Source organism: Drosophila grimshawi, unplaced genomic scaffold (assembly GCF_018153295.1).
Source record: "Drosophila grimshawi isolate 15287-2541.00 unplaced genomic scaffold, ASM1815329v1 contig_1377, whole genome shotgun sequence".
NCBI lineage: Eukaryota > Metazoa > Arthropoda > Insecta > Diptera > Drosophilidae > Drosophila > Drosophila grimshawi.
Window position 1 is genome coordinate 20,028,088 of NW_025062900.1, and position 121,896 is coordinate 20,149,983.

The 121,896-nt window shown below is 38.1% G+C and overlaps 11 protein-coding genes across 19 annotated transcripts in view; 6 read left to right on the forward strand and 5 right to left on the reverse strand.

Annotated features, from left to right (window-relative positions):
* Positions 1-905, reverse strand: part of LOC6567023 (ubiquitin conjugation factor E4 A) — a 3,568-nt gene extending 2,663 nt beyond the window's left edge. Inside the window, exons 1-2 of the mRNA XM_001992951.2 lie at positions 868-905; positions 1-791 (exon numbers count right to left, since the gene is read on the reverse strand). The exon at positions 1-791 is cut by the window's left edge and continues 2 nt beyond it. Coding sequence (XP_001992987.1) covers positions 1-782 — 782 coding nt within the window. The 5' untranslated portion in view covers positions 783-791; positions 868-905. The remainder of the gene's footprint in view (positions 792-867) is intronic.
* Positions 906-1,971: 1,066 nt separating this feature from the next.
* Positions 1,972-4,575, forward strand: LOC6567024 (retinol-binding protein pinta). 4 transcript variants are annotated; one of them, XM_043214490.1, is made up of 4 exons: positions 1,972-1,985; positions 3,169-3,481; positions 3,543-3,915; positions 3,998-4,509. In XM_043214490.1, exons 2-4 carry the CDS (start codon positions 3,171-3,173, stop codon positions 4,256-4,258), a joined length of 945 nt encoding a protein of 314 aa, XP_043070425.1. In that variant the 5' UTR covers positions 1,972-1,985; positions 3,169-3,170; the 3' UTR covers positions 4,259-4,509. The 4 variants fall into 4 exon arrangements, with proteins under 4 accessions (XP_043070425.1, XP_001992988.1, XP_032595549.1 ...); XM_001992952.3 differs by lacking the exon at positions 1,972-1,985 and adding an exon at positions 2,135-2,202 and having other exon boundaries at positions 3,998-4,575; XM_032739658.2 differs by lacking the exon at positions 1,972-1,985 and adding an exon at positions 2,283-2,343.
* Positions 4,570-10,694, reverse strand: LOC6567025 (transport and Golgi organization protein 1). The gene is made up of 8 exons (XM_043214424.1): positions 10,415-10,694; positions 8,061-9,865; positions 7,261-7,987; positions 6,759-7,192; positions 6,563-6,695; positions 5,882-6,506; positions 5,694-5,795; positions 4,570-5,632 (listed from the first exon to the last, which is right to left on the reverse strand). Exons 1-8 carry the CDS (start codon positions 10,566-10,568, stop codon positions 4,882-4,884), a joined length of 4,731 nt encoding a protein of 1,576 aa, XP_043070359.1. The 5' UTR covers positions 10,569-10,694; the 3' UTR covers positions 4,570-4,881.
* A 2,661-nt stretch (positions 10,695-13,355) lies between these two features.
* Positions 13,356-31,492, forward strand: LOC6567026 (serine-rich adhesin for platelets). 3 transcript variants are annotated; one of them, XM_032739650.2, is made up of 8 exons: positions 13,356-14,205; positions 23,211-23,410; positions 23,475-23,805; positions 23,919-24,872; positions 25,448-26,790; positions 27,833-27,889; positions 29,100-30,720; positions 30,794-31,492. In XM_032739650.2, exons 1-8 carry the CDS (start codon positions 13,395-13,397, stop codon positions 31,468-31,470), a joined length of 5,994 nt encoding a protein of 1,997 aa, XP_032595541.1. In that variant the 5' UTR covers positions 13,356-13,394; the 3' UTR covers positions 31,471-31,492. The 3 variants fall into 3 exon arrangements, with proteins under 3 accessions (XP_032595541.1, XP_032595542.1, XP_032595543.1); XM_032739651.2 differs by having other exon boundaries at positions 23,475-23,793; XM_032739652.2 differs by lacking the exon at positions 27,833-27,889.
* Positions 31,493-34,123: 2,631 nt separating this feature from the next.
* On the forward strand, positions 34,124-49,258 carry LOC6567027 (solute carrier organic anion transporter family member 4A1). Of its 2 annotated transcripts, XM_043214491.1 has the most exons (7): positions 34,124-34,447; positions 39,444-39,977; positions 42,004-42,106; positions 47,574-48,494; positions 48,638-48,826; positions 48,895-49,053; positions 49,116-49,258. In XM_043214491.1, exons 1-6 carry the CDS (start codon positions 34,168-34,170, stop codon positions 49,013-49,015), a joined length of 2,148 nt encoding a protein of 715 aa, XP_043070426.1. In that variant the 5' UTR covers positions 34,124-34,167; the 3' UTR covers positions 49,016-49,053; positions 49,116-49,258. The 2 variants fall into 2 exon arrangements, with proteins under 2 accessions (XP_043070426.1, XP_032595544.1); XM_032739653.1 differs by having other exon boundaries at positions 48,895-49,258.
* A 3,902-nt stretch (positions 49,259-53,160) lies between these two features.
* Positions 53,161-73,358, forward strand: LOC6566796 (solute carrier organic anion transporter family member 5A1). Its single transcript, XM_032739177.1, has 8 exons — positions 53,161-53,228; positions 67,260-67,669; positions 68,735-69,828; positions 69,902-70,741; positions 70,807-71,221; positions 71,287-71,438; positions 71,572-71,698; positions 71,762-73,358. Exons 2-8 carry the CDS (start codon positions 67,368-67,370, stop codon positions 72,636-72,638), a joined length of 3,807 nt encoding a protein of 1,268 aa, XP_032595068.1. The 5' UTR covers positions 53,161-53,228; positions 67,260-67,367; the 3' UTR covers positions 72,639-73,358.
* A 1,837-nt stretch (positions 73,359-75,195) lies between these two features.
* On the reverse strand, positions 75,196-78,625 carry LOC6566797 (ubiquitin-conjugating enzyme E2-24 kDa). Its single transcript, XM_001992957.2, has 4 exons — positions 78,317-78,625; positions 76,598-77,275; positions 76,439-76,523; positions 75,196-76,374 (listed from the first exon to the last, which is right to left on the reverse strand). The coding sequence occupies exons 2-4, from the start codon at positions 77,220-77,222 to the stop codon at positions 76,362-76,364; spliced, it is 723 nt and encodes a 240-aa protein (XP_001992993.1). The 5' UTR covers positions 77,223-77,275; positions 78,317-78,625; the 3' UTR covers positions 75,196-76,361.
* A 105-nt stretch (positions 78,626-78,730) lies between these two features.
* On the reverse strand, positions 78,731-80,507 carry LOC6566798 (ribosome biogenesis protein WDR12 homolog). The gene is made up of 4 exons (XM_001992958.2): positions 80,226-80,507; positions 79,506-80,169; positions 79,178-79,424; positions 78,731-79,112 (listed from the first exon to the last, which is right to left on the reverse strand). Exons 1-4 carry the CDS (start codon positions 80,282-80,284, stop codon positions 78,823-78,825), a joined length of 1,260 nt encoding a protein of 419 aa, XP_001992994.1. The 5' UTR covers positions 80,285-80,507; the 3' UTR covers positions 78,731-78,822.
* An 823-nt stretch (positions 80,508-81,330) lies between these two features.
* On the forward strand, positions 81,331-81,891 carry LOC6566799. The gene is made up of 2 exons (XM_001992959.3): positions 81,331-81,421; positions 81,514-81,891. Exon 2 carries the CDS (start codon positions 81,523-81,525, stop codon positions 81,823-81,825), a length of 303 nt encoding a protein of 100 aa, XP_001992995.1. The 5' UTR covers positions 81,331-81,421; positions 81,514-81,522; the 3' UTR covers positions 81,826-81,891.
* Positions 81,892-83,234: 1,343 nt separating this feature from the next.
* On the reverse strand, positions 83,235-121,266 carry LOC6566800 (mucin-5AC). 3 transcript variants are annotated; one of them, XM_032739708.2, is made up of 7 exons: positions 121,109-121,266; positions 102,589-102,924; positions 87,367-87,534; positions 87,157-87,270; positions 86,967-87,050; positions 85,878-85,979; positions 83,235-85,767 (listed from the first exon to the last, which is right to left on the reverse strand). In XM_032739708.2, exons 2-7 carry the CDS (start codon positions 102,914-102,916, stop codon positions 83,999-84,001), a joined length of 2,565 nt encoding a protein of 854 aa, XP_032595599.1. In that variant the 5' UTR covers positions 102,917-102,924; positions 121,109-121,266; the 3' UTR covers positions 83,235-83,998. The 3 variants fall into 3 exon arrangements, with proteins under 3 accessions (XP_032595599.1, XP_032595600.1, XP_001992996.2); XM_032739709.2 differs by lacking the exon at positions 121,109-121,266 and adding an exon at positions 119,797-119,898; XM_001992960.3 differs by lacking the exon at positions 121,109-121,266 and adding an exon at positions 108,061-108,091 and having other exon boundaries at positions 83,236-85,767.
* Positions 104,557-105,058, forward strand: LOC6566801 (outer dense fiber protein 3-like protein 2). The gene is made up of 2 exons (XM_001992961.3): positions 104,557-104,641; positions 104,719-105,058. The coding sequence occupies exons 1-2, from the start codon at positions 104,626-104,628 to the stop codon at positions 104,946-104,948; spliced, it is 246 nt and encodes an 81-aa protein (XP_001992997.1). The 5' UTR covers positions 104,557-104,625; the 3' UTR covers positions 104,949-105,058.
* Positions 121,267-121,896: the final 630 nt, after the last annotated feature.

Consider the following 121,896-nt stretch of genomic DNA (forward strand, 5'->3'; position numbering starts at 1 on the left):
TTAGCTTTGGGATTGGGCGTTGTGTAGTCGATGAGCAGCTCGCCGAGAATGTCGGCACGCTTCTCGCGCACAAAGAAGCCCAGTATCCAGAAGATGTTCTTGCGTATGCTTATCAAATTTTCTTTGGCCAATTGCTTGTGCAGCTCGCCAAGCATCGGATAGAAAATGGCCTTGAGAGCGCCGAGCGCCTCCAGTGGCTCATCCTCCTCGAGCACTTTGCATGCCACAAGCACCAGAAATTCCTGGGTGTTCGTATCATGCTCGTCCGCTCGCTCGAACATCTCCAGCCACTGGGCGGCAAATGTTTGTGGTGCGAACAGATCCGGCTGACGCATACAGGTGCTGGCATTATTGAGGATCAGCTCAAGGATACGATTACAATGCTGCTTGTCCTTTGCACTGCAATCACGCTTTATCTTCTCCCATCTGGTATAAGCACCATATAGATAGCTGATCGCGCGTGTCTCCAATGCCTCCAGCTCCTGTTCCTTACTGTAATCCACCTGTCCAGCGGGCATCAAATATTTAGCGGTATCATTGAGCATGAGACGCTCGAATAACGCATGGGCAAGCAGCTCCTCGCTGAGCGCATCCTCGCCACTATTGTCGGCCACAACAACATCGGCCAGGCAGAGCACCCCTCGCTTGCGTCTGGTGTTCGCCTCTTTGCTCAGCGTAAAGAGCAGAATTGATTCAATCAGCTGCTTGGACACACCATTCGCTTGGGGACCCTCTTGCAGCAGAGCTGCGAATGGATTATCTGTCTCTCCAACGCTGGACATTGTTGCGACCTGCATTTGTTGCGATTAGTTATTGTTAATATTTAGTTTACCACAAATTAACAAATAATTATAGATTTTCTGCTACCTGTCACTGTGTCACTTGGAGAATTACTTCCAAATATCGAACAATAATCGAGTATTTTAATCGAAATTTTTAATACCGCAAAAGAGTATTTTTAGCTGCAAGTGTTTATCGAAATGTTAGACATAAAAAAAGTAGTAGCTAACTTATCAACTAATTTATTATATTTGATATTGCGAATAAGAAATATTTAATTTTGTATTAATGCGATTCTTTTTTTTCTGAATGAAAATCGGAAACATAAATCTCAACTTTAGTTGAGTTTTCAAAAAATCGTAGGAAACTTTCAATTATATTTATTTAGATAGAAACAATTAATTTAATTAAATAACTAAATATTATTTTAAAGTACTGAAACGTTTATTGCTTATCTAACAAAGTACTTGCTGATTCAGAGAAACTGCACTATAGATCTGTATAAGAGACTGATCAACTTATCAATGACCCCCAAACTGTTGTTAATCTCTAAAAAGGATTTCAAACCTATTTTCCGCTCGAGAAGCTTAACGGAAAATGCGTTGTTTGCCAAGTTAGAAAGAGAGGTGCGAATATTCTATGTAATGTGGATGAAATTAAGAATAAATTTCAAATTTAAGGAACACTATAGTTATTGTAGAAGAGACTACCATATCTTATAGCTGTCATGCGAACAATTCAAGTGAGGAACTTAATCGGTCTTACTTATTTGTACTCAGGGTATTCAAAATCGAAGATTACTTAAACAACCCACAAATTGATTCATTTCAAAATATGTAATAAATTATCAAATTGATTTTTTATCAATTAACAGTAAATCAATTATGCATGCATTTCCGCAGTAAAATGTACTCGAGTAACCTTCAATATCAGTTTTAATAAAATAAAATAAAATGATTCGAACTCCTCAAATTGCTTAAGCGAAATGTGGAGCATAGCAGAAGAGGAGGAGACACATTGAAACGATTAACGGCAGCCGCATGCACTCAAAAACATTGATTTCTATGCCTGTGTACGTATGCGTGTCTTTACGTATGTCAGCCTGTGTTTATGTGTGTAGTGCTGGCCATAGCCCTAAGCACCGTTGATTAGGCCGTAGTTCTGCACATGTAGACACGAAGACTTTACTTCGTGTGTCTTCGTCTGTATGTATTATGTCCATATGGACAGCTAAATCCAAAGCCAATTAAAACAATCAATTGCTTAAAAGTCACTCACAGCACACATGCGAAGTGAACACCGGCGCCTGGCACTAAACCTTAACAAATGCCGTTAAATCGTTTACTGATCGGCAATAATAAAAAAGCTGTAGTTCGTTGATTTGCCATTTCTTTGCATCAGTCTGTGCTGCATTTTCGTACGGTAAACACATAAACGCACAATTGGCATTTGATAATAAATGAAATCAAATCGCAACTGAAGCGTTCCCACCAATAAACATCAAACAAAAAAATACAAACAGTTCAACATACAAATATTTGTAGTTGAGTTTTTAACAAAAAGGTCGTTAACTGTTTTTTAATATGTGCGTGTGTCTAATATATAAATGTTTGTTTAATTTATAAAAAAAATAAACAAGTAAACTTATAAGTTAATTATTGTTTATTATTTATTTCAAAAGAAAACACCAAGCATCATGGCGAATATTAGTTACCCTTGCAGATCATAGACAACCTGAAAACATCGAAATTTCCTTATAAATTTCAAAACATCGATTTTTCCCATCAAAACTAAATGATTTAGTATTTCGATATATATAATTCAATAAACAAGAATTCAACTTTCGTCCGATTGATCCTATGTCAGCTATATTATATATACAAATTAATCAAAAATGTATTTCAAGTTTTACCTAGACAACTTCAAAAGTGGGCATGGCTATATTGACTCGACTTCTGATGCCGTTCAAGAATATATAGGAAAACAGAGACATATCTTTCAATGCTTTTCAAAGTTAACTACAAATTTAAAATAACTTCCAGCAAGGGAATAAAAATATTACACACACAAGCGCAATTTGAAGTTTTATTGATTACGTATTGATTACTTATTGGATTTCAATTACCAAAAGAATAGGTGAAAAAGACTGCCTTAACTTTAATGGCTGATTAGAAAGTGCAAGAAATATGTGGAAAAATGTACCAAACAGCCTTAATGCACAGTGCAAATAAAAATATTACTAATTTCATTTTAACTATCTACAATTTGTTGGTATTTGTGCACTTAGAAGCCAAACAAAAGAATGAATTTATGTCTGCGTATGAGCAATATTCCATTAAGTGAATTTATTTTCCACATTTTGTGAATTTTTGTGCTTCTTCTATGCAGAAATGAGCTCACTACAAATACGTCCTTTGAGGCCAGAATTGCAGGCAATTGCTATACAGGAGCTGAATGAGCTGCCCGACCGCCTTGCCGATGACATCGAAGCACTGAGGGATTGGGTGCTGAAGCAGCCCCATTTGTGCGCCTGCACCGATGACCAGTTTCTGTTGGCGTTCTTGCGCGGCACCAAATTCAGTTTGGAGCGGGCCAAACAGAAATTCGATCGTTTCTATACACTCCAGGCAACCATACCAGAGATATTCAATGAGCGACGTTTGGCCGACGATCCTTTGACCTTGGATATCATACGTTCCGGGTGGGTAGCTCAACGGATTGGTCTGCCAAAAAGAAGATTACAACTTCCTCCCTGATTGCAGCGTCCTGTTGCGTTTACCGCAAGATGAACACGATATTGGTCCATGTGTGACAATCATACGCGCTGGTTCCTATGACACCAGTAAATATAAATTTCAGGATATCATCCGGGTCGGTTCCATGTTCGGCGAGATTATGATGTTTGAGGATGAAAATGCAACGGTTTCCGGCTATGTGGAAATAATGGACATGAAGGGAGTGACGGGTGCACATCTGTTCGCCCTGCGGCCGGATCTGTTGCGCAAGTTCTCCACGTATGCGGATGAGGCGATGCCCACAAGGCAGAAGGGCATACATTTCATAAATGTGCCTTCAGCATTTGAGACAGGTTTCAATACGCTCCGATCTTTCTTTCCCGCTAAGATCAAAAGTCGAGTGAGTAAAATTTACTATAAAACTTCAAGAAATCCCAATTTATTTATACAAAAAACCTTATTCTCGATTTTGTCAAATGCAGATTTCGGTGAGCTCGGATCCAGATGCCATATTCAATATAGTGCCTTGTGAGTACTTGCCCTTGGAATATGGTGGCACAAATGGCATCATCGAGGACATTAGTCGCTCCATGGAAATGTTGCTCTCCAGTTATGCACAATATTTCGTGGCATCCCAGGACTTTGGCACGGATGAAAAGTTACGTGATTTTAGCACAGTCACCCAGGATAAAGACTCCTCGTTTGGAGCGACTGGTTCATTTCGAAAACTGGAAATCGATTAAACTGGAGGGATTATTGATGTTTTATTGCTAAATTGTTTTGGATTCTGATATCTATTTATAACGAATGTTTTTTTTTCTATAATCTTATCGTATAATCTCATGATTACTTTTGCGATATTATTAAATTACCCCACTCAAAATAAGCCGATTTAGTAGACAACTAGTCAATACTATATTGGAATTTATGGAATTGAAAATGGTTATCTGTGCCTAGATTAGTCTTGCCAGGGTATTTCTAATGAATTGTTAATAACTGTTTAATCGAATAATTATGTAATTTGTAATTGTGTAATTAAAACATAAACTTGAATACCGTTTTATATTTGGTTTATTTCAGTTATCCGATTTTTATCATTTATCATTGAGCCATCAAATTGTTGATGTTGAATTTGATGAGAATGCCTCAAATATACCCAATGGGGAAATTGTTGTTGTGGTGTATATAATTATGTGAGTCGCTCCTAATGTCGTAATTAACCCGATAATCTTTAATAAATATACAATTGATTTGAACTAGTTATTGAGAGTTTCTACAATTACACCGTACATAATAATGATAATAATAGTGATGGAATCCCCTGGTCCATCATCCATTGTAAAGTACACAGTGAGTGCCGCGCCATTCAGACCTCGTTGATGGGTCGCGAGCTGTTTTTACGTGGCGGCGGTGGCGGACTTGGCGGCGGACTAAAATCCGTTTCCGTATCATTGTAATTATATCGACTGTCCGATGGCGACAGCGATCGATATGTGCGCGGCGAATGCATATAGGAATCATGATGGCCACGATGGCCCCAGCTGCCGCTGTGTCGCCTATGCCGGTCCATGCCGCGATCATCGTCATCATCATCATCGTCATAGTCATCGTAATCGCTGTAATCGTCACGCTCATCGCGATGCGGCGAATAGCGATCCCGCGATGAAGATGCCGGCGGCGGTGAACGCATGCGACCCAGCGGCGGTGGACGTGCACCACCAATGCCGCCAGCTGGTGGCGGCAAAAATGGCGGCGGCAAGCCCATGAACGGCGAGAAGGGCGCCGGTAGGAATGGCAGTGGATTGGGCATATTCAACAGACCGGGCGAGCCGGGCAATGGCAGCGGTGATGGCGCGCCAGTTAGTTCGGGCGCCACCAGAAGACCGTTGGTGGGCAGCGCATCCAGCGTTATATCGCCAACAGTACCAGCTCCACTGGCCATCGCAGTCAGCTTGCGCCGCAAACCGGCGGCTTCTGCCTGAGCCTCCTCGCTGCGACGTTCCGATTGACGCGCCGCCAGCCACGATTCGTGTGCACGATTCTCCAGCGTGCCCATCTGTGCCTTGTGCGAGGCAATCTGCGCCTCAATTTCGGCACGCAGCTCATCATTTTGAGATCTATTTGAAAGTGTATATATATAGTTATAGATTTTAATGTTTATAGATTATTGCGACTTACTTTAGCGTCTGAATTTCGTTCTTCATTAGCGTTTGCGTTTCCACAGTGCTCGCATTCTCGCCCTGATGCTGCAGCCATTTGGCCTCCTGCAGGCTAAGCTCTCTGAAAGAAAGAACCGAAATGATTTGGAAATGGATAAATATGCTTTAACCAATATTAACTAATTACTAATAATATTTATCACGCACTTTTGCAGCTGTGTCTCCTTTTCCCTGAAGTAGCCGGAGAGCACTTCGAGACGCGTTTGTGCCTCCAGCTTGTCCCGCTCGGACTGATTGAAGTCCTGCTTCAGTTGCTCAACATCAGCGCTGGATGTTTGCAGCTGATTCTCGAAACGCGCTTTCGCTGCCAGCTCCTGTTCCAGTTTTGTTTGCAGCGCCCTAAATTTCTTTTGGGCCGCATTGAGTTCGCCGCGCGTCTTCACCGACGTTATCAGCTCCTGGACATTGGCATTGGAGTCCTTCTTCAGCATCCTTAGGCACTCCTCGAGCGCATCGATTTTGGCCAAACTTGTCTGCAGTTCGCTGTGCTCCTTGTCGTATTTGGCACTGGATTCCATGATCTGATGCTGCAATCGTTGCATTTCATAGTTGCGTGCCTCCAGAGCCTTGGCTAGCTCCTGCTCGGACTCCGCTTGGATTTCCTCGATGCGCGTCTGCAGCTTGGCCTTTTCCATTTCCAGCTCATAGTTATCCTGTTGCAACGATTTCATTTCACTGGCCAAACGCGTTGTGGTCTCTGTGTACGAGTATTGCAGTTCGCTATTCTCGCGACTCTTCTCCGCCAGACTGGCGTTTATGTCAATGATGATCTCTGCAAGAAATTCAATTAGTCTGATGCTCAATAAATGACTATTGCATTTAACTTACTCTCCTGATCGTTGAGCTGTCGCTGCAGCTCATCGACGGTGCTCATGAACACCTCATCGCCATTCTGACCGTTCAACACCTCGGACAACATTTTATTTAGCTCCAAGCCCGCTTCCGCAGCATTGTCCAAGTCCTGTGCAAGGTATACAATTACATTATGAATATATATTTGATTTAACAGAAATCCTCAGCTCACCTTCTCCAGGGAGCTAACCTGCTCCTGCAGCTTGGCCTTCTCATAGAGTTCCGTTTCGAGTTGTTTCTTGAGTGCAACAACCATATCATTGGAGCCAAAGGAATTATCCTCAATGCTGGAGAGTTTCGTGCGTGTTGTCATCAAATCGTGCTTGACAATCATGTTCTCCTTGTGGGCGGCGAGCAGACTACGCTCCAAATGATTCAGCTTGGAGAGCAGCGCACCCTCCTGACTGCTATTGCAGAAGCAATAGTATGTCAAAATGAAGAACAGCGACGAAGCGGCAGCAATCAGAACACACATCAATAAAATACTATGATCCAACACTTTTGCCGCCAACACATCCATAAAATTGTCCAAGCTAATGGCAGCCACATGACAGTTGTCCACATTCGTGGCACGCTTACAATATCCCTCGGCCCCCTGTGCATCGGCTGTGGGCAGAGATTTTGAAGTATTGTATTAAAAAAAAGTCAGATAACTATAATTATAAGAGACATACCCTGTGGTCTTGTCGCTTCTTGATAGAGCAGTCGATGCAGTTCATCGTGGTCCGTTAGCGGCGCAGTTTCCGGTTCCTTGCCTCCCTGGCCCTGATTGGAAATAAATGTGTTGACCGTGTCCATAATGGTGCTAAATAGTCCACGTCCCGGTCCGGCATCTTCCTTGATGTTGCTGCTGGGTTCCGGTGTCATCGATGCTGCTGGCAATCCAATCGGTTCGATGGAGCCAACAGCAACGTTCGGTTCATCATTCCTTGAGGGCGCAGGTGTCGGCTCCTCATGAACTGCATCATAAGCATTGAAGTAGTCCGGCTTGGGTGTGGTGTGCTGCTCCAGCATTGCTTCCTCCTCCGTGTGCTCATGTTGATGAATGTCTCGGGGTTGTCGTTGATGATGGTGCTCCTGTTGTTGTTGCTGCGGTTGTTGTTGCTCCTGCTGTTTCTGATGCTGTTGCTCTTGTTGCTCCTGCAATTGCTGCTGTTGTTGCTGCTGTTGTTGCTGCTGCTGTTGTTGTTCTTGCTCCAGCTGTTGCTGTTGCTTTTGCCGTTGCTCCTCCTGTTGTTGCTGCTGCTGCTGTTGTTGCTGCTGCTGTTGTTGTTGTTGCTCCAGCTGTTGCTGTTGCTGTTCTTGCTCTTGCTGTTGCTTTTGCCGTTGCTCCTCCTGTTGCTTGCTGCTGCTGTTTCTGATGCAGCTGCTGTTGTTGTTGTTGCTCCAGCTGTTGCTGTTGCTGTTCTTGCTCGTGCTGTTGCTTTTGCCGTTGCTCTTGCTGCCGTTGCTCCTGTTGTTGCTGCTCCTGCTGTTGCCTTTGCTCCTGTTGTTGCTGTTTTTCCAACAGTTGCTGCTGTTCCTGCAACTGTTTGTAGTATTCATTTGGATTGTGCAGATGCTGTTTCTTGAATAGAGGCGGCAAACTTGCCGTCACCATAGTGGGCGTGGCTTCAGTGGGCGTGACCTCAGTGGGCTTGGCCTCAGTGGGCGTGGCCTCAGTGGGCGCCTCAATCACTGCCGGCTTGGCTTCATTCTCGCTTGTAGCTGAAGCATCTGCAGTTTCCGTCTGATTGTGTTTCGTAATTGGTTCGATTTCAACGGCAGCTTCTTCGCTTGGTGCTGCTTCTCCGGATTGAGCTTCATGCTGTGCTTCAATCTTCTGCGTTTCGATGACTGCTTCCGGCTCAACTGTCACGGCTTCTGCAGCTTTAAATGGCTGAGCTGCAATTGCTTCCTGTATCACTTGTTGAGCATCGCTTTGTTTATTTTCTTGTATAGTTTGCTGCTGCTGCTCATTTTCCTTTAGGGGAAGAGCTTCGTTAATCTTTGGGTCATCCGTTTGAACTAGATTTTCTTTCACTATTTCCTGAGCTTCTGTTGTTGTGGCTGGAGCGGACTGAGTTTTAATTGCTTCGGGACTGGGATTTTGTTCAACAATTTTCTCGACTTTCTCAGTTTCGTTTGTTGCTGTTATTGGCACGGATTGTGCTTCAGTTGCTACTTCTTCTTTAGTCAATTGCTGAGCCTCCACAGATTCCACTTTGGGCAACCTTTCATCGATATCCTTCGCCGGCTTTTCTATTTTTAGTTCTGGCTGTGCTGCCATTTCAATTGTTTCCGTTTGTGGCTGATGTAGCTCCTTCAACTCCACCGGTTTTAGGACTGGCTGACTTTCAGTTACGGTTTCAGCTTTTTCCAACTTCAGCTCATCGAGCATCTCCTCCTCCACCACCTCCGACGTGGGCACAACGTTAACATTTCGCGTTTCAATCAACAAATTGACTTCACTTGCGGCAACTTTTTCCAGTTTTTCCGCTTCAGCTGATGCTGCCCCCTGCTGTTTAACTTCCACGCCATCAGTTGTGGAATTCAGTGCCAGTTTATCGTTGGTTATTTCGTTATCTTTGCTATCAAGTGTCGCCAGTTCGTCATCGTCGTCGTCGTCGTCATCGTAACTTTTGTCGCCATCTTCTTCGTAATCGTCGAGACTATTTTCGACGCTTTTCGTTTCATCGATTTTTTTTGCTTCGCTTTGGATTTGTTCTGCTGCTGCTGCTGTTTGGTTTAGATTTCGTTCCATGACTGCTGGCACCACTTCCAAGGGCAACTCGGTGCCATCGACCATGCGCAGATTGGGTTGCACTGGCGTTATTGGTGTGGCTGCCTCGCCACTGTTGCTGCTCGTTTGATCCTGTTCCGTGAGTATGCCCAGCTTGAGTGTCTCCAGCGGTGAGGTGGTTGTCGTTGTCACCTCATCAGCCGTTTCGGAGGCATTCAACACTGGGTGCACTTGCTCCACTGGCCCTGCTTGCTCGGGATTATTTACAACGATTGGTGTTGCAGGCGCTGTAGCTGCCGCTGCTGCTGCTTCAGATTTAACTGGCCACGCAACAGGCACTTCATAGGTGAGTTGGTTATCCCTGATCAGGACTTTCTTCTCCAATATGAAGTCCTTGTTTGCATAGCCGCGTCGTCCATTGATCTCGACGCCCCACAACTTTGGATTCTTGCCGGCGCCCTTGGACAATATGCGCATCGGTGAATGTATTTTAAAGGGTATCATACCCTCTTCGGCGGACGCATAGGTGATTTTGGCACTGCCCATCGAGATGATGCCTGTTGAAAGGTTTTATTTTTTTTTTTTGTATTTTAAAAAGCACAGCAATAATCAATTACAAAAAAAAAAGAAAACAAATTTCTTATCGCAGACTTGAAATTTAGGTTAGCGGTAATTCATTGAACCTCGAAGGCAACAAAATTCAATAAAAACAAAAAAAAAAAACATTTTTCACTCGAAAATGGAAATTATAAAAAAAAATGGAGACATCTTTTTGAAATTTAAATTGCAATTAACTGATTAAAAATTGGTAGACTTAATTTAAATATCGAATTTTCACAGACTATGCAATGTGTGTGTGTATAGAGAAATCACAATATACCAAATTTAGCTGATGACATATGTAAAGAAACTTTTGTTTTATTGTTTTGCTGCATAGCAAAATGGTTGGGAACTTTTAGCGAATTGGAATCAGAGCATTCTCATTAGACTCATTAGCGAGCGACCACTGTATTTATGGACTTCGGATGCATATGTTACTATGTAGCATGGCTTAATTTTGTATTAGATTTGGATTAGCTGGTTGATTAACTGGTTTCGAGACTTACGTTCACATTTTTCGTCAGCGCACAGTCTGAAATCGGACAAAGCCCACGTCGTTGGAAGACTTGAAAGGGAAAGTGTTAGTGTTATGATTATCAGGCCGAGGGGCAAATCATTCCACAGCGTTTGGGTTTGGGCGTTTGCGTTTGTTGGCCGCATTTTGCATTGTTTTCACTGCACTGTTTACAATTTAACTGAACTAAATATATAACAAGTAAGTGGGCGTGAAAAACTTTTTGTGTATAAAAAAAATATTCTTCACATTAGCTGAGTTGGCTTTTCGTCACAACAGCTGCTGCTTGTCGGTGTTGCCACATATCTAATAATATATCGATATCTACACTTGTCGATAGATTAGTATTTTTTAGCGATCACACTTCATTACGTTCGTCTTCCTTATTTACAATACAATTGGAACAGTCTCACAATATATTTGGTAACTTTCCAACAAGCTGGCATTCTATAATTTTTATGTAATATCCTTAATTTTGGTATTTAAGTGTACATTTCAATTAATGTATCGGTATTTTCTGATTAGCCATTTGCGGTCGCACCGCATATATATTGTGGCATAGCTACAATTTTAAATTCTTCAGTCTATTTGTTGTAAGACGAAAATGCGAAAATGGGACGCGTTTAGGTGTGCACGCGACCGTCAAACAAATAATTAAGGACACAATAAGAAGGTTTTAGTGTTTTCTGACATCATTTTGTGTTCTAATATATTTTAAAAAGTTCTAAAAACCAAGTAGTGCTGTGTTAATCGATGTCTTCCGTTTTGTTCGTTTGAAAATTTGAAGGAAAAAAACAAATTTATTGAATTTGGTCACCGTTACATGCGCCAAGATTTGTATCAAAATTTGTTGTTTTCGTTTTTATGTGCACTAAAAATCCTCATGTTAGAAGGGAGGGGAGAGCTGCGTAAAAAGAGCGCGACATTTATTGCGCTACCAGATGTGTGGTGTCCAAAGGCAAGGAATCTCTTTAAATAGTTAATGGATTAAACTAAAATCTACTTAAAGATATTTAAAAATATAATGCATTTCATTTCAAATAAAATACATTTCGAATAATAACTTTGTGCAATATATGGTTTGATAACAAATGAAAGAGAAATCACACCATTCTGGCAACGCCGTCCGCTCTGTCCAAAATAGAGCTGTGCGCGTGTCGTGTTTTCACTGTGACTTATAGCTTGAGTTGGCTTAATAGAATAAAAAGTTTAACATTCCAACTTAATTGAGAAATATTTTAATAAAAGTGTATGTGTGTTGTGAGAATTATATTTTAGCTGAATACAGCTTTATTTCTAAAAAAAATTTAGTTCTACGCTCGTTTATCGTGAATTTCAATGCGCATCTCTATCAACTAATGTGACTGCGAGAGAGAGAGAGAGAGAGCCGTCCGTGTTCCTGCTGCTGTTGCTACTGCTACTCATTATTTTCGATTTCTACCTTTTGCATTTTAAACGTCTTTGTGATCGGTTGTTGTTGGCTGTTGCTCGGATGCGATTTAGTTATTTTTTGTATGTTTATTATTTGTCTCAGCGTTCTATTCTCTACCCATCGGATCAAATTTACTACATATATATTGTGTAACAAAAAAAGTTAAATAAAAAATTGTGTGAATGCGCCAATAAAACATATATATCTATGTACGTATGTACATATGTATATATGTATATATGTATCTACATCTACAAAATGTTCAAAACTGCGCAAACTAAGCAAGTAAATGCCAAAGTGTAACAAAAACAAAATATGAACCCATGGGGACAAAAATGAAAACGAAACAAAAACGCACAGCGCCCAAAGGAAAAAAAAAGCGAAAAGCACAGCATATACCAAAAGCAAAACTCAACGACAAATAAATCCTATGCGATAAATGCAGTAAAAAATCCTTTGTTCATGTACAGACTTTAGCAACAAAAATCGTATATTTTTTTTGTCGAACAAATTCACTCTCTTCAAACAGTGATAGAGAGCGTCAGTGGAGGGAGGGAGTGTGAGGGAGAGATATAAAATGTGACGTAATTTATATTTATTCTAAACAAAATTTCAAAGTGAAATGTCAAAAAACAACAAATAAAGGGCGTGTGCAAATTGTATGTCCCTTTTTGACGGATTGCAATTACCAATTGCAATTGGCTTTTAATTTGAATTTTGCATGCAACAGGGCGCGTGTTATTCGCAGACAGCCATACACACACACATTTACATACATACATTCACATGTCTCATGAGAGAACGCAAGCTGTTTGGTAAACAAAAATACATATTGTGCATGGGTAAAACGATAACAACAACAAAAACACCAGCAATTGCATGGAATCCCCCCTCTTCTCTCTCCTTTCTCTTTCCAATGAGCCAAACGTTTTGCTCGCAAATCTCGCAAACGAAAAGCAACAAAACAAAAACAATAACAACAATTAGGTAATGTTTTTACGCCATTCTCTTTTGCGTCGTCTCTTCGTTCGCTTGTGTTGAGAGTGTGAGCGCGAGAGAGCGAGAGAGAGAGAGAGAACAACACCGCGTTTATATTTCAATGCCGCTGATGTTGTTTTATTTTTTTTTTTTTGTCTTTTTCTCGTTTGGCTTTTGTTTTGAAACACACATTTTACATGGAAAATTTTGTGTTGCTGACGAGGAAAGTCTTTAGTGTGTGTGTATATATGCGTGCGTGCAATACTCTGATTAGAAATAGAGTAAAATAAATTCATACGTTTTAATTAATATCTTATTCAGTGATGACCAAATGCGTACCTAAAAATACATACATACATATTCTAAATTTGATTTGCATTTGCAAAACACAAAATGTAATAAAATAAATAAATATATGTGCACGTAATAAGAAAGAAAAAGATTGTAAAAGAGAAAGGCAAACTCCAATAACATTTATAACAAATTAATAAAAAAGAAATTAAAAGCAAAAAAAAAAATAAAACATTAAAAGCTACAAAATTAATAATAAAACTTAGTTGCCATGTTGCACACAATCGATGAAATTGACGCGCCAACAGCAACAGCAGCAGCAACATTAACATCAACGCCAACAACAACAGCAATTATGGCCCCGACAGAAACAACTGGCAATGGAACGGAGCCAACAATTTCAACGCACCTTGCGAACGCAACGGCGACAATAGAACCAACAACAACAGTCGCAAACGCAACAGCAGCAGTGAGTGCAACGGAACAAGAAACATTCGCTGCTTTTGTCGCCCCCGCAACCACAGAAGCAGAAGCAGCATCATCCACAACAACAGCATCAGCTGAGGGTCAAGCAACAGCAACAACGGCAACAATGACAGTGACAGCTAACAATATATCGACGCCATTGCCGCTGACGCTGTCAGCTGCTGTCGAGCTCACCGAATTAGCAACAACAGCTGATGGCGTCAGCGTTGCCAGCCTGTCCCAACAAACCGATGTAGTGGCAGAGACGGAGGCAGAGCCAGCATTCGATGTTCAGATGCGTACGCAGCAACAACAGAAAATTAGAATTTATCACGGCGCCAAACAGAGCGCCGTTTGGCGAACCGATTCGCTTGCATCCAATCCGAGCATCAATCGAAGCGGCGAAACAGGCTCAACGGATTCTAATACCAGCAACACTAGTCGAGGCAGCGGTGGCAGCAGCGTTTACTATGCAACAACGCCCAGTCTGTTGCAACGTAAAATCTCGGATAGCGCATTCAATGAGGCAGCCGCCATGCCGCGTCGCGTCTCATTCCCGGAAAGTGATAAGGAGCTCGTCACCGGATATCTCGAGCCGACCAATCCATGGGAAAAAGGTAAGCCAGAAAAAAGATGAGAATTGTAGCCTCTGATATTATTTATATATATATATATATATATATATATGCTATTTATAATTGTTAAAAAAAAATATACGCAATAGTGGATAGAGCTGGAAAAATTAAGCAGACAATAATATATAATAAAATGTCTGCTTAGTGGTATTAAACATGTTTCTGACCGTCTTTAATTTGTGCCACTATTTTCTTATAGATTTTTTTTATGTTTAATCGAAATTTTTTCATGCATTGCTATCTTAAATATTGTTTTTGACTCAAAATGGCAATGCCTTTGAAAAGTGTTTCAGTGTTGTCAAAAAATCGAAGCTTGTAAAATGTACTAGCAAGCGAAATTTTTGTGTATTTTTTTGTTTTTGTTTTTTGACTAGAATGGGCTATACTCAGATATCTTTTCGGTCTTGCGGCATTTCACATATTATTGTTGGGGGAACTTGTTTGTGCAAGCACGGAAGTCAAACACTTGAGACACATGTCGTAAATTGCACTTCCTGTCATTTATTTCAATTACAAACAGATTAATTGAATTGCATGCAGAGAGGTATTCTGAACAAGATGAACTGCATTGCGAAAAGGACTCTTATAAAAAATAAATACGCTCGATCATGCAAAAACAAAGAACGCCAGACAGAAAGAGAGAGAGAAATATTGCGAGAGGGGGTAGAATGTTGGTGGGATGGCGAAAAAGCCAATTCAATGAAGTGCGCACAAATATTTTTGCATTTCCTTTGAGTCTGAATAACGGAACGCAGTACTCGCCAATGATGATGATGACGATGATTGTTGTCAAGACCCATACATTTTGAACGATTCTTGTGTGCTTGCTGGTGTGTGTGTGTGTTCTCCTTCTATCTCCTTTGTACTTCTACATTGCAAGCGATGCGCACAATTCAATCATGTTGACAATTGGCAATTGCGTGGGGCGAAAACGTTGCCACCCTTTTTTTTCAAGGTAATATAATTCTACAGAAACGCTCGTGTATAATTTAAATTCTAGTTGCCCCTTTATGTGCATAACAAATTTATGTGTAATAAAAATTGACAAATTTTAAACAAGATTCAAAAAAAACATAAATTGTATTAGCCATTGAGTAGTAGATATGCAAAATAAGTCCACAAAATACTCGAAATGTTTGCGATTAACACCCTGTTTTGAATTTTTACATGGAATATTATTATTTGTCTAATTGTGTTCTTTTTACTGAGTTTATGTCGTCGTTTTTATTGTTAGTGGCGGTGTGAGTGATGATTGGTTATTTTTATAGTTTGCCTTTGATTTTGTTATTCGTTCGCACTTGAGTTGGAATATGTTTTTTTTTTCTTACTTGCCAGCGATAAAGACCACAACACCAGAATCACTGATAAGATACAGCGAATTCAACGTATCAACTCAGTTTCGACTTAGTTTCGGCAACGGATCGCTGCTTACGATTTAGATTTGCGCTCATTTTCAGTAAGCCTTGTCTCTCTGCTCTCTCTCGCTCGCTCACCCTCTCTCTCTCTGCTCTCTCTCGCTGTTTCGTATTTTGTTACCGGCTCCAGTTGGAGGCACACTTAATGTCTGCCATTCCGAGTGCTATCTGTTTTCTCACCGTAAATACAATAAATTGTGGAAACGAATCCGATTTGCTCGACGAGTGTGTTTGCCATGCATATTGATACATTTGAGTGTAAATACTTTAATATGTATACGACTTTGTATGTGTATATGTGTATTTGTGTGTGTTTATTGTATTTGTTTAAAATCGTCTCTTGTCTTTGTTTATACACATCTTGTTTGCAAGATTTACTGTTGTGTTTCTTCATCTTTTTTCTCCGTTTTGCTTTCTGCCTTTGCTTTGATTGTTGTAGGTGTAAATAATTTGTAGAATGTGTGATGTCATCGCCGTCACTTTACAACAAAGAGGAGTCAGCTCCACAATACGTTAAAAGACTACTTATGTGCAAATGAATGTCGATTAATGGGGAAACAATCCATTTGTAGACAAAATAAATTAATTCGATCCCTTTGAATTTAAAGACCCTGTTTTATTTCTCATTGATAACAGTGAAAACAAAATTATGTTCTTCATAAAACTGAACTAGAGCGTTACTTGCGTAATTAATAATATTGTACAAATAAGTGCAATACTGTTGTATTTGCATGAGAATTGCATACTCAGCGCATTGCTGAAGAAGTTGAAAGTAAATGCGCCATATGTATTTGTGTATATATATATATATTTATATATGTGTGTGTCTGTATGTGTAGCACTTAACATACTAATGAAAGATGATAAAAATGTCACGAGCTCGATTAATGTATATTTCGTTGTAATTAATTAAAGCAAATCCAGCAAAGCAAGGCAAAGCTAAGGCTAAGCAAAGTAAAGCAAGGAAAACAAACGAGCCTATAATAAAGCAAATCAGCAAACACAAACACAAAAATTAAATAAATAATTGCTAATCTTTGCATTTAGCTGAAATGTCACTTGTAAATTGCGCTCTTTTGTTTATGCGGAAACAATTCCCAAATATGCCAAAAATGTGTTGAGCTCTATTTTTGTGAAATGCATAATTTCTCATTAATTTTCACGCTGTGACGACCGCAGCATATTTGTGTCATTAAATCGCTCGTATATCATTCGTTATGGCAATTTTCTTTGCATTTAATGTTTAACAATGATGAACGAGACGAGGCACTATATTTGACGCCACTCAACTCAACTGACCTGCCAGGCTGATTAGCCACAAACGTATCAATAAACACGATAAGAACTGTTTTGGCACCACCAACTTTTGTTCTGAAACTTGGAAACGCTTCAGCTAATAATGATTTCTGCAATCATGGGCTATAATGAAGTTGTGCAAAACTATGCAATACGTATAACAGACAATTAGCGACCCCATATGGCTTATATATTCCTGATCATCTTTAAAAGCCGAGTCGATTTAGCAATTGATCATATGTCTACGACTATAAGAGTTGGACACTTCACATTTGGAGTTTATTTTATTTGTTATCGATAAATTCTTCCGATTCGGTAATATTGATACAAATCAATTTCTGATTGCAATATTAGCCTTAAACAATGAATACATGCATAAAGATGTAGTTTTCCATTTGAGTTTTTTTATCTACCCAGGCTTATTGTTAATTGGAAATTGCATAAAGATCGGATAAGGTTATCAATGCAAATCGATTTGCGATAGCAATAAATACCTAAATATAGATAGCTACAAAGATATAGTCATCGATTTGAATTTTAAATATTACTTGGTTTATTATAAATTTAAAAAAGATCGGACAAGGAACATCCAATGGAACAAACGATTATCAAGCATTTTCTGTACAATTGAAATCACTTGGAATTGCATAATTAACTTTATATATATATATATTTAACAGATCACCTAATCGAACACTCTTGATTTTAGCCTACTTTCTTGTATCTCATTGATTAATTTGATAATCGTATTTCGTTTTCTCCGAGCAAACAAATCGTCACCGATAAGCCAGTTTAGTGCGAATCACTTGCGACATTTTATTGAAAAGCTTACGCTTTGTTTTTTATAGATATCTGGACACGTTTAATTAAGCATTCAATTGACGTGCTCATCTACGCTGGCTTCTGATTAAATAAATTATCGACTCGATGCCAATATGTTAGTTCGAACCGCTTTTTCTCATTCGATATACATTCTGAATGCGTATTTTCTCTCAGTCAGCGCTTTGAGTTTCATTTTGTTTTTGCCGAAGGTTGTTGCCAACACAAAAGCAAAAAATAAAAAAAATAAAATAAACAAAATTCAATAAATGGCAAACGCTGAGAACAAGTTTCGAGATACATACGCTCGAAATTGTCGATATTGTAAATGTTTAGCCGAAAATTAACAGCAATTTAATTGAACCATTTTTTTTTTGCTCGCTTTTTTGTTGCGGCTTTTGAGAATTTGCTCGTTGTTGATTTTTTGCTGTTTTTTGTTGGTGTTGTTCTTGTTTTTTTTTGCCCCCTTCATCGATAACGCATAAAAATCAATAGAATAATAAAAAATTGAAAAGCATTTAATACGCCAATTGCCCAACACACACACACACACGCACACTCCAGCTGTCTGCAGACACGAATCATTTTCCAAGTTTTTACTTTGCTGTTACCAATGTTGATGAGCTAATTCTCCATCGATCGATAATTGAAACATTGTGCATTAGCAGTTGATTCTTTATTGCTTACAACCTGCTAAAAATCCAGCCTTCGGTTTAATATATTTCGCGTGATTTCCTCACGTTTCCATAGCGGTGGACCCCATAAGGGTCAATATATGTTTATAAATAAATCATTATTATATATTAATTTGTTTTTCCACTTATTAAAATTGCAATACGCTTAAAAATACACATTTTTATCTAGAATTTATCCAACATTTATACCCCAGTCCAAATGCTGACTAATAAAAACGAAGCAAAAACATTAAATACTTTAAGGCAGGCATTTTTAATGAAGCTATGCTACTCGTATTATTTCATATTATATACGCTGTTTGTTGTTTAATTTAAGTAAATACAACTATATTATCTTAGTGGTGTGAAGATAAGAGGCCCACAAAAATAACGAATTACTAACTGAAGCGTATTTTTTTTTTTATTGTTTATTAGCAAAAATTGTTTTTGGTTTATTTTTTTTTTTGTAATATAAACGCATTGAAAATGGGTAAAAATGGCTTAATGACGAGCTAAAGGCTTCAAATTTGACATATAAATTCTCGTATACCAAATGCAGATCAACTTTAATTTATTTTATCGATAATTCCCCCACTTTCGTGTGTATCGGTTCCAATTTGATTTCTGATAGCAACACAGCTACTGTTTTAGATATAGCATTATAATTCAGTATTCAATTTGCTTATATAATTTTTATAACCTGTAAAAATATCATTAATTTCAGATAAGAAACTCTCAGGTTTTTTTGTATTACCCGCTGAGTTAAGGGTATCTTCCAGTCGGCACTCTTCTCACTTGTTTTGTTTTTATCTTAATCTTTTCACATGCTTAAGTTGTTTACGGTTTGCATTGGCTATTGTAGAATTGCTTTCATCTCGTTTTCATATTTGGTTTGCGCATATTTCATTTTTTACTCCCGTTTTCATATAGGTCTAATTTTTTATGTGGCATATACCCTTGATGCAATATGTTTAATGAGTATACGAAACGGTAGCTAGCTAAAGGCATATAGCTAAAATATATAAAAATATATCAGATTAATTTCATATAATACGGTATTACTTAATGACTTTCATTATATTCGATTTATTCTATATAATAAGTATTACTTAATAACCAGGAAAAAATATGAAAAGAATTACAAACAAACAATAAACACTCTCGAGCTGTTGTGGCGGCTGTCAATGGAAAATATTTTATCAGTTGAAAAATGATTTACCATTAACTCAAAGCAAGCACACAACCAAAAACAACAAAAAGTGGAAGCCGGTCGTCAACATGTCTGCCAGTGCACAAAAAAAACATATATATATATATATATATATACATATCACATATGTAGTATAAGCATATACGTATATATAATAATAGTTCTCAGAAATCGTTGTTTTTAGTGAGCATGCGAGCGCTAATGATTCATTAAACAGATGTCCGTCTCGACAGACAAAAACTATGAAAACTGAGATGTATATGGGACAGCTTTTGAATGATTGCCAAAAAGAATAAAGAAAAAAAATTGCTTTTGTTTTTGCATTCAAATGTTGCGACAATTTCATTTTTCGGGCCGTTTGTGTTTGCATTAAATGTTGTTGCTGTATCATTTAATTGCCATCTATATGGCTAGATAATGCGATGATAGATTAATCTGTTTACATTTCTCATAAAGGAAGAGGCAAAACTATATATGTGAGCAAACTATTTTTAAAACTTTTTGTCGCTATGTCTTCGAATGCACTTGGCATTTGGCACAATTTTCTTCGCTACTTTGTCGCCCAGAAATCTTCAAATTAAATATATATATTTAGATACAAATATATACTTCGATTTGATACGCCCCCAACGAACGGTTCCGCTCTGCAAGCAAAAAAGCAAAAATTCGATACAAAAACTATACTTGGTGGATTACTTATGCAAATGCTACGAAATAAATACATATTTCTAGTATTGATATTTGCCCTGGTTTGTTTATTAAGTGATTTTCTCTCGTTTTTTTTTTTTTTTTTGGATAGCCGCCGCTCACTGTCAGATTGTCACACAGCATTATAGTAATCACAACGATATTCTAAATTTAGCTAGAAATTATTACTGTGCCCAGTGCACAATATTGATAGACATCCAGAGCATGTCCAAGTCATCTCAAGTCGCAAATTACAAGTTCACGATGATAATTTTGTGTCAGGCAACAGAATCGTTTGGAAATGCCGCAATTTCATTTTTGACATTTGCGGACCATTTGTCTATGTCGTCTATACGTTGCCGACTCTGCCCCTCTGCCTCGCTTCCACTCTGCCACTCAAGATGATCATCGTCGTGATGAAGATGTTGTTGTCGTTTCTGATGACATTATGGGGGAGATACGCACTCGCAATCAGCTCGTTTTATTTGCCATATTTGAGCAATATTTGCCAGACATTTGTGGGCAAGTTCTCGTTGTGACAAATGTTTCCATGACTTTGTTCAATGGCTGATGAGTATTTTGGGCTATTGAAAAGATATTATGAATGGGTATATTTATTTATTGAATTAGTATTATTATTTTATTATTATTAGTATTTATTTATACACATTTTCAAATAAATATATAATAATAGTTGGCTAGAAAATTGTAAACTTGTATATTTATTTCCGATTATTCATATGTTTATATTATCAATTTTATTTGTTTTATTATTTAGTTTTTATTACTTATTTTTGGCTATAGAGAAAAATTATATGGCAGTATCTTTACTTAAATATTTATTATTTTTAATTAATTAATAATATTATTTATTTGGCTATAGCTAAAATGTATACAGGGTTATATTTGTTATTTATTTATTTACTTATCAATATTATTTCATAATAATTATTTTATTTTTATTTTTTTATATTGGGAACAGAAAGTTAAGACAATCTGTTAGATAAGATGAATATCTTTTGTAGAAAGACAACAGAGCTAAAAAAAAAAAACGAAATAATAAGAATCGAAATCCAGTCAAAGAATCAGCTCAATTAGTTCTTGATAGTTTCTATACTGAGTAGATTAAATACATGATCAATAGCAAAGAATAGAGAAGATTTGACCCCATCACCAAATGTGGACTCAAATTGGTATCAAAGAGAAGTCCAATATCTTTAACTGTAATGGAAGATGGACAATCATATATGTGGCTAGTACTGCTAAAAATTATATTTCAATTTAAGCGACATTCAAAAATTATAGAACAAATGCATTTGCTTAGCTCTTCTATTCGGTTACACAAAACGTTTTCATTTTGAAGATTTTTACTGCTAAAGCTTTGCTAATTCAAAAACATTTTAATATATTTACGTGGTATCTAGAAGTTGAGCCATATTGGTTTTCTCGAATTTTATATTTTCGACGTAGTTACTTTGAAATTGTCGCATTGCATGACAAACGGAAGCGTCGGACAGTTTATTGACTCAACCAATGTTCTTTTTGTTTTATGTATTTTTGATCACAAATTGTGGTATTTTGATCAGCTGCCTCGCCTATATATATATATGTATATATATATGTATTATGTGCACAGTTCCGGTCAAAAAATTAGTAGTAGATCATTCATAGAGAGAATTACTTGTTAATTGTGTTAATTGTGTTTTGCATTTGTATATTTTGGCAATATTTATTTAAAGTCTGACGTCTTAATCAAATCAGGATTTGTCCAGTGAAAATAATAGTTCACTATTAATTGCTTCGCAACAGAGTCTTGCATCTAATACGAATTCGGATTTGTACTTCTTCATTTAGCTAATGGTCAGTTTAAATTTATTCTTGATAAACTTTAACCTTTGCATTTGAATTTGGCAAAGGTCCTTTTCTAAGAATTTTGATTGCCAACAGTTTCAACCCTGAATGCCACAAAAAAAGGTAGAGGGAAATTTTGAACAATATTACGATATACTAAAAGTATAAATACCTTTAATTATTTTTTAATAATATAATATTAATAGGATGTTTACTTCAGATTGAAGCTTTAAAATTAGTCGATAAGTTAATAATATATTATTTTAATCATGAACTAGCTGTGTTTTCAATATTTCAATTATTTTCGCTAGGGCCTTGAGATATAAAAAGAAATAACTAAAATAAAATATATAAAATATAACCAAAGTAATCGAGTAGCATATGAAAGGGATTAGACAAAAGCCGATATTATATATTTTATGTAGCAGCACTTCTATTATTTTGACCGCTGCTGTAGCATAGAGACTTCCAGCTATGACGTGTGCGCGCGTGCGGCAAATATAAATTATATGTTTAAATTTCCCAAGCAATTGAAAATTATACAGATATTGTGTGTATATTCCCAAGAAATTAAGCCGAGTATGTTATTTGTACTTTGTTTCATAAGTGGCTAACTTTAGGTTTAAGTGCTTTTGTATTTTACAAAAGTATTGCTTAAATTAGAAAGTTACAAAGAATGAACAGGTATTTTAGGCACCCCAAAGATTATATACCCTTACAATATACAAGTCACTATACATTAAACTATGTATAAAACAATTGACTGTTCCCTTAAAAGCTATATAATAAAGTAGTCCGTTAGTTTTAATTTTTCGTCATGTCGCAGACAAGCTTTACAATAAAATTACTATACCCGTTGCAAGGTTATTATTAGTAAAATTGAATAGTGTTGCATAATATTGCCTCATAATAATTAAAAATTAGACAACATCTGCTTTTCAAATATATTTTACAACTTAATTATAAATATTAGACACAAATTGTGGTTTATATAATCATCTCATCTCTATTCACATTTTTCTCTGATTGTTTCAGTCTATCAGGTGTCGAGCATTGCTGAGATCACTGAGCTGTATGTGCAGTCCTGCTATAAGCATCACACCCAGCCACTTCAAATTGTCATGGAGCATTTGAGTGGTTTGGATTTGCAGCTGATGCGACAACCGCTGCTATCCCTCAAGGGCGTTCAGCTGACGCCCAATGACTGTGAGCCGCTGGAGGAGATATTCAAGCTGGTATGATTCTCTTATTCAATATGCAAAATGGAAATTTTGTTAATGTCTTTTCCATTACGTTCAGATCCAATATAAAGCTATCGATTTCTCCGAATGCCCGTTGGACGAGAGCTGCCTGCGTGCGCTGTGTGAGATGATTGATTACTATGAGGCTGTCAATGAATTGGACATCTCGTACAACAAGGAGCAGATGACGCTTCGTGGCTGGGGCCACTGCACTCATATGATTAAGCGCAGCCAAGAGTTGCAGCTGCTCAATGCCGAGGGCAATCAGATATCGAAAGTGGGTGCCGAGAATTTGGGTATTGCGCTGAGCACCTCCAATCTGCACACGCTCAAGCTGGAGCACTGCGGCCTCAAGGGACCACCACTCACTAGCTTTTGTGAGTATCTGGGTGCGGATTACTTTTCAATTTCTCGTCCCCAACATGCTCCTGAGTGTTGTTGTTCCTTAGCCTTGTTTCGCCAGTTAATTTTGTGATGTTTTTTTTTTTTTTTTGTTTTATAGGCTGCAAGTTGTACCACAATAAAATACTTAAGGAGCTGTGGCTGGGCTACAATGATTTGGATTGCACCGATGCCCAGCATATTGCGGACATGTTGCGCTTCAATCACACCATCGAGCTGATCGACATCAGCAACAACAATATACGAGACGAGGGCGTCATGTATCTGGTGCAGGCACTCATCATGCAGGCCACAGAACTTGAACGACGCAGTGGCCTGCCGCTGAAGCGTACCCAGGCCATTGAGGATGATGAACCCATGTCGCCCGCAGAGACATCAGCGTCGTCCTTGTCCATGCCAAGCCACAGTGATCAGTGCAACAGCAATGGCAGCAACGGAAGCAGCAGCAACGGCAGCAGCAGCAACCTAATGCAATCTGAATCGCATGCCAGCGCGTCCAACACACAATCAGATGTCGTTGAAGTTGTGGCGACGTCCGTCGAGCAACTGGCAAGTTTGGCAACCACAGCAGAAGAGGGCAGTGGCAGTGAGCCAGCTGTGGGTATCCTGGTGGATGTGGAAAATGATGCGGACGATGACAATACCGAGGAAACGGTGCGCACTCTGAGAAGCGGCAATCCGAGTGCGACTGGTCAATCTATGCTGAGCAAATTGCTGTCCATGAACAGTGATAGCAGCAGCGAGGAGCCAACATCCAACATATCCACCGATACACTAGCCGCCGCCTGCTCCGAGGACATCAGTGAGAACAGCAATGATATTTGTGAGCCTGTTGGCAATTTGGAAAATCCAGCAGCAGCAACAATAGCAACAGCAGCAGCAGCGACAACATCAACGGATGAGTCCACAACAGAGTTGTCGGAAGTTTTCAACATGCCAGCAACACTGGACAGTCCAAGCTTGGAGCAGCTAACTCCACAACAACAAGAGCAGCAGCAACAACAACAACAACAACAGCAGCAGCAAAGTTCCCAAAATGAACGCAACTTATGTGGTAAATTTGATTTGAATGCAATCTTATCCAATTTGATTTCTTTCTCAACATTATCTTTATCTAAACAAATACTAACAGCATCAACTACAATTTCTTCAGCAGTATTTACAGATCAAAATTTACAAACTTTCCCGATTTATATATGTATATATATGTATTCTTTTTAGATCGTCCAAGGATAAAGATTGTGCATTTTTATATATATTTCGAAGTAGATTACTATTTAGATATAAATAAGTCAAAATGTTTACAAGAAATATTTTAATTTGATTAAAATACATCAGATTTGTGCCAATTAAATAGGAATAATAACTATAAATGTGGCTGTTATAAAAGAGCTTAAAAGTTCTTATATAAGATCCATAAATCATTATAAATATATATAGAAATTTGAGAATTGCTTGAAATAGCTGCCGTATTTTTGTAATACTTCGAAAAATCGTAGCACTTTTATTTAGTGTGTAAATTATTTGGATAATATTATTAAAATAGATTCATTGAATAGAATTTTGATTTGAAGCAATATTTAAACAAAAATGCTCTGCTAAAAAACGATTTATGATTTCTTTTTGCAGATATTACTCCCTCAACAGAGGCTAAAACCGTTGAACCCAATGAAACCTGTGTACAGAATAACAACAATGCTAATTCCCACAATAACACCAATAATACCAACAACAATAATATTAATAATAACAACAACAACAACACCAACAATAAACATAATAATAATATTGTATTAAACCAAATACCGGAGGCGGCAGCAGTTGGCGCCAATTCGAGCGGCTCTGCAGCGATTTATGAGGTAACCGCTGAGGAGAGCGACTGCATCAATGGCATCGATGCGGGCCCAAGTGGCTCACGTCCACTGGACATGAATAAGAATGCGAAGGCAGGCGATGATTTCGAGGATACGCACAGCACGTATTCGGCATTTGAGAGCACCTCCGAGGGTGACATTAGTCGCCATCTGCCCGACGAGTTCAGTAGCTTGTCCGTGTCGCTGGAGAGCACGAGACTCGACGATCTGACCAAAGAGATGGCCATTGAGACGGCCACTATAGCCAGTGAGTCAACCGAGTGTTTGCTCGTCGCCGAGGAGGCAGGGATGCCGCCAGCGTCAGTTGAGCCAGAGCCGAAGCCGGAGACAGCAGAAGTAATTGTGGCAACGATGACGCCGTCGACGTCGACGACGGTGGCGGCGGTGTCGAAGGTAACGATTGATGCCAAGGAGAAGGAGCCCAGCGCCAGTCCTTGTCCCAGTCCAACGCCCACACCGCCGCCGCCATCGACATCACCGGGCGGCGTCAGCAGCGGCCTGCGACGCACCGAATCCAGTTGCGCCTACCTCAACCAATCGACACGCAATCGCTCCCAGAGCTCGGATAGTTTGTGCAGCGAGAATTCGCTGGATGGCAGCACGAGCAGTGTCGCTGATCCGCATCTCGCCGAGAAACTGACCAAAAACGATACGCTCTCGCGACGACATCTGGTCGATGCCACACTGGAGGCGGCAAATCGTCCACCGAGTGGCCTTAAGGCGCTCGCCCTGTGGAGCAATAATCTGTCTAAGGATTGTGGACCACACATTGCCGAACTGTTGTCGCGCAGCTCGTCGCTGGAGCTGTTGAACATTGGCAAGAATTGTTTGTCCAACGATTTTGTGGCCACAATCAAGGACAGCCTGACCAAGAACACAGCCCTAACGACGCTGGGCCTGCAGAGTGCCCATCTCAGCGCCAAGGGCATCGAGACGCTCGCCTCCATTCTGACCTTTGGTGGCAACAGGAAACTGCAGCGCATCGATATACGTGACAATAAACTGGAGGTGGAAAGTCTGAACATAATCGCCGAGGTGCTCAAGTCCAACAAGACCGTCACCCAAATCGATATCAATGATGAGCCCAAGCGTCTAACGGTAAGTCATCCAAAATGGACACATTCGACGACGAACGCCACGAATCCTCGCGATCTTCTTCAACGCCATGCGCCATGCGCCCATTTCTAAAACCCCCCCTTCAAAACCCGCAATGTTTGTGCTTCGCCATATGAAACTATGCGCCAGAAAACGAGTTGAGGCTGAGTTATTCAATTTTTCATTTATTCCATTTACAAATGTCAATTACATAAGCCAATTGAATTCCAGTTTTGAAATGAATAAACCGAGTTACAACTTAAGATCCGAAATTATCAGTTAACAAATTATGATGCTCTGGGTAAAGTTGTGCAAAAGTGTATAACAGGCAGATGGAAGTATCAGCAACCCCAGAAAGTAATCTGTTCTTGATCAGCATCAAAAGTCGAGTCTGTCTGTCTGTAAGATAAGTCGCATAAAAGATGGAGACTTCAAATTTGGAATACAAGTTCTTATTTAACATATTGTAGCATATCAAATTAAGTCATTCGAAAACTATAAAATTGCGATACAAATCGATATCTGATAGCAATATAACGCATAATTTTAAAGGTATAGTCTTGCATTTGATATATATATATCGATAACTGTCACAGTTTCGATACAAATCGATTACTGTTAGCAATAAAATACACAAATTTAAAGCTATAATTTTCACATTAATATTGAACATGCTTTGACAACTTACTGACCAACTGCAACAATTTCATTAAGCAAACTAATTAAAGCAGCAAGCCAACTAGGTATTTATCAGCTAAATGCAGGGTATCTGCTAGTCAAACTTGAACTCATTTAAGTATTTAATTGTGCAAGCATTTAATTAGCAATCAGCTGTGTAATTGACATTATTAACTTGGGCAAAAGCCCATATGGATTAGGTTAAATATCTCTGATTAAACATATATATATATATATATTGTAGTCGCGTACAGTTGTGCGTTTTGTGGTTGATGATTGCTGTTGATTGTTGATTTTTAATTGTATCATTTTCGTTTCGTGCTGTTATTGTTATTGTTATCAACTCTCCTCCCCCCCATCGCAAAAGTTGCCAATAGTGCCGATAGTAAATGTTATACCGCCAACGCCAATGTCCCAGGATAGCGTAAGTAAAATCCCATCTCATCTCGCAATATAGAATACATATATATATAAATATATATATATTTAAATTGATATATATACATATATATATATATGATTTCGCTCCTGTCTCTCTACCTTTAACGCCCTCAAGCATAATCGCAAAAAGAAAAACTTGGCTTGCTTCTTCTACTGCTACAAACACTGTTTTTTTTTATTGAACCGCTAACAAAGCTAACAATGCAATATTCTGCAGCTGCTGCAACTGCGTTTTCAACATATAAATCACTCTAGCTTTAAAGTTACAAAATAAATAATATAAAAATGAACAAAGCCACAAGAACTGAGCACAATTGAAATTATTACTCATACGACTAGTGTTTTTGAAACAGGCGCATAACTGAAGTAAATGTCTTTTACAAATAAAGAAATACAAATATTTTTGAAATATACTTTGCTATTATACTATACGTATATCATTATCAGATATAGCTAACTATTTTCCAGGAAACTTTATACTTCCGAAGCCCTGAAAAGTATGCTTTAAAATATTTTCAATTTAATTTAGAACCAGATGTCAAACCGAGGCAAATTTAGGCTGCAATTATAATGCTGGTAAAGATTCCAGTATTCTTCCAATCATTTTATAGTGATCCATTACAAAAGCTTGGAATACTCTGTGAAAATATATTTTATATTTATTTATATATTTTATGAAAATTAACTATGATCTGCAATGCCTAGAAATCATTGTTCTTTTTTTGTTATACTCTGAACCCAGTTAAGATGGGTATATTTATTCATGATAAGGATCAAAAACCTAAGCGGAGCCATCAAAAATGTTGAATATAAGCTTTCGTATAGCAGCGACAATGTTTTACGGAATAACTAATATCCGGTTCAGGTTGATATTATTATTTATAAATTACAAAATTAGTTTCTGAATATCATAGCGATTCTGAATTTCAATACGGTTTGACACACCCTGCATAAAACTGATTACAAATGCCTAAAAATCAGTCAATAAAATCTGAAAATATATATTTGTTTTTTGAGTATATTCAAAAATGTTTGCCTTCGGTTGTTGTGCACAGACACAGATACATTGTATGAGGTATGCTGCTATGCTATGATGTATGTCTGTCATCCAATTGATAAATGAAAACTAATGCTTGTTATTTTGGTGCATATTGTTTGCCATTGCCATTGGCTTGTTAATTGCGCTCTTGCAGATTGGCAGCGATGCGCATTTGGATTATACGCGAGCACTGGGCACAGTGCGCTTGATGTGCTCGCGCAATGAGAAAATGCAGGCGGAGGAGCTGGAGCTGGCGGAGAAGGCGGCGAACGTGGGCGTTGGCTGCAGCAGCAACAACAACAGCAACAACAGCAGCAGCAACAACAGTAACAACGATAGCAGCAGCAGCAATGGCAAGGTCAGCAACATCAGCAGCAGCAACAATATAAATCGGTGTCGGGGCGGTTACTACTTGGGCTCGCGGAAAATCTCGCTGACGTGCCACAGCCGACCGCTGGTGGACGCAGCGACTGGCACTGTGACCGCTGCTCTGGCAGTAACCGCAATGCCAACGCCGGCTGCCAAACTGGAGGCGAGACGCAAGACAAATGCCCGTCTGCGCTCGCCGGGTCCCAGTCCGCCCACGATATCGCCGTCCTCCTCGCCCAATCGCAGCCGCTTTCATGTGTCGCGTGTCAGCGAAATTAGCAGTCCATTAACATCGCCGCTGGCCCAAATGCCGCCACAGACGCAGACGCAGACGGCGACGACGACAATGACAATGACAACGACAGCGCCACGATTGGCCAGCAGCAGCTGCATGTCCATACCGGGCAACAGTAACAGTAACAGCAGCAGTGGCAGTGCCAGTGCCAGTGGCAGCCAGAGCAGCCCGAATGCGCTGCTGCCGCTGCCCACATCCAGTTCGTTGCCATCGATGGCATCGGTCACCTCGTCCGTGCAGACCGTCAAGCGATTGTCGGTGTCGCCCCGATCTCGTTTTCATGTGTCGCGCATCTATGAGGATCCGCTGACGCCGCCAATGTACTTGCCGCCCACACCGATGCTCAAATCGGCACGCAAATCCGCTCAGCTGGCTGAGGCACAAGGATCAACAACAACAGCAACAACTGCGGTAACAGCAGCAGCAATGGAAACAGCAGCAACAACAGTAGCAACAGCAGCAGCAGCAGCATCTCCAGTAACCGCAGCGACTACAACAACAACAGCAATGCCCATCAGCAGCGTGACGATTGTTGAACCCTCACCCACCGCCGTTGCCGCTGCAACAGATGAGAACAACGACAACGAGAACGCACACCACCAACCAAGTACAAATGGCGACGAGGCTGCTGCCCAAAAGCTGTCGCCAAACTCGCCGAGCACATCATCCAGTTCGTGCAGCACCTCGCCCACATCCAGTGCAACAAACAGCAGCAACAACAGCAGCAGCAGTTACTCGGATGTCACCGATGGCAGCTCGTGCAGCAGCAGCTCGGATCTGGGGCCGCTTGTTGCTGCCAAAAGTTGCCCCATTGCAGTGTTTGGCGACAATGATATAACGCTGACCAAAGAATCGGCTGCCAGTGTGGCGCTCTCGGCCGTTGCCACCAACAACAATGCAACAAATACAGCGCCGACTGTGGTGGTGCAATCCCAACCACAACCACCAACAACACGTGCACGCAAAGCCTCCTGGATTGCCAATCCAACGACGGTGGACAAATTGCTGACACTCTTCAATCCGAGCACCATGTTTCAGCGCAGCTCATCGCCGGAATCGAAAAGCAATGCTGCTTCGGCAGCATCGCAGCTCACGAACACAAACGCACAGAGTTAGTACAGAATAAAAAATATAAACAATCAGTTGAAATTGACTAATTAACGTAATTATTTTAACTCCGGCAGATACAGCAACAAATGCAGCAGCGTGCGGCAGCGGTGATGTCAACGTGACGCGCAAAATGACGCCGCCATTGCGCAGCAGCAGTGGTAGTGGCAGCAATCTGATAGCAACAGCGGGAGCATCAGCAGTCGCAGCAGTAGCAGCAGCAGCAGCCGCCGGAGCCGGCGGAGCAGGAGCGGGTGGAGGTGGAGTTGGAGCAGTGGCAGCTGTAACAGATGCGGGCAGCTCATTCCTGGACACAGCGTCACGACAGCTGAGAGACTTTAAGAAGCAGGTGTTCCGTCAGAACCTCTCGTTCAATAATAGTGGCGACAATTTAGCCATTGGCACACAGCTGGATGTCAATCCCAGTGCTGCTGCCATGACAACATCGCCCATATTATTGAGCAATGTGGTTGAGTCACAAGCGCCGCCCGAATGCGGCAATGCCGTCCACATGCCACTGAGTTTGAAGCGTGAGCTCAAGGAGAACATCTCGCCGGAGCACACCATCAACGAGGACACGTTGCACACGCTGCAAAAGCTGTCGCGGGTCGAGGATGCAACGCTTAAGGCCGAGGCGGCCGCAGAGCTGGGCGACATTGAGATTGTGATGCACAGCGAGGTGTCCGACTGCATGCCAGAGGCGGAGCAGGAGAACCAACACCAGCAGCCGCAGCAGCAGGAGGATCTGGGTTAGGTTTAGCTGCCTAGCAACAAAAATACAAAAGGAAAAATGAAAACAAATAGAAATAATCAAGAAGAAAGCAACAAAAATGACGTGTGCAATTCAACAATGTGTTGAGCAAAAATCAGCAACTGGAACCAGCAAACCACCCACCTCAGCATTCCCCCTGTGTCTCTCTCTCTCTTTCACTCTCTGTGTATCTCTCTCTCTCTCTCTCTATGTTTGTAGCCCACCCCAACACCTGTCTCCGCAGTCCAACCAAACCCACACAACAACTACAACAACAACAACAAATGTAACAATAAGAAACAAAAAAGTACACAAGTTTTAAACCTAACTTTGTTTTATTTTTACTCTTTTTACTATACACAACAAATATTATTTTTTGGTTAAATTCTTTTTAAGTTTTATATACTTATATATACCTAATTATACAAAAGAAAGTATATATACATATATATTTTAATAATATCAAATGGCATGTGAAAGATGCAAAACTTCAAATGAATTATGAGTGCAAAAAAAACAAAAAAAAAATGAAAAACAACAACTACTTAATATGTATGTAAATTAGGCCAGCAAATTAGGCTAACCACAAAGAAGATATATATATATATATAAATTTATATATATATATATATATAGTAAATATGAATATGAGTTGAGTTGGCGCTTTGAAAAGTTGTATATGAATTAATGTTAATTTTTGTACTTACCCAACAAGATTGTTAATACTTTTATAATTGTTATGCATACTTAAGGAGCAATTCAATTTGTATATTGTATATCAAATATGTTTGCCACATAAAAACTTAACCAATGTAAACAATTGACCTCAATAATGGCAATTACTTATGATATGACTTGTGTTGTTGGTCAGTTTGCCAACGGCTGCGCTTAGTTAATGCCAATTTGTTTGGATGTACATATATATAGATATATATACATATATATATATATATATATATATTAATGATTAAATCGGTTTACTATAATTTACGATAATTGAATGATAAGCCCACCACCAGTCAATCAGTAAGCAATTTTAAGTTCAAACAACATCGTACATTCTTACATACATATATAAACTTTAAAAACAAAACAAAAGAAAAGAAAAGAGAAGAAGAAAGAAAAACTGGAACGAAACGAAACGAAAGAAAAGAAAACCCCAAAATAAATCCAATTGATCTCATTATGTGATATTTGTCGTAGTGCCCACTCACTGTATCCATGTTAAACCAAGCATACGAATTAAGTAACCAACAATAAGTTTCGCTCAAAGCGAACAAGTAAACAAATAAACAAACAAACAAAGAAATATGATTAAATACCCAACTGTAAACCAATTTCAAACATATATATATCCAAACAAATTGATAATGCTTGGCGTAGTCGAATGCAAATTCCCAAATAAAAAAAAAAAATTATGCAACTTTTCAAACTGCCAATTCGTATTGAAAACAAAAATAAAAAACACACACATTGAATATAAATATTCATGCATATTTCAAATGATATAAATGTATCTATAAAGATCTTGTAAATACTGATAATTGTGTTAGATGAAGCTCCATTTCAACTAATTACGTGTGAAAACTAAAACTTTACTTTCTTTTTTTTTTTAAATTATTTTGTTAATGTTGCAAGTTTTTTTTTTGTTTTTGTTTATCAGTTGATTTATTTGCAGTGACCTGAACATTTCGATCGTACTTAATTTACAAATTTATAATACATTTTTATTTGGTGCTCATTGATCGCTTTGAGAATTTGGCTTATTTCTTGTTGGATTCGCTTTCTGACATTGTAAATGAATTATTTGTTTTATTTTTTTTTTTATTTACCAAACCATTTGTTACATTGATTTCTTGAGAGTGTAGACAAATATCGAAGATGGCAACACATTTTTTGGTTATCAAATTAGTTTGACAAAGCGTAAATACTTATTATAATTTAAGCTCACATTTAGTAAAACCAAGAGAAACTACTAAAAAAAATTACTGAATAAACTTTTGAAAGTTATAATGAAGACAAAGTGTACAAAGTGGTTATTTTATTCTGTTGTTAATGGGATATGAAGAATATATTTAATATTAAATATATTTTACTTATTTAAGTATTGAAAATAAGTTATATAACGGCATTTCAATTAAATATCTTCAAACACTACAAGTGTGCTTGGAATGATGCTCTTCGCTGCAGGTATTTGTAAATGAAAGTCACATCAAATAACATGACAACTGTTGATATGCGAAACACACCACAAAAAGAGAAAAGAACTAATAAAACAAGGACACCAAAGGAGAGGGAAGGGCGCATGAGCGAAAACAGCAGCAAATGGTATAGAATTTCATTCATAAAAGTCTCGAGTATTTCAATGCACGATGTTTTGTTTACGCCAAAGCGGGTGTAAGAACTGTAAACACACACACACACATGCATATATATATGTTTGCTATGCCTATTTGTGTGTGTGTGTGTGAGGGGTTGCTTTTTGAGGCAGCTAACAGAGTATTGCCGTTATGTGCTATGTTAAGTCCTGCGCTGTTAAGCGTCGAGCATCAGGCTAAAGCGCGGAGGCTGAGCTCACAATTGAAATCTGTGCGTTCAGTTGCAGTTGGCGCTTCGTTCGGTGCGGATCGCAGCAGTTGTCGCGCAGTGCGAGTCGATTTTAATAGATTTATAAATTTCTCAAAGAAATTCATTTCGAATATGTCCACTGCTCAGGATGCGAATATGTCAACCATTTGTCAACTGGAAACTGGAAGTGCACCCAAATGCCCCAATGGCAATATGAATAACAATAATAGCGCACGCTCGAGCCGTGTGGGAAGCGCTACGGTTACGAGCACGGATCCGGATACGGATAGAGAACAGGAAGAGGAGCAGGCGCAGCGATTTGGCTGGCATCGTTGCCAGCCGCAGTGGCTGCAACGCTTCTGCACCGCCAAATGGGCGCTCTTCTGGCTCTGCTGGGGCGGCGCACTGCAAGGTGAGTGCCAGCGGGGGTAACGGTTAACGGATAGGGGGTAAGGGTTAGCAAATATCGGTACACTAAATTTTCATTGTGGCTCGTGCTTAATTCACTTAATAGTCCCGTCTCGTTGATCCGCCCACATTCGTTCATCTTGAATTCTTCACTTTGGGCATGCGAATGTGTAAATAACAGTTGAATACGAATTTGCTTGGCGACATTCAAAAACACCTCGCATGACTTTCAGCTAAATTCCCAAAAGCAAAACTTTAAAATTGAATAGCAAGTTTTATATACATTTGTAGAGGGTATTATGATTTTGACGTTAAGTTTGTAATCCCTGAAGTATATATATATTTAATCAGCATCTTTGAAATATATCCTTCTTTTTCTGATCACTCAACAGCCTCAAAAGATGATTTATATACCAGATCTTTCAAAAAGTATATATGTTAGTATTGAAAGCTTTAAAAATATTAGCAACATTTTATTCGTATAATCTAATCTAAATATTTCGACTTACTTTTGGTTAAATTTATAATGCAACTTAGTTTATATATTTATAATATATATATTTTATTCCGGATAGCCGTTCTTATTTATTTTTTAATAATTTCAAAGTTCTTTTGTAAATTTAACATAGAAGATAGCAAATGGAAACTTATTTGAACAGCGCAAGAGTTTAAAGCAGATTACAATCTTATCTAATTGGCATAAAATTCGGTTATCTAATCTAAATAAATTAAATTGGGTTACAGAGTCATGTAAATAAAGGGCTAGTTGAATCACGTTTTCTAGTTATTTCAGCGAATAAAACGATAAAGTCTTCCACAATTCATGAGAATTTGTAATCTTTGTTTAACATGGCCCAAAGCACATTCGAAGTTAGCATATTAATTTGTAATATTCACATAAGATGTTCATATTTATGTATACAGAAATTATAACAGGAATACATTTTAGACTATAGTCTGGGATGTTTCTTATCCGATCTTGATGAAATTTGTCCAGTTGATCAATAATATATCAATGTATATTAATGTATCTCAATTAGAAGACTTTACCTTTAAAATTAAGGCTTTTCTTGAAATGTTGTCTCCGTTACATTTCAGTTATTTCAGTTATCGATCAAATAAAAAAAACTTGATCTGTGCAGGGTATACGAGAAGTTATATTCAAACTTTGAGATGGCTTCCTTCTAACCGTCACATACTTTTGCAGATGGCTTCCTTCTAACCGTCACATACTTTTGCAGAAAACTATTACACCCTTTTTATCAATTTTTATTGGGTTCAGAGAATTTTCCGAATTTTCCGGGATTTTCACGGATTTATTCAAGAATGCCTCGTTTATTTAAAGCGCTGTCACAGACTTACCAATAAATGCAATTTGGGCCACTTAAACGCCTGTTGGCCAGGCCAAGGAATCTTTAACGAACTTAGTGGCAACCTGAATTAAGAAGTGAACGGTAGAAGTGGAAGGAGGAGGAGGAGTGGAGCAATAGCTTCATTAGCATCGCTGAGCAGGCATTGCTGCTTGAGTAGAGTTTCAGGAGCCGAAGGCTGTGTGCAACAGATAAGCGCCTGCAATGGTCGGTGGATGGAGGGGGATGGGGGGCATGGAGCACATTACTGAATGGGAAGCGAGTTAATAATTAATATCAGCCTCGAGCAGTCAACAGAAGCTACATTTTTGTTATTTTTCTTATACTATAGCCGGAGGATGCATTAACCTCAAAACTCAAAACTGGCGTTGCTCTGAATAGTTTGAATGGTTACTGACTGGCTGGTGAGTGAGTGAGTGCGGTGAGTGAGTGCATTGAGTGCACTCGTTGTTGTCATAGGCATAAATCAGAGTGAGAGCAGTGTGCTCTCAACAGTCATGGTAGTCATGACATCGGCCACACCATCTATCCACCGATCCATATTCATGTGGTTAATTAAAATTCAGCAATTGCGCAAAATAGCGGCAAAGGCATGGCATGGATTAGGCAGTGTTCCAGGGATTAGCACGGCTGTCATAGTAGCACAGTCATAGTAGTAGTAGTAGTAGCAGTATTTATGTCTTGGGCGTGCTATAAACAAGCCGTGCAGATTATAGTCTAGTAGTATGCATGGATTGCCGCCTGGCATCTGTTGCACATTGCACATTGTGCTACGTGAGCGCATTTCCTGGCATCGCTTTTTGGACTGGTGTCAAATCCGATGACAAGCCCTATCCTCCAAATGTTTGCCAGGTCGCGTGTTGCGATAAATCTCTACCAGCTCTCCCTGCTTGCTGTTGTTATTGTTGTGTGTTGTATGTTGTGTGTTGTATGTGTTTGTCCATAACAGAGCCGGACGGTTATGAATGGCGGCACGTGACCGAAAATATTAATCAGTTGACATGGCATTAACATAAATCATCCGCAACAATTTTGGATTGCTGCGTTGCTGGTTTCTTCCATATAAAGTCTCTTTTCCACTTGCTTTATTTTGTTTTAATTTGCAAGGCGTGAGATTATCGTGTACCAATAAATTATGGCTATTCTTTAGTGGGGGTTCGAAGTTCGAATCGTTGTTAAGTCTACCAGAGATTGAAATAATTTAGAAACACATCGAATAGAATTAGGAAAACATGTCGTTTTTCTAAGGGGAAGAAACTCTTTTAATGCAAAAGAACTTTTGGTAAATTTTGGTGATTTTAATACTCAAAGTCGTAAGAGGGATATAATTCTTTTGTATAAGTACATATTGCAGATATATATTTTCTTGATCAGCATCGAAAGCCGAGTTGATTTAGCCATTTCGGTTTGTCTTTCTGCATAAGCCAGACGATCTCAGATACTTTAAGAGCTAGGGATTAAATAGATATAAAAGCTCTGGTCTACTCTAGGCAGATATTCATTATTTTATTCATTTCATTTTATTCATAATATCTTTAAAACTCTATTTCTGACATTGACAAAAATCGCCAACACTTAAGATATTTTCTTCTAATCAAAAATGTAAATTTCTTAACGTATTATTGATCAAATGTAAAGATTTCATCCAGATTGCATAAGAAACACAGAAAGTATATTTTAATATTGAACAACTATGTAGATGAGTATAATTTTAAGCAGAGAGCAGCGTGATAATCAAAGCGAGCAGAAATATGTCGCATATATATAATTTAATGTATGTATATGATTTCAGTAATCAGTTTAGAAATACCTGTAATCCTTTGCCTTCAATCCCTTCAGCCACCCATTAAAATTGATTACATTTTTACATTTGAAACAAAACTATAACCATTTATTATTCAATTTAATATAATGTGCTCAACAGCAGGGTGCAGGGTATCTTCTAGTCTAGTCGAGCACTCTTTAGTAGAGCTTCTTACAGGTGCATATTATTAGTTGATCAATCTAGATGACAAATCGCCACAAAATTGGTCTGTTCTTCAAGCATATTTTGCTGGATTTTGGCAAAGTATATTTTTTTACATTTAATCATTTTGCGGCTAATTAAATGGCTACTTCCATTGGAGCCACAATAGCCTTGAGCGTATTGAAAACTCATTGATGTAACTAAATAAATCGGTAGATTGTCACGTATGCAACAAAGTCGAGCATTCTTCAGGCGACTTCACTTCAAATCGAGGCCCAACTCCATTATCTATTGGGGTTTTCTTCTTCCTTTTTTCTTGTTGTTGTCAGAGAGTTTGCCACATCCGCATTACCCACGAGGAAATTGATCCATATTATTGCTGTTTTCAGGGGTAAATGACTTATGAGTGCTTGAGACATTTAAGTTCCTGTTCCTCTGCCCTTCGCTACGGGGGCAATTGCTGCCCATCCTGTCCAGTGTGTGTGTGTATGTTTTGTGTGTGTGACTAAAAGGACATTTTTCAAGCAGGTCGATTATTGGAAAATAAATTGAATTTGTTGTTGCCAATGTCATATTCTAAGCGACACAATGAGTCCAGCACCTCACATAAATACATAAACATATTATTTATGGGACAAAATCAATTTGTCGCACAGATATTTAATTTATAACATCCCCTCCCCACAATCATCCTGCCCTACCCAATCGCTCTGCAGTCAGTTGATATTGTATTGCAATCTGTTGATGTTGCCGGACAATTCCAGTTTCCAAAGTCATAAAATCATCTTAGCTGCTATCGCCTTCTTTTTTTTTATGACACCAGCGTTGAGGGTTGATGTTTGTAATGTGGGCTGGTCTTTAAAAGTGCTCAGGGGAAAGGGAAATGGGGGTTAAGTCCAAGTCTAAGCGTATGAATTAGATTTATTTTGTCAGTTCTATGAATGCTTAGTTGTTTAAAATTTTTTTTATAAAAACCAAATTGAAATTAGAATTAAATCAAAATAGACAAAATTTATATGAAATATTATAATTACAAAAGAATTTTTTTAATACATTATCCTAATATTTGAAAAACAAAAAATAATTAATCATATATATACAAAAAATAATAATTAAAAACATATATACAAAATTAATTTTTTCACATATTTGGGCTTCTTTTTGTTTAAATTTTTCTAATATAAAATATGTATATTTATATTAAGATTTTTTGTGTTTGCCATTTTAAATTTAAGTTTTTTCTATTACTTTAAAATGAAAAATAAAATTATATTTTACATGTTTTTCAATTTTTTTAATTCAATTTTTTTAATTTTAAATTTAAGCTTATGTTTGCTTTTAATTTTCGACCATTTATTTTTTATTTATTTAATCTTATTTTTTATTTTCTTAATCTATTTTTTTAATTTTAATCTACTAAAGTTTGGGGACTACATTTAGTCTGCGTTAAATAAATTTAGCAATTAAGAAAAGAAAATAACTTTTTTAAATTAAATATATATTTAATTTAAACTTATTATTCAAGCTTAGATTTTTTATTGAAACTGCTGGAAATTTTGAAGTGTAGCTAAATTAAACATTTTTTTCCAATTATTACTGGCCACATTGAAATGGCCTGAACTCTAAATTATTAATTAACTAATAGCAAATAAAAATCTTTGCAGGCCTAATTGTGAACGGACTTGTCAATGTGAATATTTCAACGATTGAGCGCCGTTTTGGATTGCGTTCGAGACAGACGGGTCTGGTGGCCAGTGGCTATGATCTGGCCTCGTTTGTCTGCCTGGTGCCAGTGACATACTATGGCGGACGGAAAGGTGCATCCAAGCCGTGCTTCATTGCGATTGGCCTGCTGCTGATGGGATTGGGCTCGTTGATCTTCTCGTTGCCGCACTTTCTGGTCGGCAGCTATCGGGCGACAATTGCCGAGGCGAACATCTGTGAGTGGGATGGCCTGGCGAATCAGACGACAATGCAGTGTGGAGGAGGAGGAGGAGGAGCAGGTGGCACGGCTAATGCTGAGCAGGAGCTGGAGCTGGAGCTGGATGAGCTGGAGTTGGGCGAGAGTTTAACTTGGACGGTGTGGCTGTTCTTTGGTGCACAACTTTTGCATGGCGCTGGCGCCTCGCCGCTATTCACGCTGGGTGTAACCTATCTGGATGAGAATGTATCCACAAAGATGTCATCTGTTTACTTGGGTAAGTTTAACTGTCTCATTGATAAGACATTTGGGCAAACTTTCGCCTCTCTCCGTCTGCTCAAATACATGTGGAAGCGAACTCAAAGCAACTTTTGCACACATGCATATTTATTTTTATTTGCAATATTGGCAAACGACGCCAGCTTCAAAGGGGAAGTAAATACTGTTCACTATTTGCACCCACACCATGCCCACCAATCCCATCCTCTAATCTGCCCTTGCTCCGCACCGCTTATCAGAGACAGAGAACTCAGGCAGAGAAGCTGGCACATCTGCGTCTTCCCATGTTGACCCAATTTTAAAGGCATTGTTGCTGACTCAGCCGGCTGGCAGGAAGCAGAGCTGATGTCAGGACCCACTACAGACCCAGGGGCCAACAAGGACAGCCAAGCGAAATTTATTGCCTCTTAGTTAAGTTTATCGTACGCCATCCGACAACGGCATCGGAATTATCAAACCCGTCCAGCCACGAATATGTCGTCTCTGCCATTGAAACAATTGAAATTCGCTTTTGGGGATTTTGTCTACGCTTTATTTGCTTTTTTGTTTTTACTTTTTTCTTTTTTTTTGTTGTTTTTTTTTTCTATTGTTTATTTGTTGCTCTTGCCTGGCGGCAGCAGTCGAAAAGGATAATGTGCAAACACACATTCGCAGTACGCCCCCTAGTTATTAAATTTGTGCTCGCCCCTCACTCCACACTCACTTGCCACTTGCCGCTTGCCACTTGCCACTTGCCACTTTGAGTGCGCCCTTTGCGCATTGTCATGCAAATTAAGATGCAGCCAAATGATAAAACATGCATCGACTTATTGCCAAAAAGCGTTACCAACCCAAAGAGCCAGGCTGACAAAATAAGTTGCCTCGCCTTTCCAGTTAGACAACGCAAAGTAAACAGAATCGAAAGTATTTAATTTACTTGGCATATTCAAAGCGTTTCATTTCCAGTTTAGTTTCAACAATTTGTTGCAATTTCTCTGACAATTTGTAAGTCTCAAAAGTTGTGTGGCACCCTTGAACTTTTAGAGAACTATAAATTTAAATAAATATTATAAATATTTCTGATCATTTAATTTAAATGTAATTTGAAATTTTATTTTTAATTTAATATAATATATTTTTATATTTTTTTTGACACTAAATAAATAAATAATCGTACACCCGAGTCAGACTTCGCCCCGTTGTAAACTGGGATATCGATAACATCGAAAAGTGCAAATCGATAAGGGAATTTGATAACTAGAGTCATCAAGCTTGAAACTGCTACCGATGAAAAAATTTTCGATAAGCCCCATATTTCCACAGCTTAAAACCTATAACTTGGAAAGTAAATTGTTGGTGACGCCCATTAAAGATCGACACATAAATGAAGCTTCAGAAAAACCTATTACTCTTCCATAGTTCTTGAGGTAGAATCACCAAGTTTGGAAGTTGTATTACCTGAAACCGGCAACAAAGATCGATTATGGCAGCAATCTATAAAAATACATATCTATTATAATTGCAATTAAATTTAAATTTATATTGAATTTTCTTTTTAAGTAGAGTCACTAAATATGGAATGTAGAATTACTGAAAAAATCCTTATTAACATTGGGAAACTTTATGCAACCTAGGTATATCTATTGTGTCCCCTTCCGAGCCTATAGCTCTTCCAACAATCCTAGTTCCTGCATGTACATGAGAATCTTTTTCGGATTGAGGGATTCCTAGGAATAGGATACTATTTCTACTTCCAGTGACACAATCTGTTCGCTTAAGCTTAAATATCCCGAAATTTTAGAGTTAGAATCATAAAATTTCAATGATATAGCAACGAGAGCCAACCCCTGCCGCACCATCAACTGTTATCAGAGTATTCCAATCTTATTGGTTTTTAGATTTGCTTTCTCCAGTGGCATTATTTTGATTATAAATATCAAAATCAATAATTGTGTGTTGTGCGCATGTTTAATAATCGAAAGTGTCTCAATGAATATGTAAATTATTTGTCAACAGGTATTATTTAATAATTTATTTGTTAATAGGAATTTACTATACGATGGCCATAATTGGACCCGCAATTGGATACGTTCTGGGCGGTCAATTGTTGCTCATTTATACGGATTTCGTTAACGTGAACGCTGCTGAGTAAGTGTATATTTATGTATAAATCTATATATATATATATATATAATTACCAATATGTGTGTGGCTTTGATAACGCTCTGAGCAACCTATAAAACCCGTGATGATTGTTATTAATCGTGCGGGCAGCGGGCAAATGGCTTTAATGGTGGCTTCCTGTGGGGCCTGGCGTCGTTCGTGGCAGTGGCTTATTTCTGCGTGTTACCAACGGCAACGGGAATGGGCAATCGGAATGGGAATCGGAATGGAAACGGGAATGTGGCAAATGCCACAAACACAAAGCACGCCGTAGCGTAAATATCTCCGGAGACTAATAAAACAACATTTCGTGCTGACAACGAGCAAATAAGGTGCGAATGGGGATTGTGGAATGGGAAATTGGGAATGAGAGGCATTTGTTTGATACCAAACGTTGGGGGGAGGGGCACAGCATACGGCACGGATAAACCACGGGGCTTATTGTCAAGGTGATGCCATAAGTCATACGGAAGTTGGAGTTGAATCTGGTCGCCACTTTTACGGTCGTCGCATTCAAGTAAATTATGCCAAACAAACTGAAAACATTTTGTTTATGTGCCAAGCTCAAAAAAAGTACACCACTTGGCTTACAAATGTAAATTAACTGTATTACGATTTATTTGCCCGTGAAAAGCACGTAGATAATGGCAATTCCGGCAATAAAACTGATTGTAGACTCAAAAAAAAAAAAGGTGAAAGAACGGAAGACTAGAAATAATAATAATAATAATTATTACTAAAATAATAATAAAAACTACAAATACTACAAACCATAATAAAGTATTTGATTTTGGTCATCATCGAAATTATTATATCACTAAGCAGATAACATATAGAAAGGCGTCAAATCGACAAAAAGTTGACTACCAACAACTAACTAATTCATACTAATTATTTTTATTTGTCTGATTGGGTTTTTTCTGGCGTTTTCCCCAATTTATGCAACATATGTTGGACCACTTTGTATTTAAATACAGCCAGAAATTTTATAAATATTTCTTATTTTTTAATTTATATATACAATTTTAAATTTGAATTTGAATTTGATTTAATTAAAGTTTTTACTTTTTGTATCTATTTGTATCGACTGATTTGAGTTGACATTAAATAAATAAAGGAGGAAAACAAAAAAGTGTTGTAATCGAGTGAGCTCGCTACGATATACCCTGAACCCAGTTGTTAAATATATTCCAGTTTTATTCCACTCTTTCCTAGTGGGAATACAGAATAAAAGAAAACAAACTGACCCGAGCTGATTGACTACAAACAGGCTCGTATGCATACATATATACATACATTCATATACGTAGACGTAATCGTAGATAACGGTGCTCTACCGAATACACAATAAAACATATTTACGCTCGCGTCGATTATCGTGCCATCTCTTTCTCACACATGCGCGTGCATATTTATCTGCACGCAGAAAATATTTGCAGTTGCTGATTGAAATGGGATCAATATGAGATATAAATTAGGTGTTTCTTATCCGATCTTGATGAAATCAATAACAGGCATAAAATTTAAAATTTATTCATTGAAATTTATTGCTATCGGAAATCGAAATATATCGATATTCGAGAAATGAAGGCAGCTTTCGATCATATAAATTTAAATTTATCCGCGCCGGGTATACGAGAGTCTACATACATATATTACAAATTTGAAGTTTCTAGCTTTTATTGACTCTGAGACTCGGCTGTTGATCCTGATCAAGAATATATATACGGGTCACAGTTACTTCCTTCTGCCTGTTATATACATTTGTTTAGAATCAATATACCCTTCACTTGTCTGCCTTGCGCCATATTCTCAAATAGAATAGAGACGCAGCCCTTTATGAGTATGCGTCTGAGCAGGTACAGAATTATTCTATGTGTGCGAGAATAGCAGCAATATTGACTTGCATCTATCCTTGTCTTTTTGTGTGCGAGCTGGGAATGCGATGTAATCTTTTGCAAAATGGGGTTTATATATTGTTGTTCGATTTTGTGACCACAGACCGCAAAATGTATGGTGGAAATTGAAAAGAGGGTATTATTGTCTCGACCTGTGCGATATTTTTCGCCAGTTAGCAAACTTTGAAGCGCACGTGTAGCAGCTGAACGCCAGTGTTGGACAACGCAAGCTGCTCAATGGAGATGCCATGGTGTTGGTCAATGGCAGCAGCAAGCCGCTGATCTTTGCTAACAATAACAGTAGCAGCAGCGGCAGCAGCAACAACAGCAGCTGCAGCAGCAGCAGCAGCAGTACCAGCAGCAGCAACAGCAGCAGCAACAACAGCAGCAGCAGCAGCAACAACAGCAGCAATAATAATAAACACAACAGCAACAACAGTTCCCAATTGCAAAATGGTGTTAATCAATAACCAGCAGCAAACACAAAAACAACAATTAACACAAGAGCAGAAGGAGCAGGACGATCAACAGCAGCAGCAGCAGCAGCATCACGAAGTCCCGCTGGCCCTAGTGAAGGGCACGGATGAGGATGCGGAGCCTAAGCTGGACATTGTCATCAGCAATGTGGTCTGCGCGTTCAGCGTGGGCTGTCATCTCAACCTGCGCAAAATCGCGCTCCACGGCTCCAATGTGGAGTACAGGCGCAAGAGGGGCATGGTCATAATGAGACTGCGTCGTCCCTATACGACGGCATCCATTTGGTCATCGGGCAAGATCAACTGTAAGGGTGCCACCTCCGAATTACATGCAAAGATCGCCGCCCGTCGCTATGCGCGCTGTTTGGCCAAACTGGGTTTTCCGACGCACTTCAAGCATTTTCGCATCGTCAATGTGCTGGGCACGTGCAGCATGCCCTGGCCAATCAAAATCAATCACTTCTCGGAGCGACATCGCGCAAATGCCAGCTATGAGCCCGAGCTGCGTCCGGGCGTCACGTACAAGATGTGCAAGCCAAAGGCCGCACTCAATATCTTCCACACGGGCAGCATAACGGTAATAGCGCCCACCGTTAATGACGTGAAATCCGCCATACAGCACATTTATCCCTTGGTGCATGAGTTCCGTAAGCAACGTTTCGCCGAGCAGCTACAGCATCTCCGACAGAAGCATTGCAACCAGGTCGCCGAGGAGTTTAATGAAGATTCTCTGTTTGTTAACAACACCGCCGCCCATACAACAAACGCCAACCGGCCGCTCGGCTCTAACCTACTGACCAGTGCTCCCATCAATACAATCCACCGCCTGGAACAGGCCATACAGTACAATGAAATGCTCGAGCAGACGCTAGCGAGTCGCCGTCACATACCCTTCACCGGTGAACACACCCAGCACATCAAAGGCAACAACACTACAAGGCACACTACCTTGACCAACAGCAACAGCAACAGCAGCAACATCAACAGCAACAGTTGCAGCAACAACTCCAGCAACACCGGCGACAACATTTGTGCCAATGCTCGACGCCGCGCCATCGAATGCTGGGCAACAAAACTGCAAAATAAACGTCCGTCTTACAATGATCCTCGCGTCACGGGAACAACCAATTCTGGTGGCACCACCAAGCCAAACAAGCCGCTGATTCCTGTCGATATTGTACTCAAGAATAACAAGCTTGCAAGCCCGCAATGCGGCTGCAGTGATGGCAAACAGCAATACCACAATGGCAACAACAAGAAGACAATACAAAATTGCTGAAAGTTCGCCAACCAATTTCAAAGTGGACGATCTAATCGAGGAGGCTGACGATGAGTATTCAATTTTGAAAGAATTCGATTTGATTTGATTTGAGAGAGCGAACTGAATTTGTTGCATATAGCAGCAGCAGCAGCAGATGATGACGGCTAGTTCAAAATCCAAATCAAATATTTTTTTTTTATTATAAATAAAAAAGAAATCAACAAGAAATATTTACATTTAAGATTATATTTAGGAGGAGATAGAGACAGAGAGAGCGCGACAGAGAGAGCGAGGCAGAGAGAGCGAGGCAGAGAGAGCGAGGCAGAGAGAGAGAGAGAGACAGAGAGAGCAAGCTGCAGGCCCCGTTATTCACCTAAGTTGCTCAGCTTTTTCGAAATGGTATAAATACAATTTACCATGTGCAAATTCAGATAAAGACTAACTGCACCAAACATATATCAGCCATTATGCGCGCTACTAATAAATACGTATAAATAAATTTACATTTACATATTAAAACTTTCAATAACTGTGAGTAAAAACATGTGCAACCAGAACGCTCAGTACTCCAATGGAACGCGCGGAAACTGGAACACAAGAAACAGCCAATCACAAACACACACATCAATACATACACATAACACACACGTTACACACACACACACACAAATCTTCTTTTTATGTATATGAGGAAACCATCGCCCAATAAATACAGTTATCACACTAAAACTTTGGCATTGCTTTGGTCACAAGTTTTAGTTACTTTTAGTCTACCATATTGTTAAATAGTTTGACATTTGCTGTACTACCGTTACGCCGTTACACCATTACCGTTAATGGAGAACTGCTCTAACCTCATATTTTTGTAGCCACCAAATAATTATTATTATTTTATTATTATTATTTTAATGGAATTTTCATCAAATTTTGTTTGTTAAACACCAATTTAAGTACTTATTGAAACATTCGGAATCAATCAATTATTTTTTGATATATACATACTAATCTTATATCTAGTCACCAATCTGTAAACCAACAACAAAAATATTAAACAAATATTGAATGGATTGCTTAATTTCCAATATATGAAATGTCTTTTTTTAAATTTTAAGTTTTTAAATCATCCAAAAACGGAAAAGAGATCCAAAATCAGCTGTTAAATATCTAAGAGGTTTGCTGCTTACCTTTTGATCCTTGATGGTTAACTTGCCTGTGTATGTTAAATTAAAATTGGAAGGCTATATCTTCGCAGTTGAGTCACTTATCGGAAATCGATTTATATTGGGGCGATTATCGATCAATCCCAATAAGCTTGTATTCGAGAATGTAAAGTTTTTAGATCTTACAGTCTTTCATACAGGCATGACTCTCGACTTATCTGTTGATGCTGATCAGGAATATATATATTTGTATATATTTAAGGGGTAGAAGATGCTTTCTTCTACCTGTTACATAAGTTTTCTCAGCTTCATTACACCCTTTTCGGGTATAACAATTAACCAGTTTACATGCAACAATATTACGTATACGCACACAAAAATAATACATTTAATGATATTATTTCTTGGCGAAAACATTGGGAAATCGAATTATATATAGATTTTTAGCAACAGCAAACACTATTTAAATATATATTTGCAAAATTTCATTTATTAAAAATCTGATGAACAACTTAAAAAATTAAATCAGGATTAGGAAACATAAAAACTTATGCCAGAATATTCTTAAAATGTTTAATAAGCTTATATGTGAAGAAAGTAATCATCCATTATTGTTATTAGTGACCCTTTAATGGAATCCAATTGATATTCTTGTAGCCTAAGCCTGACGAGCGATAGCAAAGTGTGGATCGGTGCCTGGTGGATTGGCTTTGTGTTCGCCGCGATGATCTGTTGTCTTATTGCAATACCCATTTTTGGCTATCCCAAATCACTGCCCGGTGCTCAGAAGTTGCAGCTGGCCAAAATATCGGAGGCGCACACCAAAAAACCAAAACTGGATGAGGGGCCAGAGAGGATGGAGCAGCAGCGACGGCGTCTTGGAGAGCTGCCCCAAGCGATACTCGCGCTCTTCAAGAATCCGACCTTCTTCTTCCTGAACTTGGCAGGCGCCACGGAGGGTATGGTCATAGCGGGATTCGCTGCATTTCTGCCCAAACAAATTGAGAATCAATTTGGCATATCGCCAGTGATTTCTGCGCTGTTGATGGGTCTGATTACGGTGCCAGCGGGCGGAGGCGGAACCTTTCTGGGCGGCTATCTGGTGAAGAAGCTGAACTTGGCCTGTGGCGGCATCATCAAAGTATGTTTGCTGGCCACCGTTGTGGCCACGTTCTTTACCAGCTCTTTCCTTGTCTCCTGCCCCAATGCATCCTTTGCGGGCGTAACAGTTCCCTATGTTCCAGCAGCGCAGGTGAGCAGCGGGAGAGTCTGGGAGCTGGAGGCGCCTTGCAATGTCAATTGTGGCTGCAGTCGTGGCAACTATGATCCCATTTGTGGTGCCGATGGGGTCATATATTACAGTCCCTGCTTTGCCGGCTGCGGCCAGGAGCAGCAACTGGACACACTGAAGACATACAACAACTGCAGCTGCATCGTGGAGTCCCTAATCCAGCCGGCAGCGACCAATGTCATGTGCGAGTCCAAGTGCCAGAGTTTGCCCTATTTTATTGGCCTCTGTTTTCTCCTGATGCTCTTCACTTTTTTGGCCACGATGCCAGCGCTGTCTGCCACCCTCAGGTAAGAAGTAAAATGGAATAAAATCATAACTTCGATATAAATGTTCGTTTTTGGCAGTAGTTAGTAGTTGGTACTTTGCTATTGGGTATCTGCTGGTCGGGCAGTCTCGACTAGATCACTCTGACTGGGTATCCTATTTGCAGATGCGTTCAGGATGAGCAGCGTTCGTTTGCCTTGGGCCTGCAGTGGATCAAGGTGCGCTTGATGGGCACCATACCTGCTCCTCTGATCTTTGGCGCTCTGATTGACGAGTCCTGCATCCTGTGGCACGAGTCCTGTGACGACCAGGCTGGTGGCGCCTGCTTGGTCTACGATAATTTCTACATTAGCCGGTTGGTTTAGAGTGATTTTTATTTTTATAATTAGTTGCAATCGTTATAAAATGTGCTCGTGCTTTCAGTTATATGTGGCTGCTGGCGCTGATTGGCAAGATTTGCTCGGTGCTCTTCTTTTTGGGTGCCTGGTGGTTCTATGTGCCCCCAAGTGAGTCTCCGCATATCAAAAAAGATGCCGAAATGTGAGATAAACATTTGATATCTAAGGGACTGAAATATACTAAGTAAGCTCACTACCATTTCTACGAATACGAATAATTACTTAAAATACCCGCTTCGATTTCAGATTTGATTAGAATTCAAAAATATTGTAATAAATCAATCCATCAAATTAAGCTTCACATTTATATAACAAATTATTACTGGTCTCATTTACATTCTTAGGCTCCCTTCTTAAGTCTACTTTAATCAATAAGTCTCTCATAAGTATTTATTAAATATCACATGTATTTGTAGACCTATAAATTATTATACAAATAAATTTGATAACATTTCAACTCAGCAGTTACATTTCAAATACCCTTACAGTTGCCGCCAAGTCGGTTAACAGTAGTCTGTTAATGCAATGTTGTGTGAAGTTGGCTGCTAACGCAATGTTGCGTTACGCGAAATTAGCTGCGCACGCGACAATGGGGATGCCACCTGATCATGTTTAGCTCCACACACACTCTGGCAGTACTGGGGGCATTGTTTTTTAATTTGTTGTTGGATTTCGTACGGTACGGTTGTGGTGTGCGGGATGTTTTTGCTGCAAATAAATATGCCAACTTGACGCACTATTTTGTTTAAGCAAAAGCAAAAAAATAATGAAAACAGAAAAAAAAACTTAAGCAACGCAGTGGTGAAGAGACATCGTGCAACACTTAATTTATAATTAATTTGCAAAAATAACAAAAAATTAATTGATTTTATACAAAAGTGCTTAGTGCATTTGTGTAATAAAAGTAAGCCTAAATCATGTGCAATTAAAGGGTCAATCACCCAATAACATAATAATAATAACAGCAAACAGCAACAATAAAAACTTAAAAGTAATACTAGCCTATAAACAATTATATTTAATTATAAATTTACAAGTTACGCGAAGCAGCTGAAAAAATAAATAAGGTAAAATTAATTGATGGCGAGCGAAATCGAATTTGGTTTAAAAATCACCACACACACAGTGATGCAACTGCAGGCGAAACAAAATAAAGCACTTGAGTCGCATGTGTGTGTGTGTTTGTGTGTGTGTTTGCACACGTGTGTGCACACACATTGAGAAAGGCAGCATTAAAGAGAGCTGCGCGCAACAATACAAAACAAAAACAATGCAGCCAACATCAGCAAAAAACAAAAAAATATGAACATTTAAAAATTGAGAAAAAAACAAATGCAAACAATGCAAGGTGATTTTGAGCATTTAATCTACTTACCACTGCTGCAAGCAACTCTTTGTCAATGTGTGTGTGTGTGTGCGCATACTTAAACACAAAAACACCTACATATAGAAATACATGCACATATACAAATACATATACATATACATATCCATGCAAACGTGTCTCGTTTCTTGCTTCTTCTTGGTTTCTTCTTGTTGTCTGGCTCCCAGTCATATGTAGTGTGTTGTTGTTTCCCCCACCCCCACTCTCTACCCTTCCACCAGACTTGTTTTGCCCTACAGCTGTACATTATATGTGTGTGTGTAGGTATGTGTGTGTGTGTGTGTATTTACGTTTGCAGTCGCACTTGTTACAGATTCATTTTTGGTTTTCCTCTTTGCTGCCCCCCACAGCGCCAAAGGTTTTTCTTTGTTGTCGCTCGCGTTGCCCATTTTTTTTCTTTTGCAGCCTTTACCTATAAAATTTGATGTTAGAAAAGCATATAAAACAACTGTCAGCTGTGCATAGTCATAGTCTGTGCAGTGGTCTATTATAATAACAGTAAACTTTTTTTCTTCAGCGAACCTGCTTACTAGATGTAGGCTGTTTCCTTCTTAACTCTTTTTTCGGACAACTTTAATTTATGCACAATGATTAACCGATATACAGGGTATAATTTGGTGTTGCCCGTCTTGTATGATTTGTTTCTGAGTTGCCAACTGATTTGTTTTTGCATAATCGTTCTTCCCTAGACAAAGTCGGCCATTCTTGTCTGCTAGCATTAGTGAACGCTAAGTGCTCTGGCAATGCCAATACATACATACACACATACATACATATATAATTTTGCCTAAATATTAAATACAAATGTATGTATGTGTGTGTGTATATCGGTTCCCTTTTATCGATCTGTGCTTGATGTATGTGTGTTTGTATGCGTGACATGCGTAAATCTTTTCAAGTATGTGCTAAAAGTGCCTCATAATAGCAAAAGCTCACAACTTATGAATTCAGGTGATTCTAAAGAGTATTTGTGATCGTATTACGGATATCATAAAAATCTATTTATAGCTTTACGTTAATTATAAAACTCACATTCAAATATATTAGTACTAATTGTGCTAATCAATTTATATTATCCGTAATAAATTGCACATTTTATATCAGCTATACATCTAATGCACACATTTGGAATGCATATCATTTTTAAAGCTTGTTAATTATACAAATATTTAAATTGTTTATAAAATCATTTAAATGCTCTTTAATAGAAAAGGAAATATTTTCAAATTGACAGCTAAGCCCAAAAATGATGCCCTTTATTAAGCTTCCGCTTTCACTGCTGACAAAAAAAAGAAAAGACAACGACTTCAAATAAGTCCCAATGACTTTTTGGCCACTACGAAATTCCATTTTAAGATTATGGCCATTCTTAATATGGCATTCGGTTCAATTCAAGTGGGTTTTATAATATATAAAATACCCAAAATGCTTACAAATCGAAATCGAATCGAAATTTAGTTTTCACTCTTCATAGACAAAAAAAAATTATTTCTGAATAATAGTGTTTAATAAATTGATTATAGCATTTAATGTGATGTTAAAATTTGTAATACAGGTTTGTGTCTTTTTTTAATTTACTATTGTGAGGTATATATAAGTATGAACATATATATATATATATATATCTGATTCTCACCCAATCCACTTTCGTTTTGTAACGAGTTCTTGAGTTTGGTCATGGCATAAGTAAGCTCGTTACTTCTTGTTTGCTTTTTTTTGTTATTGTCATGTGATTTTTCAAAGTATTATTTTTTTTTGCTGAGCTGTTGGCGTGTTGTCGTTCAACAAACTGCAATCAGATCAGGCGTCGAAGAGAAAACGGGTTTTTCACACATTGAGATACACTGACACACACAAACTACTTGTTCTTTGAGCATTTATCTGAGTCAGCATTTAGCGTTCAGCTCAATAAATTAATGAAATTATCAAAATGCGCAAACGTGAGCAAACTGTTCAATATTTTTAGAACACATCTATGTGTACAACTTTTTTTTAGCAATATTTCGCTCAATTATTCAAAGTATGAAGACATGTGCCAAAATATTTGCATAGAAATTGCAAAGTTAAATTTTTAATTTTGTACGATTTATAAATTGTATGATTTCAAATAAATTTAAGGTGTAGTTTGCATGGGTATATATAATATATGTATGCCCATCTATAGATTTAATTTCCTATGTTAAGACTAACACACACACATAGACTATAGCTGTTGTGGCCCAATATTCGAGCAGCTGTGCCCGTTTCTTGCGGTTGGCTGCCTCAGAGTTACTCCACTCCGCTCTCCTCACCATCTAGCTCTGGTTTGCTCTCTTCGTTTTATTCTATTTGGCGTTCCAGTTCTGCACGTTTTTTGGGGCCCAGCTCACAATTAGTTGACTGGCAGCAGCAGACGACGGACCTGTTGGGTTCGCTGTGGCCAAAAAAAAAAAAAAGCATTTCGCAAAAATCAAAATACATAATAATGAACACAAGTTCGCAGATTTAACGGTGCTTGTCTGTCTCATAGGTAACCATTGAGGAAATTTAAACCGGTTCCGTTTCGATCGTCGCTTCGTTAGCTCATTCGCTCATTTGCTCACAGGTTCGCTCGTTCGCTCGCTCTCTCGAGTTGCTTATTGAACCGATTCTCGCTCACTACAAAGCATGCAGTATCTGTGTGTGTATTTTTGTGTCTGTATTTGTGGTTTTTCTTTGCAATTCTTCTTGATTGATGTACATAAATATATCTACGTCCGAATATCTTTTAACGAAATGCATTAAATAAAAGAAAACCCAAATATTTATTCAGCGCCAATAAAAAGAATTCTGAAAATTTTCAAAATAGCGAAAAATTTACGTAAACACACAAATATTTTGTTTATAAAAAAAATAAAAAATAAAAATCACAAATAATACGAAATTTAAAACGGAAAATTAAGCGATTGCTTTCAACGATCTGCCAAGGATAAACCTGTTTAAATATGACATAAGAGGTGAGTGACTTTCTAGTATTATCAGGTTGAAAAATATAAATATGAAAAATATATACAGTACAGTATATATAGAGTAGATATTAATATAGAGTAAAATACACTTAAAGAACAAATATTATTATTTGTTACTGTAAGAAATATGGTTTTACAAAATGTGTCAGCTAAATATATATATATATATAATAAAAAATATAAATATATATATATATATATATTCTTAAAGTTTAAAGTCAATCCTTCACTGAGTTATGCCTATAATAATTATTTATTTTAAACTTTTCTCATGACATAAATAAAGATCTAAAGATCTTGTTTTTTATTGACTTTTAGTGCCCATGAAAGTTTTATGTTATTTATGTGTGTCTGAATGTCAACGAAAACAATTTCGCAAGCTGAGTAAACTTTGAGAAACTGTGTCAATTAGCATTTGAAAAGTTGGATTTGGTTTTTGGTTACATTACGTGATTTGTTTTCGATTTGACTAAGCGAAATAAGAAGCAAACATTTTAAATACAAGACTGTGTGACACCAAATATCAATCAAAGCTCAGCTATTGTTGAAAGCTAAAACTTGGGCATAAGTCACACACACACACATACACACACACACTCCCAGCTGAACGAATAAGTTTTCAAACTAGCAAAATGTTTGGCCGATTTGCTTGTTGTATTTGTTGTTGCTGCCCACAATCAAGGCATGGAAAATGTGTGGAAAATCGATTAAAACAACGTAATGGAAAAACTTCAAGCTGCCGAAAAAAAACTAGCTTATCAGCCCACAAAAATGTTTCGCCATCGAAAATAAAAAGCACTTGCATTTTTTTTTAGTTGGTTTTAGTTTTTAATCAATGATTTTCGCCTTCTTATGTACTGTAATCATATAAACAAATAGTTATTCTCAACTTGTTGTTGTTGTTGGCTTTAATGCTTAATGGCTTTTTGTGGGTTTTGCTTTCGAGCCCAGTCGTAACTTTGTCTTTTTTTTAGGCCTATTACAAACAGCCCTCGCATTACAATTAAGTTATATAAAATATTGTGTATTTGTGTGTGTGTGTGTGTGTGAACAATATTGTTGTAATAATTGAATGGGTTTTTTTCTATTGTCTAATTACCAGCAAAAACTCAAAGTAAAATTAAATTTTGTGTTTTTGGCCTAGGAGGAAATGTATTTATTATTCGATATACAACTTTTGACACCCTAATCGGTTAATTATGAATTCAGTTTGAGATTATGTAAAATCATGTCTACGTGCGTTTCTGCAGCTATGTTATTTTAAAGCACAATTTTGTATAACCATTCATTAGTATGATATAAGTTAAAGTTTACGTAAATCTTAAACTTGATACAGAACTGCTTAATGTAAATATTATTATTATATTACATTGATACATATTCCTTGGCAATTAGCCACTTAAGTGCTGTGTAAACCACATCACTAACATTTAATTTGATTTATTCCTTTGTGCGCTCTACTTAATCATAAAAGGCCAAAGCAATATTAATGCCAAGTATAAACAAAGGCAAAAAACTTTATTGGAAATGGGCGGCGAATTTAAAAAAAACAAATACTTTTTTATTTTAGTTAACACAAACAGAAGTTGTTTGTTTATAGATTGGCTTTGCCTATTTGACGGGCCCATGCCTAAACTTTCCATTCCAGTGCCCATTAAATCCACATTAAAATAACAAGCTGCGCACTTAAAATTTCAGTTTACAAACTGCGTACATATTTTACTTTTATGGTGCGCTTCAGTTAATAACAAATGTCTGGTGTTTTAATTGGGTTTTAAAATGTTTAGACACTAAAAGAAGTCGCCACTTTAAATGCCTAAAATATGGTATAACCGAATCGTATAAATCCACAAATAGAGTTATATCTTATTTATTAATTTGGTGGGACTCAATTTGTGGCAACAGAAAAAACTCATAACAAAATGACAGTAAAACAATTTCATTTTCATATGCGGGTTTTATTTTCATTTCTCTGATTCTGGCGGTGCGGAGAAAGCAGTTGGCGTCGACTAAATAACAAAAAAAAACAATGCGTAATTTTTGAGAAACAACAAAAAAAAAACTGGTATTGCGCTGGGTACAAGCTGAGCTTGTCTCTGAAATACCCTGTTTATTTTTTGTAGAGTTGATGAAGTTTTGCAAAGGCATTTAAAAGGTAGAAGAAAGCATTTCCGATTTCTAAAGGTACAAATACTCTTGATCAACATCAAAATCCAGTCGATTTAGGTGTCTATTTGTCAGTCTTTGAAGATTCTAAAATAACATAATTTTTAAGAATTTCACATCATTTTTAAAAACTTTCAAATCAGTTGAGAAACATAAAAAATATCGTATATAGCTTGAAGCTTGCTTATGTATTATATACTTTGCTTTATATATATTCCGCTGATCTTTCTGAAGTTTGATTGATTGGGTATACCCGTTGCGCTTTGTTAGGGGTGCAGGGTATAATTATATACCGACTATTTGCCCACCACGACAACTACAACAGCAATAAAAATAAAAAATAAATAATAAACAATAATAATCTGTGTAAGTTCACAGAGACAACTACAGCAGCAACAATTTAACTTCTGTGCGTATTTCAGTGTATCTCTAACTATATCTCTCTGTGTATGTGTGTATGTGTGTATCTGTGTGTCGAATGACATTTGAACAGATTTAGGGCGCACCTATTCACCTATTTATTTAATCTTTTCATTATGGCACAACACACGAGTAAATTTGTTGTATTTGTGTGATTGCTCTTACTTTGTTGCATGTTTGAATTTAACAAACATATTTTATTTAGGTCATTTTAATATGTATTCGTGTGCTTTGTGTGCTACTGTTGCAATTGCAAGTCGTGGCGTGTTTATCTAAGCAAGATTTGGTAATAAAATCTACGCGATTTTTGCATGAGTCGCACAATTAAAACGAATTTTCCACCTTTGTATTTTTGCATTTTCCTGTGCGATTTCACATTTCACAAGCAGGAAGTGAGTGCGCGATAATAAGTGCCAGGTAATAAACACACACATACACCCACACACACACACACACACACTGAAATTGCTCAAAAGTTTCATATATTCATCACTATTCAAATTACACATTTTGCTAATTGCTCTTTTTTTTATAAATTCCAAATTGTTAGTTTTTATTGCCATAGATCACAGATCAACGAATTTTTACAAAAATATATTCATTTGGTTGTTTTTTTTTTTTGCATTTATATATTTATTTTGAAAATTAAACCAAACTATATTTTTGGCTCAGTGAGAGGTGTTTATGGCTAAAATTGCACATTGTGTTTTCCAAAGCTTTTCCATTACAGAAATACCTTTGAAATATGTATTAGCACCGAGTTCAATATATACGCCTACTGGAAAACTTTCGTGTTGGTCTTTTGTGTGGTTCTTTTCGGATTATTGGGGGCAGTGCAGGCTTAGCGGGTGCATTTTGTATCTGCTTAGTTGAATGTTGAACTCAAGCTAATTTTTAGTATACATAAACAATGCGCAAATAGCTTGAGTTGAACAAACAAACACTGGCAGTGGAGAGCTTCTCATGGCTGCTGTTGATGCCGCCCAGATAGTGGATAGTAAATGTTGTGGACACCACATTGTTTGTCGGTCTATCTTTATAATCAGGCCACTATCTGTTTGTTTTCGTTGGTAAATACAATTCACACTCGAGTACGGCCAACATTGAGATTAACAGCAACAGCTTCCATTTATATACCCTCTGTTGTACCCGGCACAGTTTTTGAAATTTTTGAAATTTATAGAGGTTACTGTAATATTTCTCATTCGTATGTCAAAGTTTATGCTAGTTGACAACCAGTTTCGATAACTCATCCTATTTTATTAATTCTAATCTTAAATCGTGTTTCCAAACTTAATTGCAGCATTAATCTAAATGACATCTCAAAGCCATTCCTCTAACTCAAGCTACAAAACATTAATAAAGTAAGAATATTTAAGCTATGCATTTAAAGTCTCTAATAAACTCAGTCTGGTCTGGTTTTTATTATACTCTTGTACAGAAGTTAGATGAGTATGTTGACACCCTTGAAGCTTGAGACTTGAAAATTTCAACTTCCAAAATATCACAGAGTTTCACAGTTCGAGTCAGTTCGAGTCAAATTTAATGAAAGCCTCTGTCAAATTTGTTCAAAACGGGTACCAGAGTATGCGGCAATCGGTTACGGTCGATTGTAATGTTCTCACTTTTGTTTTTTGTTTGCTGTATGGTAAATTTATTTATAATCTCAATGCGGTCCGTGTCGTAGTGTTGTCAGCCTCCTACGACAAAATTTGTGTCTGTTGCTGTTGCCACGTTCTCTGCTCGGCTATTTGCCTCGTCGACTTGGCGTCTATGCCTGTGTGTGTGTGTGTTAGGCTAAAAGTTATTTTCGTATTGGTGCCCCGCTGCTCACATACACACACAGGCACACACACACACAACACGTGCCTAAACTCACACACATTTTATACAGTGTCATCGTTGTCGTTTTTGCTGCCGGTGCCGTTTCTCTTTTTGAATTTAGCGCTAATCTCATTATATATATATAGCCATAGCAATGCATATTTCATAAACAAAGTGAGCAAATGACGTTTATTTGAATTTCTGAAATAATTGACGCACATTTTGATGATATTTGCTCAGCTGATGTTTGTCAAACTCCAATTGCCTAGCTTAAGATAACAAAAAACAAAATAACAAAATGACAAACAGCAAGAGCTGGCTGTGTTGTTCGCCAAAAATTGCATACCCTTGTAGAATGGAGAGTCAACCCGTCAACAACTTTGTTTTGCACCGGAAATGGAATTATTATTTTGTATTTCTACGTTTTAAACCGATTTTAATTATATGTTTTCTGTTTTATGACTGGTTTTTACCTGAAAACTCCACATTTGTGCACTTGTATTGTATCAGCATTTTCGAGATGTATATTTCTTGCATTTATATAGATTATTCCTATGCATTTATTATTGATTATTCCTATGATTTTCTTAGCCAATTGCAATATGGAACATGATCTAAATTGATTTGGTAAAATCGTCTAATTAAGTTAATTCCAATTCTGCGCTATTATCCAGTTTTGAGTTCCATACCGTATATTGAATTGATATCGGAAAACTCTGACATATATTTAAAAACCAGAGAAATTGTTACCCGCTCCTCCCAGAACCCAGATAAGATTCATTCCGGATATATGACAAACTTCAACAAGTTAGCTTTAGGGCTGTTGACTGTTCACTTAATAAAAAAAAGAGTGCAGACTATATATGGCTATATCAAGTATGTATAAATACTTGATGGGGTCGAAGACGTCTCCTTCACAATGCCTCTACCCTCTACAAGGGTATATAAATAAAATAATTAAAAATGTTGTCTCTTTAAATTTAGAGCCAAGCAAACAATGCACAATAATTCATAGCTTGTACGCAAGTGTTTCCCCTTTTATTGCAGCCATAAAGAAAAATCTCACTTATGACGTCAAGCTCGTATGGACCTTGTGTGCATTCGGCTTGCAACAACTGACTTGTCTGCCACATCGAGATACATGTGGCATTTATGCTATGCATTGATTTGCAGTTTGACGTCACAATCCATGAGCGTTGTTTGCCTCTCTCTACAATAGACTAAAATAGACAATAGCAAGTTAACTTAATTTAGCAATAAGTTTCTCAAAAGTATGCAATACCAAAAGGGTGCCAAAAAGGTCGAACTCTTAATAACTTAATCACATCTTGTCTAATCTTTGACTTTAATGTCAAATGTATTTCCAGCAATGAGCTCATATTACATGAGGTGAAATGTGTTATATTCTATGGCTGGATAGTTTTCCTAAGTTATTTTTTGGGATTATATATTAATAAGTAGTTCAAGGTGCTCTAATAATTGAGGCAAGTATTGCTGATAAAGAATATTTATGCTTTATGGGGTCGTAGAAGTCTCCATTTAATGCACTGCAAATCTGAATAGATCTGAGAGGTATTTAATAATTTTTTACAAAGTGAAATTAGTTCTAATTACAGGTTTATAATACAACACACAAAAAATATCTTCAATGGGAGTTTGAGGAAGCTATGACTAAAGTAGAACTAATTGCCATGCAAAATGTGCCACACAGTTTTTTCTGTTTTTTTCTTGTTCTTCAAGTAAGATCGCTTATATATATATATATATATATGTGTGTATATGTACCGATGTCACGTCCCTGCTGGGTTATTCCATCGTCTGACTATCAGCAGACTGATGATGCGGATCACGCACAAATGCCACTCTTCTGTCTTCTGTCTTCAGTTGTCTTTGTCTCTGGGGGCGTACATTGAACCTGAACCTGAACCTGAACCTGAACCTCAAGTCTCTTGGCAGGCTGATGTAATTAAGGGGAAAATGCGATTATCAACTGAATGTTCAAATATATAAGAATATCGCAACTTTTTTGCTGTTAAGCAAACATTGCAAGTTCCGCAAGTGTTTTATCTTTTTTGTCAACATTGAGTCAGAGATTGTTCTTAACTGTATGTCTGTCTGTGTGGTTATACGTCTTTCTGTCTCCGGCTTTGTTTGGCATTTGGCTAAAATGGTAAAGGTCATTAAAGCGTAAAAACAACAACAACAAAAATACACATATATATATATATATATAAATAAAAAAAAGTTTCAAAGCCACTCTAAAGCGCCAAATACAGAAACTTGTTTGAGCAGCTAAATCGTCAAGTGTCCAGCATTTTGACGCTTTCAATGGGGCGTGTGTCATGCCAAGATTCCCTGTTCTTTTCCGTCTTTATTCTTCTTTTATAGTATATTGTTGTGTGAGCTTGCTGCTTAATTGTTTGTACGCTTGATTCATTTGGAATCCAAATGGATATATTTAAAGAATCATCAAAAGTGTTCGCTGAGTGCACGGAAAGTGAATAAAATAATTACAGCGGCAACATTAATTTTGATTCGGAATGCATTCATTGTTCCTGGCATATATCTTTATACGTTTTGTAGCAATAGTATTATATACCTACATATATAAATATATATATATATAACGTTTGCGCTTCGAATACAGGAAGCTAATTTGCAAACTTGTTTTTATTGCTGTTGATTTGTTTTGCCTGCCTGTGTTAGTAGTATTTAAACACTTCAGACTTTCACAAATGTGTTTTGGCTGCAACACTTCTTCAGTTCCTATATAGATCTGCGCAATAAGCGACAATTTTCATAAGATAATAGTATCTGAATTAAGTATTCGCATAAAAGTATTAAATATAAAATATTTATGTGAATTGAAGAAGAAGATACACTTAAAACTAAACAAGTTTAAAAGTTTTTTTTTTACAAATAGTTCTTTTGAAGCAGCATCGCGGAAAAGTGTGGGCTGCTAGAAACATTTGTTCCACTTCAAAGATACATTGCTGCAGATAATGAGAGCAAATGATAAATGATTATTGCTGGCACTCGAATATTCCATTTGCCAATTGATAAGAGTCTCGCAACTCTGCTGATAAATATGCAAGTTGAGACAGCAGCAGCAGCGGCAGCAGCAGCAGCAGCTGTTTTTCATATTGTTCTTTCTTTTTTTGTGCTATTCTATTTGAAAGTCTTCGGAAATTGTTTCTTTGTTTTGTGGCTGGCCAAAGTCGTCTTCATATTCCCATTGCTGATGATATATTTTTTTTTTTTTTGTATTTTTTCGAAGGCACATTTGCGCAAATAGAAAAACTGTTGCTCGTCGAAGCAATTACGAAAATATATATTGTATAAGCGAGCTGATAACACTGCGGACATTTTGAAAACTAAACAATTAGAATTATGGCATTTGCGTCGTCTTACAACAACCATATAAATCTACATACATACAGTATCGGCAAAAAATATAGCACTATTATCAATTTAGAGGCGAAACAATGAATGCTGTGAAATGCATAAAAATACGTTGAAATATGGCAAATTCTGTTGTTGTCTTATGCAGCTTATGAGCTGTATTTATTGTGGGCATTTCCACAGGAAAACGACACTTGTCATTCCAGCAAAAGATACTCGAATTTCTTTGTCCTGAATAACCTTTTAGCTATTTCTAAACCCCATCTGAAATTTTTGGTATAACTTTAAAAAAACAGTGCGTGACTTTTTTTGGTGACCACTTCTTAAACCAAAAAAGTTGCAGCTTGAATAGCCAATAAATTTAGATAGCCGCTACTTTGGTCAATCTTTAGGTTTACATACTGTATTTGACCATAATTAAGCCTAAGAGCTATATTAACTTGCTTATGGGTAGTGGCAAGATATACTTATTTGTTGGTGCTGTTTGCTATATATATAAAGTATGTGTGTCCGCATATAAAGTAAGTACCTATTCATACACAAGGCAGATCAGAGATATGCGTAGATGGACACATATATATATATATATATATATATATATATATATATATGGATAATATATAATGTACACACGTACACGGCATGGGTATGTATTTATGTAATGCTGCATAGCCTCGACCGTTTTCATTTGACATTGATGACTTGATAATCTCTCTGGGGAGGGCACGCACGTTTGTTTTTTTTCTTGCTGTTTGTTTGTTAACTTCCCTAAGCTTAAAGTAAACTAGTACATGGAGACCGGAAAGTCGGATAGTCGGTTATAAGCGCAAAGCTTCATATTGTAGCTATCTGTACAGAAAGGGCACACACACACACAATTATCATCAACTTTGTACACAATTATATTGGGCAATTTACAATTTACAGAGTGACATTATCTTCTCTACCCCGACAATGGCGCATTTCAATTTGAACAAAAAAAAAAAATAAAAATAAGTGTGAAGCAATAATATAAGTAATTCACTTACTAAATTAAATATAACTGTCAGACATGATCGATCGATAATAGATTGGGATGACCAACTTAATTGCTTATAAGACTTATTATATTAATTACAATTTGATAATGGTTTCATTGAAATCAGATTGTGACGCACATAATGCGACCTACGATAAGGTCTAACTTTTTGGAGGCTGCCACTTTGCGATAAGTAAGTTTAAATATTACGTATTAAAAAATGTCAATATTAAAAAAGTTGATAAGAAATTTCATAAGATTAAAAAGAGGCTTGACTTTGTGACCCAATTATTTATATATATTTCAAATCAACAAGACGCATACATTGAATATATTTTATATATTATATTTATACTTAATAATTGACAACTGCAGGTCTCAATTGTGTTGTTTTATACATTTTTAAGTTGCATTTTATATTTGTAGCTAATTGTGAATTGCAATATTTGGCAATTGGTCAATGGGGGTTTCGTTATGTTGACTTTCGCTACCTTAAAGTAACTTTTGGTTTAGTATTATAGCCAATTGCAATCTCGAGTTTCCTAATGCCCAAAAAGCGCCCCTCAGCTGATCACATTTTTGTTGCAATTGAGCCATTCGTGCAATTGCTTGGAGTTTGGAATTCAGCAAAAGACGCTTTTTAGTTTGTTTTTCATTTTTTGTACTGTTTGCAAATAAAACGAAAACCACACAGCGATTTGGAAGTGGGTTGCTGTTGACGTCGATGTGGTGCTGCTGGTGGTGTCTAAATGAATGCGAGGGGCTTCCATATTGTTGACGTGCTTGGCCACCCACCCAAATGACTCGTAGAGCACAACGCCAACATTGCCAGTTAGATGGAGTGTATCAAATTACAAGTCGACTTGCTTGAGACCGGGAGTAACTAATCCTATTAACCAGTTTCCAACTTTTGTCTAACTCACACTCACTCACACACACCACACTGTCATTTGCAATATTGTGTATAATTCGTTATTGTTTTCAATTGTGCAAAAAGTCACATGTCACACTGAGTGTCGTTGTGTCTCTGCTGTTGTAATTGTTGCGTCTCGAATAATCAACGGTGCATGGAGTGCACGCAAAAGGCCGCACCTTAGTCATCCCCAATTCAAGTTGAATGGACCAACAATAGCGGCAACTTCGCCGATGCTCTCCACTATCCGCTGCTCTTGCCACGCAAAAAATCTTGTCTTTGTTCTGCTCATACATTTCCAAGTATTGAACTCAATTATAAGCTGACATGCAGCTAATCGCAATCTTCAAGCGATCGACCATTGGCTAAAAAATATATACATAAGTCAACTGAACTGAACTGAATTGAATTGAACTGAACTGAACTGTTTCTGGTGGCGCTGTGGGTGTGTTTCTCTTTAGCTTTGTGGTCATGTTTTTTGTATTTGTGGTCAGTGGTAATGGCACTCATTTTGGCCAGCTTTGAAGGCCATGCTGACTGACAGTGCGTCATACCTAACTGGATTATGTGTGTCGCATAAAAGTTATGCAAAAAAACAAAATTGACAGCAATCATTGGATTCATTATGTTGTAAACTGAAAATGTAAAAAATAAAAAAATTGCGACTTGGCAGTGACTTGCACTTTGTCAAACAGGCAAGCTCCGCAAACGAAACATTTTAGAAATCTAAACATGTTCACTAATAGTATTGATGTTTGTAATAAGTATTTCTTAACTGATCTTAAACATTTAGCATCCGTCTAACGAATGAGATAATCTTGCATTACTTAACTAATTACAGCTTAAAAGTTGTAAAGCAGTCGAGTATTTTAATCACTTAACCATTTTTACAAGTTGCTCTCAAAGTTCACGCTAGCTGCAAGCTAGTTATATTTGACAAGCAGTCAAATTTCAATTAATTTCTTAAACAGCTTTTAAATATTCTTTTGAATAAGTGTATTCTTATCATGATTAGTCAACTATTTTTCAAAAGCTCAGGCTAGCTAAATTCTAGTTATATTTGACAAGCAGTCAAATTTCAATTAACTTCTTAAACAGCATTTAAAGATTCTTTTGAATATGTATATTTTTATCATGAGGAACTATTTTTCAAAAGCTCATGTTAGCTAAACAAGCAATCGGGTTTCACTGAATAACAATTTCAAATCCGTTTTTTTTTTTGGTTCCTTCAACTTTTTTTACAAGTTTCTTTCCAAGTTCACGTTAGCCAACTGCTAGTCATATTTGACAAACACTCGAATTGACTGAAATGCATTTTCTTAGCAGTTTTAAATAAAATATTTTTGAATGTAAGTATTTTTATGTCATCATCTCAGTAAGTAGTTTAATTTGCCTTATTTATGAGCACGAAAACATTGCATAAATGGCTTATGCAATATCTGCTTGCAATTTAAGTTTTATAATCGGCGTCATGAAAAACCCATCAGCAGTTGTCAGCTGATTGGCAGTTGGTCCACTGTCCCAGCACCCAAATCATTACCACTGCTGCCCTCTGCTCGTCTGTCACAAACTTAATGCTACGCAATTTACCCAAAAAAACAGAAATGTTAACTCCATTAAAAGAGTTGAAGTTTTTAGTGCTGTTGGCAGTTTTGTACTTTCACCACACAAAATTTCCAGAATTTCAGTTCGCTTTTCTCTGGAATTAATTGACATAATGTTGCACAATTGAACTTGTTGCAGCCATTATCTTTTTAATTGGAACTTGCACCGACTTCAGATAACTGAATAATGCAGTTTAAACAGAATCGAAACACATGTTTTTTTTTACGGTGACTGATTATTTAATTAAATTGTACTTTTCCGATCACGATGATACAAATCGTTGTGTGTTTTTGACACAATTGAGGCGTGTAATTTATATATGAATAAAGAGCTGTATATATATATATATATAAATATATATTCTGAAGTAACTATTATCTATCAAGCGTCAGTTTCAATTAAAAGCAGTGCTTCCCGTTCGTGACATAGGTCAAACACAGAGCAGAAAGATATTCAATTATAATCCATCAATATTGATGAATTTAATTCATTTTGAGAGTCCTCTGTTTTGGGACACCAACGAACAAATTGCATTGGCCACGAGCCAAGCTCAAAAAAAAAAAAAATGAAGAAAGAAAAAAGCCAAAGTTGAATTTATAAAATTGTTGTCCATTGGATGCGATGCAGATGCGACATAAGCGACAACTTTTGCTCTGACCCCAAAAAAAATGAAAGCAATAAGCTGAAGCATTTGTGGGTCAGCACGAGCATATCCGAATAGGCCATGCCACGTATGTGGCATGTGGTCTTCACACTTTGGATGAGCCGAGGAATATATAAAACAGAGAAGGCGGGTGGTTGGGTGGCTGGCTGGTTGGCTGGTTACATGTACATGTTAGGAGCATTAGGAGCGACACATAATTGGTTAACTGGCTCAGTGGGCAGCAGCGCTTGGCTGACGGTGGAGTGCAGGAGTCCAGGAACAACATTAGCCGGGCATTTGCCTCTATAAATGGGTCAGATTGGAAGCCGTAAATTACGGATTTAAGCACCGGACCCGTTGCGCCAACACACCAACAAGAACTTAGCTACGTCAAATCTTCAATTAGTTGCCGCTCATGCAATTTACATTAACTCAACCAAAAAAAAAAAAACAGAGAAAAAACAAAGGAAAAAGCAAAGAAAAAAACAACTCCAACAAGTCTTGTAATAAACGGGGAATCAGCAGGTGGAACAATGTTGGCCATTTGCTGATTTTCATATTTCCGTTGGCGTTTGCCAATCGATAAGTTTCTGGCCATTGCAAATTACAGTGGTCGCTCGATAACTTGAACTACTCACATATAATAAATAATCTTTGATTTGCTTACCATATTTAAGAGTAGGCAAATAAATAACCGATAAATCAACACTTGAACTTGTAGAAAGAGACCACTGTATATACAATATTCCTATATATATCTCGTATATGTGGGCGAGTGTGGGCGTGTTTAAGTGCCATTGTTGTTGCTGTTGCTGTGGCTGCTCTTTGCTGGGACCCGCATATTAATGAAAGGGAAATCAGCAGCTGACGTCTGACGTCGAGTCGAGCGTCTTTTGTTGCCAATCCATTTCATAGCATTGCAAAGAGCCAAGCTGTAGGCGCACATCCTCCTCGTCCCACTCGTCCCACTCGTCCTGCTGTGCCACAACGAGCACATCACACACAAGTCTGTCGACAGTCCCCACAAGGCTGGGCCTGGCCTGGTCTGGCCCTACATTAAATGTGTGTATTTTTAATATGAACCGGCATCGGTCTCATCCTTCTAATGCTCTCACAACCCTGCGTCAGGCATAGCCTCGACTTGGGTGGTTCGCATGTGGCATGGCTCGACTTGCTGTGGTGCACTAAAGTGGTGACAGGCTGGCGCCTTCCGTAATCATTCTGTTGGCAGTCGCATGTGCAGCAGCAGCAGCAGCAGCAGCAGCAGCTCATGGCCACTTGTCGCTAGCTGGCACAAGGATTTAAGGCACAATTAGTCGCGCAATAGGAGCAACACTTCAGGACTCCCGGAAGTGGATTGTCTGCCACGCACAGCAATCCGCACAATCCGACTTACATTCAGATATATATATATATATATATATATATATGTATTTAGATATATATTTGTATCATTTGCGTGTATTCATTTGTTGAGCATCGTCTGACTTCTGTGGGAGTTCTGTATTCCCATTCCTCATTAACTCGGTCACTTCTGTGCAGGCTCATTGGCATTGTATGTATCTATATATATATATATATATATATATAAAATATATATAAAATATATATATATATATATATATATATATATATATACATGTGGATTGAAATATTAAAGTCGTGCACAGAATCTTTAATTTTTGTGTAATTATTATTATTTCGAATATGCCTGGATAGATGAGATCTGTCAGTTTCTTATTTTATTCTATTTAAATGCAATCCCTTTTCATTACTACATAATAAATATCTATAAATCAATATGTATATCTATAAGTCTTTCAATCTGGATTCGCCTTCACGGGATTATAAATATGTGGAAGGCATTGAAAATGATTCAGTTGAAAACATTTCAGCTGCTGCCAGCCAAATTTAAAAATAATATTTTTCCCCATATTATGCAATCAATAATTTAATGTATTCTATTTTTTTTTTCTCTTTTACTTTATTATGTAATCAATAATTTTTGTTTTTTTTTTTTGCTTGCAGAGTTATGCCACAAGCACAACACGAAGCTCAGTTAGCACTACAAGAACGGAAAAGAACTGATTGAATGGTGGTGGAAATTGGTCGCATTACATATATAAATGCAACATTATGTCAGGCAAGAGATCCGGTTCACAGCAGCAGCAGCAGCAGCAGCAGCAACATACAGAGCAGTATACGAATCCATCCTTTGAGCAGGAGCTCAGCCCAGCGACGGGGACGACAAACAAAAGCACCGCAGGCACGGTGACAGGCACGACAGCCATATCGACTGCCACATTCAGCAGCAGCAACGCCAACGGCAACGGCAACGGTACCGGGTCCATTGTCGGTTCAGGTTCAGGTACAGGTGTCTGCATAAGCGATGCCGAGGCGGGTGGCGCTACCGGTACGGCACATCGCAAAGGTCACAGGTGAGAAAAACAGCAAACTAAAGAACTAAAGATAAATGTGCAGTGGCACGACATTAGTCAAGCCACTTCCTAGTCCCCATTTACATTAATTGACACCACGCCGAGCAAACATCGCGCGACATTATCGTTTCTCCAGCAACTCCAACAACTCCAACAACTCCAAACAACAAAAGAACAGTCACGATTATTCGAGTAATTACCCAAGGACGGACAGGGTTTAGGGTGTACAAGGCAAATTGTGGGCACCTCGGGCGGGGTTTGCTTCAATAATTCATTAGGCATAGATATACACTCACAATCGATGGCAGTCGATTACGAGGACTCGGTCAATACTAAAATATTGATACAAGAGCAGTCGAGGCCTGTTTTTTGTTTTGCTGCACAAGTCAGGGCCAGCCCAGTAGGCTCTCGTGCCCTCAGTCTGCCTGTCGGTCTGTCGGTCACGTGAACCATTTGGCCACATTCGCTTTGACGCAGTCTCGTTCCCAGTTTTTGCCACTCCGCGAAGTGGTTGCCTGCTTGCAGTTGCTTGTATGCAGACTGCCGTTGCCAAGTGAAGTGAAGCAGTCGCGAAGTGTTGGTTGGCCTCTGGCAGAGAGAAGCCTTTTGTTTTTGACATTGAATCCGGATATTTGTAAGTGAGTCCTTCGATTTGAATTGGCAAGTGCAGTGCAAGTTCTAGGCCAGTGCTATTCTGGCTTAAATGCCGCCATTGTTGTACAGAATTCTATTTTGCAACTGCCTAATTGAAAATGACAATTACGTCAGTTGTGAGAATTGTAATTGAAATATTTGCATTTGCATTTGCATATATATCCTGCTGCTAATTTAATATACTCCTGAATCAGGAGAACATTGTGTTAGATGCTATCGAATGCTTGTCAAATTTGAAAATGATTCCACATTTATTTTTTGGTGAATGTTTTGTGTTATTTTTAAATCAATCAAAATCCAAATTTTATATTTATATTTTGGCCAAAACAAAGTCATGAGAATTGAGTGGCAAACAACGCAGTGGAGCAGTAGCTGATAGCTGATAGCTGATATTGATTCATCTAATTGCAGGCGACAGGAATCCATGTACCAGATGACAGGTCTCTATTCGGAGGCAAACAGCGGCGATGATAGCAGCATTGATGCCGCCCACGACAATGCATCCTCCTCCCATATGGGTGAACTGTCCAACCCCTCAGCGACGATGACGATGGCGATGACAACGACACCATTGGCATCAGCGACGATGACGATGACGACGACGACAACAACAACAACGACAACGACTGCTTTGGATAATGCCGTCCTCAAGTGCCACAGTCGTCAGCCATCTGCAGCAGCAGCAGCGGCAGCAGCCAGCAAATGCAATAATGCGGATCATCAGCGTGACGATGATGAGGATGAGGAGGAGTTTCGTTCACGGGACTGCGGAATATTAAATTGCCGGCCGTATGGCATCCAAAGATTTGCTAGAATTAAGATATTTGTGCTGCTGTTGTCGCTGTTGGTAATGATGCAGCAGGCGCTCAGCTCTGGCTACATCAACTCGGTGATAACGACAATTGAGAAACGCTTCGATATACCCTCGAGCTATTCGGGCCTGATCGCGTCCAGCTATGAGATCGGCAACGTCATAACTGTCATCTTTGTCAGCTATTTGGGCAGTCGCCGGCACATACCAGTCTGGATTGGCATCGGTGCAGTGATCATGGGCATTGGGTCGCTGGTGTTTATGGTGCCGCATTTTACGGGCGAACCGAATCCGGGCATTGCCATTAAGAACAAGACTAGCGACAACATTTGCCGCAGCGCTTTGGTGCGTGACCAGGACATGGATCTCGGACGGCTCTCCAGTGGTCTGTCCAATCAGCCGCTGGCGCCGCACACACTGCGCGAGGACAACTGTCTCGAGGGCAAGGCGTCGACAACGGGACCGGTGCTGCTCTTTGTGCTTGCCCAACTGCTGCTCGGCTGCGGTGGCAGTCCGCTCTTCACCTTGGGCACCACCTATGTGGATGATCATGTGCGCACCGAGAGCTCATCGATGTACATTGGCTGCATGTACAGCATGGCGGCCTTTGGACCAGTCGTTGGTTTTCTGCTTGGCGCCTATCTGCTATCCTTCCACATGGACTCGCTGTCATCCACCACCATCATATCGATAAGTGAGTGAATATGAATATCTTTATATATATATTTACTATATTTAACTATAAAACTCGACCTCGTCTGTTGCAGCGCCCGGTGATCGACGCTGGGTGGGATTGTGGTGGGGCGGCTTCTTGCTGTGTGGCGTCATATTGCTCATGGTGGCTGTGCCGTTCTTCTCCTTCCCCAAGGTTCTGACGCGCGAAAAGAAGAAAATACGCAAAAGTAGTGTTGTGCAGCTGGCGTTGCCCAACAATTCGGGAGCGACGGTGATCACCGATGAACTGGGCAAGGTGAAGAAGGAGATTGTGGCGGTGACCAGCAAGGAGGAGGAGGCACAGCCACCACCCAAAGTGGATACCGGCTATGGCAAGGATATTAAGGATATACCGCAATCAATGCTGCGACTAGTGAAGAATCCGGTTTACATCGTTACCTGCCTGGGCGCTTGCATGGAACTGATGATTGTCTCCGGCTTCGTCGTCTTTCTGCCCAAGTATCTGGAAACGCAATTCAGTCTGGGCAAGAGCCAGGCAAACATATTCACAGGATCGATTGCCGTGCCCGGCGCCTGCATTGGCATCTTCATCGGTGGCTGTGTGCTCAAGCGGTTTCAGCTCAAGCCGAAGGGTGCCGTTCAATTTGTGCTCATCACGAACGTCATCTGTTTGGCCTGCTATGCGATGCTCTTCTTTCTCGGCTGTGACAATCTCAAAATGGCCGGCACCACAATACCCTATTACACCAAGCATGGCAGCACGCTGGATCAACCGTTCCAGGTCAATTTGACGGCCGCATGCAATTTTGGCTGCGAGTGCCTCACCAGCGAGGTGGAACCTGTGTGCGGCAACAACGGCTTGACCTACTTCAGTCCCTGCCATGCTGGCTGCACTGCCTTCTCCTCCAGCTCAAACTACACGAACTGTGCCTGTAAGTCCAATTTGCATTTGTAATCTAACTAAACAAACTTTGTGCTAATTATTCCCTGCGCGTAGGTGTTCATGCCAACATTTCGAGCAACATTTATCGTGGTGCGGGTGGCAGCCAGGCGCAGGCTCTCAGCGCCAACGAGGACTTTGCCGAGGTCACTGTTGTGCCGGTGGCGACAGCTGGGCCCTGTGCGACGCCCTGTCGCACTATCTATCCATTCCTCATACTGCTCTTCTTTATGACATTTATTGTGGCATCCACACAAATGCCGCTGCTGATGATCGTGTTGCGCTCTGTCTCGGAGGAGGAGCGCTCCTTTGCCCTGGGCATGCAATTTGTGATCTTTCGCTTGTTTGGCTATATACCAGCGCCGATACTCTTTGGCAATCTGATCGACTCCACTTGCATCATGTGGAAGTCGTCGTGCGGCGAAAAGGGCGGTCGTTGTCTCATCTATGACATTGAAAAGTTCCGCTACAAGTGAGTGCAACATTTTGGTGCAACTTCAACAAACAGCGTTTCTTACTAACGCTCTTCTCTTGCAGATATGTGGGTCTGTGTGCCTCGGTTAAGCTGGTTGCGCTCTGCATCTTCCTTGTCGACTGGTGGCTGGTGCGCAGGCGCAAACAGCTCGAGAAAATGAAGCCTCTGAATGCCAGCGATCCCATCATTGGCTCCATCATCAGCCTGGACAAACGTTAGTTGCAAATTATATATTGACGATAAATTGATGCATATCCTGGCCACATTTGCCATGTGGAAAATATATTTTAGATTTTACTCTATGCTTATTTATTGGTTTATCACTTTATTTGATTTACCACTTGCAGTGTTTGAGGAGAAGCTGACTGGCGGCGATCCAAGCACTAATTTTGTTGGAGGCCATGAACTGATCATACCAACTGATATCCTGCGGCACTCTCGCAACGATTCGCGCACCATGCAGATGGACTACGGGTAAGTCTGAACAACACCTTGAATCTAACAAAAACAATACGTAATAACTGGGATCCTTTGCAGCTACGACAAATGCGGTCAGGTGTTGCCGGCGGCTAACACTTGCAATGTGCCGCAGACCAAGTCAAAGAAGCATTTCCGGAGCGCATCGTGTGATGTGAAGATGATTCGCAGCTTTGCCAAGGATCACAATGTGGCGGGCAGCGTTGCAGATGGCGCCGGCGATAAGTTTAGGAATCTGAAGAAGCTGCAGTCGCACACACGCAATCACTCCACGGATCTCAATCCGCAAGATGCGCGTCACAAGACGCTGCGTGATGATCCCACACTGCCCATACGCTATATACAGAATCAGTTGCGGCCGCAGGACTGTGCCGAGGAGGATGACGACGATGAGCTGACCACCGGCTGTGGCCACTTTGTGAAGAAGCATTCGCGCAATCACAGCTACGATCAGATTTATATGCCCAACAACATACGCTTTGATGCCGACTTTCTGCGGCATCCACACTCGCATCATAGCAATCCCAAGAAGAATGTCAACCTGCTCAAGAATGTGGTGAGCGATGCGGCCAAAGTGAAGAATTCCAATAATGAGACAGACGTCGCTAGCGGATCGCGTTGTCATTCACGCACCAATTCCAAGGATCTGAATAGCCAGGTTGCCTTAGCCGAGCCCTCATCGAGTGGACTCAGCATTCTGCGACATCGCCGCAGCAACTCGAAAGATCTTAACTACAGCATATTGCCAGGTGGCAACAGCAACAGCAATAGCAATAGCAGCACCATAGATGCCGCCACACCATCAAATGCCCAAAACCAACAGCAGCAGCAGCATACGCGGAATACGTCGCACCACAAGATCCAGATCGACGATGATCGCAATGAGCTGATTAACGATAACGATGACTACGAGGAGTCGACTTCGATCCGCTTGTAGTCGTCGTACAGTTGAATATGTTCCTGAGCATACATTGCCTGTGCAATCTCTCCAATGCCTTACATAGCGATTTATGCCGATTCAGTCGTTTACATATGCATTCTTAAATGAGTGCATCGAATCGAGCACTCTCAATCGACCCTATGTCTGACTATATGATTTCCTTCAAAGCGGCAACTATCTGCTTTATCCGTACTTATAACCAAGTGTTCAATTGTACTTTCCTTGTAGAGAACAAGAAATAATCTTTTTATACTACAAAATGTTCAAACCGGTTCACTAAAGTTCATATTTGGAGCATTGCAAACAATATTTATAAATAGTTTATTTATTGTGTAAGCATAGTAGATACATATTGTAGTCTTAGGTCCTTGTGATAGGCATATTTTATATTGTACACTTACCATTTACACAATAAGAGCTATTTGACTGTTTTTTAAGAGCCGAAAATTGCAGTCAAACCACAAAGTGAAAACCGCAAATTTAATAATTAGCCTCTATGAACATTCTTAGCTCAGATCGATTGGAACAAATGTTGTCAGCTGCCAAAATTCGAATCATTTGAAAATCCAATAATCCCAGAATAATTAATTTACCATGTAAAATTCCAGCCTTTTGGGAGTGATGATGAAACACACCCAATTTTTGTATCCCTTGAAGCTTTTACTCAATTTATTGTGCAATCTCGGTTTCGAAATACAAATTTTGCTTATGCATAAACATTTTGACTGCGGGTATTTAAAATATATAATAATATAGAAATCCAAGAAGCAGCTGAACTACTAATATCAATAAATTAACAATTGTCAATGGAAATTGTGCTGTGAAATAATGTGTGAGTAAAACAAAACAAAAAAATAAACAAACAGAAAACTGAAAACGAATGTTAAACAAGTCAATGAATAGAAGAAAAGAAAACTAAATTGTGGAAAAGTATATAAGAAAGAACTCATATCAGAGTTAAATGTCATGAATATGATCGAGTCTCACACATAAAGAGTATTTTAAAAGCTCGTCGAGCGTAGAACGAATTCCTTAATATCCTGTTTTAGCATAAGAATTTGGTAATGCCACATAAGCCACGTTTAAATACAGAACGTCGTACTTTAAGCGATAATGCCTTAAATATATCAATTAATTATACACAAAAGAAATGCGAATGCATTTTAGATAAGAAGTAATGTCTATATATATATATATATATATATATAAATATCTATATATATATATATAGTTATAGGTAGTGTCTGTTGGCCAAGTGCAAAAATGTGTAGTATCTGTTGGAAACTTATTACATAATTGCATCTGTATTTTGAAGGAATGGCATTCGATATTTGTTGGCCAATCTTTCATTCATAATTATTTCGTGTGATTTCTCATGATTGATGGATGTAGTGCAATTCCTGTATTCAATTATTTTTATAATACATACATGTTTTAAAGCCATTCTGGTGCATGAGCTATTAATTGTATTTAAATAACAAATAAGATATATATATTTAGTTTACACTAACAAGTCACATGCATTGCATAAATAATAATACATAACAAATCGAGCACCCCACAGCAATCCACACGTGCTCCACAATAGATATGCAAATATACAATGGATATGATATGTACAATATAAATGGATTTTATGACACAGTTTAGCTGCGTTACAATTAGGTGCGAGTAAATTAAACAAAAAAATAATGTGTAGGATTTTAAGAAATGCATATTTTTATTTAGAGAAAATATTGAATAACTAAGCATTATGAAATAAAACATGAAATGAAAACATGAGACTATTGACAAACAAAATAATAATAAATGTACTAGACAAATGCAAACTACTGGCTTTTATTGATTTGAATTTGAAAACATACCAAAATTAACGGCTTAAACCAAGGTAACTTAATAGCTGAAAAACAATTCTGTTTCTGGTTGTTTAGCAATTATATTTTATTGCATACTTTTAGGCCGAGCAATAAAAACTAAGCTGGAACTACTTGAAAAAGTGATCTGATTTTAAAGCACACTTTTAGGACGAGAAAAAAGCCAAGGATAATTACTGAATCATAAAATTAATATAACTCAGATATTCTTGTAGATTTTTGAAGTACATGGTCCGTTAGAATCAGCCATGTTCCTAATGAAAGGACGAAAGGACACATATACTGGAGCTCACATGAAAAATAACTATCGATTGGCATTCAAAGATGACCAGATATCTAAAATTTGCCTAAGAATTATACAAGGGGTAGGTCAGAAAGAAAAATCGCAAAATCCTAGGCAATTTCAAGGACTGTCCTGTTGTCTTTTGGGCCATAATAGGCAGTCTATTCAAACAAAGCAACAAAAAGGTCAAAAGCCGAAATAAAAGGATTTTAGTTCATAAGTCGACCAAATCCTTGCTGATCCTGGCTACCAACTGGTCAAAGGTTATCCAAGTGGTCTAGGTAGTTTCCGATAAAGAGGGATATTCTCATTTCGACTGATATATTTCAAGTCTCATTCTATTCGAAGGACCAGCGCTAACAATCTCTACCCAACCGACTAATAGAAATGTTGTACATTATTTAATAATTTCCTTTATTTCGTTTTTATTCAAGTTTCTTGCTCATAAACTTATCCTTTATTCTTATGCATTCTTTTATTTTGTTTCTCTAAATCGAGTTATTAAAATTACAAAATAATAGGAAGTTTTTTTTTATTGGTTTTTATGCATGCTTCTGATGTTATTATAAATTCTGATTTCGTTTTGTTTAAAATACTACGCAAATTTTGGATTCTTTGCGTAATCTTCATATATCATTTTTAAATATTTATTACTGCTCGCATTTTTTTTTTATTAATAATACACAGTTTTTACAGCACGAGAATAGCCAAAGAACAAATTTGACGCTTACAGATATCACATTAAAAGAAAAACTAAATCAAATTGTTTATAAATAACATAAAGATTTTTGCAATTTTGAAACATTTGTGTCTTAAATTGTTGTATAAATATATTGTAATTCGTTTCTACATCGAGTCTTTTTACTTTTTTTTTTGTTTTTGATTGATCAGGAGGTCTTTGTTTTTTCTATGGGAATTTATAATAATGAAAAATTTGCTCAAAATTACAAAATGTAATGCCCTGACGATTTGTGATTGTGTGTTTAAGCATTTTTTAAGTATATTTACCAAAATAGGCTTTGTTGTTGTTAGTTTGTTGTTGTTTAGCTCAATTTTTACTTAACACTGTACAGATACTCGTAATGTAAACTAATGGTATTTATAATTATTTATTTATGTAGTTGATTAGTTCATATGCCAAAGTTCCGTTTCAGTATGTTTTATTTATGTTTTCGATTGTTTTTTAAGTGTTGTCTTTAAAACAAAATAAACAAACAAATTAAACATGCAACTAATCAATTACTTTTCACTTTTTGCTTGCATAAATAATTATACATATGTATGAAACTCGTAAGTGTTTTTTGTTTTGTGTATTTAGCATAATGACAAATTAACAAGTACAGTAAGATTTTGTTTGCCCCTTTTCGATTTGGGGTTTGGTTTAGCTATTTACGGTTCTTGTTGTTGTTCTTCTTGTTGTTGTCGTCTGTTGTTGTTGTTGTTGACTTGTATGTTATGTTGTTAAGTTAATAGTTAGCGTACTTTAATATATATATTTATAATTTGCGAATTTTCGTTTCTTGTTGCAGCTTGTGGTACGTGTGTAATGCTGAGACTTGCGCATCATGTTGCGTACCTGTGTAGAAGAGAGGGGGGAATCATTGGTCTAGATCTATTGATCTGCCGCTCCTTCTACTCACCGCTTTGTCCAAAGACGCGCAATTCGATCGTGCTCCTCACGATTCTGCAAATATTGCGTGGCAATGCTGCCAACCAAAGGATCAGCTGAATTGAACAAAAAGACAGACCAATAAACGTTATTTACAATGTGGTTTGTAGATATTTCAAGTGTTACGCACCAGGATTACAATCTGTGAGCAGGGAACAAATCGAGAGTAAAACTTTTGATATGGTCAGCGCCGGCGACCAATTGTCCTTTAATATATCCAGACAAATAACGCCCTGGCTATTTATATTGCAGTGATAGATGCGTGTGCGAAATGTGACTTTGGGCGGCTTAAACGGATACTCCGGTGAGAAGTGTATGTCCAGGAAGAAAACGCCACCCTCATAGACGGAGCCAGGTGGTCCCAATATGGTTGAGACCCATTCGTATAGATTATCGCCCTTTGGTCCGGCACTGCAATTGGGCGGCGGATCCAATGTGATTTCAGCCAATTCCTTTTGTATGCGCTTGGCCGAGGTGCCCAGTGCTTTCGATATTCTAGGCGTTGACTTAGTATCCTTGCGTGGCTCATCACTGGCCACCGATCCCGTCGAATTGTTGCTGCCCGATGCCGCATTGGTGGCAGCAGTGCCACCATTCGTGTTGGCGCCACCGCGTCCGCGTGCTGGAGTGCTGGCGGCTGTGGATTGATTGGTGGAGGCAGTGCTGCTTGACGAGCTGGCGCTGGATGTGGCCGCAACGCTGGTGCTGGTGGCGCTGCTGCCAGCACCAGACGCCGCTGCTGGAGTTGAAGACATAACGCGTATTACAGTCTTTTCTCTTGTTGGTGTGTCTCAGTTCCCAAGTAAGGCTACAAAAAACAAAAAAAATGGAAAAGCTTCAGATTCGTGGAAATGTTTTCATTTGTTTTTCAAGAATTATCTTGTCTTTTGCTGAAACCAAAATAAAAATAATACACAAGCAATCACTTGCTTTAAACATAAGTTAAGCGAAGTAGAAAGGAAAAGAATGTGCAGGACCAATTTGACAGGTTTGCGATAAAAGTAAACAAGCTGTTCAACGAATAAGAACAACTCCACAGGGCACAACTTATTGGTTTGTTTTGAAGTCGACTGGTTTTGAGACAGCGGCGTTGCCACCCAGCCAGAAATGTCTTATTTTTCTTTTTTATTATTAGGTAAAAAGCAAGACAATAATTCTAATTTGTTGATAGCAATTATTATTAAACGATAAGTCGAACTAATTACGGAATCAGTGGAACAGCAGAAGCAGAAGCAGAAGCAGCAGCAGCTTCTTGCTTCTTGCGGCAGGTCCTTGACCCGCCGCTTGACAAACAAAAAAGGCGAGCAAACTGTAAAACTGAGGCCAACAAAAAATAAGAAAAAAAAATAAAGAAAAAACTCCCATGCCGCAATCTATGCATTTAAGGCCCCAGCGGATTAAATTTAATCGCCGGAGTGTGCTGCCCGTGCAGAAAGAGAGGCGCAGAGGCAAGCGGCCATTTTGGCAAGCGTTGCTGCTGCTGCTACCGATGCTGCTACTGCAACAGCAGCAGCAGTAGCAGCAGCAAACACAGAGAGAATCAGCAGTTTGGAGTTTGCCATTGGCAATGACAATGTGTGCATTCTGTGCAGTGTTTAATTTTAGCGTTAATCAAATATGCACAAATGTTTGTTGCTTGCACGCGGCTGCACGCAGTGTGTGTAAAAAAATCAATCAGCATTTCAGCGCAGACATTTGCAAAACGCGTTCCCTACACGCCGCCAACCCCTCGCAGACCAAGCATTGATTGCACAATTGTTGTACAAACAACACACACACACACACAGTCAAACACACATTGGCGCATTGAGACAAAGAATCTGCATGGGGTTAATTGTACAATACGCACCTTTTGCAAAAACACACACACAATTTTGATTAGTTGAAAACGTCGCGAAAACACTGCAAATTATTCTGCTCCCTGCCGTCGCCTTCGCTCGCTCTCTCCTCACTCTCTTGCTGGTCTAACACTTTGCAGTTCTTAATTTGTTGTTGTTGTGCTGCACTTTACACTTGAATTGTGCCGTTTCTTTATTATTTTATTGTTAAACTTGCAGCTACATTAAATTCGCAGAAATTGTTGGCCGTCGTCGTCGTTGTGGTTGTCGGGCAGGCAGGCAGGCAGACAAGCGCTCGACCGCTTTTGCTGTTTCTTTTGTTGTCAAATTAGTATCGATGCAGTGTCGTCGCTATCGATAGTCGTGCCTAGATCTGTGCAATATATCGCCGGTATCTGCTGCGAAGCATTATAGTCGATAGTCGATTGTAGCAAAATAAATGTACAATTTTATTTAAACTTAGCGGCATCTAACAGTTTTACTATATATATAATAAATGGTATTATGTCAAAAAATGTTACTTCGTCTCCATATGATCGACTGTGGCTTTGCGCGATTTAAAGACACGCACAGTATTATCGGCACCACCAGACACAATATATTTGGGATTCGACCAGTCAATGTCGAGAACCTTTTCGCCATGTCCCAGCAAATCGTAAAGCGGTGCTTTGGGACTACGGCAATCCCACAATTTATTCTGATTGTCATACGAGCCGGAGACGAAGAGAAACTCCTCCGTTGTGGACCACATCACTGTCTGTACCCAAGCATTGTGGCCCAGATAAGTGTTACGCACCACAGAACCCTCTGCAAAATACATATATATAATATATTATCTGTAACTAATTTAGAAATCAAAATATTTGACATACGATTTGTGCGTGGATCATATAGACGCAGATTCTTGTCCGCTGATGCGGTGACAATCAATCGATTCAATTTGGAGAAGTTCGCATCGAATATTGATTTATTGGTCGATATCTCTGTCTTGATGCCCTCCAAATTCAGATCCCACACCTTGAGCGTGTGATCCCAGCTGCCAGTGAGCAGTGTGGTGCCATCCATCCACTGCACCGCCGAAATGCTCTCACGATGACCCTGCAACGTCATTTTGGGTGTCTAAAATGGCAAATTTCAAATATAAATATTAGCTTCGGGTAATGTAAATCTGGACAAAAACAATTTCGTGCAGCGACTTACGCGAACGCCACTTTCTTTGGCACGTTTTGCGCTTCCTTCGACGGCATCCTCCAGTTCGGCTGACCAAAGCTTGAGCATTGTATCCCACGAGCCGGTGGCAAAGCGTTGTGCATCCGGACTGACAGCCACGCTGTCGACACTACGCTCGTGCCCCTTGCACACAGAGACACAGTCGACGGCATTTGAGTCAATGTTCCATTGCCAGAGCATCGCTGTCTGATCCTGTGAGGTGGACACAAAGCGTCCATTCACCTCGTCCAGCGATAACCAGTCGACTGCCTTAATAGGTGCCGTATGACCGGGAATGGTGAGTATATGCTTGCCCTTGTTAGTCCAGATGTTGATGGTGTTGTCGTAGCAACCAGTGAGGATCCATTTGCCCGATGCTTTCACAGCCGAAACCCAGTCGTCGTGTAACAGGCAATCCTGGGGCTCTGGCGCCGGGAAACGCTCCACATACTCGATTTCGATGGCATCCTCGAAACTGATGGCCTTCTCGCGCAGATGATCGCACAAACGGCCGCGCAGATACTCATCAAAGACGAGAAAATCAAAGTCAACACTTGCGGCGCCTTTATTCTGCAGCAGCGCATTCAGAAATATATTCAGTTCCGTTGTGGAAACGCTGCCCTCGATCGCATATGGCACATCCGGTACAGCATAACTAAAAGTATATAGTATATATTATTTATAAATAATGTATATTTATTAATTTCCTACTGTTCTTGTTTGGTTTTCAGGTGCACCTGCACCTGCCCCTCGCCGTTCTCTGCTTCCATGTTGCGATACACGTGCGTTTCAGAATTGCCTTTTTGTCTCACTTCTGTTGCTCTTATTCGACGGCGCTAGATAATGAATCTATCTCTTAGTCCTTGCGCTTATTGGGCGCTATAGCTATGTTTAACTTTTACAATTTCTTATTCACGTTTTAGATGAGAAATTATTATTTGTTAAATAAATCGCCGATTTATTGTGGTGGACCACAAACAGAATAGTGATGTGCAAAAACACTGAAATATCGATTTCGTGCACGCAGTGGTAAATCGATACATTTTGAAGTTAAACGGAACTGCCAACTCTGCGTAAACAATTTAAGAATTTGCTATCGTTAGTTAAAATTTTTTAAATTTACCGCGAAGAATAAAATGCAAATTGAAATCTCTAACTGGGATTCACCAATGGGAAAGCTTAAATTTTGGAAAAACACACATTTATAATTTGAATGGCTCCTACTTATGTTATTCAATCATATATGCTCTTATGCAATGCCAAAGAAAGTGATAAATACCCAAGAGCTAATCGTCTTGTAATTAATATGGATAAGCTGCGCTGTCAAAGAAGATACAAAAAAAAAAAAAACAAAAAAAGCAAAAAACACACACACTGATGATGTGCTGTGCAAATGTTGATGGCTTACGCAAAATATTAAAAATAACCATGGCTTGCAAGCAAACCAAGCCGTACGCAATTGTTAAAGTTTATTAATACTGGCCTGCCGCGATCATTAATGAACCAGATAGCAATGTCCACACTTGAACAACAACTTGTTGCCACTCGTCTCTCGGCTCTGGCTCTGCACTGGAAGCGTGCATGGGAAGGTTAAGTGCCTCTTGACATTTCTGTTGTGACTTAACCTTCGCAACAAAAGTGGACAAATGCCCAATAATAATCTAAAAATAATCAACTTTTATGGGTCACTTGGCAAAAAAAACACAAACTTCCAATGCAAGATATGTTTTTGGTTTCATCTTCTAGTCAAAAATAAAAATAAAAAGAGAAAAAACCAGAAATAAGCAAGCGAAAAGTTTGGTGGTGCCAGCGGCTTTCCAGACGCCACACTTCCAGCGCTGGCTCAGCTTATAAAAAGCGTGCGGCGCCTGCGCAGCCAACTCATTACAACAAAGCTCACGCGGCAGGTAAGACAGCGTCGAGTGTGTGTAACAAAGAAAAAAAAAAAAAAAAACACATAATAAAAAATCAAATAAACTAAAACGTGCAACTTTTGCAGTCGACAAACATGAAATTCTACGCGCTGTGTTCACTGATGTCTGTGCTGCTGCTGGCCAGCAGCGTCAGCTGCTTGCCCCAGACCCGTGAGGGTGCCGCCTACACAAATGAGGCTATTAGGCAGGCACAGCAGACGCTGCTCATCCCGAAGGATGCACAAATCCAGAATGTGCAGGAGGGCATCGAGCTGGGCGCCTATGAACAGATACCCGGCAACCAGCGCATCAATCTCTTTGATATCCTCGGCGATACGGTGCCATCGGAGGTGATAAACAATCTGCAGTCGCAGGTCGATCAAATTGGACGCAACTAGACGTCGTCAACACTCACATCATAAATCATTCCATTTTGGTTTTCACCATATTTTTGTTAAGTTTTACAAAACACACAAAAAAAAAAAGAAAAAAAAATAATAAAACATAGACAAAAATAGTATTACAAATGATGACTTCTGCTCTTTCAAATCGACTGCGAACAAAAGCGAAAGTCTAGGCTCCTCCAAACCAGTTACTTCCTACAAACGAAAGTGTTTTGCTGGGATTGCGTCTAACAACAGACACGAAGATCGACGACGACGAAGACTTTCTCCCATTTGGGATATTGCGGCGCATACGAAATGAATTCAAAGTTCGTTTTGCAGCTCCTCAACCTTGTTATATAAGTCGAAATTACTTTTATTTTCACTGTATTGTGGATTACAGTTCAATAAAATTTGCTGTTGCTCGAGGGGTAAACTGAGTCGCTCTTTGCGGTCTCTGCTGCTGTTGCTTCTGTTGCTGTTGTTGTGGCAACTTTTGCCTGTGATGCAACATTCGTCGTTGCCGTTGTTTTGGTATTTTTTTGTCTACGTTTTGTTCATTTAATTTGGTGGTAATTGCCGTCGCATGCACTTGCATATTTAATGATAAGTCAAGTTGTTATTGTTGCCGTTGCTGTTGTTGTTGTTGTAGGTGTGTCCAATTGCGCAATTGTTGCTACGCATATTACACCTTTAGTTCCACTTTTTTTTTTAACCCCAAATGAGAATCATCAATTCAACTTTTATTACTATTTATATTCTTTTATTATTATGCGTACACATGAAAATGAACTTGATACTAAATTTACGCTAGTCGACTTTTAGATCTTCATACATTTGTAATTCTGAAATAATTGTGTGTTTTTATTTTATGCTTAACACAACTACATTTTTTTTTCGCACCTAAATAAATTATCTTTTATTCTGATTTATTTTTTTTTGTAGTAATTTTTATTATTTATATTTGTATATGTTTTGTTTTTCTCGACTTAAAAACTTAAAAATGACTGCACTTTTGACACTTTTTTATTTTTATTATATTTAAATAAATGTTGGGTTAAATTTTAAATTGTATAATTTGCTTTGAAATTTGTTGTTAGATTATTCAATAAGTTTATAAATTATAATTAAAATATTTGCTTTAAATTAAAACTTTCAATATTCAGTCTAAACTTAAAAGCTTTTCAAATCGAAGAAGACTATATAATTTGCTTTAAAAAAAACATCACTAGAGCATTTGCAATTCGTTTGTTTTTTTTTTATACCTTTCGTTTTATGCAATAAATTAAATATTAAATAAATTCATAGTAAATAAAACAAGTTAAATAAAAAGTGTAATAATTTTGTGTGGTCGCTTTATATGTGTGAGTGTATGAGTGGGCGTGTCAATGTGAAATTTTTTTTGTTATTTTTTCTGTGTTCTTAAAGTACAAAAAAAGGTTTCTTTATTTATATGAAAATAAATAAATTCTACAACTATGAATTTCTTTTGCATGCAATGTGCAAATAGTGAAAAGTAAATAAAAATATATTTATTGCATTTGGGGAGCCCAGCTTTACATATGTTTTCTGTATAATATTTTTCATTGTTACTTGATTTTTATATAATTGTTGCTAATTATTAGTGGCTTAATCTCTAAATAAATTCAAGTTTTAATTCGCATAACGCTAGATTGAGATTTGCATTAAAAATTGTATTTGCATCTTACGAAATTTAGACATTTTTTTTTATGTGGCTCTCGTTTCTTGCTACTTAAACTTAAGACTTTATGCTGTTGGATTTGACGTCGCATTAAAGGATCGATTGCTGCCTATCGATATCGCTAATCAACTCTACTTGGTTCTTTTTTGGAGCTGTAATAATTACTTTCGTTACATTACATACGTTTAACAATTATTTCAGTATGAATAAAGACAAACAATTTCAATTACTTGAGTAATGCGCATTAGTTTAATTACTTGGTAAATGTATAGTTGAATTACCATGACGATTACTTAATTATAGTCACAATTTGTGAATCAATTGCAACAGATTTAATGCACTTTACTCACGCACATTTCATTTTTTTTAATTACTGAATTAACTGCAGCGGTAATTGTTATGGTAATTATGCAAATTACAGCTCTGCTATGTATTATATAGTATGTATATACACCAAAAATTTGTTGTGCTACCTGTTTGCAACTCTCAGTATATTCGCTGCAGATAGAGTCGCTCCAGACGCTGACCCACTGCCGTTTCGGCCCCCGTTCCGCCGATCTGCTCGACGAGACTCTTCTCGGCACGGGCCGACTCCTTGCCAGCGTTGTTTGTTTTGGCCACAGTGTCTGCTTGCTCGGCCTGGTTCTCATCCAACTTGAGACTCTCCGCATCTGCCTTGGGATCCTCTGCCGTGCTGCTCTGTGCCTGGCCACCGCCCGAGCCCAACTCATCGATGTCCAGCGCTGGGATGCTGATTGCTCGCGGCGTTGTTGGCTCTCGAAGATCACCATTGCCGCTGCCGTTGTCCAATTCGCCGCTCGTCTCATTTTCCCGCTGCCTGGCACTAATCTTGGACAGCTCGTTAACGTTTTGAATGCGCGTCTCGGCGGAGTTATCCTCGGCGCTGTACATCAGCGGCACATGCGACATGGCCACCTTCTCTTGGCCGGACGCCTGGGCCAGCATGTATTCGGTTGTGGAGCCCAAGGATTGATAGAATTCCGTGTCACCGCTGCCACCGCCGCTGCCATTGCCACTGCCATTGCCACTGGCATCCAGTATGTTATCAGTGACTGGCTTGGAGCGCTTATTGTCCCGCTCAAAGGGTCCGGCAATGCTGCGCTGCTCATCCTTGTTGGTCTCCAACTCGACCAGCTCTTCCAGTTCGACGAGCGGAAAATTAACATCGCGCAAACTGAAATCATCTTCGGGTAGCGATGGATAAGCTGGATTCGATTCCACCTGCGGCACTTCATCCTCCTCCATGTGATGCAAGGAATGTGTCGTACTCGACGCGGGTGATTCACTACTGCTACTGCTACTGCTGCTGGCTAGAACTAAACCCTCTGTGCTTGACTCCAGCTCCGAGGTGTTGTTGCTGCCCAATGTGGAGCTCTCCTCGGAAATGTGCAAAATGCCCTCTGTGCTCAGTTGATGCTCGGTGCTGCTGCCCCCGCTGCTGGGTCCCTCTGTTGTGGAGATGATGTGATAGATATTATCGCTGCCTGCTGTATCCGGCTCCAGTTCGCCGGCAATGCCACCAGCATTATTTTCTACGAGTGCATTTTGGAAACCATTCTGTAGATATGTGGAATCTGCACCAGCAGCAATTGCCACGCCCTCTGTGGTGTACTCCCTCTTGATGTTCACCTTGCTGGGATCATTCTCGGCCACCGGCTGCAAGCCATCTGCTGTATAGCTGACTAACGGTTTCAGTGGTTGTCCCACAATGTTGTTGTTGTGTTTGTTGCTGTTGCTGAGCGGCCTCTCAATGTAGCCAACAGAGGCGATGAGCTTTAAGCTGTCATTGCCATTGACTGGAAGTGCTTTTTGTGGGTTTGTGTCCGTGCTAAGAGCTGTGTTTTGCGTTGGTGTTGCTATCGTTTCCATTGCTGCAGCAGACGATGTTGTTGCTGATGCTGCTGCTGCTGCTGCTGCTGATGTTGAGGGCGCTTCACTTATATCAATTGCTGCAACTGTTGCTGCGACTGTTGTTGTTGATGGGTTTGTTGCTGTGGCGCTTGTTGTGCTTGTTGCTGCCGTCGAAGGTGCCTCTGTACTTGGTGCTTTGCGTGTGGGTATCGTCTGCTTGACCTTGTGATTGTCATCCGTAATGCGTATCTCGGTCGGCTTGGTTATCTCCTTGATGGTAATATTCCAATTGAAGCCAGCTGGCGGTGCAGCCGGCATTGGCTTTGCTGTTGGCGGCGCCACGTTATTCAATTCGCTGCCCAACGGTGGATTGTTGTCCAGAACTATAACAGAGAGAGAGAGAGAGAGAGAGAGAGAGAGAGAGCGATGGAGAGAGAGAGAATGAGAATGGTTAATAATTTCGGAGATTTGACTATGATTTGATGGTGCTCACTTGGACAATTGTCATACTCGGGACAGCAGCGACCGGGCACGTATTTGGGCAAGCAATCATCGCGTCGGAAACAGGTCACTGAGCTGCACACAATCTCCCCACCTGCAATAATTGAAAATGTGCCTTAATTAAGTGTTGCAGTTCTGACCCAAGTCGAGTTCCCCTCTCATAACACAAAATATTTCGCAAATTGTGCATTGCTTGAGGAAAGCACACTCTATTCTCATTATCATTATAATTATTATCATTATTGTTATTATTGTTTTTATTAATATTATTGTTATTGTTAATTTTTATTATTAATATTAATATTTTTATTATTATTTTTATAATTATTTTTTATAAATAAATCATAAATATAAATCAAATTATACGTTTCATAAATCTCTGTTTTTATCAAAATGAACCTTACAAAATTTACATAATATTATAATCTAACAATTGCTAAATTATAATTTAACTTCAACAGAGACTGTAGTTAAAAAATTTAATCAAACTCATAAAAGTGTTTATTGTATTAATAATATCATATGTAATTAAACTCAATTTGGTTGCTTAATTTCCGGTTAGAAATATATTAGTCGTGAATTCGATGTCAAGATATAATATAAAATGTGGTAAGAGTAGCTAGTAATCTATATATAAGGTGTATATAATAAATTTTAAAATTGTAGCTCAGAAAGAAAACTGGCCTTAAATGTGATAAAGATACAAAAATGTTGTTAAAGAAGAAAACATTTTTCATTAGAGATTTTCAGCATTTCTTTTCGAGATTTCTAGTTATCTAAACAAAAAATAATAGGATGTTATTCCTATCAAGTTCATATTTGCATCTCTTGAATATTGATTTCGATTTAAATAAAATTAAATTTTTAAATTTAAAATTAAATAAATTTTGCATTAGAAATTTTCAGCATTGCCATGATTTTTTTAGTTGGTTTGATCAAGAGTAATATTAGTAATAAAGTTTTAAATGTTGACCAACATATGCTATATATTATTCACTTTCTGATGATATCCTTAAATGTAATATTTTCTTACAAATCTGAGCCTCTTTCACTCTATCTCTTTCTCTCTCTGCTTGCTTACCTTTGCAGTAGCATACGGTGCATGGTGTATCCGGATCAACCAATTTATAACCATTCGCATAAGTTTTGCCATCCTTTTCGCAATCTGCGGAAAAGAAGAAAAAATGTAATCCCAAAAAATGATGTCTGTGTGGGAAGTGGAAGGTGAGCTGCCACTGCAACAGCCGCCATTTGCATGAATTCAAACTTACCGCATTTATAATCGGGGCAACAATGTCCTGTGCGCTGGATGGCGCGGCAACTCGCCTGCTTCTCACAGCGCACCATCGTCTCCGACACCCAGAGGCCGTCAAGCAGGCATTGGCCTATAAGCAATAGGAGTGCCACATTGTTTGCTTGTTAGTTTGGTTCAGTGCCGCAAAATGGAGCAGGTGGGAGCGAGATTAGTTCGGAGCACTTACCCTGCGGCTGTTGTTGCTCCAACAGCGATTCGCCAGTGGGGTTGCTGCTGCTGCTGCTGGAACTTGAATTGATGCTACTCGGCGTGACCGCGACCGTGACAATTGTGGAGGATGCACTGTTGCTGCTGCTGCTGCTGATGCTGCTGATGCTGTTGATGTCGGTGGGCACTGCAAGGATGGAGAAGCAACAAAAGGCAAATTGTGTAATGAGAATTCCACAATAGCTGCTGTGTAGAGGCAGCGGGTAGAGGCAATACCGAAGCTGAAGCTGAAACCCCAGTCAACGATCCGTGGCCTCGTGGTACATATTTGAATGAATGACATTTTGATAACAGTTGTTTTGTAGTGTTTTTGCTGGCCAAGGTAAAATGCCAACAAAATACGGCAAAAGTTAAATGAGTTTAGTTTTAGTTTGTCTTTTCTAATTTTTTTTTGTGCCTGTCTGTCCACTACACACAATGTGTGCCATGTTGTTGGAGGTTTTGTCAGTTGTAGTCGATTGTGCCGTGTCCTTTCATTTAGCTCTGATTGCCAGCCAACTGTCAACTGGGCCCCAGCAGCTCTTTAATTTGATCGGACTATGTTTCCGCCTTGAAGGCAACACTCAAATTGTTGTCTGCTTTGGTGGGCGTATTCCCAGCATCTAATGTCATCTACTCTGCTGTCAGTTTGGTCTATGAAAAATGATTAAATATGTGCCTGCATTAATCATACGCACTGTGTCCCACGCACTTGTATTTTTTTAAACAGCACTCCTCTCGTATCCCAAAATTGTTTTGCTCTCTGCCTCATTTGGCCACTGCAAAATGCGATTCAATTATGTTCACTGTGAGGATTTCAAAACACAAACACAAATTTATCTAGACATCCGTTCACTAGAAGTGAAAATGTTCTTAGTAAAAAAAAAGAACACAATAGAAAATAAACTAAAACTATTAAGCGCTTTATGCAGCTGCTACTCGGTAGAGATTCTGAGTTCCAAGTAAAATATTTAAAATAGCACTAGCTTGTCTAAAAATATATATATAACAAAAAATGATAAAAGTGTTTATTAATATTTAATTTGATATGCCACAAAATAAGTAAAAAGTTGAACAGATTGCGTTAAAAATCTGGTATAATTGGTAACTTTATACAGGAATGGACACAATGTGCACTGTTTTTTTTTTATCGTTTGTTTGCTTTGATTCAATTTTGGATAAAAACAAAAATAATAATCGAATGCTCATATTACAAAATATTTTGAATTAATGATACTGACTTATCATATTGTTTACTTAGCTGCCACTTGCTTGACTGCTTGCAATATGCCCTACATTTTATATGGCATTTAAAGTACACTAAGTGTTGACACAATTGCCAATGAAATATATACTTATATTTATATGAATCTAGTTATTCGCTCCATATCATTTCCTGCTCGCATAATTTCCTGGTACTTAGCTAAATCATGCCATGCTTCAGCTCCTTTTTACACACTGTCTGCACAACAGAATAGTTTGCAGGTGATTTTGTTACGATTTAGTTCTCAACGTGTGGGTGATTAAAAAAGTATTTTTTTGTATTTTATGTGGTGCTCGGATTCGTTTTGTTGAGTAACACGCGAAATTTGAAACGTTGCAATTAGCTGAACAGCTTCCCGTTTTCATTGTAGAACGCAATGCTAATTCCGTCGACTTCCCATTGTATTTTGCTCTTTCTTCTTTTATTTATGGTGCGCACTACTCTTGTGTGTGTGTGTGTGTGTCTGGCTGTCAGTCAGTTTTTGGCTGGCCGACACGTTTTAAATGAGCGAAATTATTATGCGCATTATGTAGAACAGCAGCAGCAACACCAGCAGCAGCAGCAGCCGCAGCAGCAGCAGCAGCCGCAGCCAACAACAACATCTGTTTTATTGTGATTTTTTTTGCTTTGCTTTTTTGTGTGTGTGTTTTATTTTTTTTTTTTATATTTTCGCCGCAACACAAACGGTAATTTGAGTCGTGCATAAAGCAGCAGCTGACTGAGATTACGTATACGCCACCGGAAGATCTTATTTCAGATTTCGAGCTTCAGCCGGCGCTTCTTTATGATTCCGTGTAAGTTGTACTTAAGATTGTCGCTTTTGTCTCAAACAGATTTATTGCTGCCTGTGGAAATCGCAATTGGAAATTAGCATTTGATTTTTTTTTTTTGCGTTTCCCTCTCTCGTTTAATTCATATGCAAATCTTGCAATTCACGGCCAGACATCTAATTGCATTGACTTTGATTCTTTCTTTTTTTTTTTACTATTTTTTTTTACTATTTTTTTTGTGCTGTTAATTTTTGTGGCTAGTGATAAATGATGGGCGTAATTTGGCGCAATTGTTGTAAACAAAGAGGACTGCGCAACCAAATGAAAATTGGTGGCAACGATATGGGCTAAACCGCACTATTAATATTACTTATGGCCAGATGATAATGGCCGCTGTTAGAACCAGGCCATAAATGCACAACTACAGGAACAACAAATCACCAAACAATTTAAGGCTTTTCTCCAATGGCAGCTTGTCTGTCTGTCTCATTCTTTCTCTCTCTCTCTCTCTCTCTCTCTTTGTCTAACACTTTTGGTCTTTATGGGCCCACTTCATAAACTACTCAACTTTGGCTTAAGATGGCCAAGAAGAACATTGTCGACTTTGGCTCTGTGGCCATTATTAGATTTTCGCCAAGTCACAGTACAGCCCCCCACCCCCTCCGTGGCGCCACAGACTGTGGCAACCAGCAAATTTCCTGTTATGACCCTGTCTAGTGGCTGGGCTCTCCAGTTAAGCATTTTGCGGTTAGTTAGTTCGAGAAACGGCATTGCTTATGAGCTGCAAGCGGCAGCTGAGCCGAGCTGTGAAGCAGGAAAACCAAATGAAATTATATATTCTTTGGATCATAAATTGCAATTGTGATTGCTGAGATGCCGAATGCAAGTGTAATACAAATACTACTCGGAATTTATGTGCCGTGAAACAGGCAAAATATATCTAGACAGTTTAAATCTGATATATGTATCTCATATTAGTATAAACATACACATACAAATATATACATACATATATATCTATATATTGTAGCTATTGTTCAGCCACGCGTAAGTCGGCAGCTGATGTGCGATTTGAAATTGATGCTTAAGTGCCGCCAGTCAAAATGAAATACAAAATAAACAACAACAAACAAGCCAAGCAAAAACAATAACAGGAGCGACAAACAGACAGACAGACAAACAGACAGACAGACAGACAGACAGACAGACGGACAAACAGACAAATAGACAGGCAGACAAAGAGTCAGACAAATGACAACAAATGAGCGATTTGAGTGTTGTCAACTTTTCGTTTTATTTGTTTGTCACACTAAAAAATGATAAATGAGCAGCATACGATAGAAACCCCACCAGAAGGATGGGCAGGTGGACGGTGGAGGGTGGAGGGGGCTGCACCCTAATAAGCTGCCCAGAATAAATGCCAACTCACGTTGGCCCAACAAAAGGCAGAGTTAACAAATTACACGCCTCAAAAATAACAGGTGACATTCGTTGTAGGCTTTAAGATATGATATACGCAGATCATACATTTATACATATATGTATATATATTTTAAGGTATCAGTCTATACTTATATAGATGCAAATCTTTGTCATCTGTTTAATTCTATGTGTGCATTCCGTAAATTGTGAGGTTGTCGGAACAATAGCGTCAAAAGCCCAAAATACACTAATCAAATTTAACAAGCACTTGCCTAACTTCAAATATAAACATTTGCATACGATACGATAAGAGCCATATTTATTTATTGCCTATCGTTGCGTCAACTTAGCAGGAACTACTGCTGAGTTGCCACAATAAACTGTTGGTAGCACAAAAATTATGCAAATTACATTTGAAATCGCTAAACTACGTGCTCCAAAATTCGCAAATTGCACAAAATGTTGGCTTTTCTAATGAGCTTAGGCAACTAGTCATTTTCTGCCAAATGTGAAAGTGAGCCACGTTTACCATTGAGCTGCAACTCCATTCCGACATACTTAATAATTATTCTGATCATTTTGGTTTTGGCTGCTCAGCAATGTTTTAACGATATTGGGATTATTATTGGTGCCATTGATTATAGTAATTTTTAAATTAAAGAAGAAGCTTCAGTTTTAAATATGTTATGTCATTTTAAACATTTAAAAATGGAAATTAAAGTCATAAATACTTTTTAATTATTATTGTCGAGTCTCATGCAATATTTGACCTGTTTGTTTAGATGAGAATGATATTTGAGGGTTTCAACTATTAAGATCTATCTAGATATAGCGTGAGATTGTTGTGTTATATATGTTAAATGTGTGTTAAATAAATTTGTAATTTTCACAGTTGCATAAAATATATACTTTTATAGCAACTTGCATATGTATCATAATTTTGAATGACAAGATGGGCAACACCTCTTTATGATATTATAAAAGTAGCCGCCTTTGAAAGTGCCGCCTCATGCAAATGAACTACTAATGGTTCAGCTGGTGAGCTAGTTCACAAATCAATGCAAACCAACCCATTAAACAAAATAAAAATAAAAGTAAGCGCCATCAAACTGCGACACGCAAAGGTATTTATTGAGCATTGCTTTACATTTCTTAACTGTCAGCGAACCTATCAAATAATCAAACCGAGCAATGTGTGAAATAATGCATTCGTTGTTGTTGTTGTAGTTGCTGTTGTTGTTGTTGTAGTTGCTGCAGTTGTCGTTTGCCACTGGGCCGCACAACAATTTGAGGTTGGCCCATTGCATGTGTAACTGTCTGACAGGCATTTGCGTGCCTCGTCGTCTGTGTCGATTTGCCTGCTCGACATGCTATTTAAATTAATAATGCCTTCGCTTGCGATGGCAGATGGCGACCAGAGTCTGTCGCTCATTAGGCACATTAGCAGGCATTAACAGATCTATTGTGCTGAGATACTTCAACAGTTACAGATGAACATATGCAGATAGCACGTGCCACAATTAACTGTCATAGATCACACATCGCAGACATCTGCCTAATTTGTAGCTATTTGAATAATAATAATAATATCAATGCGAACAGCAGCTATAGATCTACAGATACTGCCATTCGTATATATATTTCACAAGTGCGCAAACACGAACCATAAAATGATTACAACAACAATTATTAAATAAACAATCAAGTTGACAGCGCTCATTGCTCATACGCCATATAAGCCAACCAGTCAGCCAGTTAGCCAGTCAGCCAGCTACGATGTATTTCTTCATCGACATATTGACAAATTGCATAAGTGCACAGACTGCTGGCTGTCACTGTAACCAGCAGCCGTACACACAATTAGCCGAAAACTGAGCCCAGACCTCAGGCTTAAGGTTTGACTTTATTGGCAGTACTTACACACCTCCCACCCTCCCTGCATCCCTGCCTCCCTCTTTATGCTTGTGTAGATCGGTGTGTAAAGTGTAACACAACATTAAACAGATGCCAGAGTTGAACGTGACCACAATATAATTACCCGCAGCGCCACTTGTTGACTCTCTTTGGCCCCAGCTTGAGTTGGTCTTTAAAAGCTAATTTACATGCCCGGTTCGCTTGCCGGGGCCCAGTTGGCCCCACAGCAACAGCCACAACATACACAAAAAAAAAGTACGCTGAAAGTAAAAGTTTTAACACTTTTCAATTTAGAAGTATGCCCCCATCTCTCTCTCTCTCTCTTCTCTCTATCTTCTCTATCTCTATCTCTCTCTTGCTATCTGACCCAGACAGGGTCTCCATGTGGGTCTGTTTGCTTTAAGTATTAAGCTCGGAGACGTTTAAGAAATTATGAAGCCTCGACTGTCAAATGAAAGTGAGTTTTTTTCTCAGTTTGTCGCTACCGGAATGAGTTGCTCTGGATTTGCTTTTGTAATTGTTTTGAACATGAAACAGCAGTCGTAATGGAGTTATACCATTTATCTTATTACATGCTCTTTTCAGTTAGGTTTTTGTTAATACGATTTTATTTAATTACATTTTTTTTTATGGTTTGCAACATTTTTCAGAGTAAGTGTGACCTTGCAGTTGTAGTTTGATCTTTGTAAAATTTAGTGTAACTAAAAGCGTGCAACATTAAATAATTTAACTTTATTAAATAATCTTTTTTAATAAAAACATCTAAGGAAATTAGTAAACATATATTTTTTTGTCTGCTTATTTTTATATACGAGTATATTTATTTTTTTCTTCTTATTGGTTTTATGTTCTAACCTTTAATTTGATATAAATTCGTTCAAAACTAAGCTCAAATATTTTGTGCTCAAAAAAGTCAAGTATGAAGAGCTTAGCAAATTGTTGACTCATTCACAGTCAAGAGCTAAATTTGCGATACTTTTAAGATAGTAAAAATATGTATTTAGGTGCACATACAACACACAATGTACACTTAAACCATTATGCCTGGCAAATAGAAAAACATGGCCAAGGATTTGACACACACACACACACACACACACACACACACACATAGCAGTCATAGCCAAGAGCTTAGCCAACATGCAACCGAGTTGTGTAGAAATTGTGGAATCATATTCACATACTCCACAGCACTGCTATGCCTTCATCAGCAACTGGCTGTAGTCTAAACTACCTATCATAATACGTGCTCCATATGCGCCAATAAGCATAATAATGCTCAAACCAAAACCAACAAAATCCAGACACAGAGCGACAAGCCACAGACAGTAAGCAGCAGCAAACAGGACAGGCTTAGTTGAGCTTCTGGGCCAGGTTAAAAAGGGCTGCTTGCCAACTAACAAATCTGAAAACTTACAAGCGGCACTTGCACAACTTGCCACAGCATAAACTTGCCCCGAGCTGAAGAGTGAAAGTAGAATTGTGTGTGAAAACGGAAAATATGTCCCCAGAGAATTTGCCAAAAACACCAAAAAAAAAAAAGACGTTAGTAAAAACAAAAACAAAAACAAAAACAAAAATGATGAACTTCGATGACGGGCTGAATTCTTGTCGGTCTGACCAAAGCACGCATTTTCGCATTTTGTTATTGGCCACTATTGCCTTTTGGCATGTGGCGATTGTTTGTCTGAAATGAGAGCTTAAAGCGGCTTTTACTACTCATGAGCACGCCCCACTGAACTGAATGACTGGCCCGTTGACGCCACACTCCCCACATGCCCCACTCGTCACTCCCTTGCTGCTGAGCATGCATACCTATAGATATGGCTTTGATGGGGTTGCCGCTTACTGTAATTGTTGGTCCACTCCTCTGGCCCTGCGGAGCCACAGGGTTTGCTGTGCTTTGCATTGCCAATTGGGCAAACTGTTGCTGTTTTCATAGCCAGAGCACACACACACACACACACACACACACACACACACACACACACACACACACACACACACTCACACACAGCACCGAAAAGCTGAAAAGTTGAATGCAGTCTGTGTGTAATAGGGTAACCTGAATTGAAAAGTTCAAATTTTAGCAAACATTCAACTGAATGCTTCAGGTTCAAGGCCATGAAGGTCAAATGCTGAAAGTTAATATTTTGAAATATGCTTTAACTCTTTAATAACTCAGAATTAAGCTAATCATTTTAATATTAAGTTTAATAATTCGAATGAGTAAGAAAAATAAATGTTTCAAAGGTTGCTTAATTGAAAACTATTCTCGTCTTTTGTAAACAAATGCAAAGAATACATTAGTATTATTTATTGCAACAGTTGCTAAACTATTGAAGAAATATAGTATAAATTCAAATCTTTAAATAAACAGACATTTTTGGCCATTGCCATTGCAAGAAAATATTTAAGTCACGCCTCTTTGTTGACTTTTTTTCTTTCATTTATATTTAGTTTTTTAAGTAACAAATGCAAAATATTTTCTTGCCAAACTTTAAGTTGAGACGTGACTAGCAGTCTGGCATTGCTGCTGAAATTGGTGTCTACAGGGTAAAACCAACTTTAAATTGCAAAATGAAATAACATTTTGACAGTTGGCGAAGGAAGCAGAACAACAGACCGTAGTCAATCCCTGGTCTTAATCCCGATTGTGTTGAAAAATCTTAGGAAAATATTGAAATGGCGTTGCTAGTGCAAACAAGCCAGCGACAGAATCACATCGATTGAAAGGATCGTTACGGGATGAGGGGTGGGAGGGGGCGTGGTCATCAGGTAAATGTGCGAGATTAACTTTATAAAGTTGGCGGGCTTAGCAAGAGCTGACTGTAGCATGAAATCAGCAGGCAGCTTAATAAAATGGTAAATTAAATGCCCTTTTTTTTTGCAAATGCAACTGATAAGATAACAAATGATAGTAGGAACAATGGGCGAGCTTTACCTTTTTTTCAGTTGCCTTCTTTATTTGCCCAACTTACTCATTGGCGACAATTTGTTGCCGTCGCTTTTTTATGGCTGCAAAGTGGCGTTAAATTAAAGGATGGCCAGCAGCTGCGTTTTGAGCCAACTCGCTGCGGGTGGTGCAAAAACAAAAAAAATGAAAAGAAAAAGAAAAAAAAAATGTTTGCTCGACCCGCATTTGCCTTGATTTTACGCCGTTTTGATTTTTACACTTACTGTCTGCGCTGTTTGCTTTCCTCGTAAGACCCCATTAAACAATTCAATTAGGAGCCGCGAGTGGCATTTTTAAAGTGTTGAGGGGCGCGGTGATTTGGGCGGTCAACTGGCTTTGTCCACCGTCTCGAACGGGAATTAGAACATTTTATGTAAATTTTCCTTTTTTTTTTTTTGCTGTCCTTTCTCTTAATTTTATTTTTTAGCTGCCGACTACTGACACTTAAAGTATTCACTCTAATTTAATATATAATTTAACGATCCAAAAAAAAAAGAAAAAAGAACAGCAACGTAAAACAAGAACACGGCGCAATTAAAAATCAGGCACAAAATATTTACAAAATGAACAAAGCGGAAATTAAAACACTTCCGGTTGGCTGCAATATTTTTTCTGTTTTTCTTCGAGGGAGGTTCGAGAACTGTAAGAGTGGCACTTGATTTTAATGCTAATTAAAGCGTCACACTTGGAATATTGTTGTAAATGGAAGTTGTAAGAACGATCTTTATTTTTTGTTATAAGAAAAACTGTGTGCAAATAAGAGGATTTTATAATTTTTAGAAGTTCTAAACAAAAAACTAAGGAATGAGTATAAAAATTCATGGCGAGCCTTTGGCACTTAATGAGAAGATGTTTAGAGGGATTGATATTTATTTGAGTCAACTTTTAAAGTAGTGTTCTAGTAAGAAGTATTAATTGACATTGATTGATTCGCTTCTTAGACAAATGCATACTATCTATTCAAGAATAATTCTTTAAGTTTCTTCATATCAGATTACAATTTTTGTGGTGCGCCTTAATTGGAGTTTCTAAATTGACAATCTCGGCTTTAGTTTATGAGTGCTAATATTGACGTTATATTTATCGTGTCTAATTTATCTTTATACTATCTGAGACGAGCCGAGCACATTGCATATAAATGAGCAGCAAAACTGTTTTGGGGCGTGCATAGTGCCATAAAAATTGCAATTGGGAGGCAACGTTGCGTATACGCCACATGCACAAAACTGTGGCATCCTCAGATGCTGCCGCAAACGCTGAAAGCAGGCGAAGTTCTTAACGGTTGTGTGGCAACTTGATGGCCAAGTTATGACAAGGATTTATGAAGTATGCAGTCAAAAAGAGCTGCTAGACGGATACCAACTCAGCCAACTCAGCCATTGACAAAATGTAGGAGAATGTTGGAATATGTTTAATGCTTTAAAATCGCTATATCCACAAAATGTTGCACATTGCTGTCTTCATACAGCTATGCCCTCAAGACGTTTGTCTTTCCCACGATGTTGAAACAAAAATATTTTCATGTACACTTATTCTCAGAGCTGCTTGTTGCCCATCCTGTTTGTCTCGTTGTCTGCCTCTCTGACGGTTTGTCTTTGCTTTTTTCTTTAATTTTTATTTTTTTTGTTGCTGTCTGTTTTTCGTATGTTTTGTTTGCCTTACCCAGTTTTGTTTGCCATCGCACACATACTCACACATAATGCCTCAGACAATTCGCCGACTTTGACATTATCCCATTGCCCACCCACAAGGCGACAGGCTACAGGCAACAGGCACCCATCCACCTTGAGACATATGCCAATGTGTTACGTGCCACCTTTGGCGGCAACATACAAATATATTCTGTATATAAATCAGCGCAACATTTGCCTCTGCTCCATTTTACTTCTTTTTTTTTTTTACCATATTGGCACCGCCATATGTAAACATATCGTTATTTGCCCATTCGATGTGACAGAGGCAAGCCGGCAAACAAAACTCACAGACGAACATGCTCTTGACTGTGCTGGAGGGTGTTTAGGATCGCTCCTAATGGGAGTACATGATGTGGTTGCGGCTGTTGATTGTTGGTTGTTGGTTGCTGTTTTGCTCAGACAAACCCAATGCGGGTGTGAACAGAATAATTGACAAGAAAAAATAAAACGCTCCAATCATGCAAATAAGAATGCGCCAGTTTAGAGTAATCAGCCTCAAGTTACTTTTTAGTATCTTAAAATTTCGAATGAAACTTATTTGGTCTCAAGAGGTTCTCTATGTGTCTGTTACACATTTTCCAAATATCTATCTGAGGGAATACACTCAGAAGAAATCAACCTAAAATAGAATTTTTTTTTTCTTTTGAAATAATTTGTAAATTTACAAAAAAGAAAAATAGAAATACTTCTTTTCTCTTTTCAGAAATATATTTCTTTACATTGAACAATTGTTCTAAAAAGTAGAAATGAAATAGAAAAATTTATTCAGAAATGAAGAAAAGATAAACTTTGCTTTTTAGATAGACACCATCTTCTATATTATAAATATACTATAAAGTATTGCGGTTTTTTAAAATTCAGTGCCATTTTTTTCTGAGTGTATAAATATGTGCTTTTTAATCGCTGGAATTAAATTTATTTTATTTATGTAATTTAATGTATGTTAAACAAGCGTTAACTCATTTTTGTAGGCATTGATATATATGCATATATCCAATTTCATGCAATTTTCATAAATAAATAAAAATGTGTTTGCCATTGAATTAAATTGGAATTTATCACAAGTGAATTTTAATTCATTTTGTTCTGCTTGAAGGGTGGATGAAATAAGTGCAAATTAAATAAGTTATGGTGAAAATCGCAAAATACAACAAATTTGAATTTTTGTTGACTTTATTTAATATAAATAATAATATATTATTTGCAGCATTTTTAGAGCCTCAACTAGTATTAATTTGGCAAAAAGCTTGATACCTGAAAATAGCATCAGCTTAAGTAAAAGTAAATATCTTGAGTTTATCACTCGATCAATGAGGGGTTAACTTGCAGCAGGTCTAAGTAATTGCAGTGCTGACATCTGTGGCTTAACCCTAGTAAACCAGACGCAGCTAATGCAACGATTCGTTGCTCGTCAGTGTGGATAAGCAAAGCTCTCAAATACGCGACATGAATATAAATCCAGTCGCCGGTTTGTGGCTCATTATGAAAAAGCACGCTGTGTGACAGACACACGATAATATTTTCCCTGCAAGATGAGCTCGATTTTCTTTTCATTTCTCAGTTTTCATTTTGGTAATAGCGCCACTCGTTTACTTGACAATTTTCATGTGAACTAGCTACAATTTTTCTTCGTCACCCTGCGGTGGCAAGTGGGAGCACAGGATGCAGCAACAGCAGCAGCAGCAGCCAGGATCTCAACGAACTCGGTTGCCAGCTATCAGCGTGTGAAAAGATTTTTTCAGACACACAGGAACAACAAGGCACTTGTGCCTGGCAGGAACTTAAGTAGGAAACAGGAAAAGTAAGTTCCACCATTTTTGTGTGTGCTACGTGACGTCTTTCTCTTGAGACGTCACAAGATTTATTGTATGCAACTTATGTGGCTGTATTGTTTGCACAACTGTACTAGTTGTACATCTGCTGTGTGTGTGTCTGTCTGTGTGTGTGTCTCTGTGTGTGTGTGTGTATTTGTGTGGCTGTCCTTGCCTGTGTGGGTGTCTGTAGCCAGAATATGCAAATCGGCTTGTGCACTGCTGACGACTTCTTTACAGCAGCTGAATTGTGCTTAAAATTTGCAAAATTGTGCTCCATTTTTAGCTACTGTCGATGCTTTGTACACCGTTGCAGAGAGTATACACATTTCGCTAGGCAGTATGTAACGCTTTTAAAACTACATCAGGAGTTATTAAAGATAGTTGATGTCGACAGATGTAACGCCTTTAAGACTACATCAGGAGTTATTAAAGATAGTTGATGTAGACAGAGCTGAAGCAAAAAATTGATACAAGTTTTAGTTGTCATTGGTTTGTATTTTTCCTGAGATCTTTGCACAAGTAAATTTACTTACTTATTTTATTTTATAAGTATTAATTATATTTATTTTTCTTGACTTAGTTTGATTTGATCTGACTTCTAAATGTAATTTAACTAGCTTTTCATCAAGGGTATATAATCTGTTCCCCAAAAAACCAATCGTTTTTACTGATTTTTATTTGCATTCCCTTTGCTGTCAGACCTACAGAATTGTGTGTGTGTTTTAGGGATTACTTGGGTTTGTTATTGCACTTTGCATATTTTCACCTAGCTACGTGTATTTGATTTGACTTTATATCCCATTGCACCATTGCACCCATTTGAAGTCCCCCTCGCAATTACCCCTCCACCCATCATCAATTTAAATGCACTTTTATGGCTTTCTGTTGATGCTGTTTTTGGTATTGATTTGCTGTGTCTTTTGAGTGTCTTTTGATTTTGTTTAGGGTTCAGAATATTAAACAGCACTTGCGTTGTATTATTTTCAAATAGATTTCTTGGACAACTATTCAGTATTATTGGTGTTGATGAAAATATAATTGAAATTATTCTCTTTCTGCTTTTATGTTAGATTTGAACATCGTTTTTGGGTTAATTATTCAAAGAAAAATGTGTAGATATAAAGTTTGTGTATTCATTTAGATATATTTTTATTGATTCGCCTTTGCGGTTTAGCCCGACACTTGGCCGTGCAAATGACAGGTCATTTGGGTTAAGCCGTTCAGGTAACCGGCAGGATTTCTACACAATATATATATATACAAGGAGGCCTGCTGACACAATCCTTTCTGTTTGCGAAGCGCTTAATAGAAAATTCAAAAGGTTGCGCAATAAAAAAACAAAATTAATTTCGTGACGCTTGACCAGAATAACAAAAAAAAGTGAGAAAAAAATATGCCAACTGCTAGATACTCTGTAATCCAAGTGGGTATGTTTTGAGTCTCTCTTTGCCTCTAAAAGTGTGCTTCTTACAAAAGAAGTCGACTCGTTTTCCCCCTGGAAACAGGGTATGGATAACAAAAATTGGGATACGGAAAATCAATTGGGTTACAAGTTAAAGCAAACAAAGAACTTTTAGCGCTTTAAGCGCAATTATAATTTTCTGTAATTTGGTGGTTTCTGATGAGTCTATTTAAGCATTTCCAAAAAGTGCTTAAACAACCCGCAGAATTTTGTGGCTGGCCGAACTTTCAAAATGCTGAACTTGAACACACAGAATGCACGGTGGACAAACCAGACTGCAGTGCCTCAGCGCCAGCTGCATGGTAAACACATTCAAAAACCGCAACAGCCACTTCCGCGAAAGTCGTCGCTTGACGCACGATTCCGTGAACCGAGCACCCGCGCTCAGCGCCAGCCCAGCCATGCACTGTTGCCCCATTTGGAGGCAGTGAGACACAAAACTACGCCAGCAAAAATGTTTAAAAACAGCTGCTAAACACACATGAGGCAACAAGCTCTTGTGGTTGTCTGTCTGTGTGTGTGTGTGTGTGTGTTTGTGTGTGTGTGTGTGTGTGTGTGTGTGTGTGTTTCACGGCAAGCGCCCAAATGCAGCTTAGCATTTAAAGCGCTTTTCAAATATGCGCTCGGGGAAATTTTTGGCGGCTATCTTTGCCTTGTCGTCTGTTAAATATTTGGTAAGGGCTGAGGTAGGGTGGGGGTTGGGTTGGGTGGTGCAGAGTCCTGCCGTTGCCTGGCTGTTATTTTGGCTACGAAAACGGTTGTTAGCGGTTGCCCTGGATATGGGTGTTGCATGGGCCAGCAGGGATTGAGGGACACTTTGCGATTTTTGAGTAACTTGGGCCCTGCCAAAGTTCATGTTATGCTAGTGTTAATTTTGTTGCTAAACTGCAGCCAGCGACATGTTCATTTTCATTTTCATTTCCCGTTTTCCGTTTTCCCTCTTTGTTTATTTACCAAAGCACACAGTTGTTGTGGTTGTTGCTGCCCCTTTTTGTTGCTCGCTCTTGGTTTGAATGGCTATTCTAAATGCTGTAACGAACTATACAAAATCAGCGGACAAAGATGCAACAACTATTTAAATGTTTAAATAGAAATATATATTTTGGACCCATTAAGTATTTATATTAATGATGAGTACAATAATCTAACAAGTCTGTTTATATAAAACATAAAAGTCTTTTAGATATGAATATTATATTTGATTGGTTGGTGACATTTTATATAATTTAAATATGTCTTTCGCTCCACAGCAGTCTAGACGAATGCTGTGAATCTCTCCCTGAACACTTGGTCAGAAGCCAGTGGAAAATATGCATCAATAATAAAAAGATGTCAATATGTACTAAGACATAAAAATGCAGTTGCAACTTTACACAGATGACACAGATAATGTAGATGTGACAACATTGAATAAAAAAAATATTTCTACCCCGTTTAAGACCACATTGAACTTTTGACCTCCAAGGCGAGCGAGACAGGAGATGGACAGGAGTTCGACGATAGCTGAGCTCTTCGGTCACAATCAGGGCTTACCATATTCCTTGTTGGTTGTCTGCTAAATTGTTAAATAAATCAAAATCAAAGTCTGCGACCCACAAGCCAGCTGCCAAGCAAAGTGCCAATTGCAATTGCCAAGCCAATAGGAAATGCAGCAATTGCAAATGGAACAGGGTCAAGGGGCAACTAGGAGACAGGCTGCGTCTGTGTGTATGTATTTGTGTGTGTGTGTGAGAGAAAAGTGTTATTGATGTGATTTTAATTGAGGTTTGTATGTGCTTGCAGCTTCTCTGCGGCAACACATGTCTCGTTGCCTTGCCTCGCTCCCTTCTCTCTCTCTCTCTCTCTCGTCCCTTCACATGTCAAATCATTCAACTCGTAACGGAAATTTTATTAGAACAACACTTACCGGCATTCGTGCTATGTGCCAGGCCAATCAAAATGCCCAAATTGATGGACAAACAAAAAATGCCAAGGAGTCCTCGGCTGCCACCTAGCCCGAGCGGATGTCGCCCATGTCCATTGCCATGTCCATGTCCATGTCCTTGTCCTTGTCGTTGCTCACGACGTCGTCGTCCACGACGTTGTTGGTTATTTATGCAATTCTTGACAGGCATTTGCAGATTTGTTTCAATTTTAATAACGCTATCGGGCGTTTGCTGACTGCAAATACCAAAATCGTGTCCAAGCCTTAGCTGCGTTGGCTCCACATGTCTCTCTGTGGTTGTTGCATGCATCTTTTCTCCTGCAATTGCATAGAAAAATCTATTTTAAAAATATATTGCAATTTGTTAAATTTTGGAATAAACGGCTGCACCGAACTCAAATTGAGTGTCAACCCGTTTTGCTACGTGCAACGCAAGACAATTTCGAGTGCTTCCTCGCCTCTCCCCTAGGCATAATTTGTATGTAAGTGTTGCTGCAAGTTTTAAAACTATTTTTTTTCTTCTTGTTTTTAGTTTAATGCATTTTTCTCAACTTATGCAAAAGCTGCGCATCAGCCAGCAAAAAAAAAATATATCAAATATGCAATGGCAAAAGTTTTAGCGTTAAAAAAAATGGACAGAGAAATGAATTAAAGTTTTTGCCTCAAGCTTAAGTGACAAATGGAAAATGGTCAGCATAATCAAACAAAAAACTTCTAATAATTTATTCTGTTAATTAATATCTGCTTAAGCAATATGTTTGACCAACTCAATTCAAAAATTCTCAAATTCTAAGAATTGTTGGCAAGTTATAAGAAAACATTTGTTAAGCAATCGAGAATTTGAAATTCAATTGTAGATGATTAATTGACAAACACTTTATAGATTTGTGTACCCTAGAATATAAAATGGTAAAGAATGGAGAGTATTGGTTTTATAATTCATCTACAGCAGAAATCTTATAGGACACCATAAAGGGTATAATCGCTAGTCTAGTTGATAATTATATTTTCATTAGTTTACAAAAAAAAAAATGCTAATTTGCGAATTGGTAATAAGAATAACAATAACAAAGAAAATTAACCAACATAATAAAAAACATAAAAATAAAAAGAGAATAAATAAAAATGTATTTATGGTGATTCGAATAGATTTGTGAATGTAATTTGCCTGTCAGTTGTGAATGCCACCTATTTCAAGTTGGCTGCTGTTAAGCAGGTGTCCGGGGATTCCCCTGGATTTCACAAAATGACAGCTGAGACAAAAAGTTGACATTATTTAGATTAATGAACAGAACACACAGTTTGTCAGACGGTCTCTCCCACTGGATTCAGTTGTCAGAATGAGTTTTTTCTTTTTTTCATTTTCATTTCAGTTCAAAATTATGACTGACTCATCCGTGAGATGAGGTGGCAGCAACATTTCCTGTCATCGCCAAAATGCCCCGTGTTGATTGTTGTACAAATTTGAAACAAATTTAATAATAATTAGTGAGTGGCGTGTACATTAAACTTAATTAATGTATTTTTACGCGCTAGGTGTTAATTATTAATGAGCGTGTTTTATATTTATCCGCAGGCATTGATTGCCATCGAACAGCAACAGAATCTGCGGATTTGAGTCGTTAATTACGCAGATTGCAAATGCCATGCAATAAATATATATATTCTGTCAATGTGTCAATTAATAATAATAACAGATCAATATTGAATCATTTGTATTGATTCATTGCACAGATATCAGAAATTCGTTTAAAGTCCCATAATAATAATATTCAAGTAGGCCAAGCGAAAAGGGGCAAGTTTACTAATGGAATAAAAAGCAGAAATTGTTAAAAAAAAGATACTTGAAAACAGTTTATCCTTGCTTTTAAGGTCGCACAGATTTCAGATGCCCTTTGTATATATTCTCATTCAGTGATTGGTAAGCATTTCGCAAATATTCATTCAGAACTCAAAATTTTGTCTTAAATTTATAATTCATTCCTTCATTCCCGAAAGCTCAATTATAAAATCGAGAAGATGCCGTTATACTCAGGTAAAACAGTCAAAGATATATGAGATATATATGCATATACTATATACATAAGCATATATATATATGAATTTAAATAGGACCCGGACCAGCTGCTTATAATTTGCCCAGCACATTTGGCCAGAAGAGCGGTGGACCACACTATTCGTTTGGACGCAAATCGGCATTGCCAGCGATTAAAAAATTGGGTCCCGGTCCGGCCGATTACCAAATCGGTCAGATAACGCGTTTTGGCAATGCTAAAGGCCTTCAGTTCTCCATGCTACAACGCGGAGTACTAAATAAGCCCAATTCGGTGCGTTACACATGAGAAGGCAAATGGGGAATGAAAACGAAAAGTGGCAATTTGAATATGCAACACTTTCGATTATTGTGTATTCCTATTGATAGTTGTTTATTAAAATATATATATATATATATTCCATTGGAGCATAGAGTAGTAGAGGGAGGGGGATCGTAGACGACCAAGTCACTGAAGTGACACTTGGTAATTTTAAGAGTTTAAAGTGCGCACTTGAGTTGCGCTGTGTTGGTTTGTGTGTGTGTTGTGTGTGTCTGATATTGCTGTGGCATTAAGTTGGCCAAGCCCTTAAGTAACTTACTTTGCCCAGTTTAACTGACTGAGTGAGTGACTGAGCGCCGAGCGAACGTTTGCCCACCAAGTTCTAAGCGCAAGCCTGTTATTTTCATGCGTCTTGTAATAATCACACAGCAAACAGGCAGCATCGGACTCTGCCTCGTGAGAACGCAGCTGAAAGCAAAGAAAGGGCCTCCGAGCTGACAACATCTTTGCAGCATTGGGCCGCAAGTTGTAATTGCAACGTCAACCTAAATGCATAGCACGAGAGCAGCGCAGGCATTTTACGGATGTGCCATGTGCGATGTGCGATGTGCGGATGCGATGCGATGCGATGCATGCATTTTGCAGATGGCCCCGTTGGACACTTGCATTGGATTGGCTTTGGAGAGCTGGGGGGCTGAGCACAAAACTGATAAGTGACCACTGTCCAAAGTGCTGCACATCACGTACGCATTGCACAAATACAAACACGCACAAACACACACTAACAGACTGGCAATTGCACTGCGAGAAAATTGAGCAGCTTTGTTTAATTTAAATGCATTTTCAATAGACGACATAGCTCAAAGTCTGTGTTTCCTATCCGATCTTAATGAAACTGTGACAGTTGATCAAGGAAGGTTTAACAATTTTGCAATTGTGTCTTTAAATACTATCGGAATTTGATTTGTATCGATTTTCGCTATCGATAAATCTAGTTAGTCGAGAACGGATATTACAAATTTGAGATCTTTTGCCTTGTGTGAAAGATGGGCTTGTTGCTCAAGCATATAGATTCTATAAGGGTCGTTGATTTTTACAGCACAACTTCATTATATTTTTGAATGTCTGAATATTTATTTGTAAATTGCAATTGAATATTTGTTATATCGAACTTATTATTCCTGTATATTAAATATATGATTTTACTCTGATCATTATTAATATGCTCCACTAAAAATGCAGCTGCCTCAGACGAGTTCGATCAAAGTGAAATAATTTTTTCTCAGTGCATGCATTTGATTGCATTTTCACTGGACTTGGCTGGCAGTTTCTTCCTCTTGCCCGCTGCTGCAGAGGGCATGGCCAGGGGGCAGGGACAGGAGGCCAGCAGAACTTGAAGATTTATCTGCACGCGTTTATTTTAATGTTACGTTCTGGCATCTTTTGCCTTTGCCTTGGCCTCGGCTGTTTAAGTTTTTGGTTGGGTTAAGCAGCCGCTTTCAATGCATTCATTGCCCACTGTCTTTGTCTTTATGGGAGACGCTGCTGCTGCTGCTGCTGCTGCTGCGGTTGGTTGTGGTGGTGCTGTGGCAACATCATCATTGTGAATGCTGTGGCATTCTTTGGTACGTGGTACGTTGACCGCTTGGAATGTTGATTCATCTCCTCTGCTGCTGGCAGAAAAAACGTCTTTTATGACTCGGACTTGCTCTTTATGTCAATCAGCAGATGCAGCAGCCAAAGTAGCAGCAGCAGCAGCAGCCACAGAAATGCTGCCCATCGTTTATGGGCCATCATCACGGGTGCAATTCTTGGACTGGCTTCTTGACTGCATTTGGATGTGCTCGTTACTATTTTTAGTGCATATCGCTTTCCTATTCTATTCTTAACTTGTTAGATGCGCAATTTGCAGGCCCTTGCGCCATAATGGGGCAAATTACATTTAAGTGATGCTGTTGCCCTTCTCTAGACTCGACTTGATCGGGCATTTGGCATTTATAATGCGTTCTTCGTTATTTTTAGCACGATCTTGCCCAGCGAGAAGGCTTCGCTGCTCATGATCACATGATCTCTATAGGCTTAATTATAAGTTTTCGATTGGCCGGCTGCCAGGCGCATACAGTTGATAGTTAGTTAGTTGGGTAATTGTAAATGGGCATTGGTATTTAAGTGGAATAGAATTTAATTGCATATTTAAATAGCTAACTAAAATTAACCCTGATCCCAGTTCCCCAGCAAATCCACCACTCAAGAAGTTAACCCGTCCACCTGGCCACCTGGCCACCTGGCCAGCTTTCCATCTAACCACCCGCTGCGCATACTTAATATGCCGCACATCAAGTTCATTAAATTGACTTTGGGCCAATCAATGAAACAGCCTCAAATAAATATTAGTTATGTTTTGCCGGTTAACTTGACAGCCGCTGGCAATTGATTTTACGTCGCTTACACGCACTATCGAATGGGTCACTTGCCGGTAGATATATATAAATATAACTACACACATGGACCTGCTAAATGGGAAGTTGCGACAAAGGCATGCAATGTGAGCTGACCTTAAGCGTAATTCATTTTTATTGTACTCTTTTTTTATCTATTGAATTTATTATTTGTTAGAAGTGGCGTCTGCTTCATTGGCTTTTGATAGTCGGTGACACTTGATGTCGCCATGTAAATCGAATTCCTTAGCTGAGCTTTACTTAGCTTAGCCTCCCCTTGGCATCAGACCCTCAGAGCACGTGACTAGCTTTGCTGATTTCCTACGAAACTACGCACATATTTTCAACACTTGCCAATTTGGTTTACTATAATTTGCTCATTAAAAAAAACTCCCAAAAAAAGCAGAAAAAAACCAATGTAATCAAATAGAGAACGAACACATTTTCAAGTATGCAGCTGTATTTAAATAAATGTTTTTTGTAGTTACCCAATTTATTTTATGTTTTTTTTTTTTACAAACTTTAGTTAATATTATGCCATATATATTTTTTTAAAAATTATCCTAAGCCATAAAATCCTTATTAAGTTGTCCAACATTCTACCCATGGGCGGCATGGGCCAGCTTAAGTGTAAGCCACATAAAAATAAAGGCAGAAAACTTTAAGACACATTTTACGTGTGCTCAAAATGGGCAACAGACCCAAAAATAATTTCATCTTCCTGCTGCTGTCGTTGCTTTAAGAAATAAAGTAGAGCAATGCCCGAAAGAAGCGCGTCACGTATTCGATGTCAACAGCAACAACAAACAAAACACCAACAATATCAACAACATCGAAAAACAGCTACAATAACAACAACTATAATAAAAGTGCATTCACATTTTGAAAGTAAAGCGAGCGAACTTTCAATGTTTTGTCAATGATGGGTATTTGGTTTGGCAAATGGAGCCAATGCGACGCGCACACGCTATCCTTAAAGATACATTTGTATCTTTGTATCGACAAGAGCGAATCGGGGACAAGCTAAGCTCAATATATTTATGTGTTTCACATTGCTTTAGATGTGTTACCAACACAATTTTGTTGACACTCAATTATCCTCGGGTTCTTGTTCTACAGTCTCTGATCTGATATAATCCCTCGCATCCCCTGCTCGTCTCTCTCATCTACTCTCCCCTCGTTGTCGACTGGTTGTCGTCTGTCATCAGGTGAAAGGCAAATAAAATGTCAATTTGTATTGGCAGTTGTGTCCCTTTTTGTGCATGTGCCTGCTGGCTTGGATACCTTATTATTCATACGCATATTACACATTCAGATTTTATACACAGCAACCCCCAACCACCAACCCCCAACCCCCAACACACCTCCACAGTTAACCATATTCAGTCAGTTGGCATCGTCCTTTTTTTTGTGTGTGTCAATAATCATTTACATGTTTATCTAATTTGTGGGGATTTTGCGGGCAGGTTTTGGCCTCAACAACTTAAAGCTAAGAAAGTTTAAGTTGTGCACTAAAGTACACAAGAAACAGAATTTTATTGGTGCCACACAGATACACCAATACACACATACACAGAGAAACACTGTGTATCTCTTGCATTGGGCTACTTTAAGTTCGGCTGGCAGCCAAGGCGAACTCATAAAATTATATGAATTTCGCTTCGTTTTTTTTTTTTGCTGCCAAACGAGTTGATGACCAAGCCGCAAAAATTTCAGTAAAGTTGTAAATCGAACACTAAAAACAGACTCATCAAGAAAAAAAATAAATGAGAGAAAAAAAATTCGCCAAAAATGCGACCAATGCCAATCGAACAACTTTGTTGTTGCTTTTGTTGATGGTATCATTGCAATGTTATAGTTACAATTATTGTTATTTCCATATGGGGAAATTACATTTTGTTGCCCAGTGACAGAAGCAACAAACCAAATTTGCCACACATATGCACATAAAGGGTGCTCCTCTGCTGGCACTCGTAAAAAATTGATTATTACAACAGCTGCTCCCAGACAAAAAATACATCAATCCGTAAACATATGTGTAAGCCTGAAATACTTGGTAACTGAATTCGTGACAAGTGTATTAAACAATAATATCAAATCAGTCTTATCGGATAGAACTAGAATTTAATATTTATACAACTAATATTAATTCATAAATTCCCAAATTTCTCTTTAACTTCTTTTTTTTGTTAGAAACACAGAATAATACAATTTTTAAATTTCAAAGTTAAGTTAAAGAAAATAGAAAAATATTACTTTAAAAATAACAAATCTCCCTTTAAGGCAAGTAAATAACATCTGAAATGACTTCTTCTTTGTAGAAAATATAAAAATATAATATAATTGTATTTTATAAATAGCAAAATTGCCTTTATGCCAAATAACTTCTGTAGAAAAGATATAATATATATATATGCATGCAGCTCCCTGTTCATATGTAAATAACTGAATAATAAATCAAAAAAATGGCTGTCAGCCACGATTCAAATCATGAACCACTCACTTTACGCTTGGCTGATCTATATATATATTGAAATGCATATGTTTATTCATAAATTTTTTGGACAGCTACTCGGCTTTATTAAGTTAAGATAGTTAATGTATGCAAACATTTTTAAATTTTCAGTCATTGATATAATATTTACTTTTAGAACTATTTACATTTTTAAATAATAAATAAACACAATAATTCCTTATACGAAAGACGCACACGAAATGAAAATGTATTTAGCTCTTAACATAATTTAAACCTGTTTCCGTTATTTCTGTGGCGCATAATACAAATCCTCAGTCATTCATATGTTTATTTGAAGTAAGTTTAATTTAATTTATTTAATGAATATTAGTCAGCGTGCTAAATCTATTACTATTTAGAGAATAGGTCATTTTTTTTTGGCTGATGCGCTCATCACAACAAATGTTCTCCTGTATTCTCATTGGAACATAAAGACTATCTGGAGACCAGAATAATTCAAATGATTCAAGATATGACGTACTACACTACAACGAAACTCAGCACAATTTTGACAAGTATGGCAATAAATTGCTCAACATTTGAGCAAACATTCAACAAGCTGACTGCAGTCTTATCACAGTCTATCTAGTATTTCAACTGAGTCGCTAGAACTATCTGTGTAACTATCTATGTATCTGTCTATCTGTGCTAAGTTGTCTATGGGTGGCACGTTCAACACTTGACAATCGTTGAACTTGTTTACTGTGCATTTTGCTTCTCAACTCTTCGCAGACACTTTTACAGAGTCGCCTCAAACGCATTCAAAATTCACGCTTATTTGACACACAACTTGATGTGAGTGTTTTCGTTAAACTGAAAAAAAATAAAAAATATTCTGTTATTGCTGGCATAACATGCAAATTGTGCGCAACCCGGAAATCGGGCGATGGGGCAAAAGGTCTCTGTTTACGCTATAACAACTTTTATTTTGGGGCGGGTGAGGCCTGCTTCAGTTGGTAGTCTTGTTATGAATTTTGTTTCCAGCAGATTTTAACAGCACTTTTGTGCCACTTGGCTACATGGGCGGAGCTATGGTAACAATTTCTAGGCAAAATCAAACAAGCCAAAGAATTTTCATACACGTTGCTGCTGAAAAGTCAACTGCAGTTTCTGATTGCTCAATTGAGGTCAAACTCCCAATTGCCGCCCCAACGCTGCCCAGAGGTTATCAGAAATATAGTATTTGTAAATGTTTACATGAGCTTCGAGGATTTAATTATGTTCTTGGTAAAGCTGCTTGCAGCTATTGCAGCAATTGCATCAAGTGGATAAGTACACCAGGTGGATAAATAGCGCTGTCGGTTCTTATAATTCTCATCATAAAACGGGTTGCAATTCTAGAATGTAAGAGGATACCCTGGACTCAGATAGTAGTCTGTAGTCTGTTTAATATGAAAATACGTTTTGGTCAGCAACATCTGTGTTTCTTAACTGATCTAAATGAAATCTTATCTGCTGATCAATAATATGCCTCGGTATTTTATATATCAACTTTACTGTTGTACCTTTTATTGCTAACTAAAATCGATTAGTATCGATATTCCAGAAAAAGGCGCAGTTATCGATGCAATGAAATAAACTTGATCTGCGTGTATAAAAAATTATATTCCAAATAAGTGTCTATTATTGACTCTGAAATTGACATAATTTTGCACAACTTAATTATACATATTTTCCCATTTTTTAATTGTTTCATCATATTTTAAACTATGCTACTTAAATGTTCTTGTGAAAAGATCCATTAAACAAGTTGATTGCTTCCTGTTGGCAACAATGCAGCCAAGAAAATACTGCTAACTGCAAAGTGTTCATTGGCCTTTTATCACGATCTATATGATGTATCTTGCACAGTCACTTCAAGTTCAACCTCAACATCAATTATCAAAAAATGAAAAAGAAATACTCACGCCTTAGCGCCAATTTGACGTTTAACTTAATGGGCAATCATAAATTGTCAAAATGTGTGTAGAAAAAAGAAAAGGAATAAAAAAAACTAGTAACCCTTCCCCGCACTTAAGTGACCATAAAATAAAACGTATTATTAACGTTGATATATTTGTATTTATTGTTGTTGTCGCATGATTAATGCATGGCAATAAATGCGAAAAGCCTGGCACAACAAACCAAATGAAATGAAATACCCGCAGATGGAACAAAAGCAACCACAGTAATAAAAAAAAATACAAAATATCATCAAATCGAGGCTGGCTAACAGCTCAATTATCATTATTGATCGATATCAAAATTGAGGCCACAACGTGCGAAATTCAATATATGAATTTTACAGTTTCGCATTACGAATTTCTAAAAACAAAACCAAATAAATTAATTAAAATTACACGTACGTGTCGAAGGCTGCTGTGCCTGCCCAAATGGGCTCGAATGCATTCTCATTGGGGCTTTTTTTTGTTATCATAATTGTTATTTTTGTAGTGTGTGTGTTGTGTTTTTGTTGTTGTTTTTGTTGTTGTTGTTGTTGTTGTTTTTGTTTTCCAATGCTGACAAACTAAACGAGGCGCCGCAAAGTCGCGTAATTAGCTAGTTGCGCAATTTGCCCACATTTGGGCAGTCAGTCAGTCAGTCAGTCAGTCAGTCAGTCAGTCAGCCAGGCGGCTCAGTCAATTCAGTCAGTCGGCAGACGGCAGGTGATCTAAGCCGACCTGGCACTGAGTTGACACTAACGACACAAATTTACAAATCATTGGCCAAAAATAACACATAACACAACATTTGTTTGTTTGTTGGCTATGCCAAAAAAGATTCATTTAAATGATCGTTCTTTCATTCATTCTTGTTATTGTTTAACGCTGATGTTTCGCATAATTTTTAATTTCATTTTTATTATTAAGAGCCAAATCACATGCAAACTGGTTCTGCCATAATGATGAACAACAACTTGAGCGACACTTGTGAAATTCTCGCATAAAAATGCAAACAACAATAAATACAATAAACAATAAATAATAAATAAAAGCCTTGTGTAAATGGCACTTTTCTGCTGAAATTCACAATGTTTGATTGCGCATCTGTGGCTTAAGTCTGTTTTCTCTGCATTGTCGTCAATCTGGGCCCCAAAGATGCGTCAGCAGAAATACTCGATATGTGGCCGGAAATGCGGTAAACTTCCCCAAACAACAACAGCAGCAACACCAACCAGATCACCTCACTATACATTTCCAAGATAACAGGTGCGTCAATGCTTGGGAAGCCCTAGCAGTGAAATAAACTTATTTACGTACACGTGTAGCTCAAATATTTACTTCCCAATCAGAAAATACGCAAATTGCGAATCTTTTCAATCAATTGACATCATTTAAAAACAAAGGTAAGAATGCTTCAGTCGAGAGAGCTCGACTAGGTGATGATTAATGTTAATTTCGATTACAAAGATTTGACTTTCAAATTGTTTCATTTATGGCTTTTTGGTAATCGATTTGAACTTTGGGGAAATGGTATACGTCATCAATAAAATCAAATTAAGCAGATAAACAAAAATATATGTAAATTTTGGAATTTTTCAATCGATTGCCATTCATTAAAAATGATTCAGTTGACAAACCTTGACTATGAGTTGATCAATATTATGTCAAGGAATATACTTTCTAGATCACAAAGATTTATATTTAAAATTGTGGCTTTAATGACTATCCATAATCGATTTGTATCGATGTGAATTATCGATAAAATGAAATTCAGAGCTTGCACTTCCAATTTTTTTAATAGACAGACAAATACTTATTGTGGTAGTTGATCATTATTTCTTTCTGGCTGCTAGAAACTATACCAGAATTTCATTATACCCTTTTAACCACATGAATACAGTGACTCATCATATTTTTTTCGCTTTTCATTACTTTTTTTTTAGGTTGAGTAAATTAATATTTACTTTATCCCTTTCATCCAATTTCAAGAAGTTCACAATTATTTATCGCTGTTTATTTGTTTTTTTTTTAATTTTTGGCATATCTTATTTAATTCTTAATAATTTAATTTCAACTTGCTTTTAAATTATAGCAGGCAAATGAAAATTTGCCAGCTTTTGCTAATTGACAAACTTCTCTACCTCGCTTTAATTTTAAATTGATGATCATTAAAAGTGTTTTGATTTGAATGCTGTATAACAGAGTTGGGGAAAATACATAAAAACTGAAATGAACATATTAAATTATTCTGTGCATTGGGTACATATTGGGGACAGGCGCTTTCCCAGTCGTTTACTTTGTTTTCATTAAAAGTTTTGCATTTATTTGGGGCGAGTGGGTCGTTTGCCCATCAGTCAGTCAGTCAGTCAGTCAACAAGTTTTTGTAGACTCATATTTATTTTGGGCACAGCGTAAATATGCAGGCATTTTAAAAATTTGGCCCCAAGGATAAAATGCATAAGCGAGGCATATTTGCAAACCGTGATGAAAAAAATTCCCAAAAAATGCTTTAATGGGTATCGTAGGATATGTTGTGATGTATTTGAAACTATTTATTTTTTACAAGAATCATTTGCATTTCTAATTGACTATGAGAAGGAAAATCAAGTGAGAACTTGCAAATATTAAAACTGTGTACTCTATATAAACATATATTTAGAGATTCTATAAAGTTACAGAGTATCTCACTGCTATCAATATTCCGTCAAAGTATTTTGTGCAAATTAAGATGAATTTCCATCTATATATATATATGATCTTTTTCAAGCGTTATGAAAATTGATTTGTATTTGTTTGTGTTTCTTTTGAAAATAATAAAAAAAAGATTTCCTGCCGAATAAATACACAATGAATTAAATAAATTAAAATTTATAATCGAATATAATGCGTTAAACAAGTCAATTATTTTTGGTTTTAGGCGTTCGAAAAAATTGTATTAATTTTCTTGCACACATGCTACGTATATTTAACTGCGCATTCAATTAAAAATCGACTTTTTTTTATATTTTTTTAACACGAGCAAAATTATGCTGAATTTGTGCAAACATTTTTTTGTTGATTTTTTGCGATACTGTTTGTCGACTGCTGTGTGTGTGTGTGTGAGTGAGTGTGAGGGTGTGTTTCTGTGTGTGAGTGTGTGTGTGGGTGTGTGGTTTTTGGTATATTGTGCTTTCTAGTAACTGGTAGCTGGGATATATAATATATAGCTGAGCTGAGCTGAGGCGTGGCGAGGACGTTGCACACAAGACGCCGTTTTTAATTGAATCAAAGCACAGCAACTCAGTTAGAAATGCTCGACGAGCAGATACCCTGCTAAAACATACTTGTCACGTCATATCCTTCTAAATGTGATGGAGCTTGGCAGTTAATCTCAACTAGATCTATATGCGCTGTGGGTGTCCGCAACACATGGTTGTTTGCCTCTTGGCCTGGTTACAGGGTATCGAGTTATTTGCAAATATTTAGGTGGCAATTGGGCATGCATGCCGTGTATCTGTCAGCTACTTTTCACAACTCCGCACTACGCGCACCATGCGAATTCAAATTCGAAACGCTGCCATTTCATTCATAAAATTCAAAACATATTTTAGCGTCTGTCTAATGTCACCTCTGCACCAATTTAAATCGGTCCACGTGCCGAGCTTCTCGGCCGGCAGGCTGCGGGGTGGGTCAGCTAAAGTTTGACTTGGAATTAGCTTAGGTTTGGCTTATTGGCTGCGATTCGCTTGACTTGGCCGGGCTGGGCTTCGCTTGACAGTTGTTGTATGCGGTAATGAGCGCTGTTAAAATGCGTTAAATGTTTTTTGTTTTTTTGTTTTTTTTTTTGTTTTTATTTGTCCGTCGTTTTGTTTTACACCTTTTTAGCTTCTTTTTTTTTGACTTTGATTCGCTTGCCATTTTTGCAGCGACTTGCCAATTTCTGTGCGTCTCTTTTTCTTTTGTTTTGTTTTGTTTTCTTTTCTTTTCATTTCATTTCATATTTGCCTATGACTGAAATTTATTTATTGTGCTTAACCGCTATTTTGAAGCTATGCGTTTTGCTTTGCTTCTGCGTCTGCTGCTGCTTTTGCCGCTTGCTGATTCATCATTTCTGTGACCTGTGTGAAAATGGCTAAAATCAAGTTGAGTAAGACAAAAATCACCTGTGACCCCTTAGAGTATTTATATATTTATGATCAGCATCACAATCCAGCAACTGGAATATATTTGTGAGCCACTTCAAGCTGCTTGCAGGGTATCTCCAAGTCGAGCGCTCTCGACTGATGATTTCTTAGTTGTTTTGTTGGCGTTGCCAAAGTCGAAACGCATTTCTGCTTTTGGGGTACGCAGGAAGTTTTATGGCCACCCGGCAGACAGCAGGCAGCAGACGCAGTAGAAATTTGCAAGCCGCTTTGGCTTTGGCTTCAGCTTTGGCCTCTTGCCAAGAAATGCTTGGCAAAAAAGTGCGGCTCAAGTGACGTGGAAAAGCGACTACAAGCTCAATTTAACTGGCTGCGAACTCAAAAGCAGGCCGCAAAAAAATAAAGAAAATTAAATTAAAACAAAAAATAACAAATATTTCTCTTAATTTCCAGATTCTGCTGCTGTTGCTGCTGCTGCTTAGCTTTGCGGTAAGATATAAATATTTTTACTAAAGCATTTTCTTTTTCTTCTTTCTTTTCGTTGGCAGTTGTAAATTCTTGAAACAAAATTTGTAGTGATTATTTTAATATCTGGCATCTTTTCGTTGATTGTGCTTAAGCAAGTTCTAAAATAAAAGCCACAAAACAAATGTTATGGCTGTCTTATCTAAATTAATTCTTTCTCGAAAACTTTAAAATTTGCACTCCCATAACGATCCGATCTATATACATATATATATATATATATATATATGTGTGTGTGTGTATATATATAGAACACCATATCACACGCTCTCCCCTCCTCATATCTAGCAGTGACTGTCTCTTTCTCCACATCTCTGTAGAAACACGCGAAAGATATTTAAATATATATGCTAAAGTATCACATAAAGAAAAAAAAACGCGCCAGCTGTCAAGCATTTCGCTTAATCTCACGTAACGTAGAAATAGTAATTATAAAGCGCTATATAGAACATCGTGCTCCCATCCATCGTGCGCCAAAAGACTTTTCGTAGCCCGCAAACAAACAATCAAATGCCAAATCATTCAAACGATTATTGTTAACCTTGAACTTCGAGACATTGGCGCAACAAAGTTAATAATTTACAGCAATCAAATATAATATACAAACAAATATCAAACAGCTGACCGAAACAAGGTGCGATATTTCATAATATTCGCCAGTGCCAAGAATCTATTGATGAATTGAGTAATCAGAGACGCCTCAAGCCGTATCCAATTATAACACATTTCTTTGCCCAAACAAACCAAACAAAAAATTGACTTTAATTTAATGGACAACATGTGGTTTCGTATACAAATGCTACAATTTGAAATTAACACGCCTGTTATCAGACAACAAAAAAGCCAAAAAAAAGCAAAAAAAGAGCAAAAAAAATGGGAAAAAAAAAACAACAGAAAATATGCACAAGCCATGGCTAAAAGGCGGAGACAGCGACGCAAACACACGCGCCGATGTTGGCGGCTTCGTGTGTCACTTTGGCATGACATTTTCTTCTTCTTCTTCTCGCTGTTGTTGTTAATTTTATTGTTTTGTTGTTGTTGCAGTAATAGCTAGCAACAATGCCATTAAGCTCAAAGTTTTATTATCTATCTATTAGGCGGCCTACATGGCTAACAAAAACAAATGAGAACATTGCAGTTGGGCGTAAACGACTCCAGCATACTCTGCCAACAGTTGATAAAGAGGCTTCTGGATGGGTTTGCCTTAAGCATTCAAAAAGACTGTCATATTTATTTATTTAATGTCAACTAAAGACACAGTCGACACAAAATAAAAGAATTACATTAAATTAAAAATAAAATTTAATATTAAATTTATGATTTCTAAAAATTTGGTGAATCCAGGCTTAAAACTGTGCTTGAAGTAGGCGTGACCGAAAAAGTCCTTATATTAATATTTGGAGTCGTTTCCTAGAATATTTTCTTTATAATTGTTGACTCTAGCTATAAATTCCTGAAAGGCTTGAGGAATTTTTCTGGGAAGGGTTTTCTTTTCAATCTTAGGTGGTAACTCTACTTTTAAATTTGTGGGGGATATGTACTTGAGTTGAGGTGGTGGTGTGAGCGTAGTCAAGAATATTTCTCACTAATCTGCCTAATAATTTAACTCCCAATTTTAATAACCTTTTTTTATGTAGCAATTATATTTAAACATTAATCAACCTATTGAAAGGCTATAAAAAATTTATTTGTAGAGGTATGAATGAAAAATAGCAGTGAATTAAAATCTATAACATAAACATGGAACTGGTTTTAGCAGATAATAAATAACATTAAATATTACATTTGTAGCACATTAATTTAACTGCCAATTTTAATAACCTTAGCTCCAAAACTGGGCATATATGGGATTTATATATCTCTATATATGTCGATATTTGAAACAGGTCACCAGCAATATTCCCTGCAAATTTGGTGTCCCTTTGAGTAATAGGTGCTTTTATCGATGTACACTTATCGATGATATCGATTTGTCATCCCAAATTTTAACACTGATGCATACACAAATATATATACCAATTTTGTAGGCTCAACTACGAAACTAATATGCTATTCTGCCTTTGATATTAGAGTATTTAAAAAAGCAACGACTTAATAAAGAAACCAACAAAAAATCAAACAGATCTGCGACAAGTAGCAATGAACCCAGTAAGGTCTTTAAGGCATACATGGATAGATCTATGTACATAAATAATAAATCTCATACATTATTTAATATTAATTTCAAGCACTCACTGACAGATGCTATTGGAGGCAGTCAGCCAGCAACAGGCTATCAAAATTTAATTGAAATTTTGATAATAATTGCTCAGACTCGTCAATTTCAGGTGCGTTTCATGTGTGTCAAGTGTGAGAAAAGGCAAAAACAGACGAAAGCCGACAAATTTTTTGATGTTGTTGACCAGGTTGACACATGGCTGGGTTCAAAGCATTTTCATTGGTTTCAACCAAGTATCGTATTATCACAAATTTCAACGGCTAAGCTGTTGAATTGCAATTAAAAAAATGTTAAATTTAATTTGCAAAGAGAAATGCAATAGCTACAAACACTTTAAATATTTCGAATTCCTTTCAATTTCAGTATCTACAATTTATTTTATACATAACAATAATAATAAATATTTCATAAAAGTAGGGTTTAGAAATTAAAAAGAGCATTACTAAAAATAATTAATGGAAAACAATAAGAAATTAATGTATATTATAAACGGCATAAGATAATTTAATTATAAAAGAAATCCCCAAAAAAAAATACATTTCTTTCCAAATAAATTTGTGTTTATTAAGTTTTTTTAATGTGTTGAAATGCTTGATATATTTAAATTTGCATTAATACTTAAAGCTTCTTTTGTTCGTGTTGTTTATTATTATTTTTAAATTATTTTCATTAGTATTCTATTTTTATTTAATAATAAATGTATTTTTAGTAAACAAATTTAATTGCATTAAATTGAACTTTAATTCCTTAACTTTAAGCACAACAAATGCAAAATGCTGCAGTTGCACAGAAATTTATTAAATAAATTAATAATTACTGCAATTGTATATTTGATACTCCCCAAAAACCCAACTAGACACCCCCTCCCACTGCCCCCGCTGCCTCGCTGGGTCCAAACAATTTATTGTTCAATAATTTCACTCTTGGCAACCAAAATCAACAACTCTGCATTAGTTTTGTTGCTGCTACATTGCTGATATTGTTGTTGTTGTTGTTGTAGTTGCAATACATAATAATTGTCGTGCTGTTTGTTGTTACTAACACACACACACACACACATGCAGCTCATGTATGGGGGGCCATCAAAATATTTCGCGCTTTTTCGTATGGGCTAAAATATTTTCTGATTAACGTACTTAGTTTTTGTTGTTGTTGTTGTTGTTGGTATTGTTGTTGTTGCTGCTGGTCGCTGGTTTGCTCATTGGCTTTAACACGTTTCTTTGCGTTTTCTTTTGCGTTTTATGTGTGTGTGTTTTAGTGCTTTTCCAATTTCTTATTCACTTCATGTCTGCACAACGCGCGCCTTCAACTCACACAAACAAACACACGCACAGAAGCACTCTTTTACACAACAGACAACGATCTAAGCTTGTGATTCTGATTTTGATTTTTCAAGCGCGCCGCCAACGTTGAGCGCTCGAAATCTCGTTACTAACTAAAGTAAACGACGCGAGCCGCGCAACCAAACTGAAAACATCAGCAGCAGCAGCAACAACAACAACAACAACTACAACGTTGTCGCAGCGACGTCGACGTCAGGCGCCTGTGTTTGTATTTGTATTTGTGTTTGTGTTGTTGCTGTCGGTAACTAAAACAGATACTCAGTTCGATACACAGACTAAGTAAGCACGCCGCTCTCACACACTCACACACATGCACATTGAGCGCGACTTTGGCTCGAACGCAAGTTCAAGTCGCAATGTTAGCTTAAGCCGGCTGCGACGCCCTCAACTGCACAGAAAGAGAGAGAGAGAGAGAGAGAGAGTGTGTGTAAGTTTGAGAGAGAGAATTGGAAATGAGTATTCGCATTTTTGTGCAATGATTGTAACGTTTACTGATGACAGGCATTTCCGATTTGCTGAAAGGCCAACTTTTATCTAAGTTATTTCACAACTTAGATTTCTCTTTTGGAATCATTAAATATTTTATGTTTTTTTAATTATTCAATATTAATCATTATAAATAGAGTCTGCACATGGCAAACGTTTGTGGTAAGAGTATTTTAGCTGCGGTGTATTGATGACAGCCGCTCCTCGCCTTGTGCTTGACGACAAGTTCGAAACGAACTTCAAGCCTTGCTCGCACCAACTTAAGCCGCATTTTAAGCTGCTGTTGCATTTGTTGTTGCTGATGCTCAAAAAATTAGCAATGTTGGTGGCTGCGCTGGCAACATGTTGCTTCCGCTCTGTGTTCGCAAATGTAATCAATTTAAATATTCTTTTCAATATGCTGCAACTTTTGCATATTTTATGTGTTGCCTTTGACCATTACAAATTCCATTTGATTATTTTTTTTATTATTTCTAGCTGCGTTTGTAGCTGTCAAAACGTCTGTTATGGATTATTATTTTTTTTAGTTTTGTTGTTGTTGTTGCTGCAACAATGTTGTCGATTGCCCAGCGGCATTTGATGACGTCTAATTTAGATCCGAACTCGTTTGCTTACTCACCACACGAAATTATGTCAGGAATGTTGGCAGGCGTCGACGACGACGGCGACGGCGACGTCGACTGTTGTCTGTCGCAGTTGCTGTTGTTGTTGCTGCTGCTGCTGCTGTTGTTGGCATGCGTTGAAAGTCGGTGATTAATTTTTGTGAGAGCAAAAGCCGGTTAGCTTTTCGGTGGCTCAGACGCGTGCCAAAGTCGAAGTCAAATTCCTGGCTGCCTGCTGGCATTGCTCATTTTAATAAGCTCAGCGTCAGAGCTTTGAGAAGTTTGAGAAGCAGCTTGAAGCGATTTGCACGACCCTTTTGGCTAATTCTTGCTAAAACTTCGATTATCGCATTTATTTCCCCAATTGATTTGCATTGCCCGTTTCCAGTTAAAATCGATCAATTGGGGTTTTTGAACTCCCTTTCACAATGCCATTGACATTTGCTTATATCTGATTTTTTGCGCTAATTGCACTTTTGGTAAATTACATTCTGCATACTCAGCGTCTATTTTTAATTTGGTTTTTTTTTTTTTTTAATTTGCTAACCATGTCATTAGCAGCATTTCGTTGACTAAGCAAAACATTTAAGCCAGCTAAACAGAACATCAATTTTATTCACAGTATTCAGAATTTCATAAATCAGAAGTTTTAGCTTTGTGTTTTTAGCCACGCGCCTCCAGCAATTTCATCAGAATCGACAACTTGAAGCAATAAATGCAATTCAATGATTTCCCTTTGCAGAAACGTCAGCAGTCGTGTAGAAATTAGTTTGTTACAGCTAAAGACACTCTATACCTGTACTAC

Bases quoted from the DNA above. Each gene is read 5' to 3' on its own strand.
- LOC6567024 (XM_043214490.1), top strand. From the start codon at position 3,171: ATGAGCTCACTACAAATACGTCCTTTGAGGCCAGAATTGCAGGCAATT. The intron at 3,482-3,542 runs GTGGGTAGCTCA...CCCTGATTGCAG, and splicing joins TTGGATATCATACGTTCCGG to CGTCCTGTTGCGTTTACCGC. The intron at 3,916-3,997 runs GTGAGTAAAATT...TGTCAAATGCAG, and splicing joins CCGCTAAGATCAAAAGTCGA to ATTTCGGTGAGCTCGGATCC.
- LOC6567025 (XM_043214424.1), bottom strand. From the start codon at position 10,568: ATGCGGCCAACAAACGCAAACGCCCAAACCCAAACGCTGTGGAATGAT. The intron at 7,988-8,060 runs CAGCAGGAGCAG...AGCAAGAACAGC, and splicing joins AACAACAGGAGCAAAGGCAA to AACAGCAACAGCTGGAGCAA. The intron at 7,193-7,260 runs GTATGTCTCTTA...CTCTGCCCACAG, and splicing joins AGAAGCGACAAGACCACAGG to CCGATGCACAGGGGGCCGAG.
- LOC6567026 (XM_032739650.2), top strand. From the start codon at position 13,395: ATGTTGCACACAATCGATGAAATTGACGCGCCAACAGCAACAGCAGCA. The intron at 14,206-23,210 runs GTAAGCCAGAAA...TGATTGTTTCAG, and splicing joins GACCAATCCATGGGAAAAAG to TCTATCAGGTGTCGAGCATT. The intron at 26,791-27,832 runs GTAAGTCATCCA...CCATCGCAAAAG, and splicing joins ATGAGCCCAAGCGTCTAACG to TTGCCAATAGTGCCGATAGT.
- LOC6567027 (XM_032739653.1), top strand. From the start codon at position 34,168: ATGTCCACTGCTCAGGATGCGAATATGTCAACCATTTGTCAACTGGAA. The intron at 34,448-39,443 runs GTGAGTGCCAGC...AAATCTTTGCAG, and splicing joins CTGGGGCGGCGCACTGCAAG to GCCTAATTGTGAACGGACTT. The intron at 39,978-42,003 runs GTAAGTTTAACT...ATTTGTTAATAG, and splicing joins GATGTCATCTGTTTACTTGG to GAATTTACTATACGATGGCC.
- LOC6566796 (XM_032739177.1), top strand. From the start codon at position 67,368: ATGTCAGGCAAGAGATCCGGTTCACAGCAGCAGCAGCAGCAGCAGCAG. The intron at 70,742-70,806 runs GTAAGTCCAATT...CCCTGCGCGTAG, and splicing joins AAACTACACGAACTGTGCCT to GTGTTCATGCCAACATTTCG. The intron at 71,222-71,286 runs GTGAGTGCAACA...CTTCTCTTGCAG, and splicing joins ATTGAAAAGTTCCGCTACAA to ATATGTGGGTCTGTGTGCCT.
- LOC6566797 (XM_001992957.2), bottom strand. From the start codon at position 77,222: ATGTCTTCAACTCCAGCAGCGGCGTCTGGTGCTGGCAGCAGCGCCACC. The intron at 76,524-76,597 runs GTGCGTAACACT...TGTTCAATTCAG, and splicing joins GCTCACAGATTGTAATCCTG to CTGATCCTTTGGTTGGCAGC.
- LOC6566798 (XM_001992958.2), bottom strand. From the start codon at position 80,284: ATGGAAGCAGAGAACGGCGAGGGGCAGGTGCAGGTGCACCTGAAAACC. The intron at 80,170-80,225 runs GTAGGAAATTAA...ATATACTTTTAG, and splicing joins CTGAAAACCAAACAAGAACA to TTATGCTGTACCGGATGTGC. The intron at 79,113-79,177 runs GTATGTCAAATA...TGTATTTTGCAG, and splicing joins ATATGATCCACGCACAAATC to AGGGTTCTGTGGTGCGTAAC.
- LOC6566799 (XM_001992959.3), top strand. From the start codon at position 81,523: ATGAAATTCTACGCGCTGTGTTCACTGATGTCTGTGCTGCTGCTGGCC.
- LOC6566800 (XM_001992960.3), bottom strand. The intron at 87,535-102,588 runs GTAAGTGTTGTT...CCATCCTTGCAG, and splicing joins GGCACATAGCACGAATGCCG to TGCCCACCGACATCAACAGC. The intron at 87,271-87,366 runs GTAAGTGCTCCG...TATTGCTTATAG, and splicing joins GGAGCAACAACAGCCGCAGG to GCCAATGCCTGCTTGACGGC.